Genomic DNA, 142,625 nt, shown 5'->3' on the forward strand with positions numbered 1-142,625 from the left:
CTGGGATTAAAGGCGTGTGCCACCACCACTTGGGCTCTGATCTTTTTTTTGGGGGGGGGTGTTGTTGAGGCAGGGTTTCTCTGTGTAGACATAGCTAGCTGTCCAGGAGCTAGCTGTTATAGACCGGGCCAGCCTTGAATTCACAGATCCACCTACCTCTGCCTCTGGAGTCCTGGTATTTGTGCCACCACTGCCTTGCTGGGCTCTGCTCTTAACCCTGACTTCATCCAACCAAATTTCTCTGAAGTATTAGCTTTCAAGTAGCAAGCAGATGAACTTAAATCCTATGATGTTCTTTCCTTTATTCCAAATATTTCCTTCCATATATATGTGTGTGTGTGTGTGTGTATACATACACATATATACATACATACATATATATATACATATATTCATACATACATACATTTTTTTTGAGACAGTGTTTCTCTATATTGTTTTGGAGCCTGTCTTGGAACTCGCTCTACAGACCAGGCTGGCCCCGAACTCACAGAGATCTGCCTGCCTCTGCCTCTTGAGTGCTGGGATTAAAGGTATGAGCCACCAACCCCTGGCTCAATAATGTAATGTTTAAAGACTCTGATTTCATCCATTCTCTCTCTCCTTCTGAGGAGGTTTAACCCAGAGACTCACATATATTACCCAAGTGCTCTAATGTTTAACTATATCTCCCTTCTCTTTGATCCCTTACTATGGGGTGGGGGAAAGCCAGGTGCATTTTCTGGAGGTGTAAATTGGAACTGTTGTTACTGCCAAGCAGCCAGAGAGGACCTGCCACCTGCTAACTGCCATAGGAGTGAAGCTGAAAGAGGATTTCAGGGATTGAGATAACTACAGTCCTGCCTCTCAGGCCCTGCCTCACATCTTAATTTGATCCAAGGCAGAGGAGAGGAAGACAAAGATGAGTGGGAAAGTTGGGGACACTCGGAGCTGGAGGTTCGCACTAAATTGTATCCGGATTCCTGACCCAGAAAAACCGGGGGTGAGGGGAGTGGGGGGGACACTCTACTTTCTTTTTTGCTTGTTTAAATCTGCAAAAGATTAGGGTGATTTATTACCTTAACATTGTATAATTAATTGAAAAACATTACTTATAAATCAAAATCACTATATAGCACCCCCCAAAGCCTGAGCGCTGCACTGGGTAAAAGCTAGCAATCTCCATAAACAGTTTGTTTCTTCATAGACACAGATGCCCTTACATGTGTTTTCCTTTCCAATTTTGGCCACTAGGAAGCTCAGAGTCAGTTATGGCTCAATTTTAATAGTTGTGCAAGCTCTTATGGCCTGCTTATCGGCCTTCTCACGTCTCCCCTTTCGTTTCCTTTTGGTTTGTCCTTTTCCATGTCTTGATTTCTTTTTCGTTCATTTTTACCATTTTTGTACAAATTATGTTAAAGCTATATCAAATCCAAATTATAGATAAGTATTCATGAACACATTTAAAAATAGTTTCTTAATATAAAAATAGTTTTGCATATTTAAGAAAAAAGTTTTTCACATGTTGAACACATGATGACTGGAGGTGGTGCCTGGGGAAGATCATGTCATGCAAACGTGTCTCTGGAGCTCTGGAGCCATTGGTCAGGGATAATTTGGATTGGATAAGAAATATCAAGTGACAACGACGAAAAAGAGGGGGAAAAGGGCAACTGACTGCTACCAGGGGCTAAGTGCTCACCCAGTAATAGCACCTTTGAAATCGATCCCTTGCAACACCCCCCCCAAGGCTAAACCAAGCCACCTCGCGTCTCACCCCTTTCCCGGCCACACCCCTCAACTCCCCTGATCGCGCCTCTGCTCCCTTCCAACAACACACCAGACTTTGCGCCCCACCCCTTCCCTCCGCTCCCGCCTTCTCCGACCCACTTTGACCCCGCCCCTTTGACCGCGCCCTCCAGTCTAATGAATCCTATTCCTCAGTCCCGCCCTCCACTTGCGCCACGCATCCCTGGCTGGTTGAGCCTCCGCCTCTTCCCCGCCCGCGCGCTTCTGCCCCCACACCGCCCCTTTTAAATTGAACCACGCCCGCTCCTTAAGCCACGCCCGCCGCATGCGTCGCACCGCCTCCCTGCTGTTGTGCGCTCCGCCTCCTCCCTCCTCACGAATGTGTTCTCTCCAAGCCCCGCCCCAATTCGGGCCAAGCCCCGCCCTTTCTCAGACCCTTCCCTCCCTCAGACTCCGCCCTCCGCATGCGCCGCACCGCCTCCCTGGCGGTTGCGCGCTCCGCCCCTCCCTCCGTGCCCGCGCGCGCCTCACTCCTCTCGGGGCGGTTGGGCCGCGCGCCTGTGGGGGCGGGGCCCGGAGGAGGCGACCGAGCCAATGGGGCGCGGCGGTGGCGGTGGCGGCGGCGGCGGCGGCGGAGGCGGTGGCGGCAGCGGTGGCGGCTGGGTCGGGCCCCGACGGGCGGCGGCGTCTGAGGTGGAGGCGGAGGGAGGCGGCGGCGGCGGCGGCGGCGGCGGCGGAGGGGGGAAGATGGCGGCGCCCGTCCTGCTGAGAGTGTCGGTGCCGCGGTGGGAACGGGTGGCCCGGTATGCAGTGTGCGCCGCCGGGATCCTGCTCTCCATCTACGCCTACCACGTGGAGCGGGAGAAGGAGAGGGACCCGGAGCACCGGGCCCTCTGCGACCTGGGGCCCTGGGTGAAGTGCTCCGCCGCCCTGGCCTCCAGGTAGCCCGGCTTGAGAGAGGGGAGCGCGACGCGGGTGGCGGCGGGGGGCGGGGAGCGCGCGGGGAGCTCTGGCCTGAGGGAGCGCGGCCCGGGCCGCCGCGACACGGACGGTGGCGACCGGGGGGCGGCGGCCGAGGGCAGGCCGCCGGGATGAGGTGGCACGGTGCAGCTGGGAGGGCGCGGGCGCGTCCTGGCCGGCGTGACTTGTCTCCTTGTTGTCGCTGTGCGAGGCGTACGAAGACCCCGGTACAGGGATCGGCGAAGCCAGTGTCCGTCTCCGGGGTCCTCGGACCTCTGCTGCCCCGGGGCAGTGGCCGGATGTGCGCTCTCGCGGGTGGCTTTCCCCACCAGCCTCCGGTTGTTCAGGACAGGTGTTTTCGGTGCTCAGGCCTCTTTGTACTCCGTATAGTTAAAGAGAATTGGCAGCCTTCTGGAGGCGACAGTGACATTTGCGGGTAGACACGCATTTGACCCTACTCTGGAAGAGGAAGGTACCAGCACTTAACCTATGTGATTTCTTGATTTTTTCCCCCCTCGTGTATTTCATGAAGTATGCCCAGCAGGGGGAAAATGGCCAGAGTTTGGTTCTACTTTAAGTTTTGTGTAAAAGATGAGTATGTTGTGTATAGTGAAGATGTTTTAGGCACATACTACAATGACTTTTATTTTGAGAAAGGATCACACTGTCCTGAAGCCACCGTTGCTATTCTCCTGCCTCAGTCACTTGAATGTCGGGAAATACAAGCATGCAGCACCATGCATAACTTAGAATGACTTTTAAATGTTGCTGATTAGAATTAACGGGATAATCCGAAAAAGATTAAAATATGCACAGTTTTGCCAAGCTGGTTTGAACAATTTTGTTTCTTCGAAATACAATTAATTTTTTTCTGTTACATTTTATTTATTTTTTTTTAACAAATCTCCAAGTAAATCACTTGGGGAAAGCATTTTATGATTTTTAAAAGGTTTTCATCAAAAACAGCAAAAGTGAAAAGAATTATTGCAAAATTGATATCTTGCAATTTTAGGAGAGTCTTCCTACCCCTAATATTTGATGGTTCTTAATAGTGTTTACATTTTACTACATTTCTTTCCCTCCTTTTGATAAATTGCTTTGGAGACAGAAATACTTAGCTTACTAGTTTATTTTGACCTTCATATTGGTGAAGGAATATTTGAACAGGCTAAGGTTAGGATTTCTCTTGTGTTTATTTGCAAACTTAAGGCTGTTGATCTTTTCCACTTAGCCTTTCCTTTGTTTGTTTGTTTTTTGAGACAGGGTTTCTCAGTGACTAGTTCTGGCTGTCCTAGAACTTACATTGTAGACCAGGCTGGCTCTGAACTCACAGAGATGGTCCTGCCTCTGCCTCCCAAGCACTGGGATTATAGACGGACCCACCTGGCTGTGTTTTTGTTTTTGTTTTTTGACACAGGGTTTCTCTGTGTAGCCCTAGCTGTCCAGGAACTCACTTTGTAGACCAGGCTGTCTTTCAACTCAGAGATCTTCTTGCCTCTGCTTCCCTAGTGCTGGGATTAAAGTCTTATGCCACTGTGCCCAGCTCATTAAAAATTTTTAAAAATTCATTGAGGATTTAGGTACCAGTTTACATTGCAGAATGTTTCAGTGTGACAAAGAGCTCACTGGAGTTTTATTTCCATCCAGGTTAAGTGTTCTTAAGACTTATTTCAGACACTTTGAGAACCACTGAGTGTAACTTGCTTTTATTGCATTTATTTATGTTGATTGGGAGTGCATGCAGTTGTGGAGGTTGGTGGACAACACGTAGATATCAATTTTCCACTCTGGGTCCTGGGAATTGAACTCAGATCATCAGACATGGTAGCAAGCATTTTTACCAGGTTAGCTGTATCATTGATCCCACTGAGTGTATTTTATGCACACATCTTTTATGTTCTTTGCACTTTTGGAAAGGATTTTTATACTTAAATATCATAACACCCAAAGTTTGTTGACTGAATAAATACAGAATGAAAAGAATATGCAGCAACATTATTTCAAGTACTTATATACCATAAAATAAAAATGACTGATTAATAGGTTAATATGAAATTTAGTTATAATTATTACCAACTTTAAATTTTTAAAATTAGTCTATAAATATACTTCGGGCCTTTTATGATTTGGTCATGCAAAAAGTAATTCACAGTATGCTTAAGTTCTTAAAATGGGCTTTTCTTTAAGAGACTGTCTCTGAACCATTTAATAACCATACACTAAAATATTCTCATAGTAAATATGCACCACAAGAAAGATTTTCATGCTTTTTGATTTTTGAGACAGACAGGGTCTTGCTGTGTAGCTCTGGCCAACCTTGAACTGAAAGCTCTCCAACTGTCTCAGCCTCCTGAGTACTGGGATTATAGCCTTGCATACACATGTCCGGTCTTTGTTTTTCTTTTTAATAAGATATGGTAAAATGATATTTAGTAACTTCAGTTAATGAATTAAAATTATTTTAAAGTATTATTAGACTAAAAATCTCTGTCTCTCTCAGTGGTACTGGAGACTTGAACACAGGGCCTGAGCAATATTAGGCAAACTTTGTGACTGAGTTTCATTCCTGGCCCACTTACTATGTAGCATTGACTGGCTTGGAATTCAGAGATCTGCTTGCCTCTGAATCCTAAGTGCTGAGATTAAAAGTATATGTCACCATGCCCAGCATTGTTTCTTAAGACAGGTCTCGTGTAACCCAAGTTAGCCTTAAACTTGCTATGTTTCAGTACAAGTTGAGGCTGGCTTTGAACTCCTGAGATCTTCTGAGATTACAGGTATGCATCATCATGCCTCACTCCTATATCTCTATAATATATAAAGTATGAATATAGTATGTTGTGGCCGAAGTTTAGTTATATAGGATATATGCAAATACCTTGAATTTGTACTGGAGAGATGGCTTTCCAGTTAAGAACTATACGTATACTGCTCTTCCAGAGGATGAAAGCAATTCCCAGCACTCCTGAGTTTTACAGGCTCCACAACCACCTGTAACTCCAGCTCTGGGGGATTCAGTGTCCTCTTTTTTCTTCTTCTTTTTTAAAATGTATACTTTTATGAGCCTTTTGCATGTATATACATATATATACACATCTGTGCCTGTGTCTACTGAGGTCAGAAGAAGGCATTGGGTCCTCTGAGACTTGAGTTACAGGTATTTTGACCAGCCCATGTGGGTGCTGGGAATGAAACCCAGGTTTCTGCAAAAACAAGTGCTCTTGATCGCTGAGCCAACTCCAGTCCCTCATGCCCTCTTCTCCTCTCTGATGAGACCTTTACATATGTGCACATACCTACATATTAGTAAATTTGATGCCCACCAAAGGATAGGTAAGAAGTAAGGCATTCTAATAAGACTAAATCTATCACATATATATAACTATTTTCAAGAAACAGTCTTTTTATCAACTATCTTGAAGGGTGTGCGTTTTTAATGACGATAAGGGGATTTAGACTAAGTTTGCTTTATAGACTGATTTTCTTTTGGAATTGGGTAGAAAAACATCTACAAGATGCTCTTGACTGTGTGGGAAAGCCCTTGAATGGAACATTATTAGAGACTTCACATTAGTTCCTTTGGTTTGAAAACTGAATGACAGATAGCAGTAGCGTTAAAAGATGTGGTTATTTTAGGAGAAGGAAGCTTGAGCCTGAGAGTTAGTGAGTAGAATGAATAGTAAAGAAAGTTAATAGAAGAGCAGATTCCTAAGCAAAGTTATTCCTAGGACCATGTTAACTCATATGAGTTGCTTAAATTCACTTTATTCTTATTTCTCAACTTTTAAGTTTCTTAATTGAAATAGAATAAGGTAGGCATTACTATTAGGTGGTCTTGAGGGCTGTGTGCCTAAGGCCTCTAGTGTTTTGGGAAGTATAATTACATAACAGAGTAGTTCCAGAGTTTTGGATTTCAAAAGAGACATTGCCCCCAAAGTTCAGAGGGAGCAGAATTGCCAATAACAGCAATAGCAATGGAGCAGGGTATGGTGGCACACATCTTTGGTCCCAACACTCATGAGGGAGAGGTAGAGGGATCTCTGTGATTTCAAGGCCAGCCTGGTCTGCATAGGAAGCTCCAGGACAGCCAGAGTTAACTAAAGATATCTTGTCTCAAAAACCAAAAATTAGCAATGCTCCTGTCTGTCACCATCATTGGTTTGTTTTTTAGGTATTTTAAGCAATTTAAAAGAACAGAATCTTAAAGTAACAGAAGCAAAAAGAGGTATACAAAGACTCACAGAGTGAATGTGGATGGCTACCAGGTAATGAAGATAGATCTTTACGTTGAATCATTTACCTTTTATTGAAATGTAAGGATTTAATCTCCAGCATTACAGAGGAAGGATCTAAAAATGTGCTGTTTCTTTGTCAGAGTTTTAGACGTGATGAAGATCACAGAGGTAGTGGCATGGTTTATAGAGTACCGGTATAGAGCCTCACACTTCACATCCTTTCTTTTGGAGACAGGTTCTCACTATGGCCCAGGCTGTCTGTGAACTCAGCATTAATCTGCCTCTCTGTTCCTTAGCAATGGCTGCATGCCACTTTGCCCAGCCTAACCATTTTAAAAATTTAAATAAATTTCATCATATGTTCTGATCCACCTCTTGCTTTTCCCTAAGCATTATTTCTACCACTCAGGGTATGCTTCCTCTGTACTGGGCAGGATCTAAATACTTTATATATATTTGCTTGTAACAGTCTTCTGAGCTTAGTAACTCATTACTGCTTTACAGATGAGAAACTGAGGCATACAGTGTGAATAAAAGTTTTTCCAGAGTATAATAGCAGAAGCTTGACTATAATGCAGGCAATCTGGCTCAGGACTCCAAGCACTTTACTATTTTTAAGTTCTTTCTTTATTATTGGGGGGAGGGGAAGTGTATGTGAAGGTTAGAGGACAACTTTGTGGCAGCTTTTCTCCTACCTTTACATGGGTTCTAAGAATCAACCCAGGCTGTTAATGATTGTTCAGCAACCATCTTTACCCATCTCACTGGCCTGACTAGGGTATCATTTATTTTTCTTTTCTGAGGTAGGGTCTCACTATATAACCTTGACTGGCCTAACCTTACAATCTTGCTGTTTCAGCCTCTGGTGTGCCACCATGCCTACCTAGCCTTTTACCATGACTTTAAATTCCACTTAGATGGAATACTGTTTTATAGTGGTTCCCATATTAGGAAAACTGAAAACAATTATGGGAAGTATTGACATTTCTTTCTTTTTTAATAGAAATGCATGGGAAAATGCCTGGGGTTTTAGTGTAGCTTTTTACCTGTCTACAGCAGTCTTTTTGGAAGAACAAGGACATTACTAAGGTGTGGTGTTCAAGAAGTTCCTGGAGTGTTTGCCCTCTAAGCCTAGATCTGTGAAGGCCTGCCTTTTGTCACACCCAGTAGTTAACCTAGTAAAGAAAGATTAAATGAATCTAGGCATCTGCAGGGGAGGGGAAAGTTTGAATTTGTGTGGGGGTAACCCAGAGGTTCTCAACCTTCCTAGTGCTGTTACCTTTTAATGCAGTTCCTCATGTTGTGGTGATTTCCCCCCCACAACCATAAAATTACTTTCGTTGCTACTTCATAACTGTGATTTTGCTACTGTTATGAATTATAATGTAAATATCTGTTTTTCAATGGTTTTTGGGAACCACTAATAACTTCCTGAGAGATGAGTCTTGTGAACATAGGGCCAAGATTGGACCTTGATTGAGCTGGCTAAACCAGTAGGTAGAACTAAAATTTCACCTGCAGTTGTTTCCTGTATGATCAGAAACAACTTTAGAAAGTTACATTTGGAAAGGCATGAGCATTGGAAAACTGGCCATTAAAAAATAAACAGCATGCATTGTCTTTGAAAGTGACAGACCTACTTCAGTTAGGTAAGGACTGAAATCCAGAGCTCTGAAAACCCCACATCATGTTCTTGAAACCCAAACATGAGCACCGAGCCTTAGATTTTTCTCTTATATTTTTTTCTTGTGCAAGACAGCTAGACAGATATCTAAAATTTGTTTCTCAGAATCCTTGCTCTGTGTTAGAATTTCACAAGTGTTTGATTCCCATTTTAGTGTTTTAACCTTTAACATTATAGGCATTCATATAGGCTCAAATGCATTATCATGCTAACCTTTTGATGTACTGGAGACCACTGATTTTTACTGCCAGGCTATCTCAATAGACTTATACTGAGTTGGGGATAGCACCAGGTTTGATAAAGTGCATGTCATGTCTTATGAAAGCATTTATGTAACACTGAAATAACAACACTAGAGATGAAGGAGGGTTAGTTGCTGCGAGGAGTTAGTAATGGGAGCCAAGAGGTCGTGTGGTTCTGAAGAAGTAGCATGAAAGGTTTTGAGGGGCAGAACTAGCTCTAATATCAGCTGAGATTGCACAAAGGTATGACTGAGATAAGAGTTGAACCTGATGTGAGAGCTGAATGAACACTGCATCACATCAAGGTCAAGTGCCTGGTTGTGATAGTGAACCTTATATTATCAAAGAGGTTGGCTGAAGAGTGCTTCCAGAATTTTTCTTCTTTTTTGCAAGTTCTATAATTATAGAATTTTGAAAAAGTAATGCAGCATATTTAGAATATTTGGAAGGAAAAGAAAATTAAGCAAAAGGAAGAAATTTAAATTATCTGTAATGCCACCATTCAGGATAAGTATACTAGGAATAGTTTCTAAGTTTGTGCATATCCTGGAATTCATCTTTGCTGTAAAGACTGACTTTATGCAGTAGTTTAAGAATCCTGGCTGGGATTTAGGGAGTTTAGGGCAAGAGGGTCAATCATAAGGCCAGCCTGAACTACCTAGGGTGACTCTTATCTCTTTATCACATGCAAAAAGAGGCCTACTTATGGCTGTTTGTTCATATTATTTAAGTTAATCCAGGATTAATTCAGTTATTGCATTGTGCAGTGACATGAACATATTATTACCTTACATATATATCTTTTTACCAGTTACCACATATTTATTTTTACTAAAATATTTGCAGTAGTAAAGTATTCATGTTTTTAAATAATGTACACATTTAACTTGGAGATGTAGTTTATTTATTTATTTTTTTTAAAGATTTTTATTTATTTACTGTGTATACCGTGTTCTCCCTGCATGCATGCCTACACGCCAGAAGAGGGCACCAGATCTCATTATAGATGGTTGTGAGGCACCATGTGGTTGCTGGGAATTGAACTCAGGACCTCTGGAAGAGCAGCCAGTGCTCTTAACCTCTGAGCCATCTCTCCAGCCCCCGAGATGTAGTTTGTAGTCTTAGACAGTATAAATTTAGCATTATGCAGTTTTTTATTTTTTTAAGACAGGTTTTTTTTGTTTGTTTTGTTTTTGTGTAGCCCTGTCACAAAACAAACAGAAAAAGAATTTGATTTATTTCTGTACATTGTGCACGAAATAGACTGTAATACGAGTCAACTAAGGTTGAAATCTTGGCTTTATCACTTCATCATCATGTTTCTGTTATTGCCTTTACCCCATGAGTGAAATAATAGTGTTATGTCATAGAAGTGTTAGGATTATGAAGGGCACTAGTTTGTGTATGTAAACTGACTGAGGACAATGCCTACGTAAAGTCTTCATTATAATTATTTGAGAACATAGTTGAGTCTTATGGGTATTTAATGTTTTTTCCTCTCACTAACACACCATAGCTATTTCCCTTGTCATGAAAATCACACCAATAATGTAAAAGAATGTCAGGAACCTTGTACCCTTGCCAGTACTGGGCAGTCTCACTTTTTAGTTCTTTGCCCAATTTGATCTATGAAAAATGTTACCTCGTTTTGATTGGCATTTCTCCCTCCCCAAGGATCTATAAAGCTTAATTTTATGTTTTGCCTGCAAGTATGCGTATCCAACTGTGTGGTGCCAGAAAAGGATACCAGATCTTTCTGGAACTGCAATAACTGATGGTTGTAAGCTGCCTTGGGTTGCTAGGAACTGAACATGGGTCCTATGACAGACAAATTGTCATATTGTACAGATTGACCTGGAACTTGATATGTACTTTGAGAGTAACCTTGAACTTCTAAACCTCTTACCTCTACCTCTAGTGTGTTGTGTTACAGCTTGTACTACCAGGCCAGTTTATGCTGTACTGGGGATGGAACCCAGGACTTCATACATAAGCAGGTACTCTGCCAACTGAGCCCAGCTTAATGATTTTTTTTTTTTTTGAGACAGGGTTTCCCTGTGTAGCAGTTCTGGCTGTCCTGGAACTCACTTTGTAGTTTATACTGGCCTCAAACTCACAGAGATCCACTTGCCTCTGCCTCCAGCTTAATTTTTTAAAAGGCTTTTTTATAATAATTTATTTTTTTAATGTGCATTGATGTTTTGTCTGCATGTATGTCTATGTGAGGGTGTTAGATACCTTGGAACAGGAGTTACAGATAGCTGTGAGCTGCCATGTGGGTGCTGGGAATTGAACCTGGGTCCTCTGGAAGAACAACCAGTGTTCTTAACCGTTGGCTGAGTCATCTCCATCCCTCCTTATTTTATTTTTTTAGTTTTTCAAGACAGGGTTTTTCTGTATTGCTTTGGAGCTTGTACTGGAACTTAATGTGTAGACCAGGCTGGCCTCGAACTCACAAGAGATCTGCCTGTGTCTGCTTCCCTAGTGCTGGGACTAAAGGCATACACCACCAATGGCGGGCTTCATCTTCAGTTGTCCTAAAACATGGTTGTTAATTGTATTTGATAGGATTTTGTTTGTTTGTGAATCTAGCTTGTATACATCTTAGAATTTTTGTATTGATTTGGACATCTTTTATATACTTAAGGGGTTTAAATGTTTTACTGTTTTTGCAGTTCAGTTTTTTTTAGGTATCATTGTAATTTTTTTTAATGACAATGCCTCACTATGTATCTTTAGGTGACCTTTGATGGTGTCCTTCTGTACACTGCAAATATGTATTGTTCTTATTGGTTGATGAATAAAGCTATTTTTGCCAGTGGACAGGCAGAGTTTAGGTAAGCAGGAAATCTGGACAAGGATAGAGAGAGATAATAGGCAGGGTCAGGGAGACACCATGTAGATGCTGAGAAGCAAGAGGCTTGGACATTCTCTGGTGAACCAAGACTACATGGAGATACACAGATTACTAGAAATGGGTTAATAATTTAGAGAGAACTAGCCAATAAAAAGCCTGAGCCATAGGCCAGACAATTAATAATTAATATAAGCATCTGTGTGTTTATTTGGGACTAAATGGTCACAGGACAGGTTCCACAGAAACTTGGGTCCACAGGCCTTGAACTCAAAGAGGTCCACCTGCATCTGCTTCCTGAGTACTAGGATTAAATGCTCATTCCACCACACTTTTAACTATGGATTTGTAGTGGTAGGACACCCCTTTAATTCCAGCACAGAGGTTGGCAGACATAAGCAAATCTCTGAGTTTGAGGCCAGCTTGGTCTACAGGTCGATTTCCAGGACAGCCAGGACTACCAGAGAAAATCCTGTCTTGAAGAACTAACAAAGGAAAAAGAAGTCACAATTTTATCTTGTGTGAAATTTCTTTTGTGTTTAGTGTTAAGTGGAGATCTGGCTTATTTTTTTCTAACTAGATAGGCTCTTGCCTAACTCCCATTTATTCATTCTCTCTCTCTCTCTCTCTCTCTCTCTCTCTCTCTCTCTCTCTCTCTCTCTCTTTCTCTCTCTCTCTCTCTCTCACTCACACACACACACACACACACATTTAAGACAGAGTCTTGCTGTATAGCCCAGATTGGTCTCAGATCAGATTTTCTCCTTAATTTGCCAAATGTTGGGATTATAGGCACATCCCACCATGCTGTACAGATTTGACATAGCACAGATTTCCCTTAGTAAGACATTGTTCCAGAAAAAAAAAAGTTTTATCTGTATTTATTCCATCATCACAGTTTCTTGGACCCCTGTGACTTTACATAGTAAACTTGGTATCTAATAATATAATTGTGCTTCTTTTTAGAATTTTCTGAGCTATTTTCATGCATACACTGTCTTGGGAATCTTAGATCTGGATTCTACAAATGTCCCTTTGGGGATTTGGTTAGAATTGTACCAGCTTTGTAGATGACTTTGGGAGGAGTCAGTTTTCTTCATTTTTTTCCCCCCAGCCAATCCTTCTATATAGTGCTTCTTCCTATTCTTGAGTTGCTTATTTGATGCCTTTTAAATCTAGACTTCCTTTATGGTTTTATTTCATTCTTAAGTAAATGTATTAAAAAGATAGCTATTGCCGGGTGGTAGCGGCAGCACATGCCTTTAATGTGTGTTTTTGTATGTGGAAGTACATCCATGTATGAGTGTTCACATATGTGGGTGGAGGCACAAAGTTCTTGTTGGGTGTCTTTCCTAATTGCTCTCCACTAATTGCTCTCCACTGTATTCAGGCAGGATCACTGAATCTGGACCTTGCCACTTCTGGCTAGTGTAGCCCAAACAATCTCCTGTCTTTGGGATTGCAGGGGCCACCATGTTTGTCCAGCTTTTAAATATGTTCTAGGGATCCAGACTCAGTTAGCAAATAAAGCACTACTGATCCATCTCCATAGTCTCAATTCCAAGTTTTGATAGTGTAAAGTAATATTACAAAGTTGACTTTATTTCAAAATGGCCTAGAAGAGCATGTTTTTGCTTCTTTGGAAAACATCTCAAAAAGTGGAGAAGTAGAGTTTTAGGTAACTATGGCAACATGTAAGGAAGAGAGTGTCACCTCTGAAGAGGTGAATGTCATTTTCCAAATTCAGCCCCACACACCTCCTTGTTCTTTTCTTCATGTGTTTAGATCATCTATGGTATATGTGAAGTTTTGTAAAAGTTTACTGAAGGAGTGCCAGTGCAGGCAGGGTGGGTGGGACTTTAGTCCCACTTACTTGTTCTGAGGCCAGAGGTTCTTGGAACTTTCAGAACATAGTGGGACTCTGTTTTTAAAAAAGAGAAGAAAAGCTGGGTCGTAATGGCACATGCCTTTAATCCCAATGTTCAGGATGCAGAAGCAGGTGGATCTCTTGAGTTTGAGGCCAGCCTGGTGTACAGAGTGAGTTCTAGGACAGCTAGAGTTATACAGAGAAACCCTGTCTTGGGTTGGGAGGAAGGAAGGAAGGAAGGAAGGAAGGAAGGAAGGAAGGAAGGAAGGAAGGAAGGAAGGAAGGAAATATAAAACAAAATCCCAAACCCTTGGCATTAAGAACTGCGAATTCTGTTGGGTGTGGCAACACTAGGGAGTCAGAGGCAGGCAAATCTGGGTTTAAGTCTAGCCTGATCCACAGAGTGAGTTCTAGGCCAGCCAGGACTACACAGAGAAACCCTGTCTCTAATACTCCCATCCCCGGAAAAAAAAATTATATACTGATGGATCAGTTGTGTTTGTGTTAATATATTTTGAGACAGGTCTTTGCTTTATAGCTCAGGATAACCTAGAACTTGCTATAGCCCAGGCTGGTCTTAGACTTATAATTCCCCTGCCATCTCACTGATCCTGCTGTGTTTGGTTTTAAAATTTTATGTGTGTATATATATATTGCTCAAACCATATGCATGCCTTGTGCCCTTAGAGGCCAGAAAAGGTCAGATCCCCCAGAGCTGGAGTTCAGATAGTTTGAACCACTGTGTGGGTGCTGGGTACCGAATCTGTGTCCTCTACTAGAGCAGCAAGTGCTCTGAACTGCTGAGCTATCTCTCCAGCTTCCCCATCCCCGCCCTGCCCCCACCCCACCCCCTATTTTATTCTTAACTAAGACTTTGGCACCAGACTGTAGGACAGAAGACTGGCATAAGCTCAGCTAGTGCATGTAGAGATGGTATTTTTTAGACTCTAAGTTAAACTTACATTATTCAAACTAAAATACCATGAGGTGAACTATCTCTCTAATTTTCAAATATGACTAGATCTTGCCTGAGGATCTGAGCAAAGCCGGATTTCACTAGGTCCTGTCACCTGCCCTGGGGTATGTAACCAGAGGAGCCCATTTGCCTTGGCTGACTGCGGACTTGCCTTGGCCACATGCCCCCAGCCTGTACTTCACAAGTTGTAGCCTTGGCTCTGGGTGTCTCCCAGAGAAGAGGGTGGGGGGGTGGGTATTGAACCTTCTCCTGCCAGTTTAGACACATGCAAGGAGCTGAAAGGTGAGCCATTCATTCCCTCATGCTGACCTTTTTAATGGTGACACTGTCCAGTTGTACAAACTCTGCTCAGAAGGCTGCCATCTCTTTCCTTGAGAGTCAGAGCAGAGAGCAAGGGAGTTGAGATTTGTCTCCTCGTAAGACAACTCAGAATTACTTGCATCCATTCTCAGGAGCAGCTGCTTCCTGGTGGGATGCTGCTTGTCTTGAATCAGCCAGAAAGGGTGGAGTAGAAACTGGCTTGCTGACTATTACCCGTAATCCTTATCCTAAGTATGCATCAACCTGAAGAGTAACTTTCTCTTGCCATGATGTCTTGCTTAATGGTTCATGATGTGCTCCTTATTTTTCTCCTGCCACTTGGTCCCTTCCTTTCTTTTCTTGTTGGTCTACTCTGTATCTGGTCATTAAAAGCTGGCATGGATCAGTTCTGGACCCTCCAGTGAATCTGTTTTCTCTTGACACTCATCTCTCTGTAGCTTTGTTTCTAACAGGTTCACTTAGAGGAGAATCCAAAGTTTGTATCTCCACCTGTGGCCTCACTTCTGCACACTGATCTGCGCATCCATTTTCTTATGGGACATTTCTGCTTGGCTATTTAAAAGTACTTTAAATTCAGCATGCCCAAGATTAGTTCATATTCAGCTCTTCCCCTGAAAATGCTATCAGTGAAGGGCATCACTTCGCAGGCTGTTGCACAAGTCAGAAACCTGTGGCTTGTCTGCGGCTGTTTCCTCCCATACCAAGTATAGTTGAGTCAGCAGGCCCAATAGATTATAAAAGTCATTGAGCTGTGCGTCTTTTCCTTGTAATATTCATAAAGCATAATTACACCATAACCAACGGTCAAGTCAGTAAGTGCAAGGCTCTCTTCTGAACAACTGACCTCTAGCTTAAAACGGCATCTGTCTTAATTTTCATGAGAACCATTTTCTTTTTAGCCAAGAGTCATCCAAACTTGATGCCTTTTTCTGCTGTTTTTTGTTTTATTGGGACAGAGCCTCTCTACCCCTGGAATTCAGAATGTAGGCCAGGCTGGCCTGGAATTCAGAGATTGCCTGCCTCTGCCTCCTGAGCTCTGTGATCAAAGGTGAGCACCACCACTGCCCCTGCATATTGGGTTTTTTTTTTTTGAGACAAAGTTTCTCTGTAACAGTCCTAGCTGTCCTGGAACTCATTTGTAGACCAGTTTGGCCTCCAACTCATAGAGATCCATGTGCCTCTGCCTCCATAGTGCTAGCATTAAAGGTGCCATGCCCAGCCATGTATTCAGGGAATGGCCCCAGCATTCTGGCTATTTTCTGCTGGTTCTCACAAAATGATTTTCTGGGTAGAGAGCCTGGTGCTTCAGTTGAACCTGGTAATGTCTCTTTACTTTTTTCTTTAAGATTATGTCCTCATTTTCTTCTACTTGTTTCAGAAAGCTGTCTCTGTCCTCAAAGTGCTTCATCTGCTCAATGCACACACTAATTCTCTTGACAGGGATTTTGCCCTTAATTGCTTGTTTACATGGATGTCAACAGCATTGTTACTGACAGTGTTGACTCAGTTTTGCTGTGTGAACATTTATGGGCCAATTCTTTTTGAAAAGCACCCATTTCCTTGACTAGAATATCATTCTTCTTATATGTTCAGATATATGTGGCCAAAGTAACACCTCCACAATTTTCTGAAGGCCTGGAGAACATATAATAGCTGACTCTCCTCTTTTTCTGTGTTTGTCATTTTGTGCATTTCTGGAAGATGGCCGCTGGGCTGAAAGGCAGAAGTTTAATTTTTGAGATGGTCTCAGAGAGTAGCCCAGGCTTGTCTTGAATATGAGGTCTTCCCTCTTCATCTCAGGTTCCAGGGTTATAGGTGTGTGTCACCACCACTCATTTGAGTTTTCAATGGAAACTTTAATTTTGTTTTCTTTATTCTTTGCCTTCACTGTGATTTTCTTTTCTTTTTTTTTTTTTAAAGAGAGAATGTTACAGAGACAGACAGACAAGGTCTCACTGGCATCAAAGCTGTGCAGTCACCATGCTCAGCTCAGTCAGTGATTCTTTCTGGGATTTTGTATTTATAGACTTGCTCATTAGGCATTGCTGGACAAGATTCTGTTGTGAATAGTATAATGGTTTCATTCATTTAAATTTTTTATTTAATTTTGTGTTTTATGCGTATGGGTATTTTGCTTCCATGTATGTCTGTGCACCACATGTGTGCCTGGTTCCCTTGGAGGCTGGGAGAGATTGTTGACTCCTCTAGGACTAGAGTTACAGACAGTTGTGAGTCACCAAGTGGATGCAGGGACTCAAGCTTAGGTCCTTCAGAAGAGCAGCCAGTGCTCTTAAATTGCTGAGCCATCTCTCCAGCCCCTTTTTTTTAAATGATTATTTCAGTTGTTCACAGTTGTTCAGTTCTTTCACAGCAATTATGAACATTGCTTGTATGAACATTTTTGTACATGCTCAGTTTTGGTAGTGTCAGACCAAGTATCCAAGTCATTGCTTTCAATAGATTTCTACCAGTATATGTGGAAACTCCTGTTTGTTCTTAGAAAGCCTTGAAACTGTTACATTTTTTTAAAAGATAAATTTTACTTTTTAAAGTTTAGGTGTGCGTGTGTCCACACATGCTTACTTGTGAGTGTAGTTCTCTCAGAGGCTAGAGGTGTCAGATCCCTCTGGAGTCTCAGAGATTGTGAGCCACCCTGTGTGGGTGCTGGGAAGCAAACTCAGATCATCCATCAAGAGCAGAATGTGCTCTTAACCTCTAAGCCATCTTTCCAGGCTCCGGCAAACTTCAACACTGTTAATTCATTCTGTATTTTGAGCTTCTTATGAATGGGTTCATATTGTATTTGCTCTTTGCTGTTTGGCATTGTTTATCCAGTATAATGACTTTTCTGATTCATTGAACTTGTTAACTGTATCAGTTTTTAAAATCATTACTAGTGCTGAGTTCTCTTATCTAAAGTATACTTCATTTTCATTGAGTGCTGGCTCTAAGAGTTTGGCTGTTGTGAACAAAGCTGCTGTGAACAATCACATGCAAGTTTTTTTTTTTTTTTTTTTTTTTTTACATATATTCTCATTTCTCTTGGGTATTCTTTAGGAGTGGTTTTCTAGGTCAGAGAGTGAGTGTTAGTGAGAAACTATAGAACAATTTCCCAAAGTGGTTGTACTATTTAATACCCTTTTTTGGTTTTAATTTGCTTTTCCCTGATTACTAAAGAAATTGAGCAGCCTTTCACCTGGGCTTTGGCTCTTTGGATAACTTCTCTTTGAAAGACTCATTAAAATCTTTTGCTTATTTTTCTAGCCATTGTTTCACTCCTGTATAGGAGATACACAGACATATACATACATACAAGTACCCCACACATTCACATACTCACTCCCCATATATGGCTTTGTCTTCTTTGTTCTTAAAGGACCTCCTCCTGCAGCTCTAGGAATTGAATCTAGGGCTTCACCCATGCTGGCAGTGATTTTCAACTGAACTACCTTCCCAACCTTCTTTTTACTTTGAGATGGACTTAGTGAAAGGTTCAGGCTGATTTGGAACCTATTATAGCCCAGGCTAGCCTTGAATTTCCAGTCCTCCTCCCCAGTGGCTAGGATTTATAGGCTTATGCTACTGGGTCTTTTTACAACAGTGTCTCATCTAGTCCGGGTTGGCCTTGAAGTTGCTATTTAATAGAGTTCTATTTAGTCTGCTCTTTTGATTTTCTTCCTCCTTTCCTCATGTGCTGGGATGACAGGTTTGCTTTCATATATGTGTGCATTGCCACTGTGTACTTGTAGAGGTTAAAGGACAACTCTGGGAGTCAGTTGTCTAGAGTTACCTTATAGGACTCGGGCTCTAATCATAGTTGTCTGGTCTGTTTGCATGTGCCTCTGTCTACTGAGCCATCTTGCTGGTCCCTCAACTAGAAATTCTTAATATTGTAAAATAGCTTATTTTTGAGATAGTCTTACTATATAGCTTAGGCTTCTAGTGCTGGAATTGCAGGCCTGACTGTCACATCTAACTAATTTAAATTAAATTTTTGTATTATCAACATTTCCCTTCGGAATTAAGAGCTTTTAGCTTCTAATGTAAAGGTGCTCCATATCATTTTATTATTTTCCCTTTTAAAGAACTTATAAAAATTATGTGTAGGTGTGCATAACCAGCTCCCAAATAGAGACAGCACATGAAAAGCCCCCAATATCCCTGTTATTTACACTGGGATACTCACCAAGCCATGCAATTAGGATTTGTGTGCTTTCTGAAAGTACACTGTATAGCTGTCCTTTGGTGTGAGCTGGGATTATTTCTACCCATACCTACCTTGTTTTAGTTCTTCATATACAGCAGAGTAGTATTTGTGTATAACCTGTACACATACACCCTTTGTGTACTTTAAATCAAATGTAGGTTTCTTATACCTAGTAGAGTGTAAATACTATGAAACAGTAGTTAGTATACTGTGTTGTTTCAGGAATGATGTTCCTGTACATGTTCAATACAGTTTCTTCATGGTACCAGATTAAACTTAAGGCCTTATATGTGCTAAGCAGGTGTTCTAATTAAGCCTCATCTCCAGCCTTCTTCTTCTCTTTTTTTAGTTTTTGTTTTGAAGCAGGGTCTCACTTAAGTTGCCCAGGCTGGCTATGAACTGAATTTGTGGCCCAGGCAGGATTTGAACTTGTGATCCTCCTGCTTCAGTCTTCCAAGGAGCTGGAATTATAGCTACTTAAAGCTGTTTAAACCCCACTCCACTTTTTTTTCTGAGTATTTCATCCATAGTTGATTTAACCTACAGATGCTGAACATAGAAGGGCCACATATACACCAAGATAAATTGATGAACACAGTAGTGTGAATACATCCTCTTTTTCTTTCAGTAATTTGTTTCAGTAATTTCATTGTTTGTGTAGCCCTGGCTGTCTGGGAACTCACCCTCTAGACCAGGCTGGTGTTGAACTCAGAGAACTGCCTGCCTCAGCCTTCTAAGGGCTTGAATTAATTAAAGACATTTGACACCACTGCCTGGCTTGTAATGAGTTTTTTGTTTTGTTTTGTTTTGTTTTGTTTTGTTTTGTTTTGTTAATATTTGTTTTAAAAGAAGGTCTCATGCAGCTCAGGCTGGCCTCTGTCTCCTGATCATCTTGTCTTTGGAGTGTTGAGATTATATACATGTCTACCACAGCTGAATAGTTTATTTTACTTTACACAGTGCCTAAGACTTTGTCCTTATTATTTCACAACTTTTGAATACTGTACTTTGTTCATTTATTATGTTTTTGTAAAATAGCATAAAAAGACATCATTAGCCTGATGGTGGGGGTGCATACTTTTAATCCCAGCACTCAGAAAGCAGGGACAGGGGATCGCTGTGAATTTGAGGCTAGCCTGGTCTACAGATCGAGTTCTAGGACATCCAGAGCTACACACAGATAAACTCTGTCTCAAAAAATTAAAATTAAAAAGAGAGAGAGTTGGCTTAATTATGAGGTTAAAAAGTTGATAGCTAGTGTTCACTATTCAGCTCAATTAATATTGAATATCAAGATGTTTGTCAGAATAGCTTTATATCAGAATTCTATGTGAAGCCTGATTTCATTGTGAATTTCTCCTTTATCAGTAGGCACCAATCAGCAATGCAGGCTGTGTCTGCAACCTCTCAACCCTGTTCAATAGTTTTTCCCCTGGGTGTATCCAGCCATGGTACTGTCCTCAATGTCTACCTCTTTCTCTGTACACAATCTTGTTGTGCACCAGGGTCATTGCTTCCTTTTTGGTGATTTCCTCTTGGATCTCTGACCTGGAGAAAAGTGGCTTTTCGGTGCTATTCTGAGACCACTCTTCTAGCCCTCTCTGCAGTTTATGGTAAATTTGGGCTTTTGTTACTTTTTAAATTTTTTCCTTTCATGAGATATGCTCTCACAATGTAGTCTCCTCTGGCCTCAAATTGGGATCTTCCTGCCTCAGCCTTCTGAGTGCTAGGATTCATAGGCATGTACTGCAGCCCTGGCTACAGTAGGATTTTTGAGTGAGTGGGAACAAAGGAGAGAGTTGAAATGATTGAGGCTTATTGGAGGGCTACCCATTGTTAGAATGTAGGGGGGTCATGAAGGTTGTAGGTGGAAGATATGTGACAGTCAGTTGGAGAGAATGGTTTGCAAAACCAGCTACAGCTGTGAGCTGTGGTTGACGTCTACAGGCCCAGTGCTCAGGAGCCTGAGGCAAGGGGCTCATGCTGCAGATTTAGACTAGCCTGGTCTGCATAGTTTCATATAAACACTCTCTCTTCCCCACATTTACATCTCATTCTCTCTGTGTGTATGCCTGTGTTCTAAGAATATGGAAAAAAGATTGATTACCTTTAAAAAAAAAAAAAAAAACCCAGAACAGGTCTTTTTTTGATTTTTCAAGACAGGGGTTCTCTTTGTACCCTGGCTTTCCTGGAACTTACTCTGTAGGTCAGGCTGGCCTCAGAGAGATTCAGAGATTCACCTTCCTCTGCTTCCCAGGTGCTGGGATTAAAGTCATGTGACACCACTTCCTGACTTGGTCATCTTAACATTGGAATGGAATTAACTAATGGTTATTTTTCTGGTTATGTATGCATTTAAAAGGATAGACTGATTGTAAAACATAGTTGATTACATCCTTAAGTTTGTTTTTCTCATCTGGGTTGTTGCTAAGTGAAGAAATCAAGGCCCTGTGGCACTATACAGAAGAGGCAGGAGAATTACAAGAGTTCAGTGTCAGACCAAGAGTGGAGCAAGTGTTAAGAAAAAAGGAGAAAGCCATCGGTTAGATATTACAAAGAGGAGGTGTTGAGTAAGACAAAGGCTTTATTTGAAGTGAAAGCATTACTATTCAATTTACAATATTCTGTCCAGCAATAGTATTAAAACAAGGGCTGGATTTAATCCCCTGGCTTGGTTTCTTTTCCTGTTGCTGTGACAAAATAACAAAATTGACTTAAAGGGAGGAAGGTTTTCTTTTAGTTTATAGTCTGCAATGGCTTGAAGCAGCTGGCCCTGTATTATCTTCAGTCAGAGAGCAAAAATGTCTGTGCTCAGCTTATTCCCATTTTATATAGCTCAGGGACTGGTCCAGCCTACAATTAAGATGGGTGTCTCACACCAGTCAACATAATCAAGATGATCCTTCATGCCCAGAGAGGCTTATCTTCCAGGTGACTCTAAATCCTGTGGTGATGATGATCATACCTTGCTACCTTAAGAAACCAGAAAATAGGGCTAGTGAGGTGGATGGCTCAGTGGGTGAAGGTTCTTGTTCAATTCCTGGGACTGACCCACATGATCAAAATAGAAAACTGACTCCTGCAAATTCTTCTCTGACCTTCACACCTGAGCCCCTCCCTCATAAATAAATAGGAAAATAAACCAGAAAACTAGCTGGGCATAGTGGCCTTCTGTAATGCCATACTTGGAAGGGTAAGAGAGAAAGAACCTCTCAAATTGGAAACTATCTCAAAGAATAAGTCAGGTGTTGGGGTAAACAAATGTGAGGGCTAGGCAGGAGCATCGCCATACATTGGAAGACAGCAGGGTTAAATCAGTTTGGTTTTTTTTTTTTTTTTTTTTTTTGAGATAGGGTTTCTCTATAACTTTGGAGCCTGTCCTGAAACTCAGAGATCTGCCTGCCTCTGCCTCCCAAGTGCTGGGATTAAAGGTGTGTGCCACCAGTGCCACCAAGTTTGGTGGTCTTAACTTGGTTGAAAAGCTAGACATAAAACTTGGATAAATAAGGAGAGCAGGAAGAAATTTTGTAGGTAGATTACAAGGGGTGGGGTGGATAAAGAGAACTAGACAGGCCTCTCTGTTAGTCTGGTGAGCAGTGAGAGAGAGCTACTCAGCCCTTGGAAAGCCCCAGGCAGAGTAATCCAAGACCTCACACTGTGCTGGACATAGCCTGTTCCTACTAACTAAAGTATTTGCAGGCCATCAAAGGATATGGCCCTGGGGATGAGGCTAAATTTCCTCTAATTAAAGGCTTTATTGCACCCACCCTCTCAGTGCAGAAGCAATTTTGGAGGTTGATCCCAAGAAATTTAATACCATGTCAAAACAAAAAGCTAGCACTCAAAAGAGAAAACTGTGTTTTAGCATTCAAAACTTACCAAGCATGGAAAGAATCAGGAAAATGTGCCTTAAAATCAGGAGGGAACTCAGTATCAGATAGGACACATTGGGATTAAGAAAGACATTGAAACAAATAATGAATGTTTTTTTGTTTGGGAGGGTAAAGGAAGGCAAAAGAAATGGTAACATAATGGAGATAAAAATATACTTTCTATCCAAATAAAACATTTAGAAATGGAAAAGAAAAGTGCACTCAGACAAGGCACCTATAACTTCGAACTTGGAGCAGAAATGAAATGTAAAACAGTGGCAATATTAGTAAGTCATCAGTCACTGGACCAGGGAACAGTTTTAAAAAACAAAAGCCACCCTGTTATGAGTGGGGATTTCCCTTGCCGTTCCCACAACCGTGCCAGCCCCAAATAACACACAGAGATGCTGTGTTTGATATAAAGCTGTAGGCCAGTTACTAGTTTCTTATTGGCTAGCTCTGTTTTAAATATCAACCCATTTCTATTTATCTAAATATTTCCACGTGGTCTCATCTTACCAGAGTGAGGACCTGGACCTCTGTTCTCTCTAGTCTCTACATCTTGACTCCTCCCTACTACTTCCTTGAATCCCCCTTGTCTCCTAGTCCCACCTATCTTGCTTCCCTATTGGCCAACAGTGCTTTATTCATTAACCAATAAAAGAAACATATTTACAGAATGACATCTCCCATCACATAGCCTGCAACTTTCTGCTGAGGAGCTGAAAGGAATTTTATGCAGAATGGAAATTTAGGATTTTGTTTTGGAATAATAGGGGCTTTTCATTCATTAGTAAAAATAAATTAGAACTGGATTGGGTGGCACACACTTGTAATCCCAACCATAGAGAGGCTGAAGCAGGAAGACTGCTGTGAAAGCTTAAGGGCAACTTGCACTACATTTTGAGTTTGGACCTACATATGTGCTAGCAAGACTCTGCCTTGATTTCTTAATCCCAAGAGTAAGAGAACAAAGAAGTGCTTAATCTAAAGTAGAAGACTTGATACCAAGTACATTCTCATTCCTATTCACAGCCCTTGATACCTCCTGTGTGAGTAAAAACACAGTTGTGTTTACTCACAGTGAGTGGATGCTTTGAAGGAGAGTGGAAGTAACAGGGAAGTGCTCCACCCTAAGCCTGAGTCTAGGAATGACTTCCAGGGGTCTCATAACTCCCTACATTTAACATTCATCTTTCAAACTAGCTTTTGATTTCCTTCCTCATACCTGAAAACTTACTCATAGTGGCAATACTTCTGATATCCTTTCCCTGGTAGTTTGCTTAAAAGAACCTGCCTTCTCTCCCCCAACCCTCAGTAGACCTTCTGACATTTAGTTACTTGCAAATACCACCGAACAAACACTGTTATTGTTTATCTCACCCTCAGAAAAAAAGACCTCATGTTCTTTTTCCCTCCCTCCCTCTCTCCCTTCTTTCCTCCCTCTTTTCTTCAAGACAGGGTTTTTCCATGTAGACCTGGCTGTTCTGGAACTCATTCTGTAGACCAGACTTAGCCTCAAACTGGGAGATTTGCTTGCCTCTGCCTCCCAAGTGTTGAGGTTAAGGTGTGCACCACCAGAACTGGAGAGATGGCTAAGCAGTTGAGAGCACTGGCTACTCTTCCAGAGGACATGGGTTCAATTCTTAGCACCTACATGGCACCTCACAATGATCTATAACTCCAATTCCAGGGGATCTGACACCCTCATACAAATGCACATAAAATAAAGTCAAATTAAAAAACAAAACAAAACAAAAAATAAAAAGGCTTGCGCCACCTCCACCAAGCTAGAAGCTCTCATACTGCTGCTAGCTGGGCTAACCATCCTCAGATCTTTGAGCTGGCTGTTTAATTGTTGTTTGAATTAAAATGTACTTAAACTTTGAGGAGTCTAAGCTTAAGAGAACATTCTGGTATCTCCAAAGACAGTTTGTTATTTGTTAGTCTAACATAGTTAGCTTTTGTTTAGGGGAAGGTTGGGAGGGTGGCTCAGTTTGTAAAGTGGTTGCTACAGAAATGTCTGGGTAAGGCATGCCTGAGCTCCGGGTTCAGTGAGTAAAAGACCCTGTCTCAAGAAACTAAAGGTAGAGAAGCCATTGAGAAAGCCAACCCACATCAACCTGGGCCTCCACATGCTACTAGCACATACACATAAAGGTTTCAGTGTTTTCAGAGAATTTCCTACCAGTCTCTTTTCATTTAACAATCTCTATGGACACAATGCTAGGTTAACGGGAAACACCATGTCCTGGTTCTGGCTTTTATTAACTGTGGAAACAGGGAAGCCATGTGTGAGATCTGTTAATTTTTTGGTTTGTGAAAGCCAAAGTATTCTACATGTAAATATTGATATGGTTAAAAATATGCTCCTGTATACTTTAGATTTCTAGTTTTTAAATATTAAAATTTTAAATTTACATCAGAGATTTATTTAGAATTTCATCCATATTTAATCTGCTGACCAAGCTAAAGATGAATGTAACTTCCTAAGGCTAGCCCGCTGTTTCCCAGACTATGGTAAAGAGTTTGTAAAAATTTCAGTTCAGGGGTAGGAGAGATGGCTCAGCAGTTAAGAGCAGAGGACCCAAATCAAGGTCTCAGCACTCACTGGGGTTCATAGCCATCTAATTGTAGTTCTAGAAGATCCAGTGCCCTCTTCTGATCCTCTCAGGCACCAGGCACACATGTGGTGCACAGACATCCATGCAGGCAAAACACTCAAAAACACAAAATGAATTAAAAATGTTACTTTCCAGTCCAGAGGCTGGTGTGATTGGGATTGGGGGCTCAGGTGGTGTAGTGTTTGCAGGCAAGCGTGAATACTTGAGTTCAATCCCCAGTACCCACATAAAAAGGCTGCTGTGGTGGTGAGTTTCTCTCATCTCAATGCCAGGAAGGCAACATACTTAGTGTCAGGTTCCAGTGAGAGACTGCAAAAGCAAGGCAGACACCTTCTGAAGAGCAAAACCTGAGGTTGACCTACCTCTGACCTACACTCACACAAGCATGTGTATGTGTACCCCTCAACGTGAACACACATACCCTCATAAGGACTGATAATTTGTAAAATGTATCACTAAAACAGTAAAATCAGGCATGCAAAATATATGCTCAAGTGTCAACTGACAATCATTTCAATACTTAATAAATAGAATAGGATAAAGAATTATAAAAACTGGACATAGAGTCATATACATATTGTTTTGCAGTTGTAATAGAAAAAACTACAGAAGAGCAGTACTTTGAACTAACAAATACTATTTCATCGATAAGAGTTTTTTTTTTTTACATATTTTATAATCCCCAAAAGTACAAAACCACTGTTACCACGTTTTGTTTATAGACTTAAAAGAAAAGACCTTGAACAGTTGATCCTATTCAGAGTATTCATTCTGAATTTTATACAAAATGAAATAATATATAGCTTCTGGTGTATCCTTGTCTTTGAACAGTAGTCAATTCATAGATTTTGTGTTATGAGTAATGAAAATAACTTTACATGAAAGAATTAGATTTAGTTCTGTCACGTTTTCTTTAGGTCTCATTTGGTTAGAAAGTCAAGTTTGAATTTTTTGTTAAGTTTATAGCATAATTAGTGAAACACATTTTTCAAAGCTTATCTGCCCCCCAAGTTCCTAACTTTTGTTTCCACTATTTAGAAATGTCTTTTTCTTACATTTTTATTTTCTATGGGGGTAGGGGTGCCATGTGCCATATATTCATGTGGAGATCAGAAGACAACTTTGTGGAGTCAATTCTCTTCCACCATGTGTGTCCTGGGAATCAAACTCAAGTCATCTGGATGTGTGGCAGTTGCCTTTACTGTATTATTTAGGATTCCCTAGAGGACTGTTGGAATAAATGGGATGAGTATATATTACATATGCATATATGTATGAAAGAATTTAAGTCAACTTGCAGTAAAACAGCAATTGTTGAATCACACCCCAGAGGCTGAGAACCTGTTAGTTGCTCAGGTTTTTTATTTTGTTTTGTTGAGACCAGGTCTCTACACAGCCCTGCCTGTCCTAGAACTCATTGTTCCAGGCTGACCTCCAGCTCACAGAGATCCATCTGCCTCTGTCTCTTCTGTGTTTGAGCTGGCCTTAAGGGCATGGACCACCATACCAGGCTTGTTCAGTTTTGAGGCTGAGAGAGTGACTCAGCACCCAGAGCCATCCCATAGTAGCTGCCTCACTCGTTCAGGCTGACAACCGATGGTTGCCTAGTCCACAAGGCTGGGTGCCTGAGGAATTACAGTTTGGTGTGGGAACTCTGAAAGGTTCCTGGAGAGCCACTGGCCCTTTGTCCACAAGGGAAGCCCGGAAACACCGGTTCTGGTATCAGCAAGGAATCAGCACAGCAACAGGGCAGATCAACTCCTTGGCAAGAGAAGGCTAGGTGAGCAGTTAGTTGCCTTTAGCCACACCCTTTTGATCTGCACTGTTATCCGGACAGTTCCCAGGAGAGGCATCCTACTTAGGTCATTATGATTTCTGGCAAGTTGACATTAAAACCAGCCATTGTAACGAGTACGGGTTTTTCTGTCTGCCGCCTCCCGGTCTTGTCCTGCCGCCAAGCCGCCAGCCCCAAATAATACACTGAGACTCTGTATTTAATACAATGCTGTTGGCCCGGTTACTTGTTTCTTATCGGCTAGCTCTGCCTTAATTATTAACCCATTTCTGATGATCTATGTATTTCTCTTACCGGGGAGCCGGCAGCATACTGCTTTCTCCAGACTCTCCATCTTGACTCCTCCTTACTACTTCCTATTTCCTCCTTGTCTCCTAGTCCCTCCTATCTTCCTTTCCTATTGGCCAACAGTGCTTTATTATTAACCAGTATGAGAAACATACAGAATGACATCTCCCATCAAGCCATAATACTTGCTAAGCCATCTTGAAGGCCCTTTGTTTCCATTCTTTAAAGCCCTTTGTTTTCACTCTTTAAAATTGCCTGCTACTGACAAGAGTATTACAATCTTACCTGTCTAAATAAAAAGAAGGGGTTTAACCTTAACACAGCAAAATATATAACACAACGGTTATCCAATAAGAATCACAGTTAACAATATTTAGTCCATTAACATTTAGCAAGATTAAAGGAAACTATTCTATCATCTATCCTATATTTGTGAGTCCAAAGTCCTATATGTAACCTATCTGTAAGCCTAACTAAGGAAAACTATAACCATAACTATCTGTCTTCAACTCCTTCAAAGACCACAGAAGGATAATATATAAGCTCTAGAAATGACAGAGACAACTCACTGCCTGGTCACCCAAGGTTCTTTTGTAATCTTCCATCTTCAGCCCATAGGCCATAGTGTGTCTAGCAGACTCTTCAGCAACACAGGAAACTTTAAACTGTCTTCTTGTATTGGCAGTTTATCAGTCACTTTTCTCTGTGTCCTGCATACTGTCTCGCAGACTCTTCCATGAAGCAGGAACTCTGTAGCAATGTCCATCTTGAATCAGCAGTCACTTTTCTGTGGGTCCTGCATGTCCAGTTTATATAGCATAAAGTCAAACAGTCCAGACAAGAGCAGTATCTTGTCCAAATGGCTAGTCTTGCCATATTGGAAGCAAACTTCATAATGCATTTCTTCGATGTCCATCTTCCTTTCTGGTGCAGGTAGTATTGCCAAGAGCAATTATGTCTCACTGTCACGAAAACCCTAAACCATTTTAAATGCCATATTCTGTAGGTCTTTGAAAGGTTTGAAGAATGCCTATTTATCTCAAATACATCTCTGTGTATCTTGAAAACCTAACTAACTTAACTCTAAGCTTTGACTATCATAGGTAATTATCTATAATCTGTACTACATTATACAATATGTTTCTGAATGAACTCTATAAACACAATACCTAAACAAAAGGAGAAATATATACATCACAAAATTGACCTTAAATTGTATCAATAAATGAAAATCCATTCCAAAACAAAGTATTCATATCTATACCATAATTCCCTTTTTACCTTTAAAAAGAACTGGCTGTGATCATTAACCATTTATAACCAAGTCCATTTAAATGAAAACAAACATTTATAAACAATATTTGGGAATTTGGGCGTCGTTTTTTCCAAACTACTTCCTGCTGATAGGGGGCGCTGTCATGGGAATCTTGGCTGTAGTCTGCAAGGCTGCTTTGTCCAAGCTGTTTTGAATGTTGGATCACCAGGAACTCTTTCAGGGGGCCCGGCTTGATCAAACCACATTAGTCTGGAAGGAATCCACAGCTTTTCATTTTCTGTAGAAACAAAAATAGAAATCCTTTTCCCCAGTAACTTGTCCTTGAACTTAAATTTTGGAGTCAAAGCATTTTTAAAATATATAAATTGAATTAATCCAGCAGCATTTCCTTTATCAGTTGTTATTTTCTCAGCAGTCAAACAATGTAGAGACAACACAATAGCATACAGTAACCAGATTCTCTCTGAGCTTTTCATCTTTACATGCCTTTATTACTCTGTTTATTTTACTTTTATTTTTTTATCTTTTGACATAGGGTTTCACTGTGTAACTCTTATCTGTCCTGGAATTTACTCTGCATACCAGGTTTACTTTGCAAATCACAGAGATCTGCTTGCCTCTGTCTCCATAGTGCTGGGATTAAAGGCGTGTGCTACAACACCCAGTTCCTCTTTGTCTATTTAAAACCATTTTATTTTTCTCTCCCAAGCCTATGTATTTTTTTTTTTAACACACTGTAAACTTTTAACACCTTTTCTTAATGTGAATCTGTCTCTACTGTAAATATTTATCTTTTTTTGGCCATGAATCTTTATCTGTTAAACAACAACATTGTTAAAATGAAAGTCTTTGTTTCTGCCGCGGTTTACCAAAGATGGTGGCGGTTACTTTTATCGCCAGCACTGAAAGCTGCGCTCACTGCCTTGATCTGCATGCTGCCGGCTTGGAGATGTGGTCACTGCCATTGCCATCTCTCATACACACCAATAAATTGTTAGCAGAGTTTCTTAAAAGCCCTGTGCTTTTTTCCGGCTATTACTGAGTCAGGAATCCTCGCTTAAAGGAGCCGCGCAAATATCTGCTTGTCTCTTGCAAAGCAGATTCCAACCGAGAAAATGCTGCTACCAAGAAACCTTGCTTGTCTGTGTTCTTTTGTTTCTAACACCGCGTTTTTAAGCTTTTGTTAAATTTTAAGTGGAAGTTCTTATTAACCACGTTGGGCGCCATTTGTAACGAGTACGGGTTTTTCTGTCTGCCGCCTCCCGGTCTTGTCCTGCCGCCAAGCCGCCAGCCCCAAATAATACACTGAGACTCTGTATTTAATACAATGCTGTTGGCCCGGTTACTTGTTTCTTATCGGCTAGCTCTGCCTTAATTATTAACCCATTTCTGATGATCTATGTATTTCTCTTACCGGGGAGCCGGCAGCATACTGCTTTCTCCAGACTCTCCATCTTGACTCCTCCTTACTACTTCCTATTTCCTCCTTGTCTCCTAGTCCCTCCTATCTTCCTTTCCTATTGGCCAACAGTGCTTTATTATTAACCAGTATGAGAAACATACAGAATGACATCTCCCATCAAGCCATAATACTTGCTAAGCCATCTTGAAGGCCCTTTGTTTCCATTCTTTAAAGCCCTTTGTTTTCACTCTTTAAAATTGCCTGCTACTGACAAGAGTATTACAATCTTACCAGATACTGATGGTGGCCTTTTATCCCATCGCTAGGGAGGCAGAGGTAGTTGGGTCTCTGAATTTGAGGCCAGCCTCATCTACAGAGTGAGTCCAAGACAGCCAGGGCTACAAAGAGAAACATTATCTTGGATACTCCCCCTGCCCCAATCTCAAAACATAATTCTTTTTAAAGAGTATTACATAGAGAATGCTAGGAGTGGAGCTCAGAAATAGAGAAATAGAACACCCTGAGTTCTGTACTTAGCTCTTACATTAAAAAAAAAAAAAAAAAAAAAAAAAAAAAGCGAGATGGGGGTGGGGATTGGAGATGGCTAAGTGGTTAAGAGCACTGAATTATCTCCCAGAGGACGTGAGTTTGATTCCTAGTTCTAGGGAATATAATGCCCTCTTCTGGCTTCCACAGGCACTGCATGCATTTAGTACACAAACCTAAATACTAATAGCCAGGCCTTTAATCCCAAGCTTTGGGAGGCAGAGGCAGTAACCCCATGGTAGCTTACAACCATCTGTAATGAGATCTAGTGCAGAACACTGTATACAAAATTAATAAATCTTAAATTAAAGATTAAGCTGGGCATTAACAGCATGTGCCTGTAATCCCACCACTCAAGAAGTTGAGGCAAGAAGGATTGCCATTAGTTTGAAGCCAACACGTACCAAGCCAGTCAAGCAAGACCCTACCTTTAAAAAGAAAAGAAAAGAAAAGAAAGATCTATATACATGCTAAAAAACATAAATCGGCTGGATGAGGTGATGCATCACTTGTATCCCAGCACTCTGAAGGCAGGTAGGTTGAGTTCTGAGTTTGAAGCCATTTTAGTCTATGTAAATGTTTGTGGCCAGCAAGGACTACATAGTGAGCCCCTGTCTCAAAAACCGAACAAAAAGTACATAGTGAGGTTTTATACCCCCGATTTGTTTTATCTCCTGTATCTTTTACATCAAGAATTTCAGTAGGGTTGGGGAGATAACTCAGTGAACAAAGGGGCTTGCTGTGCAAATGTGAGGAACTGATTTCCCATCCTCAGGTCCCACACAAAATGTTAGATCCCTGAGGCTCAACAAATTCTAGACTCAGTGAGAGACCGTGCCTCAAAAGATAAAATGGTGGGACATGGTGGTTTACATCTATAATCCCAGGAATCTGCCTCTAAGCCTTCTAGAGGAAACATATTATTGGTTTCTCTCCCTCTAACACTATAAATTTGCCTTTTATGAAGATAGTAAAAACATAAAATCAAACCGTATATACTTTGTACTCATCTTAGACCTTGTTCTCTGCCTCGTTTCTGGTGTGTTGGGTTTATAGGCTTGTTTCACCATGCCTAGCTGGCTGGCTACTTGAAAAGGAAATGTTAAGGCTAGGTGAGGTACCATGCCGGTGGTAGTCCTAGTATTTGAATGGCTAAGGCAGGAGATTACCACTAGTTAAAGCTATCCTGAGTGAGTTGATGCTAGGCTGGGAGACATAGCAAGACCCTGTCTTTTTAAAAAACGAAAGTGCAAAGCCTTCCCTCTCCATTAATTATTAATCTCCTTTAAAGTGTAACATAAGAATATATAGTTGTAGGTGTTTTGGCAACATCCCTTTAGCAAATGAAGTATTCATAAGAATGTTCCCTTTAGTAGTTATTAAGACATAATACCAACATTAGATTCCAAGGAAGCAGCTGTATGTAAAAGACAGTGCAGCCAGTAGTGGTGGTGTGTGCCTTTAATTTCTGCAGAGGAAGGTAAACCTCTTGAGTTTGAGGGCAACAACCTGATCTACAGAAAGTTCCAGGACAGCCAGGGCTACACAGAGAAACACTGTCTCGAAAAAACTAACAAGACAGTGTTGTCCAAAGACAGCTTCAAGAGTAAAACTCAGCCAGGAATGGTGACTCACACGTTGTAATCATGCTTGGGAGGCTGAGGCAGGATGATTGTCACATGTTTAAGGTCAGTTTGAACTACATAGTTCTAGGCCAGTATAGGCTACAGAATAAGAGACCTCATATCAAAACTTTAAAGAAAAAAGGGTTAAAGTCTATGGAAATGAGTGGTTGGAATGACCTCAGAAGACTCCACAGAATGTTCCTCAGCCAGATTCTGTGTGTATGTGTACCTAGTCATGTGGAGGCAGGAGGTTAATGTTGGATGACTTCCTTAATTTCCCTTTCCTTATCATTATTATTTTTTAGTTTTTTTTGTGTGTGTGTGTCTATGTATAAACACCACAGAATTATTTGGAGGTCAGAAGACAACGTGCAGTAGTAACCAGTTCTTTCCATCCACCATGTATTTGGGTCCTGAAGATTGAACTCGGGTTGTTGGGCTTGGTAGCAAGGGGCTTTAACCACTGAGCCACCTGGATAGTCCCACCTTCCTTTTTGAGACAGTGTCACTGGTTGGGGGCATCCTGATTTGCCAGCAAGTCCCAGGTATTCTGTGCCCACCTCTTGGCTGGAATGACATATGCTACCATACCTAGTGTTTTACATAAGTTCTGGGGCTTGAATTTGGATCTCCTTGCTTATGTAGCAAACACTACCAAATCAGCCATCTTCTCATCCCTTCAGACAGGTTTTGATGAGCCATCCACTGCCTCCATTTAACTTTCAGGGGCAATTAAAGGGAAAGCCACCAAATCTGGAGTTAACTTGAGGAAACTTAGTGTGTTGGCGGAAATATGACATCTGAGAATATCTGAAGGCAAAGGATTGACAGCTGAAGCATGAACAGTTGTGGTTCGTGTAAACAGAAGCCGAAGTCCTTAGACACGTGTTCACCCTTGCCATTTCTGATGCCATTAATCTATCAGAGGTTGTTGATGTCATCAGTCTCCTGACTCTAAAATTCCACTCATATCCTGACTACCACTAAATTTATCTCTAGCTTGCACTGCAAGTTCATACATCTAGTTGCTTATCTGTCACCTCTGCCTAGATGCATAAAGGCAATGTGAACCTGTGTCCAAAGCTGAGTTTCTGATCATATCCTTCCTAGCTCAGAAAACACAACTTCTCTTCCCAGCTACTCAAGTCAAAGTCCTCAGTGTTATGTCATTTCTTTGTGTCATACATCATGTTCCATCTGGGCCAAGCTTTCAAATAGCCTGGGTCTAGCATTTCTCAGCACCTGGCCAACATTGTGGCTAGAATGCCTTTTTATTTATGTATTTGTTTATTTGTATTATAATTATTATTGGTTTTTTTTTTTTTTTTGAGACAAGGTTCTCTGTGTAACAGCCCTAGCTGTCCTGGGACTCACTCTTGTAGAACAGGCTGACCTTGAACTCTAGTGTCCCGTCCGTGCCTGCCCCCCCCCCCCAAGTGCTGGAATTAAAGGTTTCGCTACTGCCCAGCTTCTGAAATGTTTTTAAAATTGTTGCTGTATATAGATGTGCATACATGATGTGGACAGGGATGGTGGTGGATGGCCAAAGTACAACATTGTGGAATCAGTTCTCTCCTTCCACTTTTGTGTGAGTTCTGGGAGTTGAACCCAATTACCCACAGCATGCCGTACACATGGATGTGCAAGCTTGGAGTGGTCCAGCTTGGCCAAATGGGAGATCTGTTTCTAGTTGATTATTTTTGTGGTTATTTTGACATAAGGTCTCTCTCATTTTGTAACCCAGGCTGTCCTAAGACTCACTGTGTAGCTCAGGTTAGCCTCACCCTCATGATAGTCCTTCTGCTTCAGCCTCCAGAGTGCTGGAATTACAGACATGCACCCCAGCCTCAGCTCCTTTTGTTGAATGAAGTCTTAGCCACACTGCCAGCCCACTGAAGCAAAATCTGCATTTTGACAAGTCCTCACTAGGTGACTTCATTTTACCAAGTGCTGACCTGTAATGCCCCATCCCCGTTCTTCTATAGGCTTGTCCAGTCCTGAAGGTAATGTACTTAGTAATTAAAAAAAAAAAAAAGAAAAAGAAAATTTATGTATGTATGTTTGTTTTTTGGGTTTTTTTTTTTGGACCATAACTAGAATGGAAGTTCCATGAAGGGCAGTGCTGTCTGTTGGGTGCTGTACCTCAGTGCCAATAAGTATTTGATGAATGAAGAGAATACATGCATGAAATAGAATTTGCTTTGTGGTTTGAAATGTGTAAGTCTATGTAATAAAAATCCTCTGTAGCTCTCAGTTCTAAGATCGGGGTGGTTATTTTGACATCAGTGTGAAGGGGTTTTGTTCTCTTGCCTGGGCATGATTTCCTTTAAACCAGCATGACTCTCCCATTCATTCTTATTTTCAGATGTTTGTCTTTACAGCAAAGTTGAGGTTATGTACCCTATAAACTCTACAGTTATTTCCTTTTTGTATTTAGAAAGCACTGTCATTCTGAGTTAAAGCTGAAATCTCTTAAGATTTTATCCACTTTTTGTTGATCTGTTTGTATTATTAAATCAGATTTTAGTAATAGGTTTCTTAAAAGTAAGAGGACTCTAGGGTGGGTAATAGAGGTGGGAAAGATGTTAAAGGGGGTAGACAGAATGAATTTTTATATATGTATAAAGTTGACAAAGAACAAACTCTAAAGTTATTTTAAAAGATTCTGAAAATGAAGTCATATGAAAAATTTAAAGTCAAACTTTAAATAAAGGAGTGGAATGTGAAGTATCAGTTTTCTTTCTTACTTGGGAAGCAGGATTCTAGAAGAGACCTCTGGTTTCTGGTATTGCTATGCATTCAAAGATCTGTTCCCAGGGTATCTGCTCCTCAAGCCTATGTTGGTAAGATTCCAGTAAGCAACTTCTCCATCTGTCGATTTTGAGTACAGCTATGGAATGGATCGCATCAGTAGTTTTCATCTAGGGATGCTTAGCACTTGCTGAAGGTTTTGGTTGGTGGCCACAGCTGAGAGTGGGAAATGGGATGGGTGGAGGCCAGGGACCTTGCTAAAGCTTGTAATGCAAGAACATCCCTCACCTCAAAGAATTTCCTGCTTGGAAAGGTCTGAGAGGGTGACTTGAATTGAGAAAGGCTTTCTCTTGAGTACTGTCAGTAAAGAAACCTTTGTCTACCTCAGGAAAAGACAATGTGGCCCTGGAGAGTCTTTAGATGGAGATACAGAGCTTTTAGGGATGTTTGTATTAAACCATCATTTAAAATCAGGTACAATATAGGAATTTAATGATTGGCCTTCCCCTGTGCATAAATCACTCTTGGGACAAAAGATGTTTAAGTATTTTGTCAACATAGTTGATTTTGGAATTAGATAACATTCTCAAATAATTTTACATTTTAAAAATTAGGGAATCTCAAATATAGGGTTACTGGTTTTCCTTATTTTACAGATGGGGTCGAGGATTTGGTCTTTTGGGTTCCATTTTTGGAAAAGATGGTGTATTAAACCAGCCAAACAGTGTCTTTGGACTTATATTTTATATACTACAGTTATTACTTGGTAAGTATTTATACAGAGATACAGAAATAAGCTTGTTATACCCATTCAGTGCTTGTGTCTCCACCCTAAAGTGTATCTGCGTAGTAAAAAGTACATGTGATAATAGAGACCCACTAGGGTGCTGCGTATTTCTGTATTGTGAAAATGTGGTTCCTTGCTTTTTATGATGTGCTGACCTTGGTATCAGTGGACACTTAGTCATAGCTAGCAGTGTGTCATACTATCCAGAAACATAGCCCCATTCATGGGAATTATTACTCCAGTCTTCCTTGCAAGCTTGTTTTTAAGAACTGTATTGTAGACTCTAGCTATTTTTAAGTAAACAGTAGCAGTAACCTGCCATAATTCCATTGCATTTATGTTTCTACTGTTTCCCTATCTTGTGGGTCTTCTGCTTGCCCCCTGTGGTGCTGGGATCAAACCCAGAGCTGTATAACTGAGCTATATCCCCAGCTCTGCTTTTGCTTTTTAAAAAAGTCTTGTGGCCCCTTATTTTCAGTATCATTGCCTGTGTCTGTGGACATTTCAGTTTCACATTTTTCTTAAATAATGCCACAGGGATCCATTTTCTTTAAAGCACTGCCCCCTGGAGTTATTTACCAGAAATAAATTTCCAGGTATGAGGTTAATGAGTTTTTTTTCTTTTTTAAGCTTTTTTAAAAATGGATTTTAATAGTTAAGGCCAAATTGTCCCCATTGTCTGGTCTCCATCTAATCTTCATTTGAAAAGTTTGTTGTTGTTGTTTTTTGTTGTTGTTGTTGTTTGTCAGATTTATCAAGTATCAGTAGCCATCTTTGTAAATTTACTGTATTTTAATGTCCTTTTGCTGCCCACTAAACTTATTGTGATAATCTTTTTACCCTTTGAAATGTTGGTTTTGTGGTTATGCCTTGGGTCTAGTACTTCCATTTGTGCTTTGCAGTTCAACTGTTAATATTTTATTCCATTGTTTGTCGGCTCTTCTGCACAGTGATTGGTTAAGTCTGAAGTTGGCTTGCTACATACAATTCACAATTGGAATATGATTTTTTCTAAAAAGTTTTATCAAGTTTTCCCAATTCTGAATTTTCCATATTTATCCTGCAGAAACAGGAAGGTGTAGACATAATGGTATTGCACTTTAAAATAGCAAAGCTGCCACTGGGGGCTCAGCAGTAAGTAATGGCTGAACTAAAGAGGGCATATCCATGTCAAAAAGTGAGTGTGGGAAGATTAAGATGCTGTCCAGAAAGACAAATTGAGGTTTAAGGCTTAGTGCAATCAAGCTTGTATATTCCTGTAAAAGCACTGTGAGGGAGCCAGGCGGTGGTGTCGGCACACATCTTTAATCCCAGTACTTGGGAGGCAGAGAGGTAGGTGGATCTCTGTGAGTTCGAGACCAGCGTGGTTTACAAGAACAAGTTCCAGGACAGCCTCCAAAGCAGCACAGAGAAACCCTGTCTCAAAACAAACAAACAAACAAACAAACAAACAAACAAACAGAAAAGCATTGTGAGGGATTCTGTGGTTGGAGTAGAGTAGTTTCATCTCAAATTTCTTTTTCTGTGGGATTTCTAAAGTACAAACCCCGACTCAAGAGCAGCTCCTTCTTCCTTAGTAAGAAAGTGCTTAGGAAAAAATATCATCCATATTTATGTGGGATCAAAGTAAGACAGGCTTCCATTTCAAATATCAATGTGTGTAGTTTCATCATATGTATTTCCACTCACGTTTTCTGACTTTTTAGTTTCCACATGCTTTCATAATGTCAGTTCTCTTGAGTCCTCTGACACATCCAGTTCTTGTCACCTCACTCCTGTGTAGACTCTGTCATCATTTTAAATTCATTCTTTGCACATAGTTGAGATGTTAAAAGTACAAGATGCTGTGTGGTGAAAAGCACTCCCACCCAGTTCTGCTTCACATGGTCTTCATTTTTTTTCCTCTCAGAGCATAAAAAGCAAAAGCTGTGTTCTCAGCTTACTTTCTTTTCTCCCCTTTTATTTTTTTCTTTTTGTTTGACCTGTCTTAATGATCTTTTTTTATATCTTTATATGATACATTAAGTGCTTTTGTTTTATTTTTCACATCTATAAAATATTCTATTGCTAGAGTTATGATACATTAAAATTGTTTTCTACCAATCACAAGTGCCTGCATATCCACAGTTAGTATAGTAGCACTTTCAGGGTACTCTGAGCACCTTATTGTAGCTCAGATAGTCAAGCTTTAGCTGAGCTCACTTAATCCTCACTGAGATGGTAGCTTGTGTACTGTCTGCTATTGACATCTGAGCAGAGAAAAACACAGTAAATAGTTTGCATATCATTTTATTTTCTGTTTGTTTGCTTGCGGTGCTGGGGATTGCACCCATAGCCTTGTGCATCTAGATGACAAGAGATTTATTACTGAGCTTCATCTCTAGCCTCTAGCATCATTTCTCAAGATCTTTATCTATCCATCTACCTATCTATGTACATACTTCAGACCAGACTGGCAGTCATAGCCTTGGCTGTCCTTGGATTCACAGAAGACCTCTGCCTTAGCCTCCTGAGTGCTGAGTGCTGGGATTATAGAGTAGATTGCCATGCCTAGTTCTTGAATCATTTTAAAATTTTCTTTGGTAAAGTTAAGGTGTCAACATTAATTATGTAAGCTTTTAGCATAGGTGATTTAGCCTAAGTGAGGGCAGTCCTATTTGAGTAATTTGAACTTAGTCTAGGCTTTGCTGGCCTGCTAGCCTTTAGATAGGCAGGGAGTTTAATAAGATCTGCCTTTTCTGACCTTGAAGATAAGTGTTGTAGTCTTACTGTCTCTGGCATTAGGGAATTACAGAATACAAATGTAGTCAGGACTGCAGGCACACTTTGTCTTGAGCCCTGGCTTCAAATACCTGACTACTTTTTCCCTCCTTGGGACAGGGTCTTCCTGCAGTCCAGGCAGGCCTCCAGTCTGTAGTCCTTCTGCCTCTGTCCCAGAGTGCTGGATTATGGACATATGCCACCACACCTGGCTCAAAATGCCTTTTTTCTTGATCTGCTTTGATGCACATGTGGCCCTTATCTACCAGTTTGCCACCCTAAAAGTGTTTCAGCACTCTATGTTTTGCTTTTTCCTCTTCAGCACAGTGTTGCCAAGGACATCACCAGGTCTGGCTTTTTGGTGAATTTGATCTAAACATAAAAAGCAATACTCTCTCCAGCTAGGAAGGCTTTTACCCAATAGGTGGGGCTTGGAAGGAAAGTTGCAGCCTCCGTTCCTGAGCTCTTAGGAGACTGTCAGCGTCTTTGCTTAAAATGATTGCAAGCTTGCAGAGTTCATGTGCAAACTTTAGTGAAATAGTAACAGATCAGAAACCTGGCAGCTCTGAACCCGTCCTTTCAATAAAATTCAGCCTGCTTTGTGTTAAAAACAGACAGGCAGAGGGTGCAGTCTGTTTCTAGAGTCAGAAAGGTAAGGTCGGTATCGATACACTATTGCTTTTAGCCACAGCCAGTCATTTGTCTACTGAGAAACTTATGTCCAGCCCAGGCCCTGACCTAGCTGTGTCTCTTTTGCAGGCATGACAGCCAGCGCAGTTGCAGCTCTTGTCCTCATGACCTCCTCCATCGTGTCCGTGGTGGGGTCTTTGTACCTGGCCTACATTCTGTACTTTGTGCTGAAGGAGTTTTGCATCATCTGCGTTACCACCTATGTGCTGAACTTCATTCTCCTCATCATCAATTACAAACGACTAGTTTACTTGAATGAGGCCTGGAAGCGACAGCTGCAGCCTAAGGAAGACTGATGGCTGGTGGACTCCCACCCAACTGTCTCAAACACTTCTTTCATTAAGTTTATTTTGCAAGTTTTCTTTTTTTTTAATTCACAACAGACACTTTCCCTGAGAATCTTAAACTGATTTTTTAAAATACTGTAAATTAGAAGGGGCCCTAGCTATTTTCTGTGTCAATCTTCATTTTAAATCCGGATACAAAAAAGGATACACCGAGCCAATCAAAGACAAGCTTTAACTTTACCTTGAAGATGTTTCTGAGATAATAAAATGTAGCCCTAGCCCCCGGTCCTCAACCGTAAAGTGAGCAGCCATTGCTAGTAATTCTTCAATGTGCATAAATTCAATTTCAGGTATAACAAATGTGATCATGAACATGAAAATATTTTAGAATAGATACTGTATTAAATATTGCCATGTTTACAATATGTAATATGTTTTTAGCCAATGGATTTAAACCTGTAGATTCAATTAGAGTCCATTTGTGTGATATTTGTAAATAAAGGTAGAAACATTGGATCCACCCCTGCAGAACGTACTGTACAGTTTAGTTGAAGTGTAGCAAGGAAGAATTGTCAGCTCATCGTGACTGCTAAGTAGTGGAGATAGTAGACACCATCAGAACACCTTGGGAAACGTTCTGACAGCCCTGGTGCGGGATGACAGCAGAAACAGTAGGGTGCTTGGTTCCCTTCCATCTCTCACTCTGAGAGGAAGAAGCTAAATCTGAACATCCAAGTCAAGTTTGACTGGTCATAAACTGCATGGATCCTAACTGTTTAGGATGTCGTGTGACCAGACTTTAATTCTAAGGCTCTTGGGACACTGATGGTAAGAAATGGATGTAGTCTTTGGAGAAAAACTGAAACCACTATGGCATTTCCGGGCAAAGCCTCTTAACCAGTAGCTGACCTTTCAATACAGATGTGTTCCCTTGATACTGGTGCCTGTCAGCTCAACAGTATTAGGACTGGAATAAGCACAAGCCAAGTGCTCCAAGGTCGGTCCATAGTGTTTCCTTTCTCATTTCCTCTTGCACGAAGGATTGTCAGTAAGTGTTTCAGAATCACATATTGAATTTGTAAACTTAGGGCTGATTTGAGGACCAGTTTGCTGACTCAGAAGAAACACAACACATAGAAAGACCTGGAAGTGAAACATGGAAACTTTATCCTACTCCAGTAGCCACACAGAAGCAGTGAGAAGAAACCCAGAGGTGATCTGAATAAACCTGATGACATGGTGACTGTGTTTCTCTGGTTAGCATCTTCCAGGAGATGTTAAAAGTGCCTTCTGTCTTAAATCTCAAACCAAATCATTCTGTGTGTTGAACTGGGGCAGAAGTATCCCTCCTTTCATTCCTTACCATGAAGCAGAGAACTTGCATTCTACCAGAAGGGGCTGTGCGGCCATCTTATTCCTTGAGTCGAGAAGTAGTGGCAGTGTTTTTGTTTATGATTTAGTTAATCATTATGTTAAAAATAGGCAACTAGATGGCAAATTTTGGGAGCTTTTATTTTCCGTCTTTTGGAGGGAGGGAACAGGCTTTGCTTTGTAAAGAACTGTGTGGTCAGCAATCGTTGAGTGGTTTACAACTGTCAGTCACAACTCATGCACCATATGATTTCTGGCCCAGGGCAGGTATAAAATATGAATTGTGATGCCCTTTTTCTTAAAAACCTGTTTCTTAAAAGACAGCTTAATTCTGATTTCATCAAAGGTTGTGTTTTCCCATGAATGTGAACATTTCCATGACTGTCCTACTACGTGTGCATTGTTGTTGTCTTCTGAAGTAGTTAAAGAATGCACCGACTGGTATTTATGGAGAACCAAGTCCTTATGGGAGAACTGTACAGTGAGGTCATCTCATAGCCCTTCATTCAAGTCTCCCAAGGCAGTGGAAATGGCTAATAGCCAAGACTTCTGCTACTTAGATATCAAGGCTGTGCTAAACAAGCCCCTTGGGTCCCAATTCCAAAGGATCTTTTGTATCTTTCATCACTCAGCAGAGCCCTTAAAAGCTTGTCTTGACATTACAGATGTCTTCAGCACTTATTTAAGAAAAGGGGAGAGTATTCATCTACTAGACCCTTCATGGTTTCCCTCTGCTTTCCTGTCTTGAGAGTACCACCACTATAGATTGTATGAATTTTTTGTTTGTTTATTACATTCCTGTGACCTAATAGAATGAATAACCCTTTCTCACCGAGAGTTAACAGGTGCTGTCTGAAATAACAGTGTTTGCCGATCAGTGTGTTCACACTTGCCTGTAGTCCTGTCACTTGGGAGGTAGAAGCAGGAGGATCAGGAGTTCAAGGTCATCCTTGACTACATAGCAAATTAGAGACCAGCCTTAGCTACAGGAGACCCTATCTTTAAAAGAAAAAGAAAAGGGGGGGGGGGGGAAAAACTCATTTGCTGAAATATATTCTCAGTAAGCTCTCTGTTGTGTTTTATTTGGTAGTTTTTGCCCTGAGGATTCAGGTTCCTCTCTGTACCTTGTATTAAACCTAGTGGAATGGGGGAGAAAAATACTGTGTTATAAAACTGCTAATATTGTTATGCTGTTTCAGACTGGATACTTAACCCTGAAGAGGCAGTGTCTGGCCAGGCATGGTGTCACAAACCTTCAGTCCCAGCACTTGGAGGCAGGGGCAGGTGGATCTCTGAGTTGGAGGCCAACCTGGTCTAGATAGTGAGTTCCAGGCCAACCAGGGTTATATGGTGAAACCCTGTCTCTAAAAGCCTACCCACAAAGTAAAAACACACACTGACGCATGACTGGCAGTAAGTGTGGAAGGGCAGACTAGGGGGGAAATGACTCCTGAGTGACTCTGTGAAGCCTTTATTTCCCTTCATAGTGGTGACATGTGAAGAGTGAGGGAAGTTCTGACCAGGTATGCTCCAGGAAAACTGTGGCCGGCCTGTGCGATTTCATGGGCCTTTCCCACAGCTAGTTTCTGTCAGGGAGGGGAAAGTGGAATAACTCAGGTTTAACAAGCTGTACCAGCTGCATTCCAGGGATTACTTTTGCTTCATATGTGTAGCCTCTCCTTCAACTCTTCTGTTGTTGTTTTTTTGTATTTTTTTAAGAGACGCATGATCTCACTCTGTAGCCTAGGCTGTCCTAGAACTTAGTACATAGCCCAGGCTGGCTTAAAAGTTGGCATTCCTCCTGCCTTAGCCTCCCAAGTGCTAGAATGAGTGGTTCAAATTCATTATATTTAAGAACGTAGAAAGACATTGAGTTTTTTTTTTTTTTTTTTCTTTCATATAAAGAGATAAAGCCCACTTTGTCATTCTTGCAGAGGACCTGGGTTCGGCTCCTATCACCCACATGCCAGCTTAACTCCAGTTCAGGGGATCCGATGCCCTCTTCTGGCTTCCAAGGGCACTGCATGCATATGGTGCATAGACATACATGCAGGCAAAACACCCATACACATATGAAAGTATTTCACTTGGTACAAGATATTCTTTGCCTATGAGGTAAGATAGAGAACAATAAAATTAATGTTGTTTTTTTTTGTTTCTATTTATAATTTTTTTCAAAAGACTACAGTACAAGTGCAGCCAGGCATGGTTAGCACCTATAATCCCAGCACTTGGGAAGTGGATGCAGGAGGACCAGAAGTTCAAGGGCAACCTCGGTTATATGAAACCTTGTCTCAAAAGCAAAAATTAAAAACACAGAAACTGCTCAGCAATTACTTCCTAAGCTATAGTTGGCACCACAGGTTGATTCTGATGAATACTGACAGGTGGTGGCTTTACCTTCAAAGTCAGAAAACTGTCATTTCCAGGAACCTGCTTTGGGGTCTGGGTTTCAGCCATCCCTGTGTTTTCCTCCAGCATACATCAGTGAACCTGCCCCTCTATACCTTTTAGCACTTTAGGCAGCATATATAAGAATCCTAATTTGTGAGAACAACCCTACAATCAAAGGGGCAGAGTAGAGTTCCAAGCAACTTGATCAAGCAGCCCTATCCTCTCTATAAACTAATTGGCCCAGAAGAGGTGAAATGTTATGAAGCTGTATTGAGCATGGCCTAAATGATAGGTGTATATGACCTGTGAAAATGTTCCATCTAAACTATTACTCATGCTTCGAAAGCTCCTGAGTAAACATTCGTGTAAAAAGGAGTTCACTGGGAAGATTCCCTCTTTAATATAGATAGAAATATTCTTTATCAGAGATTTAGGATACCATTTTGCTAACTGGTAAATAAAAACATGTAAATATGTAAGAATGTTTATTTGTTGCACATAACTTTTTTGGTATAAAATAAATGTAGACGTTACCTGTGGACATTGTGCTGCCATTATTCTTACTTCAGTGTGGAGTCTTCAAAATGAAGCTGGATGAAATGAAGTCTAGAGCCAGGAAGAACTTGCACATCGGTGGTACTATAAGCCTGCCCCTACAGGAACTCATTTCAAGCCTTTTCTCTTAAACCCCAGGTAACTTACAGATGATACAGACTTCTGGATTCCTGTGGGTTTATTACATATGTGATGATCAAGAATCCATGACAGGACTGGGTGCTGTGGTAGCTATGCCTTTAACCACAGTAGGAGCAGACCTAATTCTGTGAGTTTGAAGCCAGCCTGGTTCACATAAGGAGTTTCTAGGACAGCCAGAGTTACTTGATGAGACCCTGTCTTAAAAAGAAAGAAAGAAAGAAAGAAAGAAAGAAATCAGCAGCAGGCTAGAGTGATGGCTCTGTAGTTAAGTGCACTTGCTGCTGTTGCAGAGGACCTGGGTTCAGTTCCCATCACCCACATGGTGGCTCACAACCACCTGTATGTAAGTACAGCTCCAGGGTTATAAGAGAATCCATGAAAGGGCTGGGAACATAGCATTTGTGTAGTGCCCACTAAGTTCATTCCCAGTGGAAGAAGAAAAAAAAAGGGCAATAAGCCAGATACTGGCGGCACATGACTGTCATCCCAGGCTGGGAGATAGAAGTCTAAGCATCAAGAGTTTGGGGTCATCTTCAGCTATATACTGAGTTGGAGGCCAGCCTAGGCTGTGCAGGATGATGTCTCAAAGCAACTGACTAAGAATGGCTCAGGAGTTAAGACCTGGTTGCTCTAGGAGAAGATGCAGGTTTGACTCTCACCCCATGTGGCAGCTCCCAACCATCTGTAACTCCAGTCCTGGGGGATCTGATGTTCTCAGGAACCAGGTATGTAGATACAGACATACATGGAGGCAAACACCCATACACATAGATAGGGGAAGAAAACTGACAAAAAATGTGACATAGAATGCTTTAAGATGTCTTTCCATAGGTTTCTTCGAATTTTCCATTCCAGCAGTCCTATAAACATTTATAAATGGATGAGTTCGTTTGAAATCTAACTTAGCCGTCCTTCATTGACTAAAACATGTTTTATATGAAACTTTAGGATTTGGGTTGGGAATATAGTCTTGTTGATAGCTTGCATGGTGGGTGTATAAGGCCCCAGGTTTGGTATAAACTGGGAGTGATAATGAGTACCTGTAATCCTGGCACTTATGAAATGGAGGCAGGAGGACCAAAGCATTCAAGGTTGGACCAGTGGCATGGCTCAGTGAGTTATGGCACTTGTCATATCCTGACAGCCTGAGTTTTATCCCCAGGACCCACATGGTTTGAAAAAGAGCACCCATTACCACAGTCGCCTTCTGACATCTATACATGAACTGTTATGAACACACAACAAGAAGATTAATAATTTTAAGTTTAAGGTCATCCTATGCTAAATACTAACTTAAGAGACTAGCCCAGCCAGGTGTAGTGGTGCACACCTTTAATCACAGTAGTGGCAGGCATATCTCAGAGTTTGAGGCCAGCCTGGTCTACATAGTGAGTTCCAGAATAGCTAGGACTACATACAGAGAACCTGTCTCAAAATAACAAAGAGATAATAGCCTGAAATACATAAGATCCTGTCTCAAAAAACAAAAGACCATCTTGGGACTCATGTGAACCATACCTTATCTCTAATTTGTAAAATGTTTGCATGTCTGTTCCATTTAGCATACTGTTTGTCAACTAAGAAACTTTATTTAAATTTGTATTAAACTAGAGGCTGGCTGGAAAGATAGCTCATTGGTTAAGAGCATTGGCTGTTCTTCCAAAGGACTGATGTTCAATTCCCACCATCTACATGGAGTCTCACAACTACCTGTAAATCCAGTTCCAGGGGATTTGACATGTTCTGGCCTCCACAAGCACCAGGCCAGGCATGCACATGGTACCCAAACACTCATACACAGAAAATAAACAATAAATTAATAAGGTGCCGTGCTCGCACAGCCAGAGTACCGAGCTGGTGGAGGGTGTCGGGATTGAAACACTTAACAGTCCACCACAAGAAGTGAAGAGGAAGCTGCTGCCCTTTATTACAGAGAGTAATGTGCTTATATACCTAAGTCAGGGGATGGGCTAAGCATAGGAGGAAATCATGCACCACCCACGCCTGGGGTCAAGGCTCGGGCACTGCACACCGGAAAGTTATGAGAACAACCTTGTTTGATCAGCCTTGAGAGCTTGGGAGTTCCACAGCTGGGTGGGGAGGAAGAGAGCTGTAAGGGACAGGTACTTAAATTTGTCAACAATGAGGTATGAATAAAAATTTATATTAAGCTAAGACACAAAACTTGATCATTTTGAAAATTTTAAGAGGTCCATGGTGACATGAAACAGCTCTCCTAAAATTCCTTGAAATTATAGTAGTTTTAAATGATCTTGAGATAATAGGAGGAGGCTCTCTGAAAGACTGGAAAGGGATGTGTATAGAGGCATGCAGCTGACCCTGTGGAAGGAGTCTAGCCGTCTCCAGCACTGCACATGGCTCCTTGTCTCCCACCTGAATGACAGCTTGGGAGCCCTCTTCAGGACACCTGTCATCACACTAGTGTTGACCTTGGGAAGAAGATTGTGCTATATAGTGGATCCTCTGGACCAGGGATACAGGAACAAATCTCCAGGCTGAATGACTGGAAATGGAGTTTCTAATCACATTTGGCCACCAAGTGGGTGCTAGAACTTGAACTTGGAATCTCTGGTAAAGTAGTCCATGCTCTTACCCTCTCTCCAGCTCCTTACCAGTATCTCTTAAGGAAGCATGAGTGTCCACTCGCAGGTTTTCAAGAGTGCACAAAGCTAAGGCCAAAAACGGATGCAGAAATGACCTCAAACACGCTCAGCACAACATGTCACTGAGCTTAAAGCACAGACATCCGTAGCAAGTCATTATTCCCATACAAGAAAAGGTTTATTGTCACTTCTAATGGCCCCTTTGACCAGATCACAGAATCCAAAGGAAAAAAAAAAATCTCTGGAGCCAGGAGCTGTGAGGACACCTGGTCTATTGAGAAAATGTCTTTCACTTCGTCAGAGGTTGGGCCTGCAGTGAGGTAGTTCTAGCTTTAGAATGTAAATGGTCTGGTTCCCAAACACTGCGTCCTTGGCACAGAATGGTGTTGTCTGGTTTCGTTGGCAATCCTCCAGTATCTCTCTCGCAAAATAAATGCCACGTTTTTGGGGTGTCTCTGTCGAGTGAAGATCCCCTTCTTGTTCCCTATTACTCTTGTTGGTGCTTTAAAAAAACCAAAAAAAAAAAAAAAAAAAAAAAAAAAACCAAGGGGTTGATAAGATGGCTAAGATGGCTCAGAAAGTAAAGGAACTTGCCATTAAACCCAGTTAACTCAAACTCAATCACAGTGGAAGGAGCAAGCAGAGTGGTCTAGCCTCTACCTGTGTGCTATGGCATGCACCCTACCGTCCTCGCATGCTAAATAAAAATTAATAGAGTTTAAAATACTATGGAGGAACACACGTTTAATCCTAGCACCCAGGAGGTAATCAGATCACTTTGAGTTCCAGGCTAACCTGCTCTACAGGTCAGCCAGGGTTGCATAGTGAGAACCTATCAAAAGTTGGAGATGAATTGACCCAATTTTAACTAATGTAAAGTAGGCCAAAGCAAGTACTTTCCTACCTAAGCCATCTCTCAAGCCCCATTTCTGGTATTTTTTAAAATGCCTATAACTAGAAAAGCCCAACCTGAGAAAAATCCATAAGCCTAACAGGAACTTACTCTGGTTAGTCATAAAGTCAGCAAAATTCCAAATGAGCTCTCCAACCACGTATTCTTTTCGTTTCTGATCGAAAACGGAATGATAGTTCTCCAGGAGAGCTTTCTGGTACTCCTCACTGAACATGAGAGGTGGATCCTGGGATTCAAGGCAAAGGGAATGTCAGAGTTGGGACTGAGGTCTTAGATAAAAATTAAGAGATTCCAGCAGGGTGGTGGTGCTGCATGCCAGTAATCCCAGCATTTGGGGGCAGAATTAGGTGGATCTCAGTTCAGGTCTACAGATCAAGTTCCAAGATAGCCAGGGCTGCACAAAGAAACCCTGTCTTTAAAAAAAAAAAAAAAAAAAAAAAAAAAAGGCACTGTTAAGCACACACCTATCACCCCAGCACTCAAGAGGGTAAGGGAGATTGTGAATTTGAGGCCAGCCTGGGCTTCAAACAGAGACTTTCTTAGAAAACATAAAAAATATGGATGAGGGGCAGGTTGTGGAAACAAAGCAGAGGCCAGCATGCAGAGGCCACAGTGTGTAGGGTTGGAGAGATGCCTGAGCTCTAAGGCTGGGTCATTGGTCCAACTGTGGGCAGGGAAAGCGTGAAGAGATTAGTGTCACCACTGTGGTGACCATGAAGCATTCTCCACCGTTTACCTCGTGAAACCCTGCAATTGCTTCTGCTCCATATTCGCTCTGGATAACCGGCTTCTTGTGAGTCTTATACCAGTTCTCAAACTGGCTCTTCAGCTGCGGCTGAATCACCTCCAGATGCCCATAATCATGATACCAGGAGAAGTAGCTGTTGACACAGATCACATCCACGTACGGGGCCTAGGACAAGAGTGGTTGGTGAGTTTGCCCCTCACACTGAGGGGCAAATGACGTAGCTTACCACACCCAACATGTAGGAAATAAAGCCAAGAACAGACCAAAATTGAATGCTAGGCTAAGGCTCCCAACTGTCACTGGTCTCCTATGGCCTTGCCTGGAGATATGATCCAACCTGAAGAGTGGGTAGATTTTTCTCTTCACAGTTGAGTTTCTGAGGTAGACTTACATAGCCCAAGCTGTCTGGCTTCAAAGTCCCTATGCAGTCAAGGCTGGCCCTGAACTGATGATCCATCTGCCTTCACCTCCCAAGTGCTGGGATCACAGGTGTGCACTGCCTACACCTAGTTTTCTGCCTTGCTGGGGACACTAGGGTTACAACCCAAAGGTTTGCACATACTAAGCACAGGCTATACCACCAGCCCCTCACAGAGTCTCCTGTAATCTACAATTGAGAGGGCAGAGCTGGGAGTGGGTAGACTGGCTACATTTCTTCCTAGGTAGTGATGAGGTGTCCATGGGGCGGGGACAGGAATGCAGCAGGAAAGAGTTCTGCATCTAGCTGGCTAGCCTCCCATGTCACACATACTGCTCCGATCCAAAGCTGCCCTTTGAATGATGGGGACTTTCCCAGGGAACTTCAGACCCTCTCCAGGCTATCTGAGATGGCAAGAAGATGCTAGCAGCAAGAAGCTATGGAGGATCAAATGTCACTTCATTAAAGCACACTCCAGGTAAAGATGCCAAGCACGGGGCACCCAGTAAGCCTTGCACACAGAAGGTAGGGTGAGCACTGGAATAGCCAGCACCAGGGCTAGGTGCTCACACTGGCAGTTTGAATGAGAATAGCCCCCATAGCTCATATGTCAGAGCTCTTGATCTATAGTTGGGACAGTGGGGGCGGTGTGTCACTGGGGTGGGTTTTGAGGTTTCATTCCAGGTGCCTGGATCACCTCCAGATGCCCACAGTCATGATACCAGAAGTAGCTGTTGACACAGATCACATCAGGGCCTAGGACAAGAGTGGTCAGTGAGTTTGCTCCTCACACTGAGGGCCTCTTCAAGGTCAGAATAGAATGCAGATGTGGCTGCGTTTAAGATGAAGTCTCAGCCACTGCTCCAGCACCATGCCTGCTGATATGCACCGAAGTGCATAAAATTAATGCAAGGTTTCAGGAGGGTTTTGAATTCTAGGCCAGATTAGGCTTCATAGTAGGATTCTGTCCACCAACAAACAAAACCCATGAAAGTCCAAGGGAGACTTGTTAGGAAAAGGAAAGGGATCAGTGGAAGTATGAGACGGACAAGGGAGGGAAATGGGTGTGACTGTGATCAAAATACACTGTTTACACATATGAAAGTAAATAAATCATACACACACATACACATAATAGACGCTAATAAAAATCATTAGAAAAGCCCAAATCTACAATGCAAACAAATACATTGTCCCGGCTGTAGCCCAGTGTTCTTGGGTTGGAAGCCACACTAGGGGATAAGCAGGAAGTTAGTCATTTTAAACACTTGTGAAAATGGCTGGACTGGCCACTGCAGGTTCATGTTAGCAAGCACAGATGAGCAGAGTCAGTGTGGGGACCCCCCCAGGCTCACCCCCAGGTCTGCATCATATTTGGCGTTGGTCACAAAGGTCACAGGACGGGTGGGGTCCAGGGTTTTGGTGTGGGTGATCAGCGTCCTGTCCATGGAAGGCAGAAGACAGGCTGTCAGGTTGGGAGGGGCTCTCAGACATCTCTCTCTCCCTTCCCATCTCCCCCCATCAGTGGTGGCTCTCAGCTAAGGCCATGGCCCCTCAGAACCACAAGAGCAGAGATGAGTACAAACTGGAATGGCAGAAAAGAAGGGGACTGGAGCACCCTGAAAGGCAGTTGGGGGGAGCATGATTTAAATTAAGAGCCACAGAAAGCATCTTGAAGCAATGACATAAGTGCTGAATTGAATGGAGGAGAGAACCCAATGGAAGGAATAGTCTGGGGTTAAGGTTTGGTGCCCAGGACCCATTCCTAACCATCATTCACCACTGAAGACTTTTACATCTTTTTGATCGTTACTCTCCCAGTAGGGAGGCTGTGTGTTGCCCCTTGGACTTAGGTTCCGAACCCACCTTCTCAAACAGCTCCAAAACAGCAAAGCCAGACTAGGCTACTCCACCTAACCAGTCCTCATCCCTGCTGTCCCCTTCTGATGCATGCATGTGCCTCACCACCTCCCGACAAAGTTTGGGAGCCTCGGGAAGCTATTTGCTTCCTATTCAAGGCAAAAGTCCTATCCACCCAGCGCTAGTCCCAAAGCCCCCTGTATATGGTAAGCTAGAAAGGGCTGTGAGTATCCAGAGTAATCACTGGCCTAAGCGAGAGGCATACCTCAAGGCCTGCCTTTTACAGCTCTGAGGAGCACTAATTACTATGTGGAGCTGGGATGCAGCATTAGAAGAAGCTTTGATTGCCTCTGTGTGACAAGCATTGTAATTCACCCTAAAGACTAAGTAACAGACTCAAGACAGATGAAGGAGTGGGCCTGGAGGTCGGCTTAATGGTAGAACACTCGTCTAGCATGCACAGATAAGGCCCTGTTGGATCCCCAACATTAGAAAATATTTAAAATCTGTGTCATGTTTTTTTAAAATCCCCTTTTATGGTGCTGTAGAGATAGCCCAGTGGTTGCTGTCTTACAACAGCTCTAACTCGTTATCAGGGATCTATCTGATGCTTTCTAGCCTCTGAAGGCAATAAGCACACATGGTACAGACATACACACAGGCAAAATACCCATACACACACATAATTTTAAATCCCATTTGTATTCTTATGCCTGTATAAATTGGTTTTTTGAAAGATGAACCAAAAACGTCACATGGCTTTCTAGAGTTTTCACGTTTCTGTCAAGAATGACAGTCAGTGTGATGGAGCTCACCTGTAATCCTAGCACCGAGAGGAAAGAGACAGAAGGATCAGGAATTCAAGGCCACATAACAAATTCGAGGCTAGCCTGTGCTATTTGATACCTTGTTTTGGTGGGGAGGAATCAGAAAAGGGGCTGGAGAGATGACTCAGTTATGAAAAGCACCTACTTCCAAGCCCAGAGCCTGGAGCTCAAGCCTTGGGACTTACATTGTGGAAAGAGAAAACTAATTCCTACAAGCTGTCCTCTGATCTCCACATGTTTACCACAGCACACATAGAAACAAACAAATTAAAAATAAATCTAAAACCAAAAGATTGTCAGGCTTGGTGGATCATACCTATGATCCCAGCACTCAGAAGGCAGAAATGTCCGTGCCAGTTTGAGGCCAGCCAGGGATATACAGCAAGACCCTATCTCAAAAATAATAATATATAAAATCCAAAGTTCTGTGTATCAAAGGGAACTCTGCTTCTTTCCGGGTATGACTGGGGAGAGGGGTCTCAATGGGTGGGAAAACTACAATTTGAGTGGGTTGATTTGGGTTCCCAGAAGTGATGGACTGGGAAGGGATACTGACATTCACAGCATATGTCCACCCCCTTAACACTGACTTCCATGCTCCTGGCTGCCGATAAAGGTTGAGCCAGGCCAAAGGGCTAAGGCCACAGAACTGACTCAGCCCAGGGGAGGAAGCGTACTCACTTGAAGTAATAACCGGCAGGTTTCAGAGCAGAAGAAGGCTCATTGGCCACAGACCACATCACAACCGCAGGGTGATTTTTGTCCCTGCGCACCAATTCATCCATCACCTCTAGGTGGTGCCGAAGAGACTCGTTGCCAAAACTCTGGCTGTGGAGTCAGAAAGGAAGGGGTCACCAAAGGCCTCTGAGGGGAGTTGGGCAAGTTGGGTAGTGTGGGCGGCCAGGGGCACTCACGGCAGCACGATGCCCACACCAGGACACTCATCAATGACCACAATTCCGTATTTATCACAGAGCTGAAGTACCTCCTCCGAGTAGGGGTAGTGGCTGGTGCGGAAGGAGTTGGCACCAAGCCAACGGAGTAGGTTGAAATCCTTCATCAGCAGTGGCCAGTCGAAGCCCTTCCCTCGGATCTGGGGGACAGCAGGGCTCTGTGACCTCTGCCCTTGTCACTGGAGAATACCCACATGGTATTCCCCTATGGAGTCACCTCCTCCCCTACCTAGGCCATGATGGCCGTCTTCAGAGCACTCAAGGAAGGGGAAGAAGGTATCAGTGACTCCCAGCATCCCACATGGGCATGCCACAGCCACAACTCACATCTGAATCCTCGTGCTTGTTGACGCCATGGAAATAGAAAGGTTTCCCGTTTATGAGGAACTTGCTCTCAGTGACAGCCACTGTTCGAATCCCGACAGGGAGGGTGTAGAAGTCAGACACAGGCCCAGCTGTTGTCATCCTCACCTAGGAGACCAATGTGCCAGGCAAGAGCACCCAGGTGGACTGAGCCCCATCCATGTCACCCAAGAGGAAGGACTGCCCCCATGCACAACACTTTGAAAAAATTTTTCCCCCAAGACAGGATCTATTTGTGTAGCCCTAGCTGTTCTGGAACTCGCTTTGTAGGCTAGGCTGACCTTGAACTTGCAGTGATACACCTGCCTCTGCCTCCTGAGTGCTAGGATTAAAGACATGCACTCATGCCCAACAGAGTCTCTGTCTCTAGGAGGAACATACTCTTGGAACCTACTCTTCACAGCTGGACTTTTCCACAAAGGGATAGAAAAGCCAGGAATCTGCCTAGGACCCTGTTTGTCCTGGGATGCCTACTAAAACTACAGTCACCAGGTGGCAGCAAAGAGCCTTCCTTAGCCCCAGCTCCAAATCCCTATTACCTCCAAGGAGTACAGGTAGGCTGGATGGTCATGCATCAGGTAAGGCCACCAGAGGTTGGCACCTGGCACCTGGAGTTGACCCTGGTCCCCTGTTTCCTGGGCCACGACTTTGCCATCCTCATCCAAAAGACGAACTTCTACCTGGAAATGTTCATTGCCCTTGACAGAAATCCAGTAATTTACCAGCCCTGTGGGAAAGAGATGTGGACAGAAACAGATAGGAAGGACTTTATCATACCACACTCCTAGAAGTCCCCTCAGGCCCCAAGGCCCTAGCAAACAACTGCTTGATTCTTTCCAGCTTATTCTTCAGTGGGGAGAGGTTAGGGGTGGTTTAACAGGGAGGAGCCAAGTGACTCAATATCTTGAGCTATATGTCACTTAGACAAGACCCCACTTCTCATTGGAATTTGTTTCCTTGCAACGTGAGGTCCACCAGATGGGTGATTTCCGAAGCCCTTGTCAGCTTGGGCAAACTGGGTCTAGTCTTCTGACAGTGATGAAGCAGGTGATGGTTACAAGACCCTCAAAACCTTTTTCCTTAGGGATTGTTTCCTCTTGGGAACTGAGATAAACTGGGCTCAGCCACACAGCACCTCCCGCCAGGAGCCCTCACCAATGTCTTGCTCCACGTTAGTGGTCACAGTAATATCGTCGATGTAGGTGGTAGGGGTCGTGTAGAGGACCACAGACCGATGCAGTCCCGCATAGTTGAAGAAGTCAAAGTTTATGTCCTGGACAAAGTAACCCTTGGGATACCTAGGGTGGGAAAACAAAGGTCAATTGTTCCTGTGTCTTTTTTAATCGCACTTGCACGCGCGCGAGTGTGTGTGAGCGTGTGTGAGCCTGTGAGCATGCGTGTGAATGTGTGTACCACAGTGCACTGTGGATATCGAAGGGCAACCTCAGGTACTGGTTCTTGCCTTCTTCCTCCAGAAAGGGTCCCTTGCTCTGGCTGGCCTGAGAACTTCCAGGAATCCCATCTCCACCTCTTATCTCAACACAGGAGCACTGAAGAACACTGGGATTACAGATCCAACCCATCACATCCATCCTTACACGGGTGCCTGGACTTCAAGCTCGTGTTCTCATGCTTACACAGTGAGTATTTTACCCACTGAGCCATCTCCCCAAGCCCTCACCCTCCTTTGATGTTTAACTAGCATGAGTCCCCTGGTCTCCCTAGACTGGGGGCTAAAGTCACTCTCCCTGTGTGGAAGTCTGCTGGACGGGGGAGGGGAGAAGGAGGATGCTGCTCACATGGAGGTATCAGCTTTGAAGATGATGGACCCCGGTGGCAGGGTATGAGGGGTCAGGGTGTTGTTGATGGCAATGGTGACCCGGCAGGTGGTCAGGGGCCCACTCTGGACCAGCTTGCTGATGTCAGCTTCAAAGGGGAGGTGACCCCCTTCATGCTCCACCACATGAATCCCATTCACCCACTGTAGACACGAGGAGATATGAGCAGAGGGCAACTGGCCAAAGGGTACCCCCTTCCAGAGGTGAGTCCTGCCATAACCCCGATGGAAGAATGGTTCTAATGGGGCCCATGAAGCAACCCTTTCTCCGACCCATGCATAGACCCCTTCTCAACAGCCGGGACTGCTTCCCCGCCCCGGACGGCCACTCCCTACACTGACCACGACAGCATAGTAATGGGCACTGTTGATCCTCAGCACCACTCTCATTTCCGAGTCTTGGGTCCATCGCTGTGGTAGGATTGCTTCCCGCTCATACCACACCCAGCCGATAAAGTTCCGAAGCCGTGCCTCTTGGGTGATGTCATTGAAGCTGGAAGGGACCGGCATGTCCAAAGTTGGACCAGACTAGGGAAAGAGGAGCTGGAGTCATGGGCTGGAGACGTGGCTCAGGCTGGTAGAGTGCTGAGGTCCCCAGTTCCAGCTCTAGCACTGCATAAACCAATCATGGTGCCCATGGGAGGTGCAGCCAGGAAGATCGGATTTAAGGTCTTACCCTGGCTATCCTCTGCTATCTGAGGATACCCGGCAGTGGTGGCACACACCTTTAATCCCAGCACTCGAGAAGCAGAGGCAGGCAGATATCTGTGAGTTCAAGGCCATCCTGATCTACAGCCTGAGTTCCAGGACAGCTGGGGCTACACAGAGAAAACCCATCTCGAAAAACAAATGAACAAAAACCCAAAAATGAGCAAGAATCAGGTCTATCTTCATGCCTGCACCCCCCCCCCTCCCCAGCGCAGAAGCACAGGAACAAAGAGGGACTCTGTAAACCCTGGCTGCATGTGGGTAAGTTGGTGGCCAGTTTGTGCAGAAAACCATTGCAGCCAAGTTCTTCCACAGGGCACACGGCACCAGGGTCAAGACTTCCATGGAAAGAGTGAGGCCAGGGCCACAGCCCAGCCTAAAAAAAGAAGAACCAGACCATGACATAAGAGGCAGATGATCACTGCCATGGGAGGAAGGCCAACAGCAGGGCACAGGGCCCCTGAGCTGAGGAAACTGAGAAGGCTCTTGGAGGCACTATCTCCTACTACTTCCTCTTTTGCTGAATGCTGGGCAACACAGTTGAAAACTGAGCGTCTAAGCCAGGTGTGGTGGCTCATAGCTTGTAACCCTAGCACCTGGGGTTAAGGTAGCAGGATTGCTATGGTTGGAGGCCAACCTAAGCCAGAGTGAGATGCTGTCTCAATCTCTCTCTCTCTCTCTCTCTCTCTACACACACACACACACACACACACACACACACACACACACACACCATGGCTGGTGAGATGACTCTGGATTACAGGCACTAGTCACCAGCCCTGATGATCTGAGTTAGATCCCTGGGACCTAGGAGAAACCAGACTCCAGCGAGTTGTCCTCTGACCTCCACATGCACTGTGTGACACACAGTGCCCACACACATGCACACACAAGTAAATTAAGCAAAGAAGAGAGAGAAAGATGGGGAAGAGGGAGGAGCGAGCCAAAGAGGGGAAGAGGAAGTAGGGGGGAATGAATGAATGAATGAATGAATACTGGAGAGGCAGAGGCTGTGAGCACTGTTTTTCTTCAACCTGTTTCTGCACCAACCCTACCCAGTTAGAGATGGGGTCCTCTGCTAGCTGTGTGCCAAATCATGACCTTTACCTGAATCTTGCAACCCCAAGGCACTTGTGGCCTTGTCTGAGCAGAGCCCCACACGGTGTACCAGCCAGCTCTCCACTCCCCTATCCCCATCCCCAAATCTGTGTGGCGGTTTGCATCCCCTCTGTACAGTGCTTTGGCCCTGCTTCTCACTAGATGTAAGAGAGCATGCAGGAGGCAATGTGCTCCGGGATGCTGTGAGGCAATGTGCTCCGGGATGCTGGAGACATGAACACAAACATCAACTCCAACACTCGGGAAAAGCAAAGCGGAGCAGGAGGTTCCCCGGGATATTCAGGCCAGCCTGGGTTACAGAGATAGTTTCAAAACAAGAACAAAAGGCTGAGCAGTGACACGCACGCACAGGGTCCTGGTTCAACCCCTAGCACTATGAAATAAAATGAAAAGCTTTAAGAAAAAAAAAAATCTATTGCCTGGGGCAGCGCTCGCCAGGCAGAATTCTTGGAGTCCATGTGGTTCTCGGGCACATTAGGTTCCACTTCCTGCTCCGGTCGCTCCCCTCCCCAGACTGCAAGCCCATATTAACCTCCTCTAGACCCGCATAACCGAAGTGGATCTCCACGCACAGGCAGGCACCCGTCCTCCCATCCCCTGGCTTCCGGAAGCTTCCAGACCCCAGGAACCCCGGCGGGAGCGCGCACCTCTCGCAGAGGTTGCCGGTACCACTGCTGTTCGAATCCCTGCAACCGGTTTTCCGAGAAGTCAGCGCGGAAGCTCCACAGTCCGTCCAGCGCCTTAAGCTCCCGCGACGGGCTCTCCCTGGGGAAGAGCATCCCGCCCTGCAGCGCCAGAGCGCAGCTGCACAGCAGCGGGCCCAGCACCACCCAGCACGCACTCAGCTTTGGGGACATGCTGGCCAGGCTGCCCACCGTCCAGCGGCTGGGCTTTTAGCCTCCCTCTCCCGAAGAGGGCGGGGGCGGGGCCTGGGAGGGTCACATGTTCCCGCGTGAAGCTGCGGGCGCCAACTTGATTGAGGGCAAGTCAGTGCCTGTAGGGCTGCTTGGGCAGGGCCATGCAGATGCCACCGGGGCTAAGATCAGCGGAAACAAAAAACTCTCACAGCCCACCTAACCTCAGAGACATGAAGTCCTGGGTCGTCCTCCCACAGGAATGCCAGAGGTCCCTGCCAGTCTCACAGTTATTAACATTCTTCCACACCCCCCACTCACAGAAACTCTCTGGGGCTGAGCCTCCCTGAACCGTAGGCTAAGGTCTGGGAAAACTCTTGAAGTCCCGGTCCTCATCATTTCTTCACGACTTCTGTGAAAAGTCGCAAATGAGGGGTTCAAGAGAGACACTGAGAAGGATTGTTGGGGGTTGGGAATTTATTAAGGCCTGGAAACGCACATAGACAACCTCCTGAGGCGGACGCTCTGAAGAGGGCTCGGGTACCTGTGCCAGAAATGAGAGTCACTTCTTGTAGCTCTCTAAGGAAGCCGTGGTTTCACAGAACAAGCTAACAGCCAAGCTTTCCTGATGGCCAGCAGGAGGCAGGTAAGGGGGTCAGGGTGGGAGAAAAAGATGTGTGGCTACCAGTACCTGCTTAGATGGATATTTACTTGCCCAAGTGAGAAATCTGAGGACGTGAAAATCTTAGCTACTGGAGTGATGGACGGCTTCCCAACCACCTCTGCAAGCACTCCCATTTTGTTTGTTTTTTTGTTACAAATACCTAACTTTTGTTAGACTTTTCAGTATAGTTGGGAGTGAGTGTAGGTATGAGTGATCCTTAGCAAGAGGAGACCTTGCCAAACACAAGTATTCTGGTTTCGAATCCACTTGTTTACATTTATGCCTTTACGTTTGTTGTGCCTGCCTTTGATGTGATGCGGAGGTCAGGGGTCAGTCACGATGATGGGGGATGTCGTTCTATATGCGGTGAATATATGTTTTGTTTATCGATTGATGAATAAAGCTGTTTCCGCCAATGGAAAGGCAAGATATAGCCAGGCAGAATGTATAGGCTGGGCTACCAGACCAGGATATTTTTGGGAAGAGAAACACAAGAAAGTGAGTCATCAGGGAGACACCATGTAGCTGCTAGGAGTAACATATAGGAGCATTACAGGTAAGCCACAGCCTTGTGGCAATACATAGTTTAATAGAAATGGGGTTAGTAATTAAGAGACAGATGGCCAAACACTTTATAATTAATACTGTGTTTATTTGGGACTAAACAGCTGTGGGGCCAGGCAGGACAAAAACTCCATTTACATCACCTACCTCTTCTTCTTCTTCTTCTTCTTCTTCTTCTTCTTCTTCTTCTTCTTATTATTATTATTATTATTATTATTATTATTATTATTATTTGAGCCAGAGAGATGGCTCAGCCATTAAGAGCCCTGGATGCTCTTCCAGAGGATGGGGGTTTGAGTCCCAGCATCCACATGGCAGCTCATAACCATTTTTACCTTCAGTTCTTGAGGATCTGTGTACCTGTGTGGTGCGTAGACGTTCATGCTGGCAAAACAACCATACACATAAAATAAAACAAACTCTAAAAATAGCAGCAACAACAAAAAACTACCCTAGAATTGGATGTGGTGGTTCATACCTGTGACCCAGCTCTCAGAATGTTGAGGCAGGAGGATGAGGAGATGAGAAGTCAGTTAGCTTGGGCTACATAGTGAAACTGTGTCTCATATACATATGCATATGTGTGTGTATATACACACACACATATATGTGTGTATGACTATATATATATATATATATATATATATATATATATATGTTTGTTTTGCCGAACCTATGTATACGTGAAGTACCCGTGGAGGCCAGATGAGGACATTGAATCCCCTGAAACTAGAATTAGACAGTTGTGAGTCACCATTGTGGGCGCTGAGAACTGAACCCAGGTCCTTTAAAAAGAGCAGCCAGGGCCAGGCGTTGGTGGCACACACCTTTAATCCCAGCACTCTGGAGGCAGAGGCAGGTGGATCTCTGTGAGTTCAAGTTTATCCTGGTCTACAGAGCTAGTTCCAGGACACAGCCTTCAAAGCAATACAGAAAAACCCTGTCTCAAAAAAAAAAAAAAAAAAAAAAAAAAAAAAAAAAAAAAAGGTATATGCCACCATGCTCATCATCAGAATTTGAAAGATAAGCATTACATACTGGTTTAAAAAATAAAAACAAATGGGACTAATTAGTAGAGGAGTATGTTGCAAAGGACAAGGTGTCAGTGTTTGGAGCAACTGGTGCTCCAACACTGATGCCTTCTGCCATTCCATCTGACTTACTCTATTTTAATTTTTCATTTATGTATTTATTTGCATGTGCACATGTACACGTGTGAAGAACAGATGACAACTTGCTGGCGTTGGTTGGCCTTCTCTCTTACCCTGTGGGTCCCAGAGGTTGAACTCAAACCATCAGACTTGGTGGCAGACATCTTTATCCATTAAGCCATCTTGGCAGCCCTCTGCCTTATGTGTTGAGACTGAACTCACTTATCCTATTAATCTGGCTGGTCAGAGAGCTGCAAAGATTCACCTTTCTCTGCCTCCCCAGCTCAAGGGATTGCAGGTGCATCATGCCTGGCTTTTGATGTGGGTGCCTGGGGTTCAAACTCAGGTTTCTCATGCTTGCCCAGCAACCTCCTTACCGATATCATCTCCCCAGTCCAGTCTCCGTATTTAAAGCTATAATATGAGCTGTTTTGAAAAAATCTGAGCCTGCTGTCATAACTAAATCTGTATTTTCTCAAATTGGAATCCCACTTAGCATCATTTGAACATTAACTGTGCTTGGCTGAATTGATTTCATTCTGGGTCCTGCCTTTCCCTCCTCCTGGAAGACCTTGTCCCCAATGAGTAAACTCTCCTAAACTCAACTCTCTTTCTCTCTCTCTCTCTCCTCTTCCCCCAGGCTGGCTTTGAACTGCTGGCGATCCTCCTGCCTCAGCTTCCCCAATGCTAAGACTACAGGTGTGTACCACCACACTGAACTCTGTTCAGAGATCTTTATTTTTGTCATCATGTCCTTAGATTGAGGTCATTCATTCTCCTGCTCCTTGTACATACAATCACAGTTTCACTGAAGGCTTTTGATCCTTGGTCCAGGTTCTCACCATCCTGGAATTCATGTCCTTGCAATGGCTTTTCTCCCTCCAGGCCTGATCCCTGTGCCCGCTTAGACTTTGCTTAACTTTCCCTTGAGGCAAGTTTTCATAACTGTGACCCAAAAAAATGAGCAAATAATTTAAAGAGCAGTAAAGGTCTCTTGCACTGGTTTCAGACATCTCAGTCTGTGGTCACATGACCTACTTGGTTCAGGACACACCTATTGGAGGGCAGGGATTGTGACAGAGGAGAGCAGCTCACCTCTCTGGATGCAGAGAAAAAAGAGAAAGAGGAAAGGTCGGGGGACAAGCATCAAAGACATACCTAAGTGACATGCTTCTTCCTAGGTCTTGCCTCATTTACGGTCTGTTCTGTATGAATTCATGAATAGGCTAATTCCACTGTCCAAATTAGACTCTCACACCCTAAAACACACCAGCTGGGCAGCTGACCTCTTCACACATGAGCCTTTGGAGGACTTTTTCTTTTTCTTTTCCTTTTTTTTTTTTTTTTTTTTTTTGGAGACAGATTTTCACTTCGTAGCCCTGGTTGGCTTAGAGTTCACAGAGATCAACCTGCTTCTGCATCCCAAGTGCTGGAATTAATGTTGTGCCCAATATATCTGGCTGGAGGCCATTTTTATTGCTGTTTTGAGACAGGTCCTCACGTAGCCCAGACTGGCCAGAAAGTGGATGAGGCCAAAATGACTTTGAATTCTCATTCCTCCCGTTCCCTTCTCTGGAGTGTTGGGATCCAGACCCATGTGCCAATATGCTGATTTAAGGCATAGACTCAGCTGATTCGGGTTCAATTACATGGAGGTCACAATTGTCTGTAACTCCATCACTTATAAATGCTCCCACAGGGATAGTCCTTTCTCCCTGACAGGAATAACCCCAACATCACCTGACCTTAAGGCTAAGCTAATTAGTTTAGGCACATGAGGTCATACAACATTCACCAGGGCCAAAAAGGAAATACTGGACAGATGTAGGTTGTTGTGAGGCAGAGTCATTGGCTGATTCCATGTCACTCCTAACTAACTGTATAAAAAGCTTTGTCAGTTCAAATCCTTCACAACCCACTAACTTACTTGGAGCCTCTGCAGAAGAGCACATCAGGTGCCATGTTGGTAAAGTTTCTGCTGCTGACTTTGGCATTTGGCATGGCTCACAGTTGAGGTAGATTCATTTGGTCTGTGCATATGTGTGGGCTTCCTCAATAGCCTGTTTCTGTGATGTGATACATCGTTCCTTTGACCCATGTGAGTTCATAGTCATGAGAGAACCATTCTGACTTTCATTCAGGTACACTTTTCCAATCAGACTTCTCTAGTATGTAACTAGTGAAATAAGGGAAAAATGGGTTGAATCTGCAGAGCGTATGAGGACAAAGCATGAGCGTCACAGGTCCAAAGCGCTGTTAATCAAGTTATCATTACCCTCTCTCTCTCTTAAGATTTATTTATTATATATACAGCATTCTGCCTGCATGTGTCCCTGCAGGCCAGAAAAGAGCACCAGTTCTCACTTCAGATGGTTGTGAGCCACCATGTGGCTGCTGGTAATAGAACTCAGGACCTCTGAAAGAACAGCCAGTGCTCTTAACCTCTGAGCCCTCTCTCCAGCCCCATATTACCCTGTCTTATTCTACATTCCTGGAAACAAAATCTTGCACTAATGATCGAAATATTATTGATTGCTATATCTAGTCAGTTTAAGTAATTCCAAGGATTGGGAGTAGAGGCGAACAAATAGCAACTCACATTCCAATGGCCTGTAATTTTTTCTTTTATTTGCCATTTTTTCCCCAGCTTTATGGAGAATGGTTTAGCATTGCCATGGCTGCTGATAATGTAGGCAAGATAGAGGAAGGTGGCCCTCTGACATTCTAGGTTTGTAAAGTCACATATAGCGAGAGATGTGGTCAAGTGGAAGTTACATATTTTGCCAAGTAAGCAAACTGTCAACCATGTAAACCCAGCAGATTATTTATGTTTCTCAGCCTTTATGTTGGGAGCATTCTGTTTCTGGTCATGAAATTGAAGGCCTCATCTTTAGCAATGTGATTATATTGTTCCTTGATGGGTTAGCTCTGGACACCACACATAGGTTAGACACTGTCTCCAATTCCATGGATGTTCCCTTAGAAATTCTTGTGATTGGAGGCCTGTGGTTGAATTTTATGTTCTAAAATTAGATGCAGGAGACTCTAAAGATCTTATTTGTAGTAAGCTGAAAGGTGTTAATGAGCATTTGGGTCAAAATCATACATTTTATTGTTATTCAGTCAGTGTGGTCATAAAAACAAATAGGTCAGATAAATATAGTTTACAAATCCCTTTTCCTAGGTTCAAAAGATTTTTTTTCTCTGACATTTGGATGACTATATTCAAGAAAAGAATGCATAACACCATGAGAACTGAAAATGCTTAGAACCATTTATGTCTTATAGCCAAAGCTATAAGTATTAGGTTATAGATACAAACACTTAAAAGACATGCATATAAGTGTGTGTATGTATTATGACTGGCCTACAACAGGAGAGTTAGCATGCTGAAAAAGATACTCAATGAATAGTGAAGTTTGGCACAAATAAAGGAAATCATTTATATGATTACAAACAGGATGATATGCACATGTCTGAATGCTAGAAGAAGGTATCAGGTCGCTTTATAAATGGTAGTGAGCCATGTGGTTTCTGGGAATTGAACTCAAGACCTCTGCAAGAGCAGCCAGTACTCAACCTCTGATCCATCTCTCCAGCTCCTGAATGGTAATTTCTTTTTGGAAATCTTTAAAAATTTACTTTTATTTTATGTGCATTGGTGTTTTGTGTATCATGAGTTCTAATAGGTCTTAATAATAAAAACCTGGAGTCTGATATTAGGTGGGAAGCTGAAAGATCAGAGAAGCAAAGTGGCCGGCCTCTCGAAAGTTCTTACCTCTACCAATGCTCATACCTAAAGGGGGATGCTGTCCTCAGATTGCATCTCCAGACTGCACTGCTCCTCTGACTGCACTGAGCTCCTGTGTCCTTATGTTCCTCTCTAGTGCTGGGATTAAAGGCGTTGGATCCCAACTGCTGGGATCACCTTTGTGTGAGTTCTGTTTCTCTTTTAGACTACATCAATTTTGTGTAGCTCAGGGTGGCCTTGAACTAACAGAGAGAGATTCGTCTGTACTCTGAATGGTAATTTCTTAGGAACATGATTTAAATGCCAGTCCTAGTTAGTAGTACTCTCATGGTGGCCAGGGATAATCTCCCTGCATCAAATTACAGGATGTATTTTGCTTTTTCCCCTGTTCTTGTAACAGCCTGAAGCCTCCCAAAAGTGCCAGTTTTGCAAGCTAACAATGCCCAGGGATCTTCCTTTCTCTGCTTTGCCAGAAAAATGAACATCAAGAAAACAAATGACTCCATTTTTCAAAATGGATTATAGAACTAAAAAGAATGTTCTCAGAAAATGAAACACAAATGGCTGAGAAACACTTAAAAAGTGTTCAACATCATTATATATCAAGGAAATAAAATTAAAGCTGTCTTAGCCCAGTCTGAATGACCAGTAAAGGAATCGATCCCCAATACTGGCGAGGAGGTGGCGGAAGAACTACTCTTGTTCACTGTCAGTGGAAGTGAAAAGTTGCATAGTTACTATCAAAATCAGTGGGGAGAACCCTAAAAAGGACAACATCAGTCTTATCATAAGCCCCTCAGAGAAGAATTACAACCAAACTCTCTTAGTTTATTTTAAACAGATGTGAAATATCACTCCAATAGGTCTTCTATATAGCCAGTATTAATTTAATCCCCAACAGAAGAACATATGCATGCACACTCTCGTGCACACAACACAGTTTTATGCATACACACACACGCATACACACCTACACACACACACACACACATATACATACATACATACATACATACACACATACATATCCTGTCTCTGCTCCCTGAGTGCTGGGACTAAAGCACTAACGCTCCTGGCATTGTCAGTCTATATTTGAAACATTATAAACCTGTACTTTTGCCCGGCAGTGGCCACACACACCTTTAATCCCAGAACTTGAACTTGGGAGGCAGAGGCAGGTGAATCTAGGAGTCCAAGACCAACCTGATCTACAGAGTGAGTTCTAGGACAGCCAGAGCTGTTGCACAGATAAATCCTGTCTCCAAAAGTAAATGAATAATAATTTAGAAGTTACAAGTATTTGCTTATTTGCTTATGGGAAGTGCATATGCCATGTCGTGAGTGTGGAGGTCAGAGTGTAACTTGTGGGAGTTGGTTCTCTCCTTCCACTGAGTCCTAGGGGTTGGACACTTGTCACCAGGTTTGGCAGCAGGTACCTTTACCTGCTAAGCCATCTCGCTAGCGGTTTTTTTTGGGGGGGGCTAGGGTCTTATGTATCCCCTACTGGTATTGTGTTCAGTGGCTAGTCTAGGATGACCTTAAGCTCCCAATGCTCCTGCCTGTACCTTCCAAGTGCTGAGATGACAAGTGTGTACCACCTTGCACAACTGAAATTATATTACTCAAACAATGTCATTTAGAACCAGGTTCAAAGATTGAACAGTTTAAATATTAAGTAGAGTTCAAAGGTTGCTTGAAAATTTGAACTGGTTCATGTATCCCTCTTATCTCAGAGATTTTTCTTTTCTTTCTTTCTTTCTTTTTTTTTTTTTTTTTTACTAAACAATTAAGCAAACTTTGACTGAAGCTTACACTGTGGTACAGAACTACATTTCAACTAATTAAAAGCCCAACAGCAACGAAGAGAAATAATGGCACCAAAACTTCCCCTCCTGTAATCAAGCTAGGATCACTATTCAATCTACAGTTTGTTTTCTAGGCTTTCCCTCACACAAACCAATCAAATTTCATCATTAGAACTTGTAATTCTGTCAGATGGGGTAATCAGACCTCAAATCAACAAAATCTGCAAAGTTACAAAATCCAGCTTAAATAAGTACTGGTCCTCCAAATAGAAGTTCAAAATGTTAGGTTCTGTGCTCGCTACAGAACCAGACTGATACAGCTGACTGGAGGCTTCCCCCAATGAAGCATTCAATCAACAGCGTGTTTAAAGTAAAAATCCAAACAGTGTTCCAACCACTTGATTCCAAACCAAGTAGACTCTGTGTTTAGAAACCCCTAAAAATGGCTGGGTGGTGGTGGTGCATGCCTTTAGTCCAGGAGGCAGAGACAGGCAGATCTCTGTGAGTTCAAGGCCAGCCTGGTCTACAGAGCGAATGCCAGGATAGGCTCCAGAGAAATACAGAGAAACCCTGTCTTGAAAAACAAAAAACAAAAAAACACCTAAAAATGTGTTTCATTATAAATATGAAAGGAACAAACATCAGTGCATCAGTCCAGAAACTACCAAAATATCTCAATATCAAATGCCACTAACATGCCAACCCTTGAAAGCCTGTGTTTCTAGTCCCATTAACTATTTCAGAGTACTGTGTTGTTTTGTGCGTTCATACATTTACTATGGGGCTGAGTAACCTGGAGAGTCCTCACTCTGGGCAGCCATTCATTTGATCACATGAACACCATGGCGACAGAAGACCACACAGGAACAGGCTAAGTCGGAACAGCTCACATGCATCACAAGATAAATAAATAAATAAATAAAATACACAACATCTAAGTCACAGAAGGAAACGCCACAGATTCTCCTTCGAACCACACTTTCCTTTGGTAGAAGTTGGTGGCAGTAGGTTAGAAGTTGGCTGCATGTACTGAGGTCAGAACGTCCAGGATTGAATATCTGCTTTGACTTACTGGACTTCCTCCTGTCACTCACTACTGAATAAAGTAGTGAAACCTTGGCAGGAACTCCATTAAAGCTCATTAAAGTGCACTGCATAACCTACTGTTAACATGAAATTGTGGGGGGGGGGAGTTGTTCTCCCTGCTAATCACCCCCAGAGACTGAATTCTTTTCATTTGATATATTCACCTTTGTCATTTATCTTCCATGGTTTATGCCAATAAGGATGCCACATTCTTATGTCTTTAAAAAAAAAAGTCAAGCCAGGGACCATCTACAAAATCCCTCCACCTGGGGTATTGTTGTGCCCAGTTTCTGAACCCCCAAATCACCAAGAGGCCCAATGCAAAAACAATGAGTCTTCTATTGTTTAACGAGCTAACCCTATTCATTTGGGCCCTTCCTCCATCCAACCCAGCTGCTGGTATGAGAAGGACCTGAGAGGCAGGGAACTTATTGTGTCTAGTGGTATGCAACTGTCTCAGGATTGGTGTGCTTCTGGGCTTGGACAGCCTGTCCTGTGTTGGCCAACTGGTTGCTATGGCCTACAGGCCCTCCCAACGCGGTTGCCATACTCTGCATGATACTGTTATGCCACTGGTACCGTAAAGCATGCTCAGAGCCATAAAGCACATCCAGGGTCCTGCCAGCTAACTTCTGATTGGTTCCTTGCCATGTGGAAGCTATTTGACCTCCTAGTGAGTAGGGCAGGCCCAGCAAGGGCAGACATGTGCTGAGTGAGAGGCCTACATGTCTTTTCTGCAGCCTGTCATGGCTGCTAAAGCTGAGGGGCTGGGTGCGGGGCTGGTCCCTTCAGTATAAGATTATTATATAAGCCCAGTGTAACCGTGAGACTAGCAAACAACCAACAACTACAGAAAATCAACTAAATTAAATCTCTTTCCCCACAGCCACTGAGGATTGTTCCAGCTGTGTTGCTAAAGTTTAGGTTATTTATTTATTTTTTTGCTATAACTTTATATTAACTTTTTTTTAGGACCAATAAAATTTCCCCGGTTATTTTTGTGAGTGAAAGTTGAACACAAATCTGTTGGAAATGGAGGCAGATAGTTCAGTCTCTTGTAGTCCGCTGCTCTCCCATTAGAATTGAGCCAGTGCTGTCTAATGTCACCCGCCATACTGTGTAAACCGAAAATTTTCTTTTGTAGATGAAACTTTAAGGTGGTTTTTCTGGGGGTGTATGAGACCAGCCCTGATAAAGCTAAATCAAATGTCACAGACATTCTGGCTGTAAGCAAGGCTGACTGGCTCAGCTACTTAAGCACTGGTGGTGGAGATGAGTCTTTGAAAAAAATGGAGCAACGTCTCTGAAGGAAATCTTGATAGGAATTTTGATCTTCTCAGTTTTGGCCAAGTTCTCGCCTTGGTCCGTTCCACAGCATAAACCAGAATCGAGCCACGCAAGGAGTGTGTCTTAGGGTTTCTGTTGCTTCGATAAAACCATGATCAAAAGCAACTTGGAGAGGAAAGGTGTTATACCCAAAGTCCAGAACCAGAATTACCACCATGAGACCAACCACAGTGGCGGCAGCAAGAGGGGAGCAGGAGAGACACAGAGCAGTGCAGGAAGGTGTTTTCATAGTAGCCAGGAAGAAGGAAGAGGGCTTGGAAAATTCCAAACCTGCATAGCTACAGACTTGTGATTGGCTCAAACCTAGGGGTGCAGAGATGGCTCCGGTTTCAGGGCCAAACTGTGTTTCTACCTATGGTTCTTTTTTAGCTTTTAGATTCTAATTTTAGGGCCTGGCAAATTTCTCTTATAGATTCTGATTCTAGGGGCAAAATGTGTTCTTTTGGTGCTAGTTTTTGAGTTAGGGTGATTTCCCCTGGCTCTAAGTTTAGGGATAAAGTGTCTCTTTGGATGGCTAGGGTCTGAATATAGGGTGTGGTTTCTTCCACTGGGTTGTGGGCTTGGAGGCAAGCTGTTCAGGGACTGTGTAGGGGCTGATCAGGGATTTGCTGGACCTGGGTCTCTCAAAGGGTTTATTTCATCTTCGTTGAGGGAAGTCAGGGCAAGAACTCAAGGCAGGAGCCTGGAGGCAGTAACTGATACAGAAACCATGGAGGATGCCACTTTCTGGCTTGTTCCCTTGCTCAGCCTGTTTTCTTATATAGCACCGAGGACCACCAGCCCAGAGGTAGCTCCATCCATTGTGAGCTGTATCTTCCAGCATCAATCATAAATCTCTAAGAAAATGCTCCACAGATGAGTCTGGTGGGGGCACATTCTCAGCTGAGGTCCCCTCTTCCCAAAGGACTCTAGCATTTGTCGTGTTGACATAAAACTAGCCAGGACAGGGTGAGGCTTTTTTCTCCTCATGTCTGCAGGTTAATAAAAAAAAAAAAAAAAAAAAAAAAGGCCAGCCAAAGTAACACACCCTGAGCAGAGCCAAAGAAGTACACTTTGTCCCTGCAACCAGAACCAAAGAAATGGTTCTTAGGTCATGTTGGGAAAAACCCCAAACTGACCACCACAAGGGGCAGACACTCCCAAGCAAAAGCAGAGCTGGCAGGGACCTCTACCTTCAGAAGAGTTGGAGGTGCCTACCAACAGCTGAGGGAGGTTTTTATAGTCCAAGCCACAGGATTACAAAGTTTCCATTGTTGCTTAAGGTTGTTACAAAGTAAAGCAAAAACTATATACTTTAGCAAGATGCATTTGAGTAAGTTAGGGCGGGAGCATGGGGGTCACTCCCCCTGGGGTATTTTTACAACTGGCAGGGGACTTTTACAACCAGCAATTAGTGGATATCTGGTTTTCTTTAGAACAAGGAACTTTGACACCGGTGGTGGTGGTGGGCTAACCCCCTTTCTCCAAGAGCTAGGCTCAGGCTCCTAATTATGTACTCCTGGTTAGGGAGTCAAATTTTAGAAGTTCCTTTTTTCTAATGTTTTTAGACTGTTATTAATTTTCAGTTTTGGTTTCTCACACCCTGACCCTGAAACCAGTGCCAAAGAAACACACCTCTGGCCCTAAAATTAGAGCCAAAAGGCTAAAAAGGACCAGTGAAAGAAAGACACTTTGGCTCTGAACCAGAGCCAAATCTGACCTAAACCTGTGCAGAAAACTAACCAATCCCTGAGCACGAAATCTAGCCAATCTGAGCCCAGGGATTGAAATCTGACCAATCCCAACTCTGGAAATCTCCTTGGAAAAATTCCATTCCCTAAGAAGCTGTATATAAACCCGTATCTGTCCAGCTGCTTCCTACTCTGGCAGAGGCAGCCACTCTCTTGGATTCTTCACTCCCAATAAATCTCTTGAATGAGGTTTACATGAAACTGAAGCAGAAATGACCCTGGGCAGAACCAAGCAGGGCTGTAACATTTTTCATGATGGAGTCCTTCCCCTGGCGAAGCAGAATTGTTGTTACCCTCCGCTCTCTGGGGGACCAGATGGGGAAGCAGGGGAGCCTTCCCTGGAACTGGGGACACCCTCTCCTGCAGGAGACACCTGATACACTGGGGAAGCCTTTCCCTGGAGCAGGGCTATAAACTGCAATGCTTACTGTGTCCTGCGGTGTTCATTGGTTCCCGATTGCCAGAATACTTTTCTATCCGAGCTGTAACACACAGTATTCTGTGCCAGAATCCCTTTCCATCTCATCCAGTCAGTAGTAACGCTTACAATGCCCTTAGTTTTCCTTTTCTTCCTCTTTCTCCCTCCCTTCCTCTCTTTTCCTTTCCTACTCCTGACAAGATCTGATGGAGCCCAGATTGGTTTCCAATTCCCTATATATAAAGATGATGTTGAACTTCCCATCCTGCCATCTCTATCTCCTCCCTAGTACTCATGCTGGGATTACAGGTATGGGCTGTCATGCCAGTTTATATGATGCTGGGTTCATTTCTGCACTCCACCAACTGAGCCACCTTTCCAATACTTCCCCCATATTTCTATCTTGTCCTGTCTTGCTTTTTAAAATCTCTTATTAATTGGAGGCAGGAGTAATTATAGAACTGAGGCTGGTTTTGAATTTACCTCTGCATGGGCTGGCATTACAAGCTTGCCACTACACCTGCCTATGTATCTTATCCAAGGGATTCTGTCCTGGAAGAAATTGTTTTCGGATCCATTCTGCAGGCTTGCAGGTGGAGAAGGGAGTGCACATAGAAAGTCTCAGCTGAATGCTTCAGTGCACACAGCCACAGCTCACAAGGGCATTGGTTTGGCATAGTTCTTTATTCTGACAATTCTGCCTCTGCTGTCTCTCAGAAAGAAAAGAACAGTTTTGTTTGTTTGTTTGTTTGTTTTGATTTGTTTTTTGCAGGTGACCTATTTAGTTATGTCACAATTCTTGGTCCTCAGCCAGCTACAGATGGCTCTCAGATGAGGAGAATGAGGGATGATCAATCAGGCTCTTGTTCCCATTCTTCGAGCAACCTGATAATCTACTCTTGAATCTCGGGTGGGAACTTCAATCGGCTGTAGCTATCGAAGAGAACAGCTACTGCAGTGTCAGCTCTTGGAGTTAAAGTGGATGTTTTAAGGAAGAGAGAATGTTCACGTAACTACAGATGACAAAAGGGGCAAAATGTTTGTGATTCCAGGTATGATAAGAATCTGCAAGGAGGGCAAAGCTGTGGGAAATCAGTAGTGGACGAGACAGGAAGAGAAAAGCTGCCTATGCAGGAACCATGGATGCTGATGTTGGGTCTGGGGGGCATGCAAATAATGGGGGACAGACCACCAAAGTCTATGAAACCTGGGTCCTCTGAAAGAGCAGCCAGTGCTCTTAACCACTAGGCCACACACATAAAAAAATTTAACTATGTGGGGTGATGGTGATGCACACCTTTAATCCCAGCACTCAGGTGGATCTCTGAGTTCGAGGTCAGCCTGGTTTACAGAGTGGACAATGCTACATTGAAGACCCCCTCGATCTGTTCCATATGTCCCTAGCAATGGGTTTATTCCACCCAGGCTGGTCAAGATGCTCTCCCTAGTGTCTGCATCTGTTCTGATGCAAATGAAAGTGAGGTTTTGTTTGTTTGTTTGTTTGTTTTTTTTTTCCCTTAGTTCTGGGGAACTGTTGTCCAACTTCCTCACTTTTTACTGATCAATGTAAAGTGGAAAATGGCACTTCACTGGCATGGCTTTATCTGTATGTCATGTCTATTCTGTTTTTCAAGGCAGGGTTTCTTTGTGTAGCCCTGGCTGTCTTGAAACTCGCTCTGTAGATCAGGCTTGCCTCAAACTCAGAGATCCACCTGGGATCATAGGCATGCGCCATTACTGCCTGGAAATTATATTTTTATTTGATTTTGCTTTATTGAAACAGGTGCTCATGTGGCCCCAGACCTTTATCATGTGGTTTTAAGAGATTAATTTTAAAAAATGTGTACGTGTAGGTATGTGCAGTACTCATGGAAGCCAGAAGGAGGGTGTCAGATCCTTTGGAGCTGAAGTTCCAGGTGGTTTGTGAGCCTCTTGATGTGGGTGCTGGGAACCTAACTGGCGTTCTCTGCAAGAGTAAACACTGCCACGCCTCTCCAGCACCCCTTCATGATGTCTTAAGTTTATGATTTGTGTTGATCTTGCATTCATAGCTATGCTGCCTGCCCCGGGGCCCCAGGGATAGGAGGTGTAGGTCCTGGAAACGACAAGATCAGATGTGAGCCTCCACTCCTCTTCCTGTCTCTCTTACCATTGGCATTCAGTTTTTTCTAGTCCCTTCATGTCCCTACTGGCCAGCTCAACAAATCCCCAAACCCACCCGCGAGGAAGACAGACTGAGGCAGGAAACACATGGTATTGGTTCAGGGCCCCATTTTATTACTGGGGGAGGGCAGCTTTGGGTGTGTGGAATCTAGGCCTGCTGTGCCCGCAGCAGGGCCCGCACCTGGCCGATCTGCCACTCAACACTGGATCGTGCTGTGCCACCCAAGGCACTGTACTGTTCCACGCTGTGGCCGTAGTCCCACACGTGGATCACGTCACCTGAGAACAGAGGACTGGGGAGAAAGACGAGTCAGGATAGACAGTACACTCCAACCTGTAGCTGCCAAGGGTCAGCTTCCAGGATGCAGCTTCCGGGACAGGGTGGAGGTGGGGGTGGCGCACACCTGATGGTCTGCAGTTCCTGAAGCGACAGCTGGTTGAGGGCGACTCCTTTGGTCTCTGCCATGAACACAGCTTTCCCGGAGGCCTCATGGGCCTGGCGGAATGGCATCTAGATACAAAGGCAGAGAGGGTGATAGCTACCGCCAGGAGCTTGTTCCCTGCTGTGACCTGAGTGCCAATCTTTGGAAACACCCTTGTCCCCATGCCCAGCTGCTTCCCACTCACCCCTTTGCGGACTAGGTAGTAGGCGAGGTCAGTGGCCAGCATGTCAGGGCTGAGTGCCTGTGTCATGTTCTTGCGGTGAATCTGGGGGCACACGTCCAGCAAAAGTGAGCCCGGTGATGGGAGGGGGTGCCCTGTGGAGCCTGCCCAACCGGTGCTAAGCAACTGAGTAGTCTCTTACACCCCACCCCATCCCATCCCACAAGCAACCCGTTTCTGCCTCATTAGTTTGCTTTTGTCTTTTGAGATAGAGTTAAGACCTTGTAGCCGAGGCTTGTCTCAAATTTAACAATCCTGTCCCAATGTCCTAAGCGTTGGGATTACAGTGTTTTTAACCTCCCTGCCATCTCTATAGCCAATGTTTTTTTTTTTTTTTTTAAATACGTGTGGGCACATGTGCATGTCCATGCATGACCTGAGGTTGATGGCAGGGATCATCTTTGTTAACTCTTCTACTTTATTCACTGAGGAAGAGTCTCTCAACCAAACCCAGAGCTCACAGGCAGGGCTAGTCTCACTAGCCAGCTCCCTGGGAATCCTGTGTGGTGGTTTGAAAGAAAATGGCCCCAAAGGGAGTGGCACTATTAGGAGGTGTGGCCTTCTTGGAGTGGGTGTGGTCTTGTTGGAGGAAGTGTGTCACTGTGGAGGAGGGCTTTGAAATCTCATATATGCTCAAGCCACGCCCAGTGTCTCAGACCATTTCCTATAAGATGTAAGAACCCTCACTTCCTTCTCCAGCTCGATGTCTGCCTGCATTGTTGCCATCCCCTCCATGATGATAATGGACTAAGCCTCTGAACTGTAAGCAGCCACCTCAATTTAGTGTTTTGTTGCTATGGTTGCCAGGTGGTGGAGGCATGCGCTTGTAATCCCAGCACTCAGGAGGCAGAGGCAGGCAGATCTCTGTGAGTTTGAGGCCAGCCTGGTCTACATAGTGAATTCTAGGACAACCAAAGTTGCATAGTGAGACCCTGTCTTACCACCAGCACCATCCCCACTCAAAAGAAGAAGAAAAAAAAAAAAAAAAAAAAGGAAAGGAAAATTCATATGATAAATGGCTACAATAGAAATCTGACTAGTGGTAAGGTGCATGCCTGCAATCCTAAGACAGCAGGATGGTGAGGCTAATGCCAACCTTGGCTATATGAAAGACCATATTTTAGAAGGAGGGAGAAGGATAGAATATAGTGGGGCATAACTGTAATACTATAATGTGTAATGCCTAAAATAACAGGGCCTCACGTTGGAGGCCAGCCTGTGCTATATAGTAAAATCCCATCTCAAAAAAAAAAAAAAAATCCTACTCTGGCCAAAACGTGGACCTTTGGTGTCTAACCAACCCCTGTTTTTCTGTACCAGGGTTTGGTGCCTTGCTCTCCTCATCCCAGGTCTTCTGACCTCATCCCCTCCCCTGCAAATCACCGTCTGGCATTCCCACTGGTCAAGAGCCTAGGAGAGGGGAGGGAGGTTATGTGGGGAGGGCTAGTCTTGCCTGCAGCGTAGAGATGACTCCGGTGGCCACTTGGAGGACAGCAGTCATGGTGTCAGACACTTCAAACACAGCTTCCTTGTCTTCCTGGGAGGCATGTGTCAGGTGAGGGGCCGGCAGCCCAGCCCTTCACCCAGACGTCTTCCCTCGTTCCATTGGGTACCCTTACTACCTCTCCCTACTACACGGAGGAGCAGCAGGGTACATCTGAGGGTAGTCACAGACTATGTGCCCAGGACAGGAAGGAGTCATTCTAGGGGTTCCTTCTGGGTTTCTCAGAGCTCTGAGGAGGGGTGTGTGGTATAGCTGGAGAATCCCTCATTTCATTCCCAACCTCATACCTGTAAGTCCTTGTTGTAGGTGCTTGGAAGTCCCTTGAGAGTCATTAGGAGCCCAGCACACTGCAGGAAAAATGAAGCTGAGGATCTGGGACACCAGTGAAGTCCCCTGAGGACCCACTGGGTCCATCTGGAGGCCTTGCCTTCCACTCTTCCCAGCTCACCCGCCCAAACACTCGGCCCGCCTTGCTCCGGATCAACTCCAGGCTGTCTGGGTTTTTCTTCTGGGGCATCAAGCTGCTTCCAGTGCTGGGGACAGAGGTATTACGACTGAGGTTCTGCTTAAGCCTGGCTGGCCCGCTGGCAGAGTGGCAGAGGCACTGGGAAGGTCTTACAAAGGTTGGGGTGGACTGGGGTGGGAGGAAGCCATTCCAGTTGGCACTGAGACACGGGCCTTACCTGTAGGCATCTGAGAGCTGCACGAAGTTGAATTCCTTGGTGCCATAGAGTATAAGGTCCTCTGCCATCCTGCTGAGGTGGGTCATACACAGAGAAGCCCAAAACAGGAACTCCGCTAGAAGGGACAGCAGGCATTTCCTTTTAAGTTGCTCTTTGTGCTTGTTGCCTCATAGAAATCAGATCTCTCCTTTCATCACTTGGGTTCAGGACATCAAACTCAGGCCATCAGGCTTGGTAGTGTGCAGCTTTACCCAATGAGTAATCTTGCTGGCCCTTTTATTGTTGGTGATGGATTTCCTAGGTTTTGTTTGTTTATTTGAGACAGGGTCTTAGATAGCTCAGGCTGGTCTCTAACTAGCAGAGTATGTCCTTCAATGCCTGGCATTTCTGCCTCTGCTTCCCAAGTGCTGTGACTGTGGGTGTGTTCCAATATGTCCGGTTCATGCAGTGCTAGGGAGCAAACCCAGAGCTTCCTGCACACTGAGCGAACACTCTACTTACTGATGTACATCCCCAGCCCTGTATCTTTACCCACGAAGTCTCTCTCGCTGGTGGCATCCATACTGTTGAGTGTGATGGCCCCAAAGTTCAGTTCTGGATGTGAGGGAGGAAAAAACGGTCAGACCGGAAGGTGAGAAGTGCTCTTTTCTACCCTGAACCAGGATTCCCAACCTCAGCCTTGACCCCTTCTTGGAAATGAGAATCCAGGAGGAGTGTGAGGTGGGGAGGGGGGGGTCTCTGTATACATCTCAGGCTAGATAGAAGTCTTCAGTATTCCCAGCAAGAGGTGCCCCTGCCATAGGCAACCCCTTTAATCTCAATAACCATAGGCAAGATATGTGGCCCCTGCTCCCAGAAGTCTGGGAGCAGAAGGTGTGGCCAAGATCACAACTTATCCTCCTCCAGACCCTTATTCCTGAGCTTGTCAATCTATAGAACCTGTCTTTATGGAAGGTGTCACATGTACTTTTCAAAGAGTTTCAAAATAGTCATGTCTTAAGTTTTACTGTGCACATGGGATCGAGTTAATTATCACCAGGAAGAATTTCATCAAATTGTGCTGTACTTTAACATGCCTAAAGTAGACTACTTGGTGTCAGACTACCAAAGTTTGACGCAACACTGGCTACTAAGTCATGTTGAACCCACAACCCTGTGTTTGACATTCCTCATTCCCCTAGTGCTTACCTGTGAACACAAAGACCTACATGTTCCCACATGCCACCCATGTGTCCCAGGGACTCTGCAGGTACTAAGAGTACTGAGAAGGATGGACAGGGTCTACTGTACCTGCTCGGAGTAGCTCCCGGTCCACACCCAGAGGATTGCCTGCAATGGCCCCACTGTAGAGACAAGGGTTCATAGCGATTGAGGTTTTGTTTACACGCAACTCTCGGAATCAAGTCTCAGTTATTCAGCCTTTGGGTTAATAATTAAAGGCAGAGCTAGCTGATAAGAAAGTAGTAACTGGCCAACAGTATAATATCAAATATAGAGTCTCTGTGTATTATTTGGGGTTGGCGCGGCGGCGGCGGCGGCGGGACAAGACCAGCGGCGGCAGGCGGAAAAACCGTACACCTTACAAGCCTTTCTGAATTCTTATGGCCCCAAACATTTGTCATCGCCCAGGGAAAATGGTGTGTCCATTGGGAAACTGGCTGGAGTTTCAGAGAATTCTCAGGTTTGGTTATCACCGTGTCAGAGAACTGGAAGGCCAAGTAGGGGCTAGCTTTTCTAGTTTATTTATTTATTTTATTAAAAACACTATGTGTATGTATGTGTGCCTTCTTGTCTGTATGTGAACCACATGCATGTAAGTGCCCACAGAGACCCTGGAACTGGAGTTAGAGGCAGTTGTAAGCCACCCAATGTGAGTGCTGGGAACTGAACCTGGGTCTTTTGCTAGAGCAGCCAGTGCTCTTAACCCTCTCTCTAGCCTTTACAGTTTAGTTTTTATTATTTGTATTTCTGTGTGTATGTATGTGCATGTGTGAATGTCCGTTACATGTGTGAAGGTGCCTAGGGAGGCCAGAAGAGGGCATTCATTGGATTCCCTGGAGCTGGAGTTATGGGTGGGTTATGAGCCACCAAATGTTGGTGCTGGGAACTGAACCCCTATTCCTTTGTAAGAGGAGCAAGTACTCTTAACCAGTGAGCCATCTCTTCAGCCCACCTTAGTCTTCAATTAACAGGTATATTATTCATATCTGATTTCATTATGGCATTTCCATACATGTAGAACGTATGCTAATTAGATCACTCCTCCATTACCCTCCCTTGTCCTCCTGTCCTGCAGACCCCTTCTTCCCAGCTCCTTCTACCTTCATGTCTTTTTCGGTGACCCAATGAGTCTCATTGGGGTTGGTTCCAGGCCCATGTGAGCAGTTACCAATAGCCACATGGGTAACTTAACTACTGAAGAAATATCCCTCCCTAGCAACCGCGGTTGTCCGTATATAGACTCTGAGGAAGGGGCAGGGCTCACAAGCCCCGCCCTCTAACCCTCAAGCTTTCTTTAGCCATGCTGACCCGATATGTGATGTGCGAGACACCCTCACCTTTCCTCGGGCCTTGGGGACACTGAGGACTGTCTTACCTCCCCAGCGGCAGGACATTGATCCTCTTCTGCACCTCCAGCAGCCTCTCTGAATCTCGTGTCAGCGCAACAGCGTGGCTGTGGGGAAACCAGAAACGGGTGAGTGGTGGGCAGGCAAAGGAGCCTTCCCTTCCATCAAGGCCCCTTCCTGTTGTCCCTGCTCCACACAGCTCACCTCAGGATCCAGTGGCTCCAGCGGATAGGCTGAGCCCTTTGCAGGTGTGTGTACCCTGGGAAGAGGACATCACGTTCCCTGTAATAGAAGAAGCAGGAGACCTGAGGGGTTGGGTCCAGCAGGCTAAGCTAGGCTCTTTTCATGGAAGGTGAGAACAGACCTGTGCGGCTCTGCCTGAACAAGGGATCAGATGCTCACCAGGGGACAAAACGGGTCTTAAGAGAAAAGAGACCGGAAGCAAGTCAGTGAGATCAAAGACTAAGCCAGGAAGGGCACAGAGGTGCAAGCCTGCAGTCCCAGGGGATCTGAAGGAGAGGCAGGAGGAACGCCATAAGACTGAGACCAGCCTCGGCTATATGGTGAGCCCTATGCAGCCTGGGTCACAGAAGAGACCCCATCTGAAAAACAAAGCCCAGCTGTGGGTGTGGTGGTGCACACCTGGAACCCTAGCATTTGGGAGGCTGAAGCAGGAGGACCCAGAGTTCAAGGTCAACTCAGTTACATAGTGGATTTGAGGACAGCCTGGGCTGTCCAAGGAGGAGGAGGGGAAGGAAAGGCGAGGACAGGAAGGAGGAGATTAAATTTGAAGCTAGCCTGAGCTAAATAGCAAGTTCCAAAGCTACCCCTAGTGTATAACCATCACATTCAATTTCAAAACACTGTCACCATACCATTAAAAAAAAAAAAAAAAAAAAAAAAAGACTTGCATTATTTGCCCTCAGTATCCTATTCTTCAAGCTTCCCACCCCTATGCCTTTGTAGCCACAATTAGTTGAGGTCTATGAACAAGAGACACAGAGTCAGGAAAGAGGAGGGGCCATCCCAGATTCAGACACCTGCTAAGATTTTTCTTAATGGCTCCTTTATCAAGTCTTCAGGGGTCAAAACTGGTCCCAGGGACATTAGAAGGTGGAAGGACACAGCCATTGGCTCTGTTGTTTGCCTTCCATGTTAGGGTGTGATGTGGGGTAAGATGGGGTAGTATTGACCGAAGGGTGATTGCATGCTTCAGGCTGATCCCCACCCTCTGACCTAGGCTGGCCTGGGTAGGAGCTTTATTAAGACATGCCCCCCAACTCATAGCCAGGTGGTGGTGGTGCATGACTTTAATTCAAGCATTTTCCAGGCAGAGCCAAGTGAATCTCTGAGTTCTAGTCTAGCCTGGTCTATAGAGAGAGTTCCAGGACTGCCAGGGCTACATAAAGAAACACTGTGTCAAAAACCAAAAACCAAATGAAACCAAAAAAGTCATGCCCCACCCCTTGCTACTCTATTGTTTTTGGAGCTAAGCTGTAAGCTCACCTAATACCTGGGGCCTCATTCTTTAGCTCTCTTCACCCCTGCCATCTAGGTCCTGCTCCCGGAGAAGAACAGAGCCTGGTGGCCCTCTGGCACTTCTGGTGTCTGTTTTTAAGGGGTTTTATCCTCTGAGCCAAACTGCTGCCATCTTCATGAGAGTAGTTGAGCCTATCACAGTTGGGCTTATAGGACTAGAGAGATGGCTTATTGGTTAAGACCACTTGTTTTTTGATGAAAGACCTAGGGTTTGATTCCCAGTCCTCACATGATGGCTCATAGCTATTCACAGCTTGAGTTCCAGGGGATCTGATGCCCCCTTCTGACCTCCACAGACATCAGGCATGCATGTCATGCAGTCAAAACATTCATACATATAAAATAAAATAAATCTAAAACAAACAAACACCCCCCCACAACCCAACTGGGCCTGTGGACTGTTGACGTTCTCTTCCTCTGGGAAGGGGCCACGGGCTCTGTGGTCCCTCACTTGTTTTTCCTCTCAGGCCTTTATATGCAATTCTGCCCTAATTGTACATGGCCTTGCTTCTGGTCCCTGGAGTAGTTGGAGTATACAGGCTGGGTAAGACAGGGAAGGAAGATTAGGACCCCATCTACTATGCAGCTACGGTGGAACCATCATTCAAGCTGGGTGCATACTCCCGGCATGGCTGTTTTAGGGTTACCAACATTCATTCCTTGCTTAGATTGCCCCCAGAAGACTTACGCCTCAGCCCGGTCAACCATGCTTCCGATGAGTGCCCAGAGAAGGGCGGAGAGTTTTGAGCATGTCTGCCTCATCCACAGCCTGAGGTCTGTGACCACCTGTGGGGAAGAGAAGGGTCACTCAGGGAGTGGAGCTTGTTGTGTCCCTGGAGAATCGCATCTGCAGCTGAGTCCCAAGAGCCTCCTGGGTTCTCAAAGTTGAAAAGTTCATAGCAGAGGGCAAAGAGGGCTGGCGACACCTGGTCGTTGCGACTTCGTCCTGTATGTAGCTTTCCTGCAGTTTCACCAATGAGCTCCTAGGGGTGAAGAGGCATGAGGGTTAGGCTAGAGCTCCCTGCTCCCAGTTCAGTGGGGACACTTGAGTCTAGGTAGCGGTGCTTGACAGCTCTATGACTTTCCATTCCTCTGCCAGGGACCCAGTCTTGCCCAAGTCTCTTGCCATTTCTACTCTGCCAATGATAGTGCTCAGGGTACGGTGAAAAAGAGAGACCATTTGTAAGAAGGGAGGGTGTGTCATACCTTCAAACGCCGCTCATTGGCTGTGTGGATGTCTTCATCGTTAGGGTGTAGTTTGAAGGAGCCCTGGGCCCATTCGTCAGCTACCTGAAGCAGGTGGCAGCAACCCAGGGAATCAGGTTGATAGGCATCAGGAGCCAGGAGTCTCCCTGCCTTGGTCTTAGATCCACCATGGTTAAATGCCCTTGTCTGGAAGCTGAGCCATAGAATATTCCCTGACGGATGATCTCAGACCAGTCCACCTTGGTCTTGAGCCACGAGGAGTCATTAAAAGATAGAGCAGGTAATTATAGCACCTCTCTACTCATCTGCTTACTACAAGGTCAAACAAAAAAAATCTGGAATACTAGAGCTTGTGCCCCAGGATATAAGAGCAGGGATATGGCTCAGTGGTAGAACACATGTCTAGAATCTCCCTTTGAGGGGCTGGGGGCATGGCTCAGCAGTAGAACACCTACCCAGCATGCACCACAGCTCTGGGCTCCATCTCCAACATCAGAATAAAGGAGGGAATAAAGGGATTTGGGGTAGGAGCCTGGGTTCCCAGGGAAATGGATGATGGGGCAGGCCTGGGGACACGGAGGCTACCTTGTCCAGGCCTTGCAGTATCTGCTGCATCTCGGCTTTGGTGAGAAGCCCCGCCTTCTCCAGGCCCCTGCTGTAGGCCTTGCTCCCCTGCACATCCACGTTCCATAGATGCCGGTCATAGGAGATGGAGGAGTTGAACTTCTCCATGATAGGGTCAACAGCACCCACAAAGCGGCCACCCCATAGCTTCCCACTCTGGACAAGAGGACAAAACAGAACATACTCTCAAAAGGGACCCTCAGGACAGTTACCCAGAAAGGCAGGGGGTAGGTATTAGACATTATTCTCACTGGACAGACAGGGTAGCTGAAACTCAGAGGGTCAGGGTGAGTGTACCAAGGAATATGGCAGACACATAAGTCAGGGCTCTTCTCACCACGTGGCATGGACCAGGGAGATGGTGACTTTCCTGAGATCACAACAGAATTTTCGTTTTCTTTAACTGACAGACAACATAATATGTATTTATTCTATGACATATATATATGTTTGCATATGTGTATGTGTATATGCATACATACTTACATATATTAACACTGGAGATTAAACCTAGGGACTCTTGCATGTCAGACAAGCATTGTGCTTGAGCTATATATTAACAGTCCTATTTTATTTATTTATTTTTTGGATTTTTTTATCTCATCTTATGTATATGAGTGTTTTGCCTGACACATGTCTGTGCACCATATGCATTCCTGGTGTCCACAGAGGACAGGAGAATGTGTTGGATTCCCTACACTGGAGTTATGGATGGTTTTGAACCACCATGTGCATGCTGAGAACTGAACCTTGGTCCTCTGCAAAAGCAATAAGTGCTCTTAATCGATGAGCCATCTCTCCTGCTCCTCATTTATTTTTTTTTTGAGATAGGGTCTCATTATATCTGGCTGGCTTGGGATTCTTGGAGATCTGCCTATCTCTGCCTCCTGAATATTGGGATTAAAGGTGTGAGCCACCAGTATGATTCTCTTTTAATTTTGAGAGTTTCAGCCTGGTGGTGGTGGCAAATGCCTTTAGTCCCAGCCCTTGGGAGACGGAGGGAGGTGGATCTCTGTGAGTTCAAGACCAGCCTGGTTTGCAAGAGCTAGTTCCAGGACAGCCTCCAAAAAGCCACAGAGAAACCCTGTCTCAAAAAACCAAAAAGAAAAAAAAATCTTTTTTTTTTTTTTTTCTTGAGTTTCCTAAGTTGTCTAAGTTGGTACTGAACTCAGCCTGTGGCCTAGGCAGGCTTTAAACTTACAATCCCCCTGCCTCAACCTTCCAAATAGCTTAGATACAGGCCTGCACTGCAGGCCTTACAAACACAATGTTTTGTAGTGTGTATATATATATATATATATATATATATATATATATATATATATATTGCTGGCTAGTTAGATTTAACTCACACAAGTTGTTGTTATTGTTACTGTGACAGACCCAGGTTGGCCTTCAAATCTCTGACAACCTTGAGCCACTGATCCATCTGCCTGTGCCTTCCTAGGGCTGTGATTAAAGGCATGTGACTACGTCCAATTTATGTTGTCCTAGGGATGAAACCCAGTACTTCGTGCATAGTAGGCGAGAACTCTACCAACTGAGCCACATTCCAGCCCGTTTTTGTATCATCGTTTTTCTGAAGACATTAGCTGATGCCCCAACCCAAGGCACCAAAGGGCAGAGGGATAGGCCAGAGAGGCACCTGCTTGGAAAGAGGAGGGCACAGGCCAGGATATGGACAGGTGGTAGGATGGGACAGAGAACTTACAGGAAACAGAGTGCCCAGGACTGGAAGGAGAGTGTGGTAAGAACAATGGTAAGGGACATGGCATGCTAATCACTCGCAACATTTCTCTGTGTAGGTGGTGTCTACAAGTCACTTCTGCTCCAGAACTCTGAAATGACCTTGGACATATCATATAACATCTTGGAACCTCAGTTTTACCTCATTACCAAGCAGGAAATATAGCCACTTGATAGGCTTGTTATAAGCCAGGGGTTCTCCACCTCCCTAATGCTGTGACCCTTTAATACAGTTCCTCATGCTGTGGTAACCCCCAACAGTATTTTCACTGCTACTTCATAACTGTAACTGGATCAGAATATAAATACCTGTGTTTTTTGATGGTCCTAGGTGAGCCCTGGAAAAGGGTAGTTCAAAGGGATTGAGACCCATAGGTTATAAGCATTCAATCTGACATCATTAGCAAAGTATATGCATGCATAGTGGAAGGAGGGCTGTGCGGTGCTCAAGGTTAGGGTGCTCTCTCCTGCCTCTCTCTGTGTTTTGTATGTTCATGTTCATGTGTGTGTATGCAAATGCCAGAGGTCAATGTATCTTCTTCCTCAATTGCTCTCTCTCTTATTATTTATTACTACTATTTATTACTTTTGAGACAGGGTCTCAAAAGTAATGGAGCCCTGGCTAGCTTGGAACTTACTATAGAAATCAAGCTGGCCTGGAATTCATAAAGATTGGCAGCCTCTGCCTCCCAAGTGCCGAGATTAAAGTGTACCATCAACCATCACATTTTTAGAGACAGGATCTCTCACTGACCCTGAACTCATGGATTCAGCTGGGCTGGCTCTGGTCAACAGTTTCAACTTCTTCAGTACTGGGACCCAGACTCAGATCCTTATGCTTCACCACCCGAGCCACCTCCCTCCCAACCTCTGGGTCTGGCGCTGTGTGTACCAGCATCCACTGTGCTCTGTCTGCAGGCTGGAGCTGACCTCAGTGCTCAACTGTCTTATTGTCAAAGGATTCTGACCCATAAAGGTAGCCTCTACTATCACCCCCCCAGCTTTGTGAGAAGTTCTGCACCTGACCCTTAGCTGCCTTAACAAAAGCCAGATCTCCTTCAAAGTGCCCTGCGGGGCCCCTGGGGCTTGTGGGTCAGAGCAGGCCAGATCAAATCTAGTAAGGAGCCAGTTGGGGAAGGCCCAGGAGGGATTCTGCAGCTGCCTTCCTTTCCATATTCTGGCCTCTTTGCCTGGTTTGTTGGTAGTAACAATTCCTTAACAAGCCTGACAGCAGCCAGAACAATTAGCACCAACCCACAGAATGGCCTAAGGCAAGGTGAGGTCATCTGCAGTCCAGACCACTGGGTTTGGGGAGCAAACTGAGTTCCAATAACCACCAGCAGGCTTCCAGGCACACACACTCCTCTTTTTCCCCTCCAACTTGGGGGATTGAACCTAGGGCCTCGTGTGTGTGTGTGTGTGTGTGTGTGTGTGTGTGTGTGTGTGTGTGTCACAGGTATTGTACCATTGAGTCAAACCCAGCCACTTACTGGGGGATTCTAAACAGGTAGTTACCACTGAGCCACAACCCCAGCCATGTTCTTGGCTTGTGGAGATAGGGCCAGGCCATGTAGTTGAGACCTAGAACTCATTACAAAGTTGAAGCTGGCCTAAAAAAAAAAAAAAAAAAAAAAAAAAGCCTGGGGTCACAAGTGTGAGCTACCACATTTACTTCTGGAGAACATTTGAAATGACCTTGGGAGGTCACAGAGAGGTGTCTCCAATTGCCTCAGTAAATGGGCAAGGCCCAATGCAATTGGAGGGAGCAATGCCCCAGGCTAGGAGTCCGGGACAAGGGGAAAAGGTCACAGAATTAGGCTGAGTAGAATGAGCAAAATCCAATTCAGATGCAGGAGAGAAGTACCAGAGTGGTTACTGTGAGCTGGGCACAGTGGTGCTCACCTGCAACCCCAGCATTAGGGAAGCGGAAACAGGAGGGTTAATGGCTTTTTGCTTGGTTTTGTTGGCTTTTTGTTTGTTTGTTTTGAGACAGGGTTTCTCTGGCTGTCATGGAACTCCCTAGGAGACTAGGCTGGCCTTGAACGCAGACATCTGCCTGCCTCTACCTCCCAAATGCTGGGTTTAAAGGTGTGCACCAATACACCTGGCATTGCAAACTACATCCTTTTGTTTTGTTTTTTGAGACAGGGTTTCTCTGTAGCTTTTGAGCCTGTCCTGGAACTCTTTCTGTAGACCAGGCTGGCCTCAAACTCACAGAGATCCACCTGCCTCTGCCTTCCAAGTGCTGGGACCCGAGTGTTGGGACTAACCGCATGTACCACCACCGTCCAGCCTGCAACCATTACCCCTACTTCACAAAGGAACTAATAGGTCAAGGCTAATAGGTCACACCTGTTTGGCTCCAAAGTCCAGGCCTTGTTCCTGGCCCTCTATATGACCCAGCAGCTAAGTACATCAGGCCATCTTAATTTGTTCAGATGGGCTGAGAGAAAGGGAGTGACTAGCCAGCTAATGATGATCAGAAGGAACCAGACACTCAGACATCTGCTTTGTTACAGCCCCCTTTCCCCTAAGAGTTCAAAGTGATAACTCCATATTCATCCTTATAGGTGGAGTCCAATAGCTGTCCTCATTCCATTTATTACATAAACCAACCAACTCTGTGGAAGGGACCTGTGTCTTGCACACCTGTCACTAAATAGGAAGAGAAGTCAAGAATTCCTGGCCCAAAGGAGAGGACAGGGACACCTGGGGGAGGGGCACTTGGGTCACAGAGAGGTCCTTACCTTCTGTCTCTTCCGCATATGACAGAGCTTGATCAAGTACAACTTAGGGACTCAACTTTTCCTAAACATGAGGACAAGTGCATTGCACAAGGGGTATCCTACAGTATAGGGACCGACAAGAAGATATGGGGGTAAAAAGCGGGGTGTAAGAGAGGCGAGGTAGCTCACTGGGTAAAGGGCCTTGCTGCCATGCCTGTTGGAAAGAGAATCTACTCCCCAAGTTGTCCTGTGATCTCCACATGTGTGGTATGCCCACACACACGTACATACTCATGAAATAGATAAACACAATGAACAAATAAGAACGTTAAAAGAAAAAAGTAAACAGAAGGTTTTGATGTGGTAGCTCCCACCTGGAATTTAACGTTCAGTGGATGGAGGCAGGAGAATTGTCAGGAATTTGAGGCCAGTCTGGGCAGAGACAGTAAGTTCCAGTCTAGCCTGGGCTAAAGTGAGAAGGAAAAACAGGGCCGGGAATGATGGCTCAGCCATTAAGCGCACTGGCTTCTCTTTCAGAGGACTTAGGTTTTGCTCTCGGCACCCACATGGTGGCTCACAAGCATCTATAACTCCAGTTCCTGTAGATCCTACCCTCTTCTGGCCTCCATAGGCAGCAGCCACCCATGTGGTACACAAAACACATGCAGGTGAAACATCCATACACATAAACATTTAAAAATTATTTTGTTAAAAGGGGAAATCAATGCTGGGCATAGTGGTGCAGGACTTCAATCTCAGCACTAGAGCAGAGGCAGGTGGATCTCTGAGTTCGGAGGCTACCTTGGTCTACAGAGCGAGTTCCAGGCTAGCCAGGACAATACAGGGATACTCTGCCTCAAAAAACAAATAAAAAACAAAAAAATAAAAACAAAAACAAAATAAAATGGGAGAGGAACACAGCCACTCATGGAGGCCAACCCTCAGTCATTAGTGAGATCACCACCTGAGCCACTTGGCGGCGCTCGATGGGCAGATAACGATGGGGACATCCCTGAGTCTACCTTAAGCTGGGCTTTGGACGTGTGGTAGGGAATTTCTGTATCTCTCAAGGTCTGTCTGGCGGGAGGTGGCCCCAAGCACGGGTAGCTCCTCCCCGCTCGTTTGCAAGGTCCCCGAAGTCCTACACACCTCCGATGCCATGTTGGGCGTTTCCTCCTTCTTCTGGAGCTTCGGTCCTACGGATCTGAAAAACAAGATCAGACTGACCACCTCGGCTGTGGAGGTCTGCGGGGCAGAGACTGCTCAGAGTTGGGGACACACGCTCGGCTGGCGGACGTGGGCAGCAATCAGCAAGCGCGCCACAGTCCTCGGCGTTCCCTCGTGTTTGTACTTCGGTCCCACGCTCACCGGACCTGGTGGAACAGATTCTGTGGACAGATACCTTCTGGTCTCTTGTGGCCCAGATGGCGTCTGCTGCCCCTGTGCCTTGTCCCCGCCTCCTGGCAGCGTAGAGCCAATTGGGAGAGGTGGGTGTAACGCCTATGGGCGGGACCGTCTCTGGCTGAGGTACTACTAGCCCGCGGGAGGAGGAACCGGGATTTTCAGCCAGTTAGCCCTTGGCTGTATGGAGGTTCAGACTAGGTAAAACCAGTGCTAGGATGAAGACAGGTGATAGGAATGTCATCCCAGCAGCACCCGGCAGTCTGAGGCAGGGAGATCGCTGGGAGTTCCAGGCCTGGGCTGCAAATGGACCTATTTCAAAAGCGAAAAACTAACACAACGGCCTTGCCATGTGGCACATGCTTTTAATTTTTCAGCACTTGGAAGGCAGAGACAGGAGGAGCTCTGTCAGTTCAAGGTCAGCATGGTCTACAGAGCGAGTTCCAGGTTAACCAGGAGTTCACACTGAGACCCTGTCTCAAAGCAGGGAGCATGGGATAGGGCACGTGATAAATCAGGTATAGCTTTGTGTGCAGATTGAGATCACAGGTGCAGGCCTGTAATCTCAGCATTGGGGAGATCGAGGCAGGAGGGTCAGGATTTTGAGGTCATCCTGAGCTGCATAAGCCAGCTCAAGGGCAGCCTGGGTGCATAAGACCCTATCTCCAATTAAAAAAAAAAAAAGAAAAGAAAAGAAAAGAAAAAACAAGCTGGCAGTCTGGGTATGGGAATGCTAAATTATCTGTGCTAGCATGTACCTGTGACCTCAGCACTTGGGAAGCTGAGGCAGGGATATCAAGAGTTTGATATTCCTAGACTCTTGTGGTTCTCAACCTTTCCAATGCTATGACCTTTTAGTACAGTTCCTCATGTTGTGGTGACCCCAACCATAAAATTAATTTTGTTGCTAATTTATAACTGTTTTTTTTCCTTGCTACTGCTATGCATCAAAATGTAAGTATCTGTGTTTTCTGATGGTCTTGGGCAACCCCTATGAAAGAGTCATAAAGTCATTTGACCCCCAAAGGGGTCAGGACCTATAGGTTGAGAACTACTGGCCTAGAGAGATGGCTTAGCAAGTAAACAAGCTAGCCACTAAAGGCTGGCAACCTGAGTTCCGTCCTGGAAGTCATGTAGGCGGTCAGCTGTGAGGCTCATCTGTAATCTCAGCACTTCTATTCAAGATGGGAGAGAAGACTAGAGAAATGTCTGGGAGCCTAGGGACTGGCTAGTCTGGAGGACTTGGAACCGTGACAATACAGAAGCCCTGTCTCAATAAGCGGAAAGGCAAGAACCGACTCCAGAGGGTTGTCCTCCAATCTCCACCACACACACTCTGTGGCTCATGATGCACACACTCACCCACCCCCTCAGACCCCAAATAAATTAATATTTAAAGAAAAGATGGATCCAGTGAGATGCCTCATGGGGTGTAAGGTGCTTATAGTCAGGGTATGAGTTTGAGCCCAGGGACATACATGGTGGAAGGAGAGAATGACACCACCAAATTGTCCTCTTAGTATGTGCGCACGTGAACATGCGCACGTGCACATGCACACACATGAAACACACACACACTAAGTAAATAAATAAAGTTAAAAAAAAAACAAAAAAATGGGTATGTAGCCCAGTTGGTAGTCTCTAGACAGTCCAGAAACTGGATATTTCAGGCATTTGGGAATTAACACTCAGCTCATCCCTCAGTCTATCAAGTTCATCCTTAAAGCAGGAAGTATGGAATTCCCTGGAATCAGCGTGGGGACATGGCTGGAAGAAGAGTGGGCAGTGAGCCACTGTGAGGGTCTCACTATTGTGGAGGTTTGTGTGTGTGTGTGTGTGTGTGTGAGAGAGAGAGAGAGAGAGAGAGAGAGAGAGAGAGAGAGAGAGAGTGCGTTAATGGAGGTTAGAAGAGGGTATCAGCATTCCTAGAACTGGAGTTATGGATGGTTTAGAGCCACCATGTGGGTGCTAGTAATTGAAACTGGGTCCTCTTTTTTTTTTCAAGACAGAGTTTCTCAGTCCTGGAACTCGCTCTGCACATCAGGCTGTCCTTGAACTCACAGAGATCCATCTGCCTCTGCCTCCTGAGTGCTGAGATTAAAGGCGTGCACCACCACTGCCCAGCACAACTGGATCCTTTTAACCATTGAGCCATCTCTCCAACCACTTGACTGTGGACATTTTTGATCACCAGCAGATCAGATATGCTAGAGCTAGCCAAGATGGCACTGGGAGCCTTGGGGACCATTCCTTTTTGCTAGAGTGTCTGCAACACACAGTGCGATCGAAATGGAAGAATTCAGTCAAACATTCATGCCTTGTGAAGTGACCAAGTTTTCAAATGAATTGCCAACAGACCTACTAAATGTGAAAGACCTCAGGCACGGCACTTGCCTAGAATCTACGAAACGAGGAGCTGGGGACAAGGTTCAGTGGTGAACACTTGCCTAGAATCACCTGGTAAGGATTAGGACGTTGGTTCAGCTTTAAAGTGTCAGCTGAGAATTCCCCAAGGAGGAGCTAGGGGCATGGCTCAGGGTAGAGTCCTTTCAGATCAGGAGGGAAAGGAGAGACTCTGAATTCTTCCTCACCCTGTAAGCACCACCTAGGAAACCTCAAGCTCTGGCTCTTTCCCAAACCACAAAGTTCAAGAAACTTTAGGAGAAGGCTGGATGCACAGTTCAGTTGGTAGATTGCTTGCTTAGCACATACAGAGCTCTGGGTTTGATCCCCAGTACAGCTTCAAGCTAGCACAGTGGGCTCATACCTGGAATCCTAGCTCCCAGGAGGTGGAGGCAGAGTCAGGAGTTCCAGGTCATCCTCAGTTACATGGTGAGTTCAAGGTGGGACTACATGAGACACTGCCTCAGATAAACAAAATGAGTGAAAAACATTTAGAGGAGTTAAATGAAGACAGTACCACTATATGAATAGAACAAATATAATTATAACGTTTGTATTTCCTTTGTTTACTTTGTTGTGTGTCTTGAGGCAGGATCTCTCTATGTTACTAGACTTAAATTCACTGTGTAGCCCGGGCTGGCCAGAAATTGGACATTCTTCTGCTTCAGCCATCCAAGGGCTGGAGTCACATGTGTGTGCTAGCACTTCTGGCAATATCTTGAGTTCTAACAGTATTGTAGGCACCGCGTTAAATATTTTATATTTAAATTCTCATAAGTACTCTTAGAAGGCAATCCTGATAATCACCATGATGCTCCAGGTAAGGAAAGGACAGTATAGGAGAGAATGAGTGATTGCCTAAAGACACCAAGACAGGAAGCTTGAGTGCCAGGAGCCAAATCTAGCATCTCAGGATCAACATATCATCTGCCTGGGAAACTCTCCAAGAGCTGGCGAGTCAGAGGCTAATTACCCGAGGATCACATTAATGAACAACTGTATAACAGGATTGCTACTGAACCTCACATGACAATCACCTGCCTTTCCAGTCCTTGAAATGAAAACAAACGTTTGACAAGGAAAGGCCAGAGATGAGGAAGTGCTTACCAAGCATTGCCAACCACAGAGAAAAAGCATGGGGAGGGCTGTGAGATGGGAAAGACACGCGCTGCCAAGCTTCATGACCAAGTTTTGTCTTCAGAATCCACAGGGTGTGGGGCAAGAAAAGACCCATGAAAACTTGTCCTCTGACCTCCACAGGAGTGCTATGGGATGCGCACACACACGTGCGTGCACGCGCACACACGTGCGTGCACGCGCACACACACAAAGTAACAACAGTGCTCACTTCAGCACTATATGTCTATAATTAGAATGCTACAGGGTAGCTTAGTGTGGCCCCTGCACAAGGCTGACACTCGTGTGTGAAGTCTTCCATAGTTAAGATACAATAAAAAGCTATTTGCTTCCATCTGCCATGAGATGAGCTTGCTTTGTTCTGCCAAGTGCTGTTGGCCATGATATTAGGTTAGGCCTCACAGCAATGTCATCAGCTTACAAGGGAAGCAAGCCTCTGAAAACCATGGGCTAAAATAAACCGTTCCTGTCTAAACAACAACAGGCAAGATGGCTCATCCAGGGAGGCTACCTACTGCCAGTTCAGACTACTTGAGTTTCATCCCTGGGACCCACATGTGAAAGCACCTGTGGACAAAATTAATAGAATAGAAGGAAGACATACCTGTTTGACCACCATGGATCAGAACCTGAAGATTGAGGAGAGGTTGGAATGTTGCAGATCCAAAGCCTAATTATAACTTACCTTGCATGTGACCTTTGTGAGTATCATTTTTTTTTTTTGGAATGTATACACCTCTAGCCTCCATTGACCAAAATGCAAGAATGACACCAGAAGTACCAGAGGACTGACTGAAGAAGACATTTCCCTGATTTTCTGTAGCCCACTTATCTGACATTTCCACCAATGCTCTTGAAGAATGTTTCAATTTGTGATATTCTTTACTCTGTTACTGTAAAAATCTCATCTAACTGGGACTGTATCAGAACATAGAATTTTGGGTCCCCTGATGTTTTCATGGACCATTGTCACTCACATTTGGCTTCACAATACACTCCCTCTCAAACCCTTTGAGGAGAGAGCTGTGTTTTTGTGGACTCACCTGCCAAGCCAGCTCACTCACCCAGAACTTGATTTTAAGAGGTTAATATTGAATGGAGGCTATTGTTGTTATTGATATTATTCTACTTATCAAATACTCCTTTATGGTGTGGAAAATGTAAGCAAAAGATACTGTCTTTTCTATCAATAGGTTACAAAAGATAAAACTCCATTTTTTAAAAAAACTGCAAAGAGGGGCTGAAGAAATGGCTCAGAGGTTAAGAGCACTGGCTGTTCTCCCAAGGGTCCTGAATTCAATTCCCAGAAACCACATGGTGGCTCATAACCATCTGTAATGAGATCTGGTGTCCTCTTCAGGCATGCAGGCAGAACACTGCATAAGTAATAAATAAATCTTTAAAAAAAACTGCAAAGAAGCTATATGGCAAAAATTAAAATTCTTGCAGGGTCAGATTTTTCTTGAAATAAAAATATTTGCTCAGGGCTGCATTCTCCGTGAGAAACTGCATTCTGTTCACCAACTGCATCCATTTGTGAGGCTAAGCTCTGGCCACTTGGAGTGAAGCACAGGGCCCTTCTGGGTTAGAAATAAACACCCAGTGTGACTTCCACTGGGTGCCCTTGCCTGCTTGATTAGGTACCACTAAGTTCCCTTCTGCAGGAATAAAACATTTTGTGTTCTAAAGTATTTTGGATTGGATTGTTCAGTCATTTTCTTGAAATCGCAAACACATATATCACAATGGTAACAGCTCTACCAAGGTGAACAGAATATTTAATAGTTCAGGGGCTGCAGATGTAGCTCAGTTGGTAGAATGCTTGTCTCCAGCACCTAATAAGCTAGGTGTGGTGGTGTGTAGTTAGGAGCGTTGCGGGCTGCACCTGTCAGTAACAGACACGACTCCTCTGAGCATATATAAGCAGAGCCCTTTTTCTTCCTCGGGGTCTTCCCTCAACTTGCTGTAATGAGCCGCGCAATAAACATAGCTGCAGAAGAATCCTGTTGTTGAGCGTCGTTCTTGCAGGCAAGGCGATAGCGCTCGACAAGTGGTGCATGCCTATCATCCAGCCCTTGCAAGGAGGATAGAGAGTTCAAGGTCATCCTTGGCCATATAGCCAGTTTGAGATCAGCCTGGACTACTTAAGGCTTCGTGTGAAAACACACAAACCAAATTCAAACGAAAGCCCATTAGTTCAGGACAATCACTGATATGTCAAAGAGGTTGAAGTTACTGCGCAGGTGTCTAGATGGATACCATTTGAATGTGGTTGCAACCCAGTTCTCCTACTCAAATTCATCTGAGTCATTTTATGGTGTGGCTCTCAAAGGCACTTAGCCTGTGTTCCAGAAAAATCTATCTCTGAAGCCTTGGTTTTGATTGTTCCTCCTTCCACTCATCTCAAACACTTGTGGCTTGGGGACGCCTCTCTGCCTTGTTAGTCAATCCCTCTTCTACACTACAGAGTCTAAACAGTATGTCATAGTTATTTATGTCCAGAACTGGTCCCCCAACTAGGCTCTCAGCTAGCTTGGACAGAGAGTATGTATTACTCATATTTGAATCACCAGTGCCCAGTGGGCAATCACTCTAATATTGTTGAGTGAATAGCACACTGAACATCATTGTGGGGCTCATTATGCTCAAGACAGGGCCAGGGCACTCTTCAGTGCATATTATGGTAGCTGGGCCTGGGGTGACATCTTGTTTGCTTTGTGTGTTGATTTTTCATTTTGTTTTAAATGTTTTATTATTTTTAAACAGGGTTTCCCTATGTGATCCAGGGTGGCCTCTTTGAACACAGCATTCTTCTTCCTTGGCTTCCTGGGTATTATTATAGACTTGTACTAGCATGCCTGGCTTTACTTGTTGAATACATACACACATGCACAAGAACACACACATATACACAGTTATTTTTTATGAGACAGGCTTTTCACATAGCCCAGGGTGGCCTCAAACTCCCTCTGTAGCTGAAGGTGGCCTTAAAAAACTGAATCCTAGTCTGGCCTTGAACTTGCTGTATAGAGGATGATCTTGAATTCTAATCCTTTTGCCTTGCACTCCCAAATACTGGTATTATAGCAGACCTGGGCCACAGGACCAACCATTTTTCCTTTTTTCTAAGATTTATTTTATGTATATGTGTGTCTGCTTCACATGTGGGGGCTATCAAAAAGACCTTGGATCCTCTGGGATTGGAGTTATAGGTTGTTGTAAACCACCACGTTGGTGCTGGGAACCAAATCCTGATCCTTTGCTAGGAATGGAAGTACTCTTAACTGCCATCTCTCCAGCTCTGTCTCTGCCTCTCTTTCTCTCTGTTTGTGTACCTTTGGTTGTCTCTATTTCACAGAGATGTGCCGGCCTCTACCTTCCCTTTTTTCTCTTGCTGGGAATTAGAGGCATGTGTCACCATGCCTGGCTGGCTTCTGGGTGGGTTTTGTTTTTGTTTTGATACAGGGATCTCCAATAGCCTAGGATGACTTGAAACTCACTTTGTAGTACAGGCTGGCCAGGAACTCGTGGCAATCCCCCTGCCTCAACCTCTCTAGGGCTGAGATAACAAGTGTGAGCTAACATGACCGGCTTGGGGATTTTAACGCGCCCAAGGTCGGAACCTTATTTTACTAAAACCCTAAAAAATCTAGACCATGAAAAAGTTTACATTTTGTCTCCACATGCTCGACAGGCTGATATTAGAAACAGGTACGACGCTGAGAATCAAGGAGGAGCCCTGCACTCCCGGCAGCGATCCCGGCATGCAGCACGGCCGTCCCAGAGTGCCTTGCGGCACACACACGCACACAGGCGGAGAACTCCACGGCGGTGGCGCAACGTGAGTCCGTTCCCTTCCAGCGGCTGCGCAGGACGAAGCAGAGGCGACATGGAAGTGTAAGCGGCATGTCCAAGGGAAACTCGACTCATCTGGGGGTCGCGAGGCGGCTGGTGGCCGACCCTCCGCACCCGGGAGCCGGATGGGTGGGCGGAGTGGACGGGCGGAAGTATCTGGAGAGATCCTGCTGGTCTGGCAGCCGCCTCCCCTCCCCCATTCTTTAGGGGGAGGGTAATGTGGGAGGAATTGAGGTGTTTTTTTTTTTTTTTTTTTTTTTTTTTTTTCTTTCTGGTTCTAGGAATGAAACTCAAGACATTGCACGTGTTCCGCAAGTAGTCTCCCCCTCCCTCCCCGGGGGATACATTCCAGTCATAATTACTATCCTGGGATGCAGGCTTTGCTTATGCTAGGGAAACACTCAACTACTAATCCATATCCCCCCCCCTCCCCAGCCATCCTCATCACCAGCATCATTTTGTAATGCTGGAGTTGGTACTCAGGACTTTTGACATGCTAGGTAAAGGCTTTGCCACTGAGCTGCATCCCTAGCCGTTATCATTATTTTGTGATACCTAGGGCTGTGAACATACAAGGTGTGCGAGTTTCCATTTTGTTGTGTGACAAACACCATGACCAAAAGCAACTTCGGGATAGAAAGGATTTATTACATCTTTTGGTTTTTTTCGAGACAGGGTTTCTCTGTTTATCTCTGGTTGTTCTGGAACTCGCTCTGTAGACCAGGCTGGCCTCGAACTCACAGAGATCCTCCTGCCTCTGCATCCCCGAGTGCTGGAATTAAAGGCTTGCGCCGCCGCCACTACCACCACCACCACCACCACCTGACAGGGTTTATTACTTCTCACACTTCGGCACACAGTTCATTATTGAGGGAATTCCGGACAGGAACCTGAGCAGAACCCATTCAAAAATTCTGCTATTGGGTTTACTCTCTGGCTTTTTCCAACTTCTTTATCTAGCCCAGGACCACCTACACCGTGATGGAGCTACCTGCAGTGGTCTGTACTCTCTTGTATTACTTAATAATCAAGACAGCCCCTCATGGATCTGCCCACAGACCAACCAGATAAAAGACAGTTCCTCAATTGAGGCTTCTCCTCCAGATGAAGCTAGTCTGTTTCAAGTTGACAGTTAAGAGCAACCAGGAAACTAGGCAAATTTCTGAGGTACCTCCCCAGCTACCATCATCATCATCCTCATTTTGTGATATTGGGGATGGTATGTCTGCACCATTATTATTACTGTTATTATTTTGTGGTGCTGGGGGTGGACACTATGGATGCTAGGCAAGCACTTTAGCATTAAGCCACACCCTCCCCATCATCATATTGTGTGTTTGGAATAACAGGATCCTGAACATTCTAGGCACTTACACCAGCAAAGCCATCCTGACAGTTTTTTCTCCATACTGTTTTTTTTTTTTTTAATGTTTTTTGATGTGCACATGTAAGCTTTTGCATCTATTCTCCCTTTGTACTTTATATGCACCTGGTTGACATACCTAAATTGTGTTATTATCATTCATCTTCCTTTACCTCCTGTTCATTTGTTACATACTACAGTTTGTCAGACTTCTTTTAATACAGAGACATAAGTTGCCCAGGCTGGCTTTGATCTTGGTTTTCTTGGAGTTCTATATCCTGTGTCTACCTCTCAAGCTGCTGCATCAGATTGGCCCTTCAGTATTGGGGTTTGGGAGGTCCTCTCACTGTGTAGCTCAGGCTGTCTGATCCAGCTTTCTCCATCTCTGAGTAGCTATTGTCAGACACCCTGAAAGCTCTCTGACATGCCCCTGGATTTCCTCCTCTGTCCTACTGCTGGGAGTTCTTTTCTTACTCCTTCTCTTCCCTTGTTGGAGTCTTAGTGTTATTGAGCATCTTAGTGCTTCATCTTGGGACACTTTCTCTGTACACATTCTTGGTATACATTCATTTATATGACGGTGGTTCCTCAAACTGTTTCTGGCCTTTCCATACCAGTCATTAGACAGTCTTTTTCCTGTTTTCCAGCCCCCTCCTCTTGTGGTAGGGTCTTATGTATCCAAGGCTTAGTCTTGAACTCACTACCCATTCAAGGGTGACCTTGAACTTCTGATCCTCCTGTTTCTACTTTCCCAGTGTTGAGCTTACTGGTATATGACACCACTCCCTGTTTATGCAGTGCTGGGGATGGGGCTCAGGGTTTTATGCATCTTAGGAGTGCTATAATTTTAGAAAAGTGTCATGTGAGGCAAAGACACCATGAGACAGGGTTCAAGCAGAGGGATATTTTTTATTAGGGAAAGGGATCATAAAAAGGAGAAAGGGGAGAAGGAGACTGGCCTACTGGAGACAGCAGTAGGAAAGAGGGGAAGAGAGGAAGAAAAGGGGAGTGGGGAGAAGGGAGAGAGAGGAAGAGAGAGAGGGGAGGATGGCAGGTAGGCGGGGCCCTTTAAAAGTGAACATAGTGAATATGCACAGGTAGTGCTCTTAGTGGCTGCAGCTGAGGGTGTATCCTGTCAGAACCCGAAGGACAGGCCAGTTCAGATGCCTGAATACTAACGAAAGCACTCTAGTAACTGAGCTACATTCCCAACTCAAAATCCCCCCACCCTTTTTTAAGGCTTGAAAAATTATTTTTTATGCTTAGCAGTGATAGAGAATGCCTTTAATCTCAGCACTCAGGAGGTAGAGACAGGCGGATCTCTGAGTTCGAGGCCAGCCTGGTCTACATAGTGAGTTACAGGACAGCCAGAACTACACTACACAAAGAAACTCTGGGAAAAAAAAAACATTTTTTATTTATTATTATTACATGTCTCTTTGTCTTTATGAGTTTGTACATGTGAGTGCAGAACCCTTAGAGGGCATCAAATCCTCTGGAGACAGAGTTAGTGGTTAGTATCAGCCACCTGGTGTGGGTACTGGGATGCAAACCTAGGTCCTCGGCAAGAGCAGTATGAGCTCTTAACTGCTGAGCCATCTCTGCAACCTCCTGTGGCTTCTTCAGGGTGATAGAGTACATAGTCAGAGTTGGAAAAATGGGCATTGTTTTCTGTAGTGTGTGTGTCAGGATTGTTTTCCTTTTACAGCTAGCAATATGAAGATTTAGGAAGAGAAGCAAAAGATTTATAACAACCCAGCAATAGCTTAGGAAGAGTGTGCTTGGTGGCTAGCTGTGAAGTGCACAGTGAGGGTTAAAGTGTTCATTGACTTTGAAGCTTTTCAGTTTTCTCGTATCAAAGTTTAGGTTTTCAGAACATGAATTGATGTTTTAAGCATAGAAGAGTTTAGCAATTCTGTTCGTCATTTCATTCGTAAGTGAAGTGTGTGGCAACTAATAGACACTGCTCACTTTTTTGTTTGTTCTGTTTTTTGGTGTTTGTGTGTGCTTTTAAGGAAAGTCTGTCAATAGATCATTTTGTTCTGTTTATTCAGAATTCTGTTTTCCACAGTGGTTGTTTACTTCTGTTAAATTGACTCAGCACTTGATTAAGCACACTTCATAGGTTAAATTTCAAATAGTAAGGCAGCTTCAGTCCACTAATGAATTATTTAAGGACACTAAATAACTACCTACTTAAGGCTTAGACTCCATAGTCTTTAAAATTCACTTGGTTTGTAATCCTAGCATTTAGAAATAGCAGTAGGAGGACCACAAGGTTAAGGGCAGCCACAGCTGTGTAGCAAGTTCCAGGTCAGTCTCTATTACACCACAAGAGCCTATCTCAAAAACAAAACAAAACCACAATCTGGCCTCTGCCTTCCAAATGCTGAGATTACAATTGTGAGTTGTAGTACCCATCTTAAAAACAAATAGGGGCTGGAGAGATGGCTCAGCATTAAGAGCACTGGCTGCTCATCCAGAGGACCCAGGTTCAGTTCCCAGCACGGCATGGCAGCTCACAACTGCCTATAATTCCAGTTTCATGGGATTCTCACACCATCACACAGACATACATACAGGCAAAACATGAATGTACATGGAGTAAAAATAAATATGTGTAAAAGAGGACCTGAGTTCTATTTTCAGCACCTATAATCAGTTGGCTCACAACTGCCTGTAACTTCAACTTCAGAGAAGCTGATGTCCTTGTCTGACCTTGGAAGGCACCTGAACACATGTGTGCATGCACACATACACATAAATAAATAATAAACCTTAAAAAAGACATTCCAGAGATGTACAGCTCATGTAGGCCTTCATAGGAAAGGGAGGTTAATATATATATGCATACACACACACACACACACACACACCCATTGACAAAAGATTGGGTTCTGGGCATTGCATGCTAAGCACATGCTCTACCACTGAACTATATCCCAGTCTGTTTTTATTGGATATAGTTATGCTAGAATGTTTTGGCATTTAATCTGAATATTTAGCTGGGTTTTAAAATCATGCAGACGTGGTAGTACACAACTACATTCCTACCACTCAGATTCTGAGGCAGGGGAGTCATGAGTACAAAGGCCGGTTTGGGCTATATAGCAAGACACTGTCCCCCCCAAAAAAAGAAGTGGAAACTAAAGAAAGGAAGGAGGGGAAGGGGTTGGAAATCAGTGAATTAGTTGGTTTCTGCCAGCTAGAGTTTGCAAGATGCAATATCTGTCTTGTTCTCCTGGACCTCAAACTGACTCATTAATGTACATGAGGGGTGTATAGATTGATGGTGGAGTACTTGCTTAGCATGTGTCAGACCCTCTCCTTAACCCCTAGTACTCCAGCTTTAAAGTTGTTTTCCCAATTCTCTCTCTCTCTCTCTCTCTCTCTCTCTCTCTCTCTCTCTGCCAGAAAAAGCAGATGATGTTTGTTGGGTTCTCAGATCTGTGTTTGCTGGAGTATGTGTGTGTTTGGGTGTTTGAGACAGGGTCTCCCCGTGTAGCCAATGTGACCCTCTTTCCCCAGCCATAAGCATGCACCATCTTGCCCATTTTTTGTGTTTCCAATGTTGACTTGAGTAGTTAGGCAGTGACTTGGAATGGCCAAGGTCCAATTTCTCAGTGCATGACAGCAAGAGTGGTATGTGATTTGGAAATGACATGTACCAGTGACGCTGGGGATGGCTTCATTGACCCTGAAGTGATATCACAGGTGCAGTGTTCCTCTGAGAGCTCGGGCAGTGTAACTTGATTTCAACCAGAAATAGGAAGCCTTCTGGGCTGATTTCTTGATTAAGTAGCTATGATTTGATTTTTCTATTTAGGTTTTTTTTTTTCCCAGGCTAACATTGAACTCAGTTTGGCCTCAAACTCCCTGTATAGCTGATTACAGGCTGCCGCCAAGCTTGGTGTTTTTGGTGATAGGTATGGAACCAAAGCCCATGGCCATGCTGGGCAAGTGTTCTGTCAACTGAGCCCTGCACTATTTTTCTTGTGTTAGATTTTTTTTTTCTAAATATGACTCTCTGACTTGGGCGCAGTGTCTTGGGGACGAAGCAGATTTGTGAAGTTGTAGCTGTTTGCTGAATGCCAGCAGCATTTGAAGCTCTGCTCACTGATTTGATTTTTGTGCTGACGCCACTGTGCTGCTGCTGACTTGTTGACCCCTGTGTTAGCTGTGGGAGAGTTCCGCTGCAATTGTTGACTGGGGGAAGCAGCCATCTCTCATGCTCATGGTTTCCTAACCCTGCACTATCGTTTTCATCATCTAGGTCCACTCCGGTGAAAGAGTATACAGTGGTTTTTGTGCATTGTGTCAGCTCTAGACTCCTCTACTTGAATTTTGGGATTCTGTTACTAGTTTCCTTTCACCTAGTCTAGTCTTACTTTCTTCGTGTGTGTGTGTGTGTGTGTGTGTGTGTATTTGTTTCGAGACAGGGTTTCTTTGTGGCTGTGGAGGCTGTTCTGGAACTAGCTCTTGCAGATCAGGCTGGTCTCGAACTCACAGAGATCCACCTGCCTCTGCTTCCCAAGTGCTGGGACTAAAGGCGTGTGCCATCACCGCCCGGCTTAGTCTTACTTTCCACAGTCATAATTATCTTCCATTTCACTGGGATTTCTTACTGTGTGAACAATTACTTTAATCTCTGAGCCTCAGCTGTGTCACCTGAATGTTGGAATCATATCAATAGGCCCTGCATTGGAGGGGTTTAGTGAGAGTTGACGGATCTTTTCCTTTTCTGCACACAAGTGTTTTGTCTACATGTATGTCTGTATACCATATGGATGTCAGAAGAAGGCATAGGATTCCCTCAGGATTGGAATTACAAATGGTTGTGAGCCACCATGTAGATAGATGCAGGGAATCAAATCAAATCTAGGTCCTCTGAAAGAGCAACTAGTACTCCTAACCACTGAGCCATTTCTTCAGTCTGAAATAATCTTTTTTTTTTTTTTTTTTTTAAATAATGCCCTCCATTTGTGGAGGCCCTAATCTTAAAATCTGTCATGTCATTTCACCTGAACTGAAAATCTTCATGAAGGAAGAGGCGTAGTAGCCTAGGTGAGAGTAACGATAATGACTTTTATAAGCACATGCAGTGTTCTGGGTTCCTACATTTTTACATTTATTCCCGAATATAATCTCCCAAAGGTGTATAGTATAATTTCCATGTTGTAGATGCGAAGATATTATAGAGATGAAATTACTTTAGAAAATTCACACAGCCAATGATAGTATGGGGTTTAGAATCTGATTACACTTCAATTAAAAAAATTTATATATTATGTATATATAAACATGTACACCTGCTTGTCTGTGCACCATGTGAGTACACAGTGCCCCTGGAAGCTGGAAGCTGGTGTTGGAACAAGTTTCAGGCTGTTGTGAGCTGTCTGATGTATGTGCTGGAAACTGAACTCCAGTCTTCTGCAAGAGGGACAAATGCCCCTAACCACTGTGCCATCTCTCCAGCCCCCATACTATACTAGATTGTTTCCATATTTTGTGTTAGCTGGGGTAAGCTTGGGGAGAAATTGGCCCAATAAAGTCTACATATTAACTTGGCAGAGAGGAAATCAGAACCTACTAAGTATGTCTGGTTTCAAAACTGTGTCTAATTGTTATAGTATGCTGGCCCTAGGCTGCTTAGAGCAATATGTCGTCTGCTGTGATGGTGTGGAATCAACCAGTTGTGATCTGTGTCATTACTGATAGGATATCTCTGATACGATAGTGGGGAGTGGATCAGTTGTCATTTGCGCTGTAGCTATACTCACATAGGGATGGTAAAAAAGAAAAGTTTGCTTAATCAGGTGTTACACAGGGGGAAAAAAAACAGGCTTTTAGCAACTAAATATATGATGTCTCTGTGACTCTTTTCACTGGTCCTTGACCCTTGCTGGAGTTTCTAGTGCATAGGCCATTTCTGTCAACCTGGAAGGACTCAGGTTGTCCACTAGTTAGTGGTTATAATTAGAAGGATGTTGGCTAAGGATGAATCAGCACCTTGTTTTTCTTGCTTGTATACTGGGGTTCCTTTGAGGTTTGGCTTCCATGTTCTTTTTGTTGTTTTGTTTTTCAAGATGGGGCTTCTCTGTGTAGCTTTGGAACCTGTCCTGGAACTCGCTCTAGACCAGGCTGGCCTCCAACTCACGGAGATCCGCCTGCCTCTGCCTCCCAAGTGCCAGGACTAAAGGCTCACTCCTGCTGCTCCGCCGCTTCCATGTTCTTGTAACTAACTTGTGTCAGATGTATGACTTCTCAACTTCTGTGCACATAGGTTTGGGGTGATACAGTATCTGAGTCATCCATGGGGAAATGGGCATGTGAAATGCTATGCCTATAAAAAAGGAAAGTCTGGGGGCTGGAGAGATAGTTCAGTGGTTAAGAATGCTTGCTATTATAACGAGAACCAGAGTTTAGATCTCAGCACCCATGTGACATGTCTAGGCGTTCTCCAAATGCCTGAAACTCAGCTTTGAGGGTTTTAGTGCCTTCTGTGCACACAGGCATGCACATCTACATTCCTATGTAGTACATACATAGGTCTCATAAGCACATGCACACACATACATAAAATAAATACTGAAAGGAAAGGACAGCAAAATTGTTTCTATTTGAAGTTGCTGAGGCAGGGCCAGCTAATGCAGGTAGGACATAGGCATTTCTAGTATTAGGTTGTTCACACTTGAGACCTTGGAATAGATGTGAACTGATGGTGGCTCACTGTTGTTTTTCAGGAAGGATGCGAATGCGGCCCTGCTCAGTAACTATGAGGTAAGGACCCCTGTAGGGGCTGTTGTATGTCCCTCTTTTGGTTTAGTCTTTGCTTGTGAAGATGTTGGATTACTTTTCTTTAGAAGTGACAATTCATTTGAAGTTTCCACTTTAACACGGGTAGGTGGCCCCTGGTGGATCTTGGAATAGTTTAAGTTTGGTGAATTATACATGGTTTTTTAAGGAAGCAGGGAGGCTCTGGTTCATAAGTACCCTTCAGTAAATCCCAGAGTCCTGGAAGAAGAGCCGCTGCTTTAGAGCTACTTCTTTCTATTAAAATCTTAGCCCTTTCCTAACTATCATCCTTTATTTCATTTTGATTTTCAAAGGGCCCCAAAGGTGTTGACATTTTCATTGTGAGACTAAGAGTTGACTTGACTCATCATTTTAAATAATTTAGTAAGAATAGGCGGCTTTGTAATTCGGGGGCTGATGGAGAGAGAGGAAAGAGGTTGGTGAGAGGGGAGGGATTAGCATTTTTACTGCCTTCTATTTTTCCTGGGTCTAGTTTGGGACTATCAAAGCAGTCTGATAGGTCAGGCAGCTCCAGGTGTGGAAAGGCCTGCTTATAAATTGTTTCCATGTCACAGTGAAAACTCAAAGTCTTGGAGGAGGTCTAGATCTCTGTTCTCTCTCTCTCTCTCTCTCTCTCTCTCTCTCTCTCTCTCTCTCTGTGTGTGTGTGTGTGTGTGTAATTAATTCAGTTTGCCTAAGATCAGCCTAAGTGGTTGTGGCTTAGCCACAGGAAGGAAATGTTCATTGGTCAAAACATTGACTTTTAGGCACTCTCTGTCCTGTTTGGCCTTTGCTCAGTATTTGTGTCATTGGGAAACATTATGTTCATTGAGTCTCATGCCACTGCTTTTCAAAGGCTGTGGGCTTGGGAGAATGTTGGAGGTGTGTGTTGCATACCTGTCTAGTAATGGTCTGTGAGCCTGTATTTTCCTCAGATCTCTGGTAGAATCTCAGAAACAGTAGTAAAGTCCCACTCACCCCCAACCCAGTACTAATATGTATGTGCTTTTCCTTTGTGTAGCATTTCCCCTTTGTTTCCTATCTGCATCTCTTTTGGGGCACCAACCCCCTTTTTAGGATTCCTTACAGGGTCCAGTTAACTTTATAGCCAGTGAAGGAAAAATAACTAAAATAGCTAAGGGTGTCTGAGGGAAAGCATTGACTCACATACAATAGCTCTCTGCACGTCTTTTTTTGTTTGTTTGTTTGTTTGTTGTGTTTTTTTAATTTTTCTATCTCTTCTTCTCTTCCCAGTTCTTGGAGCATTTTTAACAGTAATCGTTTTTTGCAATACAATGTGAGGCTTGAGTTTCTCAGGGTCAGCAAGGCAGATAAGATTTACACAGAGCAACTAAACTAAAACTGCTAGGAGAAACTTTTAGCATCAGTTGCTTAGGGTTGTGGGTCAAGGAATGGGTCTAAATTTAATTTGCACAAGGAACAGAACCTGGTACCTTCCAGTGCTTTGACCTCAGTGGTAGCAGAGGCCTCCAGGAAAGTTTACTCTTCCCATGAGGATGAACAAATGGGCTGACTACCCTTGTCTTTATCTTCTCAGGGGAAACAGGAGGAAGCAGTACATCTCTGAGTTAAAATTTTGAGTTAATAAAAACAAGAAGTTTGGGAACCTTTTAGTGTAGGGTTAGTTTAGGTTATCATTTCTCTGCTAGTGAATTAAAGCTAGGACATGTTTATTTTTTTCTATCTATCTAGGGAGCTTATGAATCAACAGCTTTGGGCGTGTAGTAATTCTATATCCTCAGCTATCTGGGAATGTCTTAGATGGAATGCTTTTGCCTGGGCCCTAAACATTGACCAAATGACTGTCGATAAGGATAATTGCAGGAAGCCAGATCCCTCAATTACACAGGAGAGGGGAAGAGGACCTGGTAGTGGGAGACAGGTCTCATCCATTACTAAGGGATGTAATCAGTAAACAAAGACCTGGTAATGGAGAACAGGTTTCACACACAGCTAAGGAGTGTAATCAGTAAACTCCAAATGCAGGGGAGAAAGTGTGCCCAGTAAGTGATCAGATAAATAGTGCTGAACTGTGGGAAGTAAAAAGTTTGTTACCGAATGGAATAAGATACAGGAAGAATCTACAGCAAGAAACAGTTCATTTTATTCACAAGACTATATATGATATGTCTTGTCCTGGTTTAATCCTCCAGGAGAATTGTCAATTCTTATGGGTTGGCCTTGTGAAGTGAGGCTGATTAATTACTGTGCGATCTTGCAGCTTGTAGCAGTTTTCCTTGTCATGCTGGGGACCCAGGGACTTTGTCATATTAGGCAAATGGTTTGCTACTGAGCAATATCCTCAGCTTTTTTTTCCCCCAATGCTGTATTTTATAATTTGTCACATGTTCTTTCTTTTACAGAAAGAAATTGTTACACTAGGTTTGTGTCTTAAGCAGAGCCCCTTAAAATATTTAGTTTAGGAAAATCTACTTTGAAATATTCATAAATGGTTTTGAGATTTAATTTGTAAATTAGATTTTGTCTTGTGTGATGTGTTATCTGCATGGACACGGAGGACAGAGGATTTGTGGAAGTTGTTTTCTCCTTCTGCCTGTGGGTCTGGGGATGGAACTCAGGTTGCCATGTTTGGCAGCAAGTTCCTTTACCAGCTGAGCCATCTCATTCACCTGTGATACATATTTTTAAAGTAGTGTTCTCAATTATTTTTTTAAGGATTTACTTTTAATTTTTAACATGTGTGTCTGTATGTGGGTATAGTGCCCATACAGGCCACACTAGGCCATTGGACCCTGTGGCCTGGAATTGCAGGTGTTGTGAGCTGGCCGTTGTGAGAATCCTCTAGAAGAGTAGCAAGTGAGCCATCTCTTAGTCACTGAGCCATCTCTCCAGTATTGCATTTTAAGTAAATGAATGTTTTGAATTGACTTAGCATGGTTCTAGGATGAAATACCTATTCTAGACCAACTGTTGGGAAGCAGGTTTGTGGAAAGGAAGTGGCATTACCTGACTGTCTTTTAAAACCTTGGAAGAGATACATCTTCAACTTCACTGACAAATGTCTTTTGCGTCCCTCCCTAGGTGTACCAGTTACTAACAGATCTCAAAGAGCAGCGGAAGGAGAGTGGGAAGAACAAACATAGCGCTGGGCAGCAGAACTTAAACGCCATCACCTATGAGGTGAGCCCAGCTGCTCAGGGCCTCACCAGTGGGGAGGGTGGCTGCTGCCTAGGTAACTGGGAGGAATTTGGTCACCTGCCAGTTAGTGAAACAAAATAAAATTGTCCTCACTTGTAGATACTAAGTGCACATTTGAGGTCCCCACCTGAACCACCCTCAGATGCTCCCAGTCACCTGGCTGGACTCTTTTGCTCTCCCTGGATGAGAGTCCTGGGTAGGTGGGAAATTCTTACAGGGCTAGTGCTGGTCAGTGTTTGTGGGAGTGAGGGTGGTGTGTGTGTGTGTGTGTGTGTGTGTGTGTGTGTGTGTGTGTTTACTTTGGAGGCCGTAGCAGCTGGCCCATGGGAGCCTCAGGGGATGGAGCCCTTGAGTGTTATAACCTCATGGCAGGCTTTTGGTAGTGCAACATTCTGCTCCGGTTCTTGGGTAGGCCTAGAAGTCAGGGTTCCTCAGCTCTCAGCAGCGGCTGGCAGTGTAGCTTCCCAGCAGGGCCAGATGTTGGGACTCTTCCGCCCTTGATCGTACCAGCATTACACTCTGCAGGCCTGGGGTGCCTGATCACTTTGGTCCTAAACACTTGGTTGCTCTCTGGAACGCTTCTCTCCATCTCTTTGTTTTGAGACAGGGTCTCAGGCTTCTTAGGTGGCCCAGGGTGATTTCAAACTCTTGATCCTCCTGCTTCCATTTCCCAGGTGCAGGGATCACAGTCACGTGCTGCCACACCCCTGACCATTCTCTGGCTCTCTAGGGCCTGGTGACTTTGAGCCTCAGGCCCCCACCCGCTGTCCACTCCCACCATCCCTCTAGTCTTTCCCTGGCTGCTCTCTCACCGCTCTGGCTGCTTTGGGAGAGAGACAGCTGCCACTGCTCTGCTGCTCCACGGCTTGTGCAGCTTGGGTGCTGATGGCCATGCGGCTAGCCCTCTGCTGCTCCTCTGCAGTGTCTTTGCTGCTACGTCACTGTCTTGGTGGCTTCTTAATGTTGCCTGTGCAGCTTGCTGTGCTAGATATGGGGAAGGAAAAAGCAATGACGGATAAACAACGAAAACCCAGCTGAGAGAGGCACTTATGGGACATGTTGCAACATCAGGGAAGCCAGGCAGCACAGAAGGTGAAGGCGTCTTCTGTAGTCAGCTTGCCAGTGAGTTGAACAGCCTACTTTGGTAGAGAAGGGGTGTATTAGTCAGGGTTCTCTTAGAGGAGTGGAATTAATGGAATGAAAAATCTCCCCCCCCACACACACACGCGGACAGAATCCGCTTTAAAATAGTAATGGCAGTAACTCCCACTGAGAGCTGAGAACCCTGTAGTCTCTTGGTCCTTGGGACTCAGTGTCTCAGCAGCAGAAAGTTCCACAAGGCTCTCTTACTGGGAGTTGCTCAGTCCACAAGGCTGGATGCCTAAGCAAGTCCTTATTTGGCACTGGAAGCCCAGAAATTTCTGGAGAGCTTCTGGTCCCTGGACCATGATGAAAGCTTGGAAACTCTGCTTCTGATATGAGTGCAGGAATCAGCAGCAGTAGGAAGGGAGATCAACTCAGCAATAGAGGGGTCACATGAACAGAGGGCTAGGGGACCCCCCTCCTACCACGCCCTTTTTTGGTCTGGACTACTAGCAGGAGGTGCCACCCACAAGACAGGTGGGACCCCCACCCAATCAAGGCAATGAGAACACTTCTTAAGGTGAGGCTTCCTACTCAGGTGATCTTAATTGTGCCAAGTTGACGTTCAGACCAACTGTAATAAGGGGTGTTGGTAGTGACCACAGCAGACCTTACATGCAGAAGAAAGTTTAGATTTGCTCCAATCATAGCCTTGTCTCTTTCACACAGGTCATACTAGACCCAATGCAAGGCCATCAAGTGGAATGCTTGCCCTCTGAATTGCATGGAAATGATTGCAGGGTCATCTAGAGTTCATTGTGACTTGTGATAACAAAAACAAAAACAAAAAACAAAAAAGACAACAGTATAGACTGTTCAAAGCAGTCCTGTCTTTCAGGAGTCACAACAAGCAGCAGCGATTGTTATGTCATTTCCCCCAAGGTGTCTAGGGAGGTATCAGAATGGCTGAGCTCGACATCCCAGTGAGTGGTGAGATCTTTGCTTATGAATAGGAAAATGGATACCAGAACTAATGCTTATAAGAACAAAAATAACCCTGATAATGATGTTTAACAGGGTTTTATCATGGCTTAACTATTCGGGTCTATTCGGGTCATCTATCTCAGAACTATGACATTCACAGGGACAGTTTCCTGCAAGGAAAGGGTTCTGATGAAAATTAGCCAAGAGACTCAGGAAATAGGCAGAATACCCAAGTCATAATCTCCACTGTCCTCACACGTAGACTCGGGTCATATTACTTTTCTAAAGTGGGTATATGGCAATAGAAATATATACTAGTCTTTACTGCTAGCTAACCCTTGCTCTAAAATACACAGGTGGGGCCAGCTGCTAAGTAGGTTGATAAGCATATGCAGTATGACCCAGGGGCCCAGGCATAACATCCCAAGGACCCGGAAATTATTACCTACAACTCTAGGTCAAAGGCCAGAACTGCTTTTTGTACAAAGCCAATTTATTTTTCTTTTCTCCTTTTCAGTTTTTTTGAGACAGGGAGGTCTCACTGTGTAGTCTTGGCTGGACTGAAATTCATAGAAATCTGTTTGCCTCTTTAGGCATATAAAAGGAAGAAAGCAAAAAATAATTCATAAAGTTGTTCTTCCTAACCTCTTTGGGAATTGAATGGAAATTGCAGGAAAGTATTATATTAAATTGATGAATAAACTGAAACTTGATATTATAACTTAAGGACAAGTCAGCAAAAACAAAAGCAAAACTCTCCAGGTGTTGGGCTAGAGATGTAGCTCCATGCTAGAACACTTGACTTCTTGGGGCTGGAGTGGTGGCTCAGCAGTTAAAAGTGCTTATTGCTCCTGCAGAGGATCTGAGTTTGGTTTCTAGCACCTGCACTGGGCAGTTCACAACCATCTGTAACTAACTTCAGTATCAAGGGATCAGGGTTTCCTTTATCTGCAACTGCTCTCTTATACATATACTCATATTTGTGCACACAAATAAACATATAATTTAAAAATAAAAAATAACTCTTGAAAGCATGAGAATTTTAGAATGTTAAATTATATCACTGCTTTCCTTTTTTCTTGTTCAGAATTATTCTTTCAAGATTTTATGTATATGAGTATTTTGCTTGCATATATGTCTTGCACCATGTGTGTGTCTGTTTACCTGTGGAGGTCAGAGAAGATCCTTGGAACTGGAGTCACATATAGTTGTGAGCTACAATGTGGATGCTAGGAATTGAACCTGGGTCCTCTGCAAGGGCAGAATGTGTTCTTAACCACTGAACCACCTCTCTAGCCACTTATTCAAATTCCTGTATCCTGGGGCTTCAGATGGCTCAGTAGTTAAAAACACATATTGCTCTTGCAGAGGACCCATGCTTGATTCCCAACACCCACACAGGCATCTGTATTCAAGTGCACATGCCCTCATAGGCTCACATAATTAAAAATAAAAATAAATCAATAAACCCCTCAAAATTTCTATATCTTATGTTGCCTTCCTTTTGTGTGTTTATTTTTTAGACATTAAAATACATATCAAAAACGCCATGTAGGAACCAGAGCCCCGAGATTGTTCAAGAATTCCTCACAGCAATGAAAAGCCACAAGCTGACCAAGTAGGTAACAGGTATTGCAAAACATGGTGAGAATAATGTCTTAAAACAGCTGTCTGCAACAGCTGCATCTACATTCAGACACACTTTGGCCTCATAATTGCACACAATTACTGGTTTTTGTTGTTGTTGTTTTTCAGGACAGGGTTTCTCTGTGTTGCCCTGACCAGGATGGCCTCGAGCTGCCTCTACCTCCTGAGTGCTGGGATTAAAGGTGTGTGCCACCACCACCCAGCAAAATGTCTTACTGGATTTTTTTTATATGTATGAATGCTTTGCCCACATTTATATATGTTTGTGCATCACATGTGTGCCTGTTGGATCCTTTGGAGCTAGAGTTATAGTCTGTTGAACCACCATGTGTTATGAGTAAGGTTTTCCCCTGCCACCGGTCTGGTCTTACCACCATGCCAGCCCCAAATAACACACAGACAGAGACACTGTATATGATATAAAGCCGTTGGTCAGTTACTAGTTTCTTATCGGCTAGCTCTGTCTTAATTATTAACCCATTTTTATTAACCTATTTCCACGTGGTCTTATCTTACCGGAGAGAGGGGCTGGCGTTCTTCTCTCTCCGTCCTCCATCTTGGATCTCCTCTCTCCTCCTTGTCTCCTAGTCCCGTCTATCTTGCTTTCCTGTTGGCCAACAGTGCTTTATTCATTAACCAGTATGAGAAACATGTTTACAGAATGACATCTCCCATCAACCATGTGGGTGCTGGGAATCAAACCAACATCCTCTGTAAACAGAGAAGCCAGAGCTCTTACCTGCTGAGCCATCTCTTCAGCCCTTTAAAATTATTTTTAATTATGTGAATATATGTGTGTATGGCTCTGTATGTGGATAAGTTCAGCTAAGTGCAGATGCCTGAGGATGGCAGAAGCTTGGGATCCACTGTAGCTGAGTTATAGTTGGTTGTGAGTGATAGGAACTGAACTCAGGTCCTCTGCAAGAGCAGTATACGCTCTCCACCACCGACCCATTCCCTCTAGCCCCTCGTGACAGAAATCTAGGTGGTTGATTTTTCAAGTCATTTCCCAAGTGTTTGTCTGAGCTCTCTGGATATAGTGCCTGCATCTTTTCCATGGTGGAGAAACTTGCTTAACATGGCTAAAGCTCTGGGTTCCATCACCAGTGCTGCCAAAAGAAAGAAAAGAAAAAGAGACAAGGGGTTGGAGAAAGGGAGGAAGAGAGAGAGAAAGAAACCTATAAAATAGGAATCGCTTTGCAAATTGGTTCAAAATTGGTTGAATCTACACACTTCAATAGAGAATTAACTGGCTCCCTTTTCCAATTTGCCATCTTCAAACTAATCATTTATTAAGTCTCCTGTGACCTTTTAAATCTTTACCTCTTGGTTCTGTGACTGCCTGGGCAAAAGCCCCTGGCAGTGTTGTGCATTGGCCAGTAGAGGGATCCAGCAAGCTTCTTGGTCTGTGGCTGGCTTCTGCCTCTTGGCCTGCATGATTGGTGAAGGGGCTGCTTGCCAAATAAGACAGTGACCAACCTTGCTAGCCAGTGCATTTTAAGACAGGAACCATGTTTAAAACCGTGTTTAATATGTTCTTTAAATCTTACATTTGATTTTGAAGTCACCTTCCGTTTGGCTCAGGGGAGGGATCCAAACATTAGTTTGCTTAGGTATCTTCATCACTGGTGTCCTTGAGGGTAGACTAGGAACTGAATTTTGTTTGCCTTTGTAGACTTCATCAGCACAATAGAACAGTTGGAATTCAACTCCAAGTCAGGTCGGCACTGTGTGTTATGTAATTTTTAATTTAGTGTGTTACCCCAGTCTCCACCAAAATGGATTCTTTAATATTTTTAGATTTAGCCTGAGTTTTATTTTTTTAGTGCCTAACTAGTAGCCCCTGCTTCTATCCTGAGATCACCCTTGTGAGGCACACAGTTGTGTGGAGGAACACTTGCCCCCAGGCAGGCTCAGTTAGGTCTGTAGTAATGCTGCCATCTTCTCTTCTGCGCACATTACTCCAGTATTGACACCATACTTTTGGGATGTGGACTTCAGAGCAGCAGAGCTCAAGTGTAGATGATGGGTTATCAGCTTCCCCAGTGGTCTTAGCTGGTGTGCTCTCAGAACATAAACTCCTGCTCCTTGTCTCCTCAGAATTGCACAACTTCTACCAGAAGTGGAGGCTTCCCTAGCTCTTCTTTTAGCTCGCCTTTCAGATTACATTTGTATTATGCCAACTCTGTCACTCTCAGTGCTGTGATGGAGGGGACATAGTGGAGAGGCACGGAAGTGTCAGTTTTAGGGTACTGTTTGTTTATTAGAGGTAAAGCAAGTCTCTTTATATGAGATAAAGCAAGTCTCCAGATTCGGGTGAGGAATACCATTTGCTAGGCAAGATGTGGAATTGGGAATTGGTCTGAGGTTTTTCTGTGTCATATCTACAGTTTGGTTGGGTCATTTAGTGGAAGTGGAGCCATATGAAGATAAGTTGCTGAAGAACAGAGTCCTTAGCGTTCTTGGTGAACTAGAGAAATTCAAATTGATACCAAATCCTTTGGCAGAACCGTGGCTGAAAAGAGGGGCCAGTGATTAAGAGCACTAGCTGAGGACTTGGGTTTAGTTCCCAGCATCCAGAGGGTCCAGCACCTTCTGTCCTTCCTGGGAATGGCATGTGTGTGTTTATGTGTATTGCCTGGCATCCATGGAGGGCAAAAGAGGTTATCAGATCCTGTGAAATAGGAGTTATAGAAAGTTGTTGGCCTTCACATGGGTGCTAGGAACCAAACTTGGGTCCTCTGTGAGAGTTTTTAGTTACTGAGCCATCTTTCCCATCACAAGATTTCAGACTTTGAAGAGGCATTTGCTATAAGAGGAAATCATGTTGACAACTTGAAGGGCTCAGGATGGAGCTGTTGTCCAGTAATCAAGAGGGTGGAGAGATTTAAAATAATGGCGAAGGAAGGCACAAACACCTTCAATGAAACATAAGCAAAAGAAACAGGGAACTGAGTGTTGGCAGCAGGTAAGAAGTGAGGGGTGGCTCCTGAATTCTGACCTTAGGCTCTTCAAGATGAGGGGTACAAGGAGGAGCTAGTTTGTTGGAAAGAGCAATCACGATTGCATCAGATGTGTTGATTTTGAAGCATCTGCTATGTCTACATGCAGATGTGTGGGAGGCAGTTGGCTACAAAGGTCTGGAGTTCAGCTCACATAGCTTGGAATTAAGAATTTCTCCAGCAAAACTGTAGTAGCTTTTGAGATTGTGCATTTTGTATAAGGAAATCAATAAGAGGCTTGGAGGGGAAAAGTTGACAATGTGGAATACTAGGCCCAAGCCAAGGAAGAGGCCCCTGAAAGACAGGGAGAAGGAATAGTCAGAAAGAGAGTGGGCAGACCAGGAGAGTGACAGCCTGGGGACCATGGGGGTAGGTTTCTGAAGGAAGCAGTGGTTGGGCATATACCAGGATGCCTTGGTTTAGGCAGTGCTGACAATGGAACCCAGGGCTCTGTGTATGCCAGGTAAGAGGCCTAGCAACTGAGCTGCATCCCCAGCCCTGCTTCCCTCAGCTTTGCTCAGAAAATTCTCCGGGCTCGCTCAATGCAAAGCCTCCCTTTTTCTCTTTCCCTCCCTCCTCTCCCTGTGTTTTTTTCATCTTTTTTCTCCCTCCTCCTCCCTTCCCATCCTGCTGGGGATTGAACACAAGACCTCCTGCTTATGAGGTCAGCACTCCACTACTGTGAAGTCTCATTTGTTGAATTGATGATTGGTAAATGTTCTAGGGTATTCCGAGGAATAGAACCTGACCACGTGTGCCATAATGGTACCCGAAGCTTTGGAGAAGCGGTTGTGGGGCAGTTGCCATGGTGAATGTTTCTACCAGAAGCGTATGGCTAATGTGAGCTGTGGTGGCTAAGTCCCTATCTTGACTATTGCAAACCTTGGACAGGTTATTTCCTATCTCAGGGTTAGTGTTTCCTGTTTGGAAGACAAATGGAAGACAGGCAGGAAGTGGTAGTAGCGGCCACTTCTGGGATGAGATTGTTACCACTCATAACCCTCATGCGCTGTAAATGCTATTCTGACCTGAGGCTTGGAGCGGTACTTAACTCAGACTGCTTCTCAAACACCTGCCTAAGGCAACTGTGGCTTTTCATCTTTATCCAGAGCATCTTTAAACTCCATTGTGTTGAACAGAACTAAAGGATGAGTGTGGAGCTCCAGAGTCAGCCCCAGAAAGAAATGCAGAACTGTATCACCTATGTGGGGATGGCGACGGTGGAGTCATTCTGTCCCCTTGAAGTCCTGTCACTGGAGCTGGAGAGCTGGAGAGATGGTTCAGTAGTTAACAGCACTTGCTGCCCCTGCAGAGAACTTGATGCCTGGTTCCCAGCACTCAGCACAGAGGCCCATAACTATAACTCCAGTTCATGGGGTCTGATGCCCTCTTCTAGTCTCCATATGTGGGCACACAATGTACATGGACACAAATGCTCATACATATGAAATATAATTAATCTTTGAAGTCCTGTCACCGTTTAACCTCTTCAACAGTGGGCTGTGTATCTCTTGTGACAGATGATAATTGCTATTGGACATTGTGACTTATAATTCTTATGGGAGGTGGAGGCAGGAAGATCAAGCATTAAAGTCATCCTTGGCCTCATACCAAGTTTCAGGTCAGATGGTAATTACTGTCTTCAGCTATCACTTACATTTCTTATTGAAATTTACAACTAGCCCAGGCTGGCTCAAATTTGATATCCTGTTTCAGCCTCCCCAGGTCTGAGATAATAGGCCTGGCTTTTTTTTTATTTACTAAGATAATTCAAATGTGAGTAACATTATAGTGTTACTTTTCTCCTTGCTGTGCAAAATGCTGGACAAAAGCCATTTGAGGGAGAAAGGGTATGGTCCATCGTGGTGGATAAAGCATAGCAGTAGGAGAGGGAGGAGGCTGGTCACAGAGATGGATGCTGGTGCTCAGCTCACTTTCTCCTTTTTATTCAGTCACACGCAGCCCTAGTGGGTTGGTGCCATTCACATTTAGGATGTATCACACCACCCCGGTTAATTCAGTCTAGAAACTATCTCCTAGACATGTCCAGAGGTTTGTTTCTATGATGTTGACAATCCCTATCAGTCATCACACACTGTAATCTTAGCATCTGAGACATTGAAGGATCAGGAGTTCAAGGTCATCCTTAGTTAGATAGCAAGTTCAAGACCAGCCTGTCATAAATAAAAATGAGATGCCTCAGTGGGTAAGGTATTTGCTGCCAGGCCTGAACACCGGAGTTTGATTCCTATAATCCACATGGCAGAAAGAGAAACAAATGCAAGTTATCCTCTGGCCTCCACCTGTGTGCTCTGGCATTCACACACATGCACACACACTAAATAAACGTTTAACAATTCTTTTTAAAAGAAATCTAAACAAAACAAATCTGAGCAATATATAATATTACTCTCAAAACAGAATTCTTGGCCATTTCTAGGCAGTGACTAACTAATGAAGCTGATTTTGTTTATTGTTTTCTTTAAACTGAATTAAGAAAATACTTTCTCATTTCCCAGAGAAAATTTGTGTAGCAAATATGGGGAGTTGTTTTGTATTTTTTATTTTTGAGACAGGATCTTATTTTGTAGAGCAGGCTGGCCTCTGACTCACAGAGATCTCCCTACTCTGTCTCACAAGTGCTGGCATCAGAGGTTTGTGCCACCATGCACGGCAAGTATTGTTTTTTTTAAGACGTGCTTTGAATTGTCTTACTTGTCATGTGGGCATGAATGTGCGTGTGCCTTAGTGCAGGGTGTGGGGATGAGAGAACAACTCTTGCAAATCAATTTCCTTTTGAAGACTCCAGGGATGGCGCTCCTGTCATGAGGTCTGTCTGCAGGGAATGGGTCATCCCTCAAACCTCACCTCTGCTACTGCTCCCTTAGGAAACACGGTGCCTGTGTACCCTGTAGGATGTTGGCACATGGACCACTGAGTAGAGGTCTGGTGTCTCTTTCTCTCCTTATTGTTTCTTATTAAATGGCCATGTGGCAGGGATTCTGTAGTTCTTTCCTGACAGTAACTTGATCAAGACCCAAGGTCCTTCAGGGCATGAGAGTTTTAAGCAGTTCATGTTTTTCTTTTGACAGAGCAGAGAAGCTTCAGCTGCTAAACCACAGGCCAATGACCGCTGTTGAGATCCAGCTGGTGAGTGGGGGAGGGTCTCTGGACTCAAGGGATTTCTTTGTGGGCCTGAGATACAGAAAGGCTGAGAAAGAACAAGTCAGAGACTGCACACCATCCCGTGCCGTAAGTGAAAGGAGAAACTGGACCGGAGGCCTCACCAATTGGTCCTAGTTAGTGTGGGCTTGAGAGTGGGAAGCTGGAAATTTAATTCCTTCCATGGGTTTGGCAGCCCCGTGTCCTCTGCTGTTCTAGGCCCTTCTGGCCATGGCTTGCCTGTAGGAGTTAGAGCCAACCAGATGTTGCATAAAAACATTAGATTCAGAGTGTGCCACCCCCCCCTCCAACTCCCGACTGTTCCACCTCTTTCTTCCCCATGTTGTCTTCCTCTCCTGCCCTCTGGCCAGTCTCTTAGCAGAAGCTCTCGTTCTGGCTGATGCTCAGTTGTCCCCACTTTCTGTTGCTTCCATGTCTGCTTGTTTTCTCTCCCTACACATAGCATTAACTCACCCCTTCAGTTATTTCATCCTCCCTGCTTCTCCAGCCATGCGTGATCACACCTGGCTTACAGATCACTTTCTAAAACCGTGAATGCGGTCTCGTTTCCCTGCATAAAAGTATCCAGTGCAGCCTAGGAATTTGTAAAGTCCAAATTGCAGTCACAGTGTAGGGCTTCAGCAATGGTGGATGAAGATTAGAACAGGCGTGGTCTAAGGGGGGAAGGGAAGGTCCGTGGGAGGCTCCTCTCACGTGCAGTGTGGCAGGTGCTTCCTATTACATGAGGCAGCGCATCAGTTAGCTGTGAAAGTTAAGCCGGTCCTGTCACCACCAGGCAAACTTTGGTTTTGAGAGTTAGTGAAATAGATTCTAAAGTTTGCCTGTGATCCCCCTGTTGTGGAGGCAGGAGTAGAGGATGAGAGTTTGAGGTCAGGCCAGGTCACATAATGCATTCCTGTCTTGAAAAATACATGTAATAAAAAACAAAATCAAGAACAGAAGAAGTAGACAGGTCTTTGTAAAACTTACAAAGTATGAACGACAATGACCTAAGAACCTCTATGCTCTTCAGAATTTATTTAAAACTTTTCAAAGTTTATAAAGTAGTTAATTTTTGACTAAAACTTTCATTGTCTTCCTAGAGTTGTGTCTGTCCTTCCAAATGTACCCAAAATTAAATTATAAACATTCCTTCCATTCTGGAGAGCTTCCTGGGGGCCTTGGCCTTCATGCTAAACAGAGGTCCCCATCTGTGTGTGCTCATTGTTGTAGATGTTAGACAGGTTCAGCTTACAGGACAGGGAAAGATCAAGAGATCAATCCCTGTCCCTTGGGTTAAGGATCACATGTTGGGTCTCCTCCAACTTTAATCCGCACCATATGCTGTTCGTGGCCAAGTGACAGATGGAGAGGCGAGATGAGAATTAGCATGGCCCTATCCTGAGCCTGTGGAAAGCTCCAGGCTGCTTCTTGAGAGAGCTAATACTGAGTGCTTTGACCATGCTAGACATGGTCCAAGGGCTTTCTCCAACAAGCTGAAGACCCCAAGATACCAATAGACTGAGTCAGTCCAGGTTAAAGTCCTCAGAATCAAGGCAGCTGATGTTTTAACATAGTCTGAGGCCACAGGGTTTGAGAGTTTAGGGTTACTGCTGTGTCTGAAGCCTAAAGGCCAGAGATCCTGAGCTGGGGTGTCCCAGGACACAAGTGAAATGTCCTGCTTCAGGGGAGACAGTTGGGATAAGAATGGTACTGTCATGCTGGGTGGTGGTGGCACACACCTTTAATCCCAGCACTTGGGGGCAGAGGCAGGCGGTCTCTGAGTTCCAGGACAGGCTCCAAAGAAACCCTGTCTTGGGGGTAAATGGTACTGTCTTGGCCCCAGCAACTGTGATGGTGCTCCCCTGCATTGCTAGTAGATATTCTGCACCAAGTCCCTTAGCTCACACACAGGCTTCCAGAGACACTTCACACGCGCACCCAGAACCTTCCCAGCTGACCACATATGCTTTTAGTACAGTCAAGTTGGTTCTTAGAATCACCCATTACACCTGGTGAGGTTAGCGTGGCGTTCCCTCAGGTGTTTCTTTTCTACAAACTCCTTTTTCCTGCAGCTAGACCACTTTCTAGTCAGCTTTTCTTCCCACCCCAGAATTGGCTGCAAAAGAGAGCAAGACATTTATCAGGGCTTAGAGCAGTGTCCTGTCTGCAAGAGAACGTGAAGAATGAGGGTTTCACAGAGGTTAGAAAACAAAGGACTTAATGTTTCCCTGCAGTAACTACAGCTGCGTCTTCTCCTCAGACCCAGAAAGGGGCTGCACACCCATGCTTGCTAGAATTCAGTGCCTGGGCTGGGGTGTGTTGTGGTCCTTGGGTGACTGTCCACTGACTGAGAGGCTCTGTGAGGAAGTGGGCCTGCTGTGTGACTCCAGCTTGCTCTGCTGTGGTCCATTTGAACAGCCTAGAAGCCCTCTGAAGGTGGGTCAGCGAACCCTGTGAATTCACAGGTCCTTGTCCTGCACAGCCTTTCTACTGTGCCCATTAAGCCCCAGAGCTTACTAAACAGCCCCCCAGGCCCACATTGATGCTCACTGTAGGCATTGCTTTAACTTAGTCAGAGAAAGGTGACGTTTCAGAGGCAGAGTGGACTGCTGGGCAAATAGCTGGAAGTCATGGCTGACTTGTCCAAGATGAATTCAGCATTTAATATTGGACTTTATTCCCAGGGTATCGAATTTAAGGTTCAAGTTTCAACACAGAACGATTCATATTGTACATATACTGTAACATGTAGATTAAAAGTAGTTGTATATTGTGTTTTTGGTAAAATCTTGCTTTTTTTTTTTTTTTTTTTTTTTTTTTTTTAATTTTCTTCAGCCTGTCAAATGAGATCAGAAGTAGAAGTTTTCACCTAGGTGGAGAGCAGTTTTTGTCAAGCCTTACCTCAGGAAGTATCGTGTTGTGTTTGTGCTCAGAAAGGTTCTGATTCTAAGGTGGTCCTGTGGAAGAAATGGCTCAGTGGGTAAAGTGCTTGCCCCCACAAGCTTGACAACCCCAGTTCAAATCCTCCAAACTCACATAAATCTGCTTGTGTAGTGTAAGCATCTGTTAATCCTAGGGCTCCTCTAGGGAGATGGGTAGCAGAGAGAGGAGACTCCCTGGAAACAGACCCACTATCCTGGCATGCATGAGCCAGGCAGCTGATGTTTTAATATAGTCTGGAAACAACAAAAAGTGAGCCTGACTCAAACTAGGTGGAAAGTGAGGACTGTACCCAAGGTTGTTCTCTCTTTCTCTTCTTTCTTTCTCTCTCTCTCCCTCCCTCTCTCCCTCCCCCCCCCACACAGATGAAAAACAAAGCTTTAAAATTGTTGTCAGTATTAAGGCATTTGATTTCTGATATCAGCCTTTGGCCTGTTAGGTTTGGGTCATGTGAGGAAAGCCGTGTGCTAGGGCTGGCAGCTTGCAGTGGGGAGCGGCCTCTTCTGGAGTGTTTGGCAGCCTCCAGGGATTAAGAGAGCTTTGTGTATGCAGAGATTTGTCATTTACTAAGAGGTGCCTGCCTGCTAGCACTTGAGATTTTACATTTTCATTTGCTTTTACATTGTGAACAACTTGGCCCACTGGTATTAGGGAACATTGAGCTGGAGCCTTGAATTCCTTATTTGGGCTATTCTCCTGTGCTGGGGAGGAGAGGTGAGGCAGGATGTAGTTGCCACTCACTTAATGGTCCAAGGGGAGTAGGTAAGCTTTCAGTTTCTTCCTGTGCCTGAGAACTGGGCTTGTTACCTTTAAAACCACCTTCCCTGAGGATTTAGTTCTGGTAAAGGTTTCTGTTGTTCCCAAAGTTGGTAGACTCGGAGAGCTGTTGCCCTTTTGCTAAGTGCAATACCTGGTGACTCCTGATTGGCATTGCAGCTGCCAGACCAGAGACGATGGAGGGCAACAGCCCTGGCTCTAAGGTAAAAAGGAAGGCCTCAGAGGGTCCCCTCCACCCCCACCCACCCGACTCCAGAGTTTCCATACTGCTGTACAGCATCAGTGAGAGGCTGTGTTACTGTGGAAGGGGTTGGTGCTGAGCTTAAAGACCTGGGCTCTGCTTACTGAGGTGCAGACAGAGCTGGGCCTCACATCCCTCATCTGTCATTATCTTGGCTTCAGGTTTCAGGGCTCTGGACCTGACTGCCTCCCGAAGTCAGTGTGATTGCAGCACGCGCCCTCCTATGGTAGGGCCCTTCATAGATGCTTCCGCAGGTGTTTAATTGGCCGTGTTTGCCAGTTATTCCTCAGCTCAGTTTTTCCTTTGAACTAAATAATCGGTCAGGTATTTCCCTCCAACTCCCCTTCCTCTTTGGGGGCATACTGTGTTGGGTTACTGCCATTAGTTTTGTATGTCTGATCTTAAAAAATAATGTGGTTTTTTGAGGTAAGGTCTTATGGAGTCTAGGTTGGCCTCAAACTCAATATGTAACTGAGGCTGAACTTATCTGGAATTCCTGATCATCCTGTCCCTACCTCCCAAATACTGGCAATAAAGGCCTGTGTCAACATAACTCTCTAAAAATGCATTTTTAAAGAATCAGGTTTTTTTTTATTTTTTTATTTTTTTACAACATTCCATGAAGTATGTATTGATCATATTCTTCCCCGACTCCTCTCAGATGCTTCCCATTTCCCTACCCTCCCAACTTCATGTTCTCTCTCTCTCAAAGGAAAAAAAACCCACAGCCACACAAAAATCAAAATAAAAAAAGCACCAATAAAACGAAAATTACCAAACAAAAAGCATAAAAACGGTGGAGTCTGTTTTATGTTGGGTCTCCTCCTGGGCATGGGGCCTGCCCTGGAGTGTGTGATTGATATGCCTAGTGTCAGTCACTCCACTGGAGAAAATGGATCCCTTTTCCTGCAGGTTTCGGCGATTAATAGCCTCTTGGTTAGAAGTTGGACCTTGTGTCTACCTTCCCTTCTCTGTGATGGGCTACATTTGTGCGGGTCTTGCATGTGCTGTCATCATCTCTCTGAGTTCTTATGTGTATCATCCTTGCGGTGTCTTGAAGACTCTGGCTTTGGTGTCATCAACACCTCTGGCTCTTGGAAACTTTCCACCTCCTCTTCAGCAGAGATCCCAGATCCTTGACAGGAGGGGTTTGATCTCATTTAGAGTTGAGTGCTCCAAACTCTCAATGGCTGCACACTGGAGTCCAGTTGTGGGCCTCTGTGTTAATTCCTATCTACTGCAAGAAGCAGCTGAGTGATGTACTGATCTATGGGTATAGCAATATGTCATTGGGAGTCACTTTATTGCTATATTACTTTAGCGGAGTAATCGTTGTAGGTTTCCCCCTAGGATCCATGATTGTCTGGTCAGGTTCCTGCCACTTTAGCAGTGTCACGTGGGCTCCATCTTATAGAGTGGTTCTTAAGTCCAATCAAAAGACGGTTGGTTGTTCCCATAACATTTGTTCTATTATGGTACCAGTATATCTTGCAGATAGGCTCACAGCTGGGTGGTTATTGATGACTATTTTCCTTCTCTAATAGTGTGCATAGTATCTTCTAATACCATAAATGTGAATCAGTAGGGGTGAAGCTTCTAGTTGGGTACCACCTCTGTTTCTCCATCCTTGATGAAATAAGTGAGTGATATCTTCAGCAATAGGGCCCGACTCTCAGGTTGTGGAGGGTACCCAATAGCTTTGGCAGTAGCCTGTGATTTGGGGGGCAGGATTCTTTGGGACCCTTCTGGCCAATGACTTATCAAGTTGTAATTTATTCCTGGCATGGGGAGTTTACTTAGCTGGGAATTTCTTTCATATATATATACACACACACACATATGTATATGTATGTGTGTGTATATGTATGTATGTATATACACACATTTATTTTAGGAAGCTTCTAATAGGCTTTCATGTAGATTTACGAAGTTAATTGTCCCTCCTCAGATTCCTTCTATGGTATTCCTGTCCTTTCATCCCCATTTAACCCGCCTATTCTAGTTTCTTTTTTATCTCTCTTTATTGTTTTGTTTTTGGTTTTTGAGACAGTTTGTCTACATGGCCCCTGCTGTCCTGGAACTCACTATATAGACCGGGCTGGCCTGAAACTCATAGAGATCTGCCTGCCTCTGCTTTCTGAGTGTCAGTATTAAAGGTGTGCACCACCGAGCCAGGCCCTTTATCTCTTTAGGACACTGTATTCCATTTCTCTTTCCTTGGAAGATCTAGCTCTTCCTTCCCCAGGTTACCTACTTGCTACCTAGCCTCTAAATAAAACACACATACTAAAGCTTAAAGGCTGACATGCACATATAAGAGAAAACATTCAGTGTTTGTCTTATTCAGGATGATCATTTCTAGCTGCATCCATTTATCTGCAGATTTCATTTTTCTTAACAGGGAAACAATACTACATTGTATAAGTATATCCCGTTTTCATTATCTATTCATCAATCAGTTGATGGGCATCTAAGCTATTTCCAGTTTCTCAATTCATGACTAGAGCAGCAGTGAACATGGATGAGCAGGTATCTCTATAGTAGGATGTAGAGTTTTTTGGTATATGTTCAGGAGTGCTATAGCTGGATCATGAGGTAGATTGATTTTAGCTTTTTGAGGAACTTCCACACTGATTTCCATAGTAGCTGTACCATTTTGCACTTCCATCAGCAATGGACAAGTGTTTCTCTTTCCCTGCATCCTCGCCAGCATCTGTTGTCATTTGTTTTCTTGACCTTGGGTCTTCTGACTGAGGTAAGGTGGAAGCTCAAGCAGTTTTAGTTTGGATTTCCCTGATGACTGAGAATGTTGAACAACCTGTCACTGCATAAGCCCTGCCTGGTGGTATGCACCAAATAATCTCAGCACTTTGGAGGTGACAGCTACAAAGTCAGAAATTCAAGGTTATCCTTGACTACATGGCAAGTTGGAGACCAGCTTGGGCTACTTGAGACCTCATCTAAATAAGTAAAAAAGACCTTTAGAAAATGGTTTGCTGTAAACACTCCCTACCCAAAAGTAGCCTCTAGCTATAGGAACAATTTGGCTGGAAAGAAGGTGTTCTGCGTACCTGCAGTGTGCTCTTGGGTGTATCCTGTGACATCTTTAAATCAACAATACTGCTTTTAAAGTATTTTTATGAGGACAGAGAGTTCAGAGCACTTGTTGCTCTTCCAGAGGACCCAGGTTCATTTCCCAGCACCCATGTGGCTCACAATCATCTTTAACTCCAGTTTTAAGGGATCTGATATGCTCTTTGGGTCTTAGCAAGCATCAGGCACACACGTGGTGCACATGCAGGCAAAGTGCTCATACACGTAAAAATAAAAATAAATTTAAAATCTTAAAAGATTTAGCATTTTTATTTATGCTCATGTGTGTGCCTGTGTCTTATGTGTATGCCCGTGTGTGGATGTATGTGGGTGCCTGCAGAGGCCAGAGGAGGGTGTGTGATTCCTTGGAGCTGGAGTTGCAGGTAGTTATGAGCTGCCATGTCGCTGCTGGGAACTGAACTCAGGTCCTCAGCAACAGCAGCCGTTGCTTTTAACGGCCGAGCCATCGTCTCCTCAGCTTCTCTTTTCCTCCTACTCATCAGACTCCTGTTGTGCCTTCTCTGGAGAGCAGTGGTTGTGTTAGCTTTCCTCTCACTTAAGCAAAATAGTTGAGATTATCATGAGATTATCCAAGTACACATGGTCCTGTTGCTTTAGGCCTGTGACAATGACATGCCATAAACTGCTCTCCTTGAAGAACCCAAAGGCAAATAGAAAAGGCCAGGGTCCTAGCACCCAATGTCCCGACTTTCTTCCTGTGAGCCCCACTAGTAAAGGTTCGTCCATCTCCCCGGAGTGCCACAAGCTGAGGTCCAAACCTTCCATGCACAGCCTTTGAGGGACATTTAGGATCCAAACCACAACGTGGCATGTGCTGCCTGGGTGGCTTCCTACCTGGGTATGCCGGACTAGGAGTCCAGTTCTGCTTCTTGCTAGGATTGCAGTGAGTGTTGAAAGAGATCGTGCTTATAAATTTCTAGTGTGGTTGCAGGCCTGTGCAGAGTACTCAGCAGGGGTAATGAGGACTGTTGGAGGATAGAAACTCTGTGGCACAGGCGAAGTAGCATCGAATAATGGGTGATACCACTCAAGTGACAGAGGTACTTGTGAAATTCAAAAGTTAATCTAGGGCCACATGACCCCTCAAGGGTGAATTTCTGTACATCCAACATATTAGTATGTAGATGTGAATGGAAATAGAATCATTAGAATTTCCCTTCATTTGAAGAAAGGCAAGTTGAACATGGTAGTGGCACACATCTTTATCCAGTACTCAGGAGACAGAAGCAGGCAGATTTCTGTGTGTTAGAGGCCAGCCTGATCTACACATAGTGAGTTTCAGGACAGCCAGGGCTATCTTGTCTCCAAAACAGAAAGAGCAGGGTGAGGGGAGATAAAGACAGACAGACACTCAGCTTCACAGATGAATTTTATGTGTTTGCTTTTGAGCTGGCTTCATCCTGCTGTGGATCCTAGATGAAGACCGGGTGGGCTCAGGACCAGGTCCTGGGCTGGCACTGTGAATTGCATGGTGGGCAGGCTTACTTGTACACCCCTGCCCTGACAGGCTTTCTTTCCCTTGTAGATGGTAGAAGAGAGTGAAGAGCGGCTCACGGAGGAGCAGATTGAAGCCCTTCTGCATACTGTCACTAGCATTCTGCCTGCAGGCCCAGAGGATGAACAGAGTAAAAGCAGCATCCGAGATGTGGTGATGGAGGAAGAAGACCCAGCATAGATGCACACAGCTGGCCAGGGTGTTCGTGAAGTTCCAAGTCCCAGCAGCCATTCCCTGGATGTTCACAAGACTGTTTATTTGGTTTTATTCCCCCCTCCCAATATGTCTGATCTCAGGGTTGGTTGGGAAAATCACAAAAATAAGATAAAAAGAAATCCTTGTGCCATGGGCTCCAAGAAAGGCAGAGAGCTGAAGGTGAGGGGATGTGGTGCAGCCCTCTGGGGTAGAAAGACTAATGTGGCCTGCGCCATGTGGTGGCAGGCGCTTTGATGGCTGTGTTGTATGTGATGGCTGCAGCTGCTAGCGGAGAGGAGCTATTGGAATGGGCTCCCAAAGCTGCACACATCTGCTCCAGGGGAATGACCTGGAGCTTAGCTCCTCTAGAGGAATGTCCTCAGCAGAAGCAGGAGGTGAGAAAAGAAGATTAAGAGCAACCTCCAGTTTGAGCCAAGCCTGAATTACATAACATAGTAGGGAACCACATATGAACATACCTAACATGCATACATGCCACACCCATACAAAAATTTAGTCCATTTTCTGTTGCTAAAAATAATTCTATAGCCTTGGTAAGGCACAAGGAAAAGAGACTTATTTTGGCTTGTGGTTCTGGTTGAAGTTAAAGGGCGTCTGAGTATGGTCCTCTTGGGTAGCATAGGCTACCGCCTGATGAAAAGTGAGACACACTTGTTTATTTTAAGTCTCTTATAGCCCAAATTGACCTTGAACTCAGTATGTAGCCCGCTCTGTCATCAGACTTTTGATAATTCTGTCTCAGCCTCCTGAGTGCTGGAAGTGAAAGTGTATGCCACTCACTTGAGAGGCAGAGGCCAGCCTGATCCACATAGCAAGTTCTAGCCAGCCAGAGCTACACAGTGAGACCCTGTCTCATAAAAACAAGAAGAAAAAGGAAAAAGAAAAAAAAAAAAAAAACAAAAAAAACAAAAAACAACCAAACAAAGCTGTGTGCCACCATACCTGGTGTGTGTGTGTGTGTGTGTGTGTGTGTGTGTGTGTGTGTGTGTGTGTGTGTGTGTGTGTGTGTGTTGGGGGGGAGATTAGTTTGTTTTGCTTTTTTGAGACCTTTTTTCATATTTAATAGGAATTTAGTGGGGTAACTATGTAATGGGGAGCTAGTTTCTCCCTAGACACCATAGTCTATCAAATAAAATGTACAGTGCTAGATATAGGTAATCTTTTTTGAGTCCCATAGGTCCCCTCCCCAAAAAAATTATAGGACATTGCCACGGCTCTTGGTTACTAATCAAAACTCAGTGGTATGATCCTTTTGCTAAAGGCACTCTATACTTGGGTGACAAGTCATAAAGCAACCCATTTGGTACTAACCTGGAAACTTCATCCCATTAGTTGAGGGTGTTCTTCCTCCGGAAGTACCAGGTAACTTCAGATGCAGAGATGCCAGTGCCTTCTTTCATCCTCTCTCTCAGTCTTTCTCTTAGGTACTGGTTAAAAAAAATTAATACTGTATGCCAACCTCAGAGGGTGGCTGGAAGCAGACAGTTGTATATTCACTGTCACGTTTAGTTTTTTCTTGGTCTTATTTCCTGCATCTAGGAAAGCATGGAATGTGTCTCTTCTTCAGAGTTATTAAGTAGTGATTCTTCTGCAGGAACATTACCTGCAGTTCTTCCCGAAAACCCACAAGTTATCTTTGTTTCTTTTTTGATGGGGCTGTCGCCTTGTGTATACTTACGTCCAGTCAACATATTGTCACTCCTGTCCTCGGGAGGAAGTCCGGGAGGCAAAGATGCTCTATCAAGTATCTTCATTGCTGGGCCTACAGACACATTCTGTATGGGTTTTTGTCCTTTGGAAGTATGAGGAAGTATGAGGACAAACATTGACTTCCGATCTTCTTAGGAGTTTCCAACCCTATACTCTTCTGGCCAGCTTGATCCGATGTAAGAACCATGATGAAGTTTGATCAAGAAACAGATACTTTCTTGTCCACAGAGATATATTCTCTGTTGTTTAATTTCATTTCTGGGCCTTTAGGTGTTTCTTGGGAACAAAGTTACTGTCCCTGTCCTGTGTTGCAGGCCCAGGAACATAAAAAAAGCCTAGTGAAGACTTCTGTTTGGTATTGCTAGTTTGTTTTGATTTTTTTTTTTTTTTTTTTTTTTTTTTTTTTTTTTTTGAGCTGGGATTTTGTAGACCAGGCTGCTCTTAAACTCAGAGTTCCACTTGCCTCTGCCTCCCAAGTACTGGAATTAAAAGGGTGTACCACCACCTCCTGGCTTTGTTTTGTGTTTTGAGACAGGGTGTCAATGTGTTGCTCTAGCTGGCCTCAAATTCATGGAGATCTACCTCTGAAAGAGGGAACAGCACACCTCTCTCTGGGTGTGCATTTGAGAGTGTTTCTAGAGATAGATCATGAAGACTGAGCTAGGCTTAATAATCCCTTGAGGGACTAGAAGGATTTTTTGGAGCCTGGTAGAAATTCCCATTTCTGGTTGGAGGAGGAAGTAGGTCACAAGGAACATCTAAGGAACACATCACAAACTGTGTTGGCCTGGCCTCTTCCTGTCATTTCTCCTCTTTGCTTCATATTTGTTATCTGCATTTCAACCGCCATGATGTTGACCTCACAATAGGTCAAGAAACACACACAACCCAGCAACTACACATTAACCCCTCTGAAACCTTGAGCCACAATAGATTAACCTTCCCTTAAACTGCTCTAGTCAAGCTTTGGTTACAAAAGGTCTGTAATGTGGTGATTCACATACATTGTCCCCGAGTCACAGATTGGGACCCTGGAGCTGACAGAGAAAAAAAACATGGGCCTGAGGAAACAGCTGGCAGAAATAGGGTGTGCGTACCCCAGGACTATCTGCTCCAATCATAGACCCCACAGACTGGGCTATCAAACCTACTAATCAAGCTTGGTCCGCCCATCCTCCTTCTCTTTTCTTTTTTCTTTTTCTTTTTTTCTTTTTTTATTTTTATTAACTGAGAGTTAAACCTAGCATCTCAGCCATACCAGATAAGTGTTCTGCCACTGAGCCATGGCCCTGGAAACAATGGGGATGGGTCCTAGGTAAAGCTCATCTGCTGAGCCACACTTCTGGCTCCTCACTGGAGGATTCTAGCCACTCTCCCACTGACTGACAATCCCCAGTCCTTCCCGGATGGATTCTAGGCAAGTTGTACTGCTGAACTGCATCCCTTGCCCTCTCTTTGAGACAGGCTCATGATCCTCTTGCTCCAGCCCCCAAGTAAGCTGTTGTCTAAGGCTGTATCACTATACTTGGTTGAGCAATCCCTTTATGATTTTTCTTCTTGGGTTCCTGAGCAAACAGACGAAAGGGGTTGTTTTAGTTTTGGGTTTGTTTGTTGTTTTGGGAGATAGAGGTTTCTCTTTGTAGCCCTGGCTGTCCTGGAACTTGCTCTGTAGATCAGGCTGTCCTCAAACTCACTAAGATCTGCCTGCCTCTGCTGCCCAAGCTGGGATTAAAGGCGTGCGCTGCCACCACTGGCTAGTTAGGATTTCTGTTGCTGTGACCAAACACCATGACCAAAAGCATCTTATACTTCCAGACTGTGACTGAGGAAGTCAGGCAGGAACCGATCAGAGGCCATGGAGGAACACTGCAAAAATGGGCTGGGCCCGCCCATTTCAATTACTAATTAAGGAAATGTAGACTTTCACACAGGCATATTTTATGGAGGTATTTTCTCAGTTGAGGGTCCCTCTTCTACGTGTATATTGAGTTGACAAAATTAGCCAGCACAGGGGCAGGGCAGGCAATCTTAGGGCTGGAGGCTGTGAACTCCTAGGTAGTTATATTCTTTAGTCTGTAGTCAGTGCCTGGATAGAGCTAGAGCTACTCCTGCTTCAAGCTTCATTAGTCACCCACATATCTTTAGTGTTCTGTGTCAGAGTTGGGTTGGGAATTGTGTTCACAGAATCAGGAGCTCCAAATTGTCCTTTTGCAGGGCAGGATGGAGGGACCTAGAAACCTGGGAGATTTGGGGTTAAATATTCCAGTTTTTCCCCAATGAGGGCCTCAGAGGGGAGGACCCAAGCATGCATAGGCAGGGTGGGGTCCTGGGGCAAGGAGCCCACATCCTGAGTCATAGGGGAGCCTGGGAGTCAGCACCAGGGCAAGGCCCTCAATGCCAGAACTACTGAAGGAAAGCCAGAGGCTGACCTGGCATGGTGGAGGTCAGCAGCTGTAGGCAAGATCACAGGGGAGCTGCAGTTAAGCTTGGGCCCAAGGCAAGGTCTCAAGGACTGGGATGGGGGAGGCTGACAGGTCTGCAGATCCCCAGACCTGCTGGCTTGTTCTCAGGGTGGACAATGGCCTAAGCCTGGTGGATTGATTAAGTGCTGGAAGTGCCCAAAACAAGGAAGATTAGCCAAGAGTGGGTGATGCTGGGAGGGAGCACCAGCTAGGGGTGTGCCAGGCTGGGAGGGAGGCATCAGAGATGTCACTCGGGCTTCACAGAATGTGTTCAGCCCTTCAGCTATGGTGAAGCACTTTCTAACAGACCCCTCAAGCCCAGACTCACCTAACTACATGAGGGTTCAGCTTCTCTGCAGTCTCCTCAGTGGGGGATGCTGGATGCTACAGTTCGTGTATGGTTTCTCTGTTGACCCCTACCTCCTCTTTGGAAGAACACTGCCTTCTTCAAGAACCTTACTCCAGACACTTTGTATTTCATGACATTTTGTTTTCCTTTTAAAATATATGGAAACAAATTTATAGAATGTGGCAAAAATAAAAGCAGGTGATTAAAAATAAATGCACGTTTTCCTCGTGTGTATGTGTGCAAGTGCTTGCAAGAGTGTGCAGTAATTGATGTACGCATGTGTGCAAGTGGAAGTCAGAGGACAAACCTTGTTTTTTGTCACATTGTCTCACTGGTCCAGAGCTTACTGCTTAGTCTACTGTCCAGTCTGCCTCTGAAGTTCTGGGGTTACAAATGCATATCACCACATCTGCCTCTTTTTTGACTTTGTAAATTACATTTATTTATTATGTGTGTGGGGATGTCATGGTGTGTATTTGATGATCAGAAGGTCACCCATACCTGAACAGTAGTTTGAGAATAGTCTTGTCTACACAAGACTCTAGCTAAAAAGAAAAAAGGGAAAATTCACTAAATTGTTTTGGTTTTCAAATTGCCTCAGATTTGTTAGTGAGAACCCCTTCAAGATATCATCCCCTGGGTTTTTGTGGCATAACTCTGTCCTTTTTAAAAGTCACTTTGATTGAACCAGATGTTCCCACTGTGTATCTTGCCAGCTGTGGATTAAATTACTTCTTTAAAGTAATTCAAAGGAGCAGTTTAATTTCTATTAGTAGTAAATGGTGTTAAAGACCAAAGTCAGGATGTGGGCACCATTACTACTAAAATGTAATGTAGACTTTTTTTTTCTGCTTAAGATTTAATTTTATTTTTGTGTATGCCTGTGTGTATATGATTGCAGTGCTCATAAAGGCCAGAAGAGGGCATCAGAGCTTTGTAAGCTGGAGTTACTAGTGGTTGTGGGCTACCTGACTTGGTTGCTGGGAACTGCTCACTCACATGCTCTTAAGTGCTGAGCCATCTCTCCAGACCCCTTACACATTTGTTTATTGAGCCAGGGTCTCACTGTTTAGTCCAGGTTGGCTTCAAGATTGTAATCCTCCTGCCTCAACTTTCCAAATCCTGAAATTACACACGTACACTACCACACCTGATCCCCGCATTACATAGATTTATATTTCTTCCCCTAAGAATCCTGGCTTCCAACCATATCAACATATAAACTCAATCCTCTATTCTGCCTAAAAAGTCTCCAAATGGCTTAATACATACCATTAGAAGCAACAGCTATTTAATAAAAGAGTTTAGGGCTAGTGAGATGGCTTGGGATGACCTGGCCCCAGATCTACGTACAGGCAGGAGAGAACCTACTCCCCAGAGTTGTCTTCTGACCTCTACATACCCATGTCATGCTCACCAACACACAACACAGTACTAGTAAATACAATAAGAGTTTAAGGACTGGCAGTAGTGAGCAGGCTGATCTCTGAGTTTGAGGCCAGCCTGGTATATATAGTTTCAGGACAGCCAGAGCTACATAAATGCTCACACACTCACACACACACACACACACACACATACACCAAAAAACAAAAACAAAACAAAAATAAAAACACCAAAAACCAAAACAAACCCAATAGTTTAGGATTTGTTGCTGATTTGTCTTCCTCCTCACTGAGCCCTCTGCCCCCAGCTGAGGGTATAGAGTCAAATACTGTGTTAAATTAGTGGAATTTATTCTTTAGGAAATTTCAGTGTTGCAATGGACCTAATTTGAAATATAATTGGTTTCATTATGTGCAATCTGCCTTCGATTATTTCCATTGTTCCAGATTTATATCTCCTTTTTGTTTAATTTTGAGGCACTATAGCCTAGGTTATTCTAGAACTTGTGTGTGCTATATTCTACAATTCTATTATGTAATTCATTATCTCTACTTAATATCTTCTGGAAGTTATTCCATACCAGTTTGTAGAAATACTCATTTGTGCGTGCACACACTTCTTTTGTTGTTGGTATTATTTTGTTTTTGAGATGGGTTTCACGTGTCCTCAGCTAACCTCAAACTTGCTGTGTAGCTGAGAACTAATATGATTTTTTTTTTGAGACAGAGTTTCTCTGTGTAGCCCTAGCTGTCTTGGAACTCACTCTGTAGACCAGGCTGGTCTCAAACTCACAGAGATTCACCTGCCTCGGCCTCCTGAGTGCTGGCATTAATGCGTATGTGTGCCACTACCTATCTTAACTTGAATTTACCCCCCCCCCCCCCCCCCCCCCGCCTTCACCTCCTGAGTTTAAGATTACAGGCATGTAGGCATGTAACACTACCTGCTTTATATATTGCCAGGAATTGTGGCCTTGTACATGGCAGACAAGCACTTTACTTCCAGCCTCCAAATGATGTATTTGTTACCAAGTCCTTGGTGCCAGTGGTCATGCACGGCACACACTTTAAATACCAAATGTCTGTAACTCCATCTCCTCTGGATATACCACTTTCATCATTCAATCCTGCTTACTGAGTCAGGTAAGACATCTTGACATATAGCAAAACCTCCTGCAGTTAGTTTGCACAGAAAAAGCACTTGTTACTAGGTAATAGGAGACAGAACCACCTGCAACTGAGCCTCCAGGAACAGTGCCCAGGCCGCATTGCAGAGCTGACCTGACGAGGAAACCAGTGTCCTCACCACAGAGGCGTGGTCCTGGCTGTCATCGCACAACTGTACCCATTGCTGTCACCAGCATGGACACCACTGTCCGTATAGAAGTCACCCTCACAGCCATTGCCCATCCTGATGCTGGGTGTACTTTCCTATTACCCTCACTGACAGACATTCCTCATGGAGCCTGTTCCCTTTTTCCCTCCCTTCTCCCTCCTTCTTTCCTCCATTTCTTTTGAGATGGGATCTCATGTCACATAGGCTGGCCTCAAGCTCACAACGTAATCAAAGATTATCTTGAACTCTCGATTCTTCTGTGAGATCTAATTAATGCTTTGGACAGATCCTCCACTGGAATCTCAACCATCCCAATCATAGAATGGTTAGGAGCTCTCCCTTGTGAGAGCTTCTATGACACCACTGGTACTGTTTCACCAAGTCTAGAGTCAGCACAAGAGATCCTCACAAGGTGGGTAGGTTATAGGACATACAAACACGCTGGAGGTCTTTGTCATAAGACCTCAAGCTTAGTCTGTTATTTGGTTTCAAATGTACTCTTCAGTGCTGTGGGTGGATGAAACCTAGGGCTTTGCACATGGTAGGCAAGTGCTCTACCACTGAGCCACACTCCCAACTTCCTAAGTCTTCCCCCCTTTGTAATAGGCAGTTGTGAGCCACCTGGTTCGGGAGCTGGAAACCAAACATGGTTCCTCTGCAAGGGCAGGGTGTGTTTTTTAAGGGCTGAGGTGTCTCTTTGGTCCCCACCTTATCTTTTGAGAGAATATTTATGACTTAAGGGAGAGCTCTCCCAGGCTTCTCTAGACCCTGCTCCCACATCCCTGGGAGTACAAGTGCATTCTGCTGCACCCAGCTTTCTTTGGTATTGCTTTGGGGGCTGTCCTGGAAATGGCTCTGTAGACCAGAATGGCCTTGAACTCACAGAGATCCACCTGCCTCTGCCTCCCGAGTGCTGGGATTAAAGGCGTAAGCCACCAACACTCAGTTACACCCAGCTTTCTTCTCTGTGGTCTGGAGGGTCAAGTTCAAGCCCTCATGCTTTTATGACAAAGTACTGCAGTGACTAAGTCACCTCCCCAGCTTTTCTAGGTGACTGGATGCTGGGCTCTGTCTTCTCTCACAGTACTGGCTCGATTTTGTGCTTCAAGCACAAAGCTGGAGCAGATCTGTGTGAGTGGGAGGTCTCTGCCTTGCTGCAGGATGGGGTGAGAGAAAGGACAGCCAGCATCCCGTGACAGCCCAGCTGGAGCGTTGAACACCTTCCAGAGCCAAGCGTGGCACTGGTCACTGTGCTTGGCTTGTCTGCAAGCTCCCGGTCAGCTTCTCCTGAGTCCTTAGATGCTCCTTTTACCATCTAACCTCTCTTGTGGCACTTAGCAGAGTGGAATGTCTAATATCACCACCTCGACAGGAATCACTGAAGCCACAAGCTTCTGGGTGTGGTCAAGAGGAAGTTTCTAGGGAAGGTTCATGATGGATGTAGGAAGACCGCACCTAATGTGGGTAGCACCATTGCATGGCATGAGCTTGGATTCTGGACTACATAGAAAGGAGACAGTGAGCTGAGCACTGGCATTTGTCTGTCTGCTTCCAGATTAGATGAAATGGACCAGATGCCTCATGTGCCTGCCCCCACGCCTTCCCTACCACAGTAGTCTGTATCTACTCCAATTGTGAGCAAGAACAAATCCTTCTATCATCTGATTGTATTGTGTCAGGACTTGGTGCCAGCAATGAAAAAGGTTAACATACATTGGTCTTTAATTTGAGGCTTGCCATAAGAATCTTCATGGTCTTTTCTCAAATAATGTGGACTAGCCTCCAGATCCAAATTAGTTACTTTTCTCTTTGTCATGACAAAGGCACTCAAAGAAAGGTCTATTTGTCTCAAAGTTTCAGGGTTTCATCATAGCTAGGAAGTCATTGGTCACATAACACCCACAGTCAGGAAGCAGGTAAAATAAATACAGGTGCCCAGGTCTTTTTTACTGTTCTTAGCCTAAGCCCTCAACCTATAAAATGGTGCTGTCTGCATTTAAAATGAGTCTTTCCTCTGCAGTGAACACAGCCTAGAAACTCACAAATGTGCCCAGAGGTCTGTTTCCATGGTGACTGTAAATCTCATCAAGTTTGCAGTCAAGATTAAGCTTCATAGCCTATCAGCCCAGCCCATAAAAGGCTCAGGCCAGGAGATCATGAGGCCAGCCTGGACTGTAAAACAGAGTTCTGGGGCAACCTGAGCTATTCAGACAGACTCCACCTCAAGCCATCTAAACCAACAAATGAGCAACAAGCCAGAACAAAATCTGGAACCAAGGGTGTAGTCACAGCTGTATGTGACATATGAGATCACTTTTTACAGCTGCCACATTTTGTGATGCAGTTTTGGATGAGCAATGAGCTCTGGTTGGGTTTCAGAAGCACAGGGGAAATAGGGTCATCTTTGGACTGTGGAGGTGGGCCTCCTCCTTGGCCTCCAGACCCAGAGGAGCGTGGCCTCTCCGGAAGGGGCTGGCTGCTGGATTCTCTTCGCATTTATCATACCCTGCCTGCCTATGCCCCTCCTGAGAGATGGCCACCATGCAAAGGCACAGCTCTTCCTCTAGGCTTGCCTGGTTCTTTGGTTTCCTCCATCAAGAAGGGCTGGAAAAAGCGAGAGGGCAGGGTTTCTTGGAAAGCAAGCTGGCCTGCATCAGCACTAATGAGTAAAATGTGTCATGGTCCATTCAGAACTTCCAGTTCTAGCATTCTTCTTTCCAGTTCTTGAAATCTGGATCCTTTTTACTCCAGAGAATGTACCCTAGATACAATTGGCCCAGAACCCTCTATAGGAGGCTCCGTGAAATTATCTGTCTGTCTGTCTGTCTATCTATCTACTGCTCTAGCATCTCTAATTTCTTATTTCCTTTCCAAGTGATGAGATTACAGGTTGGTGCCACTACATGTAGTTTTTTTTTTCTTTCTTATTTTGAATTGTTGGTTTTTGAGGCAAGGTCTCCCTATGAAAATCTCTCAAGGTTTTCCTGCTTCATCCTCTTGAGTGCTGGGGATTATGGAAAAGCACAACTAAGCTCAAGAGTGAGCTGTCTGTCTACCATCTATTTTCCTAATGAATATATTTACCAAATCTGTCATTCATATTGTCTACCAGCTCTATTATCTATCATCTACTACCTATCCGTATCATACATACATCTTTTAAAGAAGAAGCCAATTGATTTTGCATATGATGCATAATTCTTATAAAAATGTCAATACATTCTTCTGTTTGGAGTTTGAAGTTAGGGCTGTGCTCTGTAATTCAGCCTAGCCCTGGAACTGACTCACTATGGGAACTCATAATAACACTCTTGCTTGCAGTCCTGGGAGCTGGGGCTGGAAAGGCATCGCACATGGCTCAGCATTTTTTCTAATAGAGTTTGGTAAGCAGACTTAAGTTTCTATGAAAATGCAAAGCAGGGACCTGGGGAGATGGCTCAGTGGTTACAGTACTTGTTCTATAAGTACAAGCTCCTTAGCTCAGATCCTCAGAATCCACATAAACTTTGAGTGAATATGGTGGCCTATCTGTAACTCTGGTCCCTGAAGGCAGACATGGAATCCCTAGAGCAAGCTAGCTAGCAAAGGACTTGCTATGTAGGCAAGCTCTGGGCTTGATCTAGAGGTCCTACTTCAGTGAATAATGTGCTAGAACCATCTAGGATGATTCCTATTGACTCGGGCCTCCATATGCACAGATGCACACACACCTACACACATCCTCCCTCACCACATACATGCAAAAACATGCACATCACACACACAAGAAACATGAAAACTATCAAAATAAAATTCAAATACATGTTTCTGGAAACTTTAGTCTATGAGATGATCTGGTTCTGACATGCTGAAGATGCGATAAAAACAAAAATGGAAGTCTGGTGTGTTGGTGCGTGCTTGTAATCCCAGCACTTGGAAAGCTGCAGTAGGAGGGTCAAGTGTCCAAGGCCAGCCTAGGCTATATTGTAAGTTCTAGGCCAGCCTCCACTGTAGGCTGTGTGAGACACCCCCCCCCACACACACATTCTAATGGTTTATAAGTAAATTATTGTATTAGAGGCTAAATTAAGAAGCAAAACCAGTACAGATCAATGCAGGCATGTATGTGTGTATGTGAATACATGTACAGAATCATTAATGCAAACATCAGACTCTTAAGTAATTTTATTACTGTAAATAATGTATAGAATAGACAGATCTTTTTTGGGGGGCACCAAAATGACACGGAAACTTACTGTTAATTATGAAAGCTCAGTCTTAGCGTAGGTTCGTTCCCTAACTAGTTCTTATAACTTGACCCACTTCTATTAATCTATTCTCTGTCATGTACTGCCCGTCCTTCTTCTGTGTGTCCTGGCTTTTCTCCCAGGCACCTAGATTCCTCCTCCTACTTCCTCTGTCTGCCTGGAAGTCCCTCCTATACCTGCTTCCTAGCTATTGGCCATCCAGCTTTTTATTACACCAGTCACAGCAACATACCTTCACACAAGTGTACAAGTAGTTTCCTTTCTGTTGCTGTTACAAAAATACCCTGACCAAAAGCAGCTCAGGAGAGGACAGAGTTACTTGGCTTATACTTTCCAGTCATAGTCAGTCATTGAAGTGGATCAGGACAAGATCCACTTGATGCAGAAACCATGGAGAACCGCTGCTTCCTGGGTTATTCACAGACTTATTTTTATTTATTTATTTATTTATTGCTCATTGAGCAGTCTTATACAGCCTGGGGAATGGTACTGCCCACAGTAGGCTGGGCCCTCCTACATCAAGTAACAATCATGACAATCCCTCTATAGACATGCCCACAGGCCAACCTGACCTAAGCAATCCTTCAATTGAGACTCCATTCTCAGGTGACTAAGCTGTGTGAAATTGACAACTGAAGCTATCTAGGATGCATAGATTTAGGAGAACTCATAATGATATTTTTGCTTCTCTTAATATCATTTAAATCCTTCATCCTTTACAAAGAAAGCCATGATGTCATAGGCAATGCAATCTCATAGAAATATTGTTGTATATGTTGTCTATCATTGACCCAGAAGCTATGCATTTATGACTTCATATATATGTATATATATATAAATATGTCAAAATGCATATTTTTATTCATTTAATTTTCCATTGATGTGTATTCTAGTTACCTTTATGTTGCCATGATAAAGTATTCTGACCAAAATCAACTTAAGGGAAGGGTTTATTTTGTCTACACTTCAGGGTCACAGTCCATCACTGAGGGAAGCTAGGGCAGAAACCTGGAGGTAGAGACCATGGAGGAATGCTGCTTTCTGGCTTACTCAAAGGCCCATGCTTAACCGGCAAGCATTCTTATACATCCTAGGGCCATCTTCATAGGGATAGTGCTGCCCACAGTGGGCTGGGACCCTCTTGTACCAGAGGCATGCCCACAGGCTAATCTGACTTACTAATGTCTCAATTGAGGCTCTCCTATCAGATGACTGTAGGCTGTTTCACATAGACCACAATACCTGAAAGAAACTATGTACGGGAGGAAAGGGAAAGTGCAAATTTGAGGCTTACAGCTAGTTCTAGGGTGCTTTCAGTTAGTTCTAGGTTGTCATGGTAGTGGGAGCATGTGAAGGAACCGGTCCAGCAGACCCGGAAGCAGAGTGAGAAAGGTAGGAGCAAAATCTGGGTCCTTCAGAAGCACACCGCTAGGGGGCTGAAGAATAGCGCGGCCAAGAGGGTGCTTGTGCCAGGCATGAGGACCTGAATTTGATTTCCAGAGCCCCTATGTTAAAAAACGCCACGCATGGACTGAAGAAATAGTTCAGCACTTGGTGCTTTTCCAGAGGACCTACCTGAGTTTGGGTTTCCAACACACGTTAGGTGGCCCACAACCTGTATGTTTACCTCCATGGTGATCTAACACCTCTGACTTGCAGGTAGCCTGCACACACACACACACACACACACACAAATAAATCTTTAGCTGGGTGTGGTACACATGCCTTTAATGCCAACCTGTGGGAGGCTGAGGTAGGTGGATCAACATGAGTTCCAGGTCAAGCAGGGCTACAAAGTGAAATTTTGTCTCTCTCAAAACAAAACAAACATACAAAAAAAAAAAAAAAAAAAAAAAAAAAAAAAAGGAAGGAAGGAAAAGGATGAAATGTTATCCTTAGGCTGCACTTGTTAAATGGCACCCTAGGAAATTAATAGACCTTCTGTCAAGCACGCAGTGATTTGACTTACGGCCAGTTTGTGTTTGCATCCTGTGGGCTTCATGCTCACTTCACTCCCCCATTCCACATTGACTATCAGCCCAGGGCCAGGAACAACAGCACAGCAAATATTTGCAGGGAGCTGAGCAAACAGGCAGGGGCATGTGGAGTTACTGTGGAGGAGGCCACACCAGACCCAGAAGCCTGTAACCCTACAGATCTGCTGAATCGCAGGATTCTGGAAATGATGCTGTACTTCTGTCTCAGGCATATTTACCCTGAGGGGTCTTCAGGGACCAGGAGAGGGTGAAAAGGGACTGGTTGGTCTCAGGCCCTTTCCTTTTCTACAAACTGGCTCCTGTCCAAGGCATGAAGGTGAAAAGGTAAGCCCCCACTGGGATGCCTGGGGGGTTTGTGATGGATACTGAAGGGAAAGAATGCCTGATGCCTACACCAGTGAGACACTGCTCACCATGCAATCTGTCCCATGGTTCTAGGCATAGATTTCTGCTCTGGTTACTTTCCATTCCCTGCCCAAACCTGGCACTGGATCTTGGTCACCTCATATCCTGAACACTGGCCAGCTCCACTTTCCTTGAATGGCTGGCAAGCTTAGTAGGGCTGGACAGGGAATCCTTAGCCGTCAGCCTAGAATATTTCCACAGCCTCAAGGGTACCTCTCAATTTATTTGTCACAAACGCAAACATGGTAACTTTGTACTGGAGATACTTGGGAGACTCTGCCTTCACCAAAGATGTGAATATCTCAAGAGTGAGGCAGGCTTGTGTCTACTGAGAAAGGCAAACTACCACATCTGGGACAAACAACTGCTCTGCCTTCTCAATGGAAGAGAGAGGAAACGGCCCAGAGAAAGAGAGATGAGATAATAATTCAGGGAAAATATTGTGTGAGAATGTTGTTTGCTAGATAATAGAATCAAATTAATGCTAGATTCCTTACAATTTTTTTTTTTGCAGATATGGTCTTACTGTGTATCCCAGGCTAGTTCAGGACTCATAACCCTTCGGTTTCAACCTCTTCACGGTTGGGTTTGTAAGCATGCACCAATCATTTCATCATTATATAAGAGGATGCACTGTGGCTGGAGAGATGGCTTAACTGTAAGAGCAAACACTGCTTTTCCAGAGGACCCAAGTTCAGTTCCCAGCACCCACAACAGGCAGCTCACAACCATCTGTAACTTCAGCTCCATAGATTCAACTCTCTTTTATGGCCTCTGTGTGTGGGTACTGCACTCATGTGACATGCACACATGCTTGTAAATTAAAAATTAAACATATAGGGGGCTGGAGAGATGGTTCAGAGGGTCCTGAGTTCAATTCCCAGCAATCACATGGTAGCTCACAACCATCTGTAATGAGATCTGGTGCCCTCTGCTGGTGTTCAGGCAGAGCATTGTATACATAAGCAATCAATAAATATTTTAAAAAGATTCTTTTTAAAAATAAGCATATAGATAATAAATATGTTTTTTTAAAAGAGTGCTCTTATTGTTAGGTGGTACTGGCGATATATTTTGGGGGAAAAGAATCCAAGAGTGTGTCTGAAGTTTACTCTCGTATGGATCAGTAGTGTTAATGATGGTTGTTGTTCTTTTGCTAGTTACTGCCAATGAAACACGAACATGAGACTCAATGCACCCATGTGGAGTTTATTGGTGGAGAGAAGAGAAAGGGAGGTAGCTGGTGGCCAACCTAAAGCAGGAGGGGGGGGGTGGGGCACTTAACTTAAAAAGGGAAACTCGCACATGTGTAACTGAGTCCCTACGCAGCCCCATAACGAGTGACGTAGTGATGACATGGTCATGACCATCATTATGGGGCGGGGTCAGCAGAATGCCAGTTTTCAATAATGGTGAAGTCTGTCTGTCCATTGTCTCTGCCTGTCATCTGTCAGTCATCTACTATCTGTCAATCATCTGTCTATCATTTATCCATTTATCTATCATCTGTAATCTACCATCTATTATCTGTCTATCATCAATGTATCCATCTATCATGTGTCATCCATCATCCATTATCTATAATCTATCTATCATCTGTCTATCATCCGTCTTCTCTATTTAGCAAATATAATTATTAACAACCACTGAAACAACAGCTGGTTCCCTGCTGATTCGTAAGTATTATAGAGTTAATTCTACTCTCACCATTTGCTTTAATGCTTACTATGTTTTCTAAGTAAAGGGTTTGGCTGTTCGTTTTCATTTTGTTTTGAAGCAACATCACACCATGCAGCTCAGGCTAGCCTTGAAGCCCTGATCCTGCCTCTAACTGTGACCTACACCACTGTACCCAGTCTTTAGTTTTTTAAGGGTGTATAAATGTGTATTGAAGTGAGTCTATTAATTACATCCTAGTCAAGAAACAACATCACTGCCCTCCATAGCAGCAGTGTTTGCCAGTGTCCCCACCTCTGAAGGCTGAAGCAGGAGGATCAAGGGTTCAAAGCTAGCTTTGGTTATATAGTAAGTTTGAGGTAGCCTGGAACACATGAGGCTCTGTCTCAAATGAAACAAAACAAAACAAAGCCAGATGCCTTAGCTCATCCCTATAATCCTAATAAACAGGAGGCCGAGGCAGGAGATTTGCCACAAGTTACAGGGCTATGTAGTGAAAAACAAAAAACAAACAAATAAACAAGAAACATAAGTAAAACTAAAGGATGCTTGAAGTTTTCAGCCTGAGGTTTTGCTCCAGGATTATCCTGGTCTGGCTCACTGTCCAAGCAGTAAGCATTTCCTGTCTGTGGGGTCTGTAGAGCACGTGGTGGCAGCTCCTGGGGCTTGGGACGTCCCATTGGCTGGTTCTTGCCTGGGCATGTGGCCCTTGTTCCCTGGCATGGGTTCCTCGAAGAGGTATTTTTGGAAGGTGCAGCATTCTGTAGCCTTTTGGAAAATGCCTGCTCATAGGCTGGGCTGGGTTTGAAGATGCTGATGTGGCTGAAGGGCCTGACCTGGCCAGGGCTCTGGGATCTAGAGGTGGGGAAAAGTGAGGGGGCATGCTCATTTTTCTCCTTTTCCCTGAAATTGTTTCATTAGTTTCTTTTTGCCTCCACTTAGTCTATCCCACAAGCTTCAAAAGGACCATGAGGGGGGCTCCTGCAGCTTGCTGCCTCTTTGATGCTATCTGCAGGTAAGCATGCGCTTTCTTGTCCCAAATTAGCTAAGGCTCTTGGATCCCTTTATGGAATGCAGGTTTAACCTTCAATTCCTACATCATAGAACTTGGCTCCGATGCCCTCACCTAGAGTCTCCTTTCGTTTCCCTGGCAGGATCCTGTTGCTCTACTGTTTCTTTCCTGTGTCTCTGGTAGTCCCTGTGAACAGCTGCAGAGTGGTCATTCATTCATTCATTCCCTATTCATCCACCCATCCACCCACTTGCCATCCAAGCAGTGGCAGGTCAGAATGGCAAGTTGGACAGATAGCCATCTTTTGCCACTTCATTTCTGTGCCCTTCACAGCCCTCTTTGTGCACACGGTCCTAGGTCCTACTCATGACCATGTCTGAATAGGCCTCTGAGGAAAACTCTCTACTTTCCCCTACGTCAAAGTCCTAACCTCCCTTTCCATTTCCGTTTGCAAGCCCTTTGCCATAGCCTTCCTATTCCTAGCTTCTCAGGGGCTCAGTTTTTTCCCTTCTGAGCTCCCCCCTCCCACTGTGACCCACTATACCACCCTTTTGCCAAGCCAGATCCTGGAATGACAATGCTATCATGGTAAACCTGTCAGTTTTTAGGTTTGTTTTGTTTTAGTCTTAGGTTTGTTTTTAGTACTGGGGATTGAACTCCCAGCATTGAGCTAGACAAAGCCTGCACTGCTGAAGTCCCTCACGGGGTGGGGTGGAGGGGTGGGGGGGTAAGTGGGGGTGGGGTGGGTCTAGGCAAGGGTTCTCCCATTTATAGGCACCACCAGTCTTTCACTGTAGGGTTCTGGGCACCGCTCACTGGGCCCTTCTAGGAAGAGCTTTCCCTCAAGGAAAGTTCTCTTTGTGGCTTTTATTTTTGCGGTAGGGGCTCATCAGGTTACCCAAGCTAGCTTTGAACTCACATTATAACCCCAGGCTGGCCTTCAATTTTCAATCCTCATGCCTCAGCCTCTGGAGTAGCTGGGATTACAGGCTGTGCCACCAGGCTTTGACACAGCCAGTAAAAGCAATGCCAGTAACCAAGCCGTGAGTGCCTGAGATCTCTCCTCACACTTCTAACACCCCGTGTATAGCATGGAGATTTCCTTCCCAGTGGTGATGCCACTGTAGTAAGAAGTCCTCAATCTCAGGCAGACCTCAGTCTCTGAGGAAAAAGATGCACAGTTACTGGCCTGACTGGGACAGACTTCCTTGCTCGGGTATTAGCAAGAACCTCTTCTCGATTCTGAAACTGCAGGCACTGCCTGGGCGACTCCCCCAAATAGACAGGAGCTATGCCTTTTGAGCTGCTTGCTGTCCAAAGGCACCTGTAGCCCGTAGTCTCTGGTGAGATATTACGAGCCTGCCCTGACCACCAGGAAGAGGTAAGGCTGGAGCAGGAAAATAGAGACATAGGCAGAATGAAGAAAACACTTAGGGCTTCAGCTTTTAAAAAAATGTATGTGTTTGTGTGTGGTTTGTGCTTGCGTGTGCTCGTAGAGTCTGGAAGAGTGTGTTGGATCCCTTGGAGCTGAAGTGTATAGGCCATTGTGAGCTGCTCAATATGGGTACTGGGAACTGAACTCCCGGCACTCTTTTGTTTGTTTGTTTAGTTTTGTTTTTCTAGACAGGGTTTCTCTGTATAACAACTTTGGCTGTCCTAGAACTTGCTTTGTAGACCAGGCTGGCCTCGAACTCCCAGAAATCTGCCTGCTTCTGCCTCCCAAGTGCTGGGATTGAAGATGTACACCATCACCACCCAGCACTTTTTTTTTTTTTTGGTGCACTCTTTTTTTTAAAAAATAATTTATTTGTTTATTTGTATTTTATATATATTGATGTTTCACCTGCA

General features: G+C 44.3%; 4 protein-coding genes and 1 non-coding gene across 9 annotated transcripts; 3 read left to right on the top strand and 2 right to left on the bottom strand.

Annotated features, from left to right (window-relative positions):
- Positions 1-2,307: 2,307 nt before the first annotated feature.
- Vkorc1l1 (vitamin K epoxide reductase complex subunit 1 like 1) lies at positions 2,308-42,167 on the top strand. Of its 3 annotated transcripts, XR_007835810.1 has the most exons (4): positions 2,308-2,669; positions 35,910-36,019; positions 39,560-40,774; positions 40,866-42,167. XR_007835810.1 is itself a non-coding variant. In XM_051204886.1 (3 exons), exons 1-3 carry the CDS (start codon positions 2,323-2,325, stop codon positions 39,784-39,786), a joined length of 684 nt encoding a protein of 227 aa, XP_051060843.1. In that variant the 5' UTR covers positions 2,308-2,322; the 3' UTR covers positions 39,787-42,167. The 3 variants fall into 3 exon arrangements, 2 of the variants coding, with proteins under 2 accessions (XP_051060843.1, XP_051060844.1); XM_051204886.1 differs by having other exon boundaries at positions 39,560-42,167; XM_051204887.1 differs by having other exon boundaries at positions 2,308-2,531; positions 39,560-42,167.
- A 4,851-nt stretch (positions 42,168-47,018) lies between these two features.
- On the bottom strand, positions 47,019-57,518 carry Gusb (glucuronidase beta). Of its 2 annotated transcripts, XM_051204881.1 has the most exons (12): positions 57,256-57,516; positions 55,124-55,309; positions 54,744-54,925; positions 54,100-54,242; positions 53,484-53,671; positions 52,909-53,052; positions 52,543-52,721; positions 52,310-52,456; positions 50,297-50,381; positions 48,512-48,688; positions 47,866-48,001; positions 47,019-47,364 (listed from the first exon to the last, which is right to left on the bottom strand). In XM_051204881.1, exons 1-12 carry the CDS (start codon positions 57,463-57,465, stop codon positions 47,195-47,197), a joined length of 1,947 nt encoding a protein of 648 aa, XP_051060838.1. In that variant the 5' UTR covers positions 57,466-57,516; the 3' UTR covers positions 47,019-47,194. The 2 variants fall into 2 exon arrangements, with proteins under 2 accessions (XP_051060838.1, XP_051060839.1); XM_051204882.1 differs by lacking the exons at positions 47,019-47,364; positions 47,866-48,001; positions 50,297-50,381 and having other exon boundaries at positions 48,520-48,688; positions 57,256-57,518.
- A 14,707-nt stretch (positions 57,519-72,225) lies between these two features.
- Asl (argininosuccinate lyase) lies at positions 72,226-86,873 on the bottom strand. 2 transcript variants are annotated; one of them, XM_051204884.1, is made up of 17 exons: positions 86,802-86,873; positions 86,549-86,603; positions 80,889-81,083; positions 80,304-80,387; positions 80,024-80,080; positions 79,786-79,883; positions 77,763-77,840; positions 77,588-77,665; positions 76,282-76,334; positions 75,523-75,585; positions 74,992-75,106; positions 74,757-74,841; positions 74,596-74,655; positions 74,258-74,341; positions 72,769-72,849; positions 72,546-72,652; positions 72,226-72,434 (listed from the first exon to the last, which is right to left on the bottom strand). In XM_051204884.1, exons 2-17 carry the CDS (start codon positions 86,558-86,560, stop codon positions 72,290-72,292), a joined length of 1,395 nt encoding a protein of 464 aa, XP_051060841.1. In that variant the 5' UTR covers positions 86,561-86,603; positions 86,802-86,873; the 3' UTR covers positions 72,226-72,289. The 2 variants fall into 2 exon arrangements, with proteins under 2 accessions (XP_051060841.1, XP_051060842.1); XM_051204885.1 differs by having other exon boundaries at positions 86,768-86,837.
- Positions 86,874-90,542: 3,669 nt separating this feature from the next.
- LOC127237061 (U6 spliceosomal RNA) lies at positions 90,543-90,647 on the top strand. Its single transcript, XR_007835822.1, has one exon. It is a non-coding gene; the product is annotated as a U6 spliceosomal RNA (small nuclear RNA).
- Positions 90,648-94,176: 3,529 nt separating this feature from the next.
- Crcp (CGRP receptor component) lies at positions 94,177-124,316 on the top strand. Its single transcript, XM_051205095.1, has 6 exons — positions 94,177-94,237; positions 102,302-102,338; positions 105,417-105,515; positions 109,124-109,218; positions 115,342-115,399; positions 124,012-124,316. The coding sequence occupies exons 1-6, from the start codon at positions 94,230-94,232 to the stop codon at positions 124,159-124,161; spliced, it is 447 nt and encodes a 148-aa protein (XP_051061052.1). The 5' UTR covers positions 94,177-94,229; the 3' UTR covers positions 124,162-124,316.
- Positions 124,317-142,625: the final 18,309 nt, after the last annotated feature.

This window comes from Phodopus roborovskii, unplaced genomic scaffold (assembly GCF_943737965.1).
Source record: "Phodopus roborovskii unplaced genomic scaffold, PHOROB, whole genome shotgun sequence".
NCBI lineage: Eukaryota > Metazoa > Chordata > Mammalia > Rodentia > Cricetidae > Phodopus > Phodopus roborovskii.

Bases quoted from the DNA above. Each gene is read 5' to 3' on its own strand.
- Vkorc1l1 (XM_051204886.1), top strand. From the start codon at position 2,323: ATGGGGCGCGGCGGTGGCGGTGGCGGCGGCGGCGGCGGCGGAGGCGGT. The intron at 2,670-35,909 runs GTAGCCCGGCTT...CTTATTTTACAG, and splicing joins TCCGCCGCCCTGGCCTCCAG to ATGGGGTCGAGGATTTGGTC. The intron at 36,020-39,559 runs GTAAGTATTTAT...TCTCTTTTGCAG, and splicing joins TATACTACAGTTATTACTTG to GCATGACAGCCAGCGCAGTT.
- Gusb (XM_051204881.1), bottom strand. From the start codon at position 57,465: ATGTCCCCAAAGCTGAGTGCGTGCTGGGTGGTGCTGGGCCCGCTGCTG. The intron at 55,310-57,255 runs GTGCGCGCTCCC...CTCTTTCCCTAG, and splicing joins ACCGGCAACCTCTGCGAGAG to TCTGGTCCAACTTTGGACAT. The intron at 48,002-48,511 runs GTAAACGGTGGA...CTTGAATCCCAG, and splicing joins CAATTGCAGGGTTTCACGAG to GATCCACCTCTCATGTTCAG.
- Crcp (XM_051205095.1), top strand. The intron at 102,339-105,416 runs GTAAGGACCCCT...GTCCCTCCCTAG, and splicing joins CCCTGCTCAGTAACTATGAG to GTGTACCAGTTACTAACAGA. The intron at 109,219-115,341 runs GTAGGTAACAGG...TTCTTTTGACAG, and splicing joins AAAAGCCACAAGCTGACCAA to AGCAGAGAAGCTTCAGCTGC.
- Asl (XM_051204884.1), bottom strand. The intron at 79,884-80,023 runs GTGTCGCCAGCC...TCTTCCCCACAG, and splicing joins GACGAAGTCGCAACGACCAG to GTGGTCACAGACCTCAGGCT. The intron at 74,842-74,991 runs GTAAGGCCCGTG...CTCTGTCCCCAG, and splicing joins CAGCTCTCAGATGCCTACAG to CACTGGAAGCAGCTTGATGC.